At 42.8% G+C, this 140,246-nt stretch overlaps 14 protein-coding genes across 23 annotated transcripts in view; 3 read left to right on the forward strand and 11 right to left on the reverse strand.

Moving 5' to 3' along the window:
- Positions 1–427: 427 nt before the first annotated feature.
- LOC310802768 (ubiquitin-conjugating enzyme E2 H-like) lies at positions 428–11,325 on the reverse strand. The gene is made up of 7 exons (XM_083667313.1): positions 11,090–11,325; positions 6,933–7,009; positions 6,665–6,739; positions 6,414–6,453; positions 5,398–5,450; positions 4,015–4,143; positions 428–3,708 (listed from the first exon to the last, which is right to left on the reverse strand). Exons 1-7 carry the CDS (start codon positions 11,140–11,142, stop codon positions 3,584–3,586), a joined length of 552 nt encoding a protein of 183 aa, XP_083523439.1. The 5' UTR covers positions 11,143–11,325; the 3' UTR covers positions 428–3,583.
- A 2,017-nt stretch (positions 11,326–13,342) lies between these two features.
- LOC310802758 (kelch domain-containing protein 10-like) lies at positions 13,343–21,397 on the forward strand. Its single transcript, XM_083667301.1, has 10 exons — positions 13,343–13,451; positions 15,696–15,788; positions 16,830–17,051; positions 17,350–17,504; positions 17,649–17,797; positions 17,881–17,965; positions 18,169–18,235; positions 18,484–18,531; positions 18,693–18,832; positions 19,038–21,397. The coding sequence occupies exons 1-10, from the start codon at positions 13,358–13,360 to the stop codon at positions 19,245–19,247; spliced, it is 1,263 nt and encodes a 420-aa protein (XP_083523427.1). The 5' UTR covers positions 13,343–13,357; the 3' UTR covers positions 19,248–21,397.
- Positions 21,398–21,730: 333 nt separating this feature from the next.
- On the reverse strand, positions 21,731–33,228 carry LOC310801686 (uncharacterized protein). The gene is made up of 20 exons (XM_083665765.1): positions 33,155–33,228; positions 29,330–29,497; positions 29,103–29,206; positions 28,801–28,909; positions 28,470–28,586; positions 27,777–27,838; positions 27,317–27,481; positions 27,011–27,202; positions 26,762–26,861; positions 26,353–26,494; positions 25,936–26,119; positions 25,675–25,774; positions 25,337–25,470; positions 25,128–25,165; positions 24,858–24,970; positions 24,115–24,260; positions 23,909–24,003; positions 23,572–23,650; positions 23,016–23,124; positions 21,731–22,646 (listed from the first exon to the last, which is right to left on the reverse strand). The coding sequence occupies exons 1-20, from the start codon at positions 33,225–33,227 to the stop codon at positions 22,573–22,575; spliced, it is 2,304 nt and encodes a 767-aa protein (XP_083521891.1). The 5' UTR covers position 33,228; the 3' UTR covers positions 21,731–22,572.
- Positions 33,229–35,633: 2,405 nt separating this feature from the next.
- On the forward strand, positions 35,634–37,681 carry LOC310802167 (zona pellucida sperm-binding protein 4-like; the record flags this gene model as incomplete). The annotated part of the gene is made up of 8 exons (XM_083666459.1): positions 35,634–35,645; positions 35,753–35,920; positions 36,348–36,445; positions 36,545–36,702; positions 36,777–36,969; positions 37,176–37,320; positions 37,408–37,456; positions 37,569–37,681. The coding sequence occupies 8 exons, from the start codon at positions 35,634–35,636 to the stop codon at positions 37,679–37,681; spliced, it is 936 nt and encodes a 311-aa protein (XP_083522585.1).
- Positions 37,682–39,154: 1,473 nt separating this feature from the next.
- Positions 39,155–44,396, reverse strand: tmem263 (transmembrane protein 263). Its single transcript, XM_083665609.1, has 3 exons — positions 44,240–44,396; positions 42,398–42,465; positions 39,155–41,809 (listed from the first exon to the last, which is right to left on the reverse strand). Exons 2-3 carry the CDS (start codon positions 42,456–42,458, stop codon positions 41,508–41,510), a joined length of 363 nt encoding a protein of 120 aa, XP_083521735.1. The 5' UTR covers positions 42,459–42,465; positions 44,240–44,396; the 3' UTR covers positions 39,155–41,507.
- A 1,825-nt stretch (positions 44,397–46,221) lies between these two features.
- On the forward strand, positions 46,222–54,244 carry LOC310801540 (NAD-dependent protein deacetylase sirtuin-3). 3 transcript variants are annotated; one of them, XM_083665606.1, is made up of 8 exons: positions 46,222–46,371; positions 51,822–52,050; positions 52,267–52,485; positions 52,647–52,879; positions 53,053–53,153; positions 53,256–53,417; positions 53,560–53,772; positions 54,006–54,244. In XM_083665606.1, exons 2-8 carry the CDS (start codon positions 51,830–51,832, stop codon positions 54,240–54,242), a joined length of 1,386 nt encoding a protein of 461 aa, XP_083521732.1. In that variant the 5' UTR covers positions 46,222–46,371; positions 51,822–51,829; the 3' UTR covers positions 54,243–54,244. The 3 variants fall into 3 exon arrangements, with proteins under 3 accessions (XP_083521732.1, XP_083521733.1, XP_083521734.1); XM_083665607.1 differs by lacking the exon at positions 46,222–46,371 and adding an exon at positions 47,930–48,045; XM_083665608.1 differs by lacking the exon at positions 46,222–46,371 and having other exon boundaries at positions 51,452–52,050.
- A 3,540-nt stretch (positions 54,245–57,784) lies between these two features.
- ric8b (RIC8 guanine nucleotide exchange factor B) lies at positions 57,785–66,160 on the reverse strand. Of its 2 annotated transcripts, none has more exons than XM_083665604.1 (10): positions 65,956–66,160; positions 65,489–65,536; positions 64,658–65,290; positions 63,392–63,486; positions 62,587–62,737; positions 62,275–62,370; positions 61,703–61,847; positions 61,210–61,354; positions 60,104–60,223; positions 57,785–57,924 (listed from the first exon to the last, which is right to left on the reverse strand). In XM_083665604.1, the coding sequence occupies exons 1-10, from the start codon at positions 66,037–66,039 to the stop codon at positions 57,816–57,818; spliced, it is 1,626 nt and encodes a 541-aa protein (XP_083521730.1). In that variant the 5' UTR covers positions 66,040–66,160; the 3' UTR covers positions 57,785–57,815. The 2 variants fall into 2 exon arrangements, with proteins under 2 accessions (XP_083521730.1, XP_083521729.1); XM_083665603.1 differs by having other exon boundaries at positions 62,275–62,373.
- Positions 66,161–68,890: 2,730 nt separating this feature from the next.
- rfx4 (regulatory factor X, 4) lies at positions 68,891–84,305 on the reverse strand (the record flags this gene model as incomplete). 3 transcript variants are annotated; one of them, XM_083666901.1, is made up of 18 exons in its annotated part: positions 68,891–69,163; positions 71,129–71,267; positions 71,441–71,606; positions 71,896–72,048; positions 72,965–73,084; positions 74,161–74,278; positions 74,872–74,966; positions 75,686–75,830; positions 75,945–76,003; positions 76,173–76,273; positions 76,545–76,708; positions 76,969–77,046; positions 77,663–77,876; positions 78,075–78,136; positions 79,504–79,627; positions 80,827–80,887; positions 81,303–81,389; positions 84,263–84,305. In XM_083666901.1, 18 exons carry the CDS (start codon positions 84,303–84,305, stop codon positions 68,891–68,893), a joined length of 2,202 nt encoding a protein of 733 aa, XP_083523027.1. The 3 variants fall into 3 exon arrangements, with proteins under 3 accessions (XP_083523027.1, XP_083523026.1, XP_083523025.1); XM_083666900.1 differs by having other exon boundaries at positions 71,896–72,057; XM_083666899.1 differs by having other exon boundaries at positions 71,441–71,595; positions 71,864–72,057.
- Positions 84,306–86,614: 2,309 nt separating this feature from the next.
- polr3b (polymerase (RNA) III (DNA directed) polypeptide B) lies at positions 86,615–104,867 on the reverse strand. Its single transcript, XM_083666892.1, has 28 exons — positions 104,702–104,867; positions 104,425–104,457; positions 104,216–104,272; positions 103,944–104,008; positions 103,056–103,131; positions 102,715–102,815; positions 102,361–102,452; positions 102,121–102,238; positions 101,806–101,914; positions 100,608–100,730; positions 99,298–99,414; positions 99,035–99,169; positions 97,396–97,557; positions 97,037–97,237; positions 96,650–96,812; positions 95,500–95,653; positions 95,294–95,368; positions 94,921–95,019; positions 94,659–94,786; positions 93,189–93,398; positions 92,860–93,018; positions 92,431–92,548; positions 92,033–92,175; positions 89,233–89,336; positions 88,055–88,221; positions 87,755–87,868; positions 87,348–87,521; positions 86,615–87,057 (listed from the first exon to the last, which is right to left on the reverse strand). Exons 1-28 carry the CDS (start codon positions 104,771–104,773, stop codon positions 86,928–86,930), a joined length of 3,399 nt encoding a protein of 1,132 aa, XP_083523018.1. The 5' UTR covers positions 104,774–104,867; the 3' UTR covers positions 86,615–86,927.
- A 211-nt stretch (positions 104,868–105,078) lies between these two features.
- Positions 105,079–108,785, reverse strand: endouc (endonuclease, polyU-specific C). Its single transcript, XM_083666904.1, has 8 exons — positions 108,642–108,785; positions 108,103–108,162; positions 107,670–107,769; positions 107,464–107,575; positions 107,219–107,340; positions 106,507–106,619; positions 105,939–106,089; positions 105,079–105,706 (listed from the first exon to the last, which is right to left on the reverse strand). Exons 1-8 carry the CDS (start codon positions 108,650–108,652, stop codon positions 105,446–105,448), a joined length of 930 nt encoding a protein of 309 aa, XP_083523030.1. The 5' UTR covers positions 108,653–108,785; the 3' UTR covers positions 105,079–105,445.
- Positions 108,786–109,229: 444 nt separating this feature from the next.
- Positions 109,230–109,997, reverse strand: LOC310802168 (rab15 effector protein-like; the record flags this gene model as incomplete). Its single annotated transcript, XM_083666460.1, has 1 exon — positions 109,230–109,997. The coding sequence occupies one exon, from the start codon at positions 109,995–109,997 to the stop codon at positions 109,230–109,232; it is 768 nt and encodes a 255-aa protein (XP_083522586.1).
- A 538-nt stretch (positions 109,998–110,535) lies between these two features.
- On the reverse strand, positions 110,536–136,023 carry ppfibp1b (PPFIA binding protein 1b). Of its 5 annotated transcripts, none has more exons than XM_083666893.1 (29): positions 135,852–136,023; positions 129,011–129,095; positions 127,837–128,042; positions 126,404–126,493; positions 126,159–126,272; positions 125,860–125,985; positions 124,749–124,841; positions 123,441–123,558; positions 123,126–123,170; positions 122,200–122,261; positions 121,942–122,026; positions 121,670–121,809; positions 121,184–121,296; positions 120,958–121,011; positions 120,756–120,816; positions 120,576–120,608; positions 120,060–120,243; positions 119,641–119,673; positions 116,689–116,830; positions 116,242–116,373; positions 115,823–115,976; positions 115,253–115,364; positions 114,908–114,996; positions 114,227–114,349; positions 113,499–113,624; positions 112,851–113,039; positions 112,526–112,696; positions 112,199–112,264; positions 110,536–111,944 (listed from the first exon to the last, which is right to left on the reverse strand). In XM_083666893.1, the coding sequence occupies exons 2-29, from the start codon at positions 129,072–129,074 to the stop codon at positions 111,861–111,863; spliced, it is 3,009 nt and encodes a 1,002-aa protein (XP_083523019.1). In that variant the 5' UTR covers positions 129,075–129,095; positions 135,852–136,023; the 3' UTR covers positions 110,536–111,860. The 5 variants fall into 5 exon arrangements, with proteins under 5 accessions (XP_083523019.1, XP_083523020.1, XP_083523023.1 ...); XM_083666894.1 differs by having other exon boundaries at positions 126,404–126,490; positions 135,852–136,022; XM_083666897.1 differs by lacking the exon at positions 120,958–121,011 and having other exon boundaries at positions 135,852–136,022.
- Positions 136,024–137,014: 991 nt separating this feature from the next.
- LOC310802499 (guanylyl cyclase inhibitory protein) lies at positions 137,015–138,888 on the reverse strand (the record flags this gene model as incomplete). Its single annotated transcript, XM_083666905.1, has 5 exons — positions 137,015–137,139; positions 137,339–137,444; positions 137,608–137,757; positions 138,036–138,168; positions 138,818–138,888. 5 exons carry the CDS (start codon positions 138,886–138,888, stop codon positions 137,015–137,017), a joined length of 585 nt encoding a protein of 194 aa, XP_083523031.1.
- Positions 138,889–139,444: 556 nt separating this feature from the next.
- bmal2 (basic helix-loop-helix ARNT like 2) overlaps positions 139,445–140,246 on the reverse strand; it is a 14,885-nt gene continuing 14,083 nt past the window's right edge. Inside the window, exon 17 of the mRNA XM_083666898.1 lies at positions 139,445–140,246. This exon is cut by the window's right edge and continues 2,736 nt beyond it. The gene's annotated coding sequence lies outside the window, so the exon portion shown is untranslated.

Consider the following 140,246-nt stretch of genomic DNA (forward strand, 5'->3'; position numbering starts at 1 on the left):
ATGGTGTTCATGTGGCAGGTTGCTTTTCTCCTTCTGGTGAAACAAACCTTTGTGACACTTTGCTGCCACCCAGTGTATGAAAATGGGAGCTTAAATGTGGAGTGCTCACCTGTTGCCCCATGCTTATCGATTCAAATATCTAACCATCAAATACACAATCTACGGAAGCCAAAAATCAATATATAAATATATTCATTTTATTTCAACCTATCAAATAATGCAACTAATGCAGTCATAAGTCTTTTATTGTTTATAATAACAAACAGAATACATCTGGAGGGAGTTTGTTTTCAAATGTTTGTTTATTTCTTTATTAAAGTTACAATGGAAGCACATTTAGTTATTCATCAATTTGCCTTAAAACATGTGGGGATATCTGGTCTTGTACATCCTTGCCATGAGATAAGGGATAACACACAAATCAAAAAACAAACAAAGAAATAACAGGCTTCAAATATATCTTTCATTATTAAAATAAAAAGGGGTAATAAACATAGTGATGACTCATGTCCAGGTGCAAATAGCCAACATCGATGCACATCGTGGTTGTTTTCTTGTCTCCTGTTAACCATGGCAATACACCAGAGTTTTGTTGAGACACAGAGTTAATACATTGCTAAAACTACACCCATAATGTATGTGGATGCTAATGCTAACTCCATTTCAACATTGAGGCAATTCACCTTGGAGTACAAACAGTGTACATTTCTTAATGCAATCCTGTATCACAAATAAATGTTTTTCTTTTTCTGCCAACCTTGTTCTCTTGTCTTTATTCCAATGCAGGAAAAGAGAGAAAACAAACAAATAGCTAAATGTGTCATGTACTGTAGGGTTGAGGTCATCATTGTGGTCAGTTCTGAGCTGTACAGGTGCATCTCCCCCTTCACCCCTCAGATGCCATTTGCTGTATAGCCTAGACTGCATGTTTTCTGTGAAGAAAAAAAACTATATAGGAAGGAATTCATTCAGTTTTGTTTACTTCGTACTTTTCTTAAACTGTTTCATGTGTAAGACTAAGAAAAGTCCTCACTTGAGGGTGATGAGTTTTCTGAAAGAAATAAACACACACATGGATAATATAGCTCATCTGCCCAGGGACAGGTGAACGGTAATACCCTTGTAACAGGCTTTATGTCAGTCTTATGACACAGTTATGTGGCTTTATGAGTCCTAACCATGTCACCAAAGGCACGATTCAACAGGCGTACACAATGTTCAGAAAGAAATGTAATGTATAGAAAGCTCCTCCAACATGTAGAAGTTGTCAGCTGTGTGTAATCTAAACATTACATTTCTGTCTGAGATGTTCTGTTAAATGTGCCCTAATAAGATTCCCAGGTTATCTCAGTTTAAAACCAACCTGAGACACTGCATCCCAAGTAGGGCAGAGCCTTGAAAGCCGAGCCAGAAACCTCTCTATCGAAGGTTGGGTTATTCCCTCAGGGCCAAATCCTAACTTGAGATGCTCCCATGTAACTTAAACATACATGTAAATCATGCATCACAGCAGTGGGAGATTTGATTAAAAACTTGAATTACGCACTCACAGATCTTAAGTTAGAATTTGGCCAAAATACTGTTGTAGTTGTTGTTGTAGAGCGCATCCCTCTAATGAATACAGAGAAAATTCCCGGAGTAACTTCAATGTACCACTGTGTTAGTGATCACAGAGGTCAAAACCAAGAGTATAAGACTGGGTGTCAGTCTGTTTCTGAAACTGACAGGTACCCAGATGACAGAAGCGCGACTGCATATTGAGACTAAAGGAGGTTACATTTGCATAAGAGGGAATAGGCAGGGATGTAACGTCTGTAAAGGACCAGATTAAAATAAGAAAATAAGGAGTCAAAATCAAAACAAAATGTATTAATCTCTTCACCTTTACAGGACAATTAGCTTTTAAACTAGTATGTTATATAAGTAATAAAACCATACATTATAATAGGATTCACCACCCAGCAAACTAACTATCCCTACGCAAGTCAAACACCTATTATAGTTTAACACAAGCAATAGGCAAAGTTAAGAGGTTCAACAATTGAACAAGGACCGAGTTAATTCCCCCCCTCCCTCAAAGGAAGACAAAGTAGATGTCTTTTTCTTTTTTTCCTATAGCATATTAGCTCAACAAAACCCTACACAACAACTTCACTTCTGTGTCATGCCACAATGTACAAAAGGATGCTGAGAGAATGACAAACACTTTCCTAGAACGGAGAGCAGGAAATGAAGGAGGAAGAGGATAAAGGGGGGGGGGGGGGGGGCTAAAGGAGTGTCTGGGACACCCGCATGATGATGTGTTTGATTTGTGACAGAAACTTCCTCTTCTGACAGATGTTTGTCTCTCTCGGGTTTTCTTCTCCTGGGCATCAGTGTAATGTGAGTTAGTGTCACTGATGAACAGGAACTACGGCTCCAGTGATCTGGTTGTTTGAGCTGTCTGTTCGTCTGAGTGACAACAACAGACACACTATCTCACTATCACTATCTCTCTCGCTGTCTCTCTCTCTCTCTCTCTCTCTCTCACTCTCTCACTCTCTCACTCTCTGTAGATGGGAGCGTTAACATCACCATATCATGATGTGGTGGGTACAATGGGTTTTGTCTAGGTTGGTGCACTGGTGCTCATGTCTACAGGATGAAAAGGCATGTTAACACAACAATTTCTATGACAACCATGTCTGGTGGGTCAGAAGGGTTGCATACTGGCCTGTGGGGCCTCACAGAGGACAGTCTAATGGAGAGGTCATCAGCAGCCATGTTGGATGGGTCTAGATGACTGCCCTGCGGCCTGGAACGGCACTGATCCTTGGGGGAAGGAGTGATCCTGTGATTCTGATGGCAGCTTCCCATGGCGTCTCAAAGGAAGAAAAAAAAAAAAAAGAAGAAAAAAAGTCGACAGGTGAAAGTAGACCTCAAAGAAAGATTCTGTGTTGTTGAAATGACCCCAGAAATGGTGGGTCATACATTTGTGGTTCTCCCAAGAGCAAAGGGAGAACAAAAAGGCGTGGCTTGCTGAAACAGTGTGTCACACATCGAATTAAACGTTGGAACAATTCAGAGGATTAAAAATCAATAAAACAAATTAAAAAGAGGGGGTGAGGTGGGGCAGGGAACTGGGTTACTGAGTGTAGTAAACATTCTGTCTCTGTCTTGCTGTGCCAATGACAGTCTGACAGTCTCCTCTTCCCATAGTGCACTGCTTCTCTCTGTGGAGGACCTCATGTCCCACCCTCCATCCCCCACCTGGTCATGCCGGACAGGTTGTCAGAATAGGGTCAAAGGAGTACAACCTTGACTGCAGGCTGCGGCAGCTACAGCAAAGGATCATGGAAACTAACGCTGCATTTCTTTCTAGGGAGGGTGCTGGGGAGGGGGAGAGATGAGCGAGTAATCATGAATATCTAAAGGAGGTGGAGACTGCGAAATCTCACACGTCGCTTTTCATATATCAATAAAAATCCTTGTATTTTTTTTGTAATAAAAAATTGCCTCGTTTAAATATGAATATAATAGTTCTGCTTCTGCTGTTTAGGAAATGATAGTCTGTGTGGTTGAGGAGGAGAGTGTCTCCCCTTCACTACAACTCCATGTCCTGTGCCTCATCCTCAGAGAAGTCTGACATGGAGCTCTCAGATGAGGAGTCACCCTCTCTCTCCTCCTGCTCCTTAAGAGCCTCCTCTGTGGCATACTTCTGGATGTACTCTGTGACATAAGGGGTAGAATGAGGGAGGGAGGGAGAGAGAGAGAGAGAGAGAGAGAGAGAGAGAGAGAGAGAGAGAGAGATTGTCAGCCATGGGCATTTAATACATTTGACCTTCAGAGATCTACACTATCATTATCATATCAATATCATGAGGCCTCATCATACACATTTCTAAGAACAGAACTGTGACAATATATTTTGTTCCTCCTTTTTCCTGTATCTGTACCAGTTTGGAATGGCTTGTGGTTATAAGTGTAGATACAACATTCCAAAAAACAACTGTTTTATGTGCCTCAGAGGCCCACCTTTGATCTTGTGTTTGTAGTCCTCTGGCCGATGCAGGTACATGGCAGCTGCGTCTCCATTCAGGGGGTCGATGGGGTTGGGGTAGGACAGGAGCTGGGGCAGGAACGACTCAAAGATGTTGGTGAGGTCTGCAGGGAATTTGGAAAAGCACAGTAAACAGGCAATGAGCATGCCATCCAAGAGAACACATCAAAAACCTGGATTCGAAATAATTACTACTATGATCCCACTATGTAGAAACCTTGTTTTCGCTCATCAAATCATATACAGCTCACTGCTTCCATATCTCAAGGAAGAGAGGAATATTATGCACTTTATTGGATACCAGTCGTTTAGCTCCCTTTTAGTATGCATTTCAGGTCCAGTCCCTGAAAACAAACGACCACTAGAGGTCTCTGTTTGGTTGTGATCAGGACATTATAATTGAGAAAATAGGCCCTGGTTGTGGTCATCAATGGCCTCCTTACAACAGTAAATGGGTCAAAGAAATCATGTTTAAATAATGTTAACTTTGCCTCAGGAATTCAACTTTCTTTTAGGCCACACCCAGTATGTCCCACATTGGGGAAACAGCTTTGTAATTTGTACATTCGTATTATTCAATAACAATGGTGTATAAACAAGACATCATGAGGTATATACGAAGGCCATTAGCTCGGTACAGCAATCTTGCTGAAATGTCACATATTCCCCACTGAAGTTGAGAGAGACTGGAAAAACAGGTCTAGAATGTCTCATGCCTGACACAAGGTTCCTCACTGCTGGTTCTAACAGACGAGATATGATCATAGAGAGAACGTATGTTGCCTACTCATGTAAGGTAACCAACTGATCAGGTATCAACCTGGGATGTCTGTGCAACTCAAGACTGTGTTAGCACCAAGAGCTAATGACTAGGAACCCCATGTTCATCTTCTTATCCTACACAGGCAAAGTACATACACAGAGAGTGGGATTGCAATTTGTGCACTGTGCATGTTAGATATTGTTGTTCAATTCCCAATATGTGTGTAAATGGGGGCCTTAGTTAAGAACAACAAAATGTCATCCTAAGTGTCTTCAGGCAACAGAACTGATGATGCAAGCATAGTTCAGCGGACCACCTACGCCACACACTCCTATACTACCCTGTGAGCGAGGGACGCAGTGTGTTAAGTGACCTTGCAGCCTGAAGGCAAGTGTTGTCACTGAGTAAAGTGTAAGAGGATTAGATGCGCGGCCTGCACCTATAGTAGAGGACAGTACAGTACAGCTCACTCGCTTTGTCCGCGTCACTGGCCACCGCCAGTCAGCCAGTCAGTCCAGTGACCAGTGCATTTAAACACATCAAGCTCAAGCTAAATCAGACCACTTCTAAAGTGTCAGATGTAAGGGTTACTCACCGTATAGGGCTGTCCACGTCTGGTTGATGACATCTAGACACACAGTTCCTGACCTGAGAGAAAGAACAGCAATGATCAGTCAGGTCAGGGTGGGCTTATTTAGATCAATCAAATAGGAGATTAGGGTCACAATATTCCCTGTTGCTATACACTCACTGAGGACTTTATTAGGAACACTATACTAATACTGGGGTAGGGAATTCCCTTTATTAGGAACACTATACTAATACTGGGGTAGGGAACTCCCTTTATTAGGAACACTATACTAATACTGGGGTAGGGAACTCCCTTTGCTCTCAAAACAGCCTCAATTCTTTGTGGCATTGATTCCACAAGATGTTAGAAACATTCCTTTGAGATTCTGGTCCATGATGACATGATTGCATCACGCAATTCCTGCAGATTTTTCAGGTGCACTTTCAAGCTGTGAATCTCCCGTTCTACCACATCCCAATGGTGTTCTATTGGATTTAGATCTGGTGACTGGGAAGGCCACTGAAGAACACTGAACTCATTGTCATGTTCATACAACCATGAACTTGGTGCATCACGATGCTGGAAGTAGCCATTAGAAGATGGGTAAATTGTGGTCATGAAGGTCAGCAACAATAATCAAATAGGTTGTGGCATTCAAGCAATGATTGATTGGTATTAACGGGCCCAAAGTGTGCCAAGAAAACATTCCCCACACCATTACACCACCTCCACCATGAGAAGGTGTACAGGTGTTCCTAAGAAAGTGCTCGGTGAGTGTAGGTATGGGCGGTACTTCTGTACAGCAAGGAGAGGTGGATTGAAAAGACAGTCCACTTACAGCATTTCAGGTAGTTAGTCAAGCCATGAGGAATTCACATTATAAAAAACTCCTGAATAAATAGCCTAATTTCCTTAAGGCCATGAAAGAAACCACAAATAGTGTGCAACATTTCACATAACATCATAAAAATGCAATCTACAGATCTTCAACACGACCTCAACAACGTTGATAATGACAACGATAACCATAATCAACTTACGCTTCATCAATGTTGGGATGAAATATTTTATTCATGAATCCTGTGGGGGGGGAAAAAGATAACAGAATAAGTCTGCATGAAATCTGTGGCTTAAAATGGAGAGATAAAAGGAATGGTGAACCAGGCATCCACTGTAGAGTAGAACTGTGAGGGGTAAGGCCTAATTATGCCTTCCACAATATTACCAGCTATGCTGTAAGTTCATATTACTGTATTTATTGCATAGTAATAACAGAGATCTATTTCCATACCTATAGACGGTGACTTGAAGGGGTATTTGTCTGGTAGGTCTACTCGCACCTTCCACACACCTCCTTCGTACGCCGCTAAATAGAAAAAGACACACACACACACACACCTCAATTCCCATTCCCACTTGGGGGCGGTGAGCATAGTTCCCTGTCGTGGACAGGTATCGTCCTCTCTCCATTATAGCATACAGAACTATTCAGAATGACACAAAGAGCCAGGTTAAAAGCTAGCGAACGTCAGCGAAAGATGTTGCTAAAAACGACTTACTTCCTTGTGGACCGTAAAACTTGACGACAAACTCGTTGAGTCCACTAAGGATGGTGACCTGATGCTTGCTCTCGATACTGACCGCCCGTCAAGGAAAAGACACAACTAAGACCTGACTTGTGAGGAGCGACAACAACAATAAACATGTTGACTCTGAAAGGCTGCTGCTGGCTAAAGACTGCTGCTGGCTAAAGGCTGCTGCTGGCTAAAGACTGCTCCTGGATATTCTGGGGTGCTTTAATGGCGCCTCTGCTTTAAAGCTTACCAAACTCTACCCCTCTCCTACTGGTCACTGGTGCAACAGCACTAAGCTGAAGCTAGTTGAAGCACCAGTGGTTTACAGGAGACAGTTCTTCAGGACAGAGGTCAAACGCAGGATCAATAACACCAGCTGTGGCGTGTGATCAATAATGTAGTGACCACTGGCGGTCCAGCACAGCCAATTGACAGCAGCTCAACTTACAGTACACACACTTACAACCCCACAACCTTAGGCTCTAACCAGAACTTAACTTAGCAACTTCACACACACACACACACACACACACACACACACACACACACACACACACACACACACACACACACACACACACGTGAGTCAATAGCACAACACCTAGGCTCATTACTCTACATTGAGTAAGTTTCTTCTATGGGTGGGTCTACTGTTAGGCACAGATTAGTGTAGTGTTCACTATTCAGAATGCCCACAACATGATGAGAGCTGACATTCAGACCAGGGGGATTGGAAAAGTGGCCAAAGTGGGAAGGAGCTGCTGTGGGGAAGATCATGATGTGTCATTATTATCTGGGTGTGGTGACAGAGCAGGAGAAACCTGGCCTGCTCAATGGACATGTGTCAGACAAGAACCCAGAGACCTTTTTGTGTGTGTGTGTGTGTGTGTGTGTGTGTGTGTGTGTGTGTGTGTGTGTGTGTATTTGACAAATGCTACTGACACATGCACAGACCACAGTGTGTGTAAAACTTGTTACAGACAAATACAAACACACACACACATACATACATGCTATACCAGAGCAACAGTTACTGTGTTTCATCATCCTGTTGTCAAGCTCCTGTTACTTCACTTCCAGTGAGAAAACAAAATTGCATATGAGCCGGCTACAAACTGGGTTCTGGTGTGGCTAGAGACATAATTTTTCATAGGTCACACTAAAATGTGAAAAGCTCAAGGTGGCTCAATGCAATGAAAGGTTTGAGAACTACTGACCAACAGGACAGGGCAGCTGTGACCTACAGCAGGAGGCTCTATAAATAATCCGTTACAGCAGTGTGTGAAATTGTGCATCTCTGTCATGTCTTTCCCCAGGGGTTGCCCTGAGAGACCCAAGGCATACACACTTAGACACATGTGAAAACGTATGCACGTATGAAAATCGACACCACAACATCTCCATGTAGGAATAAATTGACTGTTGTGTAATGCACTTAAAATAATAGAAATCATAAATAATAAGAACATAAATCTTGCTCCTAGGATCTACCCTTTGAAGCTGGACCATGAGTAGAGCCCTTGCGTCCTAGCAAGTGAGACTCGATGGACCTGATCAGGTAGCAAAAAACATCCAAATTAAAGCATTGTCTGGTTCCATTTCTGTCCCAAGCCCTTATCACTTCATGCTCACAGATCTGAAAGGACTTCAACCGAACCAATCAAAAATACACATTGCTTACCCCTAAACAGTCCATTCAGATCTTTAAACACTGAAGGGGAGGGAGCTAGGGACCTAAATTGAACAAGGCTCCAGTGTTAGAGAGGTCAAACAGTCACATGATCATGTGTTCCCCATTGAATATGCTCTATTATACTACTGTTCCTCTGCTCTCTACAGGAAACCAACATCAGTGGCCATGTTGGGAGCCACACTACCCCAACATCCTCTGAGACATACATTCAGGTTACATAGACTGGTTTCTCACTCACTCACTCACTCTCTCACAAAAAAACATGATCCTCACATGTGTTGTCAGTCATGTACCAGAGTTGTGTGTTGAACCTGCTCCCAGACATCACAGCTATCGTAACAGCTCTGAGAGCCTCAGCTGCCAGCAGGGTTTAATAGCAACTCTCCTGCTTCTACATAGACCCCTAAGGGCCTCAGAGTTACACACCCAGTTACAGTGTGTTCTGTAGGGCTAGACGGGGTTCGCTCATTTATTTGATATAAGCCACATGTTACTTACTGTATTATTACATGATTTTCATTTTTTCATTAGATTCAGGAAAGGTATGGCCACGTGAACGGGTGGAGGCATTAGCAATAGCATTACTAAGGGTCTTGAGAACAAAAGAGAACTCTCGTTGTACAGGTTTACTACATATTTGAGCAACAAATCAGGGAGCTAACCTTGCCTTTAGAGTGAGTACCAAAAACAGTTAAACAGAGACTGTTCTAGACCCATTTTTCCTGACATCAGACCTAAATTAATAAGGAAACCAACACCCACACAAGATAACAAAAGGAAAAAGGAGTACTAAATTAAACTCTATCAAACTATCTATATTGTGAACATCAACAGCACATTATCTGCTTAGCCTCACACCATCGAATATCTTGAAATAAGAACCATTCTGGAGATTACAGAGATGGATAAGCGCCTGACATGCACTTCTAACTGATTGATTTCGTATGGCAGGTGGGCTGCTGACTAGTATGTCTGTATTCCCAGCCCCCCATCCGCAGCCTGTTCAGGCAGCACGGTTTGTTGTCACTCGATCAGCTGTTTCTTAAGTCCCGCCCTCTACCAGTTTCCGGATGGTAACAGGCTGACCAATCAGAGCGCAAGCTCCCGCTGCAGGAGCACAAAAACAAAACAATTCGACTCACGCCGTCTTGGTCTGAACCTTTCAGGCAAACTTCAGTAACTTGTCGTTATATTAAATCATGGTCACCAACATTCCGATAACTCCCTCATGACTGAAATATTTCAATATTTTCCGTGCTGTTTTCAAAATGAGAGCTTTGATAAACGTAGGAATTAAATGGTTATCAATATCATATCAAGCAAAGTTGCATCGACTGAATCTAAAAATAAAAGGGGCCAAATATATCTTTGGGCATATTACAGATTTTTGTGTATATATATATATATACAAAAGACAGGAGTCTCATCCAATACAACCCATACATATGATTTAAAAATAAAACAAAAAACGATCACCTAGAAGAACCAAACTCAATCTTCACAAACATCGAGAGCTCTGCTTATTACAAAACGATACTTTTTCCGTTATGTAATGGCATTTTCCCTATGACTCAAATTTCTCAAAGCTAACCTACCATCAAACTGGTTAAAAACAGGAATGCACTGGCAAACAACTGACATGTTAATGACTTGTAAACAAGATTCCCTAATAACAATCGACCCTGCCCGAAACAGAACAGGTCCGTCAACTGGAAAGGACTTCAAGAGACATAACAGTTAGCCTATTTAGCTAGCAAGCTTATAATTAGATCCAGAAGAAACATTTGGTTAGATTGTAAATAAAATACAGCCCTTAGACGGTTATGGATAGCTTTCTAGCTAACTAAAAATGGTGCCCAACAAGGTCAGCAGCGTCATTGTTTAGCTTTTCTAGCCATGAAGCCGTCGTCGTTTGAGGGTTGCATTAAATAAATGCCATGCATGGAGGTTACCTGTCTAACAAGCAAGCAATGATTGTTTTGGTAGGCACATCCCCCAAAGCTACCTAACCTAATTAGATAGCTATAGTATAGGCTTGCTAACTGCCTACATCTTCCGTACAATACCTGCGATTTTCTAATGTGAGCAAACACAAAAAGCGATCAAAATGTCCCATGCCATGTTCTGTTTACACAAATCAAGCAACGACATATTTTACCGGGCCGAAATATCAGTTAAAAATAGCTACTGCAAGGACTAACTGCACCAATCAAATATATGGTGTGGTCCCCATCAAAACAACATTGTTCCACTTTGTTGTCAGAAAAACCCAACAACCTTAAACAGGGGTTATTGTTTGATTGTATAACACATTCTGTAGATATCTACCTTCAATACACAATAAACATCTTTATAATCATTGAAAAAGAGCTGTCAATCTAATCAATGATCTGAAAAACATGAAAAATATTTTTTGCCTCCCTCTCTGTTTATGTTCTGAAAAGGATACAGTTTCACCACGTCGGTATCCATTCGCCGCTTGCCCGGACTTGGAGACGACATTTTTGTATTCCTTTGCGAAGTGACAATACAAGAATCGCTTCTGATGTTAGCTCAATACTTCACTTCGATGATAACTAAAGGCTACTTGAAATATAACAATTGTCTTTTCAGTTTGTCCATCGAACAAGATCTTTCAGCGTCACCCACTTTCGCTCAACAGTAGCAAACGGTCTGTCTGTCTCAGTACCCCTAGTTCTGTCCTGTCCTGAAGCTTCTAGCTATCCCTCCGCCAGTGACATCAATCCCAAGCGACATCGAGGAGGGTTTAACATAGAAATAGAATTACTAGAATATTATCGTTTTTCTGTCAAGCGTACATTTCTAAATAACACAAAATGCAGAGGAGAAGTTAAATGTAGTACACTGTGTATGTTATTACGCATATAGTATGTAGGCCTAAACACTCAGTTATCACCGATCTCCTCTATCCCAATCTACTCAGTATACTGTACGTTGACGTTGCTGTCCCTGAATGTAACTCTGATTGTTCAAGTATTGAAAGTCTTTTGCGTGTTGGCTTTGATTCATTGTTCCTGTGAACTTCGATGATAACATGACAAAAATGTTGCATCAACCACATATTTAGAATGATTCTGTGCGTACATGTCATATGTTCGATTTGTAAGATAAATGATTTCCTTGATCAAAACTGCCCTTGCTTTCGGTATGGCATAAATACTATTTCTGACAGTTGTGTAATATATTTTTTTTTAGCAACAACTGGTAACATTGATACTAACATCGTGTAAGATCATGTATAGTGAAGATAATCGTTTCCCTGTTCTTTAGAATATAATTATACACTTTTTTTTAAGTAGGCCTACTCTATATTGTGTTAATCTAGTTATCCACTGTTCTACTTTATCGGCATTTAATTTGCATACGCACTGTTCTGCTGAGTGACGCTTTGATCATTAGGTCTGATGCTCTCCTTAGGTATTGTGGGGGTCTATGCCTGTGTCAATAGCATTTGTCGAACACACACACACACACACACACACACACACACACACACACACACACACACACACACACACACACACACACACACACACACACACAATTGGGATACGCAATGGGCTACAGTCAATCAAAAACGACATGGAGGAGTTTCAGTGGTAAGACAAAACTAACACTCTTCCTCAATGCAAAGTGAGGTAATCCAGTTGAGTAGCTTTTTCTTTGATGTTTTGTTTTATGTATTTCATTAACATCAGTTATTATAGCATAATTGCACCGTAACCACTTACCAAAGCTCTTAGGGCGCAAGAGCATTCTCATTTACCAGTTTTTTTTATTTTATATATCAATAAATATATTAAATATAAATATATCTTTATAGCAATTGCAGAACATTAAATATGGGTTAAACTTCCTCCCACTGTGGTGTCATTACTGAGGAGTGGTAAAAACAACTTTAAGGAGGACTAAGAAAAAGGAAAGTAAAGCAGAACAGTCAGCTGCTCTCACTCCAACTTTAGTTTGTTTGCACCATCATGTCTGTAGGTAACTATTAACTGTTGGGAAAGAGGTATATGTAGGCGTGTTTCCATGCACAACATAACCAAGTGTGTTAAACAGAGGATTGATCTATTGGTTCTGCTTCATTTGGCCTATCCTACTGTACCTCAAATCCAGATTACCACATGTCAGCAAGGCTCATTCACTCTTGCCCCTCAGGATCGAGGGGAAAGGTTGGCCCTTGATAATGTTGACTCAAAGGGGTAATCCTACTTATTTCTCTCCAAAACAGTGGGCAGGTAAAAGCTATATATGTTGTCCCTTTAAGAGAATAATGCTCAAATAATGTTTTGAAACCAGGTTTGATTGTCTCTGCCAGCCAAATAATATGCAAATACAATATGCAAATACAATACAGTCTAATGACTTTGAGCCATCAGTTGAGTTATAAATCAAGGTTAACTCTTCAATTGTCTGTTGTCCTCTTTTATGACTGACAAATACCTCCATAGACTGTGCTTGGTTTGTTTGCAACCATACCACACCAAGGTTCCAGAGTATGTTAACTCTTGAACGCACCCCCATTTCGCTGATTGGTCGAAGCATTTCAGCTGGCGTAAACGACGCTTCAAGTTGACGTGGATGCATGTGTAGTTTGTTGTTTTGGTCCCTTGCAGGGAAGTTCGATGCCACAATATTTCAACTGAATTAACTCGTTTAATTTAATTAAATTTACTGTTCCTTCCATTTCAAAATGTCCTCCGCGGAAGATGCTGAAAGTAGTTGCGGCTTGAATCAGCTCAACAAATTCGAGAAACTGTCGGGGAGGCCTCCCATCAGAGATTCAGGTTTGTAAACACAACTGTAGTGGCTAGCCAGATATGCTATTATTCAATAACATTTACACACTTGCAAATGATTTGTAAAGGGAGGCTGCAAGCTCTTCGAATGTTTACATTGCACGATAAACTTCAGCTCTGTTTTCTATTTTTAGGGGTAAAACATTGGCAGCTAACGTTGTTAAATCAGAGATGGCTACGGAAGCCAGCTAATACTAATTTGTTGTTGCAGGCGCCTTGGCTAGCTAACAGTTCATGCGTACTGATATGTCATCCTAGCCATTTTCCCATAGCCTTCTTAACTAGTATACAACCATTATTTTTCCACAGTATAGTCCAATGCCATTTAGATTAATTTAGCAATATCCTGTTAACAATTCTGGTCATGAGCAGTACAGTTTGTTGTCTAACCATGCTTCATCTGAGACTATGTTGTACTGTGTTTTTTCTTACACTGACTGGGTTGTTTTGTTCCTTGTTTTCCTTTTACCTTTTTAAAGTGTGTTGAGACTTGTGAAATGCGCTATTAAATAAATATGACTTCACTCGACTTGCAGGAAATGTGCGGTTTTGGTTTCAGGCAGTGCTGCAGCTCAGTTTGATCTTTTTGGGCATTCATGTGAAATTCATCATGCATATCAAATTGGGTAGAAAGCCAAGAGCGTATATTTTTGGGGAAATTAAGTCAGAAATACATTTCTCAACCATATTCAGTGACTAAAATAGGGCTATGCAAAGACTTTGATCTCTGATCAAACGTATGGAAAACACTCTACCAGAAAAAGTCTTTAAAGGTGTTTAGAAAAACATCAAACCTCAATAATAATTAAAACTATAGACCCTGGTAAACTAAAAATGGTTTAGCTCCTGTAAGATTAAGAATCATTGCCTTGTCTCCGGGTCATTCAGTTGCCAAAAACCCACAAGTGTACCAATAAGGATAATGAAGGTTAACAAAAGTGAGAAGTATAGGTAGACCTTCCAAATACGTTGTTTGTTTTTACTGATATCAATTTAGTTGATGAATTAACAAGTGAATAAAACCAAATTGGTAACAGAATGACTGATATTCAATTGGCTACATTCACTTCTTGTACAGGTTGTTACCGTCCCTGTGGGAGAACTCTTTAAGGAACCCAAAAGGGTTCTACATGGAACTTTAAAAAGGTTCCAAAACGGTTCTTCCACAGGGACAGCCAGTGGAGAAAGCAAAGCCAGCAAATCACACAAATATGGAGCACAAGTAACTTCCACCGAGAATGTTGCAAACTTCTACAAAAATGACATCAAGGGATTTATCTTCATCATGAAAGAGCCCACTGACAAATATAGTGTGGTGTCCCTAAGACAGATTCTAAGGGTCCTTCTCACACAGACAATAAAGAACATTTTCATTTTGCAGAGGCTTTCTCTTAGGCAAACTAGGAGCAGATTCGGTGTCTGTGTCTACACATGACACAGGCCTACTTCTTTCAAAATAGTTTTTTTTGCTGCCAAAAGTGTAGGCTTTTTTTCTTTTGGTATAAGACACTGAACCACAGGTGTCAGTGATTTTTAAACACATTATATGAAAAGTAAAAGGAAGATTATATTTTGAGTTTTTAATCAATTTCCCTTTTTAATGTTTTATATATGTTGATAAAATAATAAATGTTTACCTTAATGAGTGTCTATTGTATATGTCTACCTTTGTTTCCCTCTAGCTACATCATCATGTCGAGAATGACATTCAAATACAGAAATTATGCATTTCTGTAGGGGCAACATTCAGTCATTCTGTTACCAGTAAAAAACAAAATGAAAGTCCACTTCACTTACTGTAGCTCTACAGCCAAAAGAGATATTTTCCAACTCAATGTATCATGATAGCTAACATCTACTCTTTCTGCAGACATATTTGAATCTTAATTTGGAGCAGATATTTAAGAGTTTTGGGGAAACGTGGTTACTTGAAAAACCCAGGGAGATAGTCATTCCGTTACCGAACTTTGAAGCTGCACAGTTCTTAAAGTAAATGTGTGTATTTTTATTTTTTTGTTGTTGTATAGTAAACTTTGCTCTCGGATTTTGTTTGTCATATGTTTGAAAGTGAAAGATTTAGACCCAGGGTCATTCTGTTACCGTGGAATTTCCCAAAAGCAGATATTTGGGGCTTGACTGTCTGCATGTAGGCCTAGACCCCAAGTGTACAGTAAACACAGAATGGTGTGTGTGTTGGTGTTTAACACAATGTATTAATGTGGTGACTGACAGGCTCTAAGAAGAGAGTGCGATGGCTTCAAGCTCGGCGGATCTTCTCCCCGTCATGCCCCAACCTCCGGATCCCTAACAGGTTTCTTAGAGAAGGTGGGTTACAGTGGTATTCTTTAATGTTGTTGTGATAGTGAGCAGGGTATTATAGATCCAGGTGAGGCTGGTGGAGGTAGAAATTGGAGGACGGGCTCATTGTAATGGATGGAATGAGGAATACTACCTCCACCAGCCTCCACTAGATCATGCACAGTAGCACCCCACCCCTCTACTGAAGTTGATCAATTTACTGTTTGATCTGTTATTGCACCAACAGCATCTCTCTTGTCTTGTCAATGTTTGGCTATGGGATCAATAGCTATTATCTGGTGTTGGCTTCTGATGTTCATATACAGTAGGTTCATAGTGATATGACTCTCAGATGGGCGCAAACTTAAACAGTTAATCATTACACACAGTGAACTCGAACTATGTGCTGGCAGTTCCACATCTACAGTTGATATGTTACCAAAACATGGAAATAAGATACTGGGACATAAACAGTAGATTAATGATTAAACCTTACACTGGCCACAGAGTGGGTGCATTAATCAAGGGGTTGCTGTTTTCTGGTTAATTTGTGCAAGCACTCTGTTGATTCTTTTGCATATCATTATCAGCACTATTATGTTTACATCCTTATGAAAGCTGTCAGACATGCACAGTCATGTTGTTGGTAATCTGTGGTGCATATTATAGAGTTACTTAAGGGATAATGTCTTCAGGTAGAAACCGGCTGGATTACTTCCATGGACCTTTTATATGGAATATTGTTCTGATCAGATCTGCTGTTCTATGGCTCTGTATTTCAGATTCTTGACTGAAACTAGGAGGGAGCTATTGCTTATAATGAGGGCAGAAGAGCAGGAACAACTATCTGGAATGAAATGTAGCCCAGGGATCCTTTCAGTGCTGTGCAAGTTTGAGAGCTTTGCACATGTAAAATTTGTTCCACACAGAATCTTTTCTAGAACATTCTGTGACATTTATTGAAGGTGCTACACTACTAACTGACTGAATTGTAATTGCTGTAATCATTATGCTGCAACCTCCTGAACAAACCCCTCGGACTGTGAACCCTTCTGTTCCCCTCCGCAGGTCACTGTGCGCCCCCGGCCCGCAGCGGGCACCGTTGTGTGGCTGATAGTGCCAACCTGTATGTGTTTGGAGGTTATAACCCAGACTTTGACGAGGCAGGCGGCTCTGAGAACGAAGACTATCCTCTGTTTAGAGAGCTGTGGAAGTTTCACTTTGCCACAGCTACCTGGCAGCAGGTGCGCACAGAGGGGTACATGCCCACGGAGCTGGCCTCCATGTCAGGTAAGGGTCTAAACTACAAGTCCTGCCTGTTTTGATTTGATTCGTCCACCCGTCTGCCATTACAGCTGTCCAGTGGCTGTAATGGAGGTTGAGCCATGCATGCATCCATTCATGCTGTTGTAAGTAGATACCATGGGGCATCACAACATGGCACTATAGTATAGTTCCGTTGTTCTGTGTCTGTCCTTGCATTGTTGTTGGATTTATAATTTATTTATAATGTAATCTGAACGTACTCTGATGTAAAATTGCTAGAAGTCTCCGTTTAATAGTGGGTTTTTTTCCCTGTTTCTTCCAGCCGTCTTACACGGCAACAATCTGCTGGTTTTTGGTGGCACTGGGATTCCATTTGGAGAAAACAACGGGAATGACGTCCATGTCTGCAATAGTCAGTATAAACGTTGGAACCTGCTCAACTGCAGAGGGAAGAAGCCCAACAGAATCTATGGGCAGGTAAAGAGCCCTCATTTAGCCAAACCTAAGAAACCTACAGTTCAGTACTGCATGACTGCTATTGAAAGGGAATCAATGAATCTCTCTCTCTACCTCTTCTCTCCTACTCTCACTACCCCCCCCCCCCCCCCCATCCACCTCCAGGCTATGGCCATCATAAACGGCTACCTGTATGTGTTTGGGGGGACGACAGGCTACGTTTATAGCACAGACCTGCACAGGCTGGACCTGACAACCAGGGAGTGGACCCACCTCAAGCCCAACAACCCCCCCACAGACCTGCCCGAGGAGAGGTCAGTATGGTCCCCACCCCTCGCAGCGCCCCAACTGTTTTGTAAACGCATACCTTTTTAATGTTGTTGTTTTTGCCCCTCAGGTACAGACATGAGCTGGCCCATGATGAACAGAGAATATACATCTTAGGAGGAGGGACATCCTGGACGTCATATCCCCTAGACAAGGTACAGGAGCGGTGAACGCAAGCCTGCAGAGATGATTCTCTGTGTCTCAGAAGTGTACAGAACTGCCTGTTTAAATCAGACACTTAAATTACATGACAATTGGTGATGCATAGGCAAGCCTGGTCAAACAATAAATATGTTCTCTCACAAGCTTTGGAATTTTGTAACTGAATCCATTGCATTTACATTATGACTCTCTTCAGATACATGCCTACAACTTGGAGACCAACTATTGGGAGGAGATTGTCACGAAACCTCATGAAAAAATAGGTTTGTTGTCCAAAAATAGGATGGTGCTTTCCTGTTATGGTGTAAAAATGTTACATTGTGTCTTGCTAACGTGCCACTTCCTAAAACATACCAGGGGGATGATAGACATGAGATGGTATCCCTCCCTCTCTTGATGAAAGGCAAGGTGTGTGTGTGTGTGTGTGTGTGTGTGTGTGTGTGTGTGTGTGTGTGTGTGTGTGTAATGTGTGTGTGTGTGTGTGTAATGTGTGTCTTGTTCTCGTTGTCAGGGTACCCTGCTGCACGACGATGTCACAGCTGTGTGCAGGTCAGGCAGGGTAAGACATGATTCTACATTTAGTCTGCCCGCTCACTTTAGAGCATCTCTGCGACCAGGCAGTGAAATGGTGCATGGTTAATCTCTCCTTTCTCTTGCTTTCGCTCCATCTCTGTCTGTCTGTCTGTCTGTCTGTCTGTCTGTCTGTCTGTCTCCGCCCAGAGGTGTTTATATGTGGTGGTTATAACGGGGAGCTGATCTTGGCTGACCTGTGGAAAATTAACCTGCAGACTTTCCAATGGACCAAACTGCCCACTATCATGCCTGAGCCAGCATACTTCCACTGTGCTGCTGTTACTCCGGTTAGTACAGAACACACACACGTGCTTGCGCGCGCACACACCCACCCCCACACCTGAGTACTTCCACAGCTGCAGTCACACAGTTCTGTGAAGTTTATCTAAACACACACATTTGCTCTCTGGCATACCCACACAAGCACTGTACATGTATTGCATCAGACAAACTGTAAAACATGACCACTAACTTGTTCTGGCTCCCCCGTAGGCTGGCTGTATGTATGTGCACGGTGGGGTAGTGAACATGGCTGAGAACAGGAGGACTGGCTCCCTGTACAAGGTGTGGTTGGTGGTCCCTAGCCTGCTGGAGCTGAGCTGGGAGAGGCTGCTCAAAGCCTTCCCTCGACTGGCCCAGCTTACCCCTCTTCAGCTGCTCGGCCTGGGCCTCACAAACACACTCATCCAGCGCCTCAAGTAGACATCGCTGGGTCACACAAGGGTCAGAGGTCAGTGATGAACAGTCGTGCATGGAAGAGCACTGACCCCTGGCCACCAGTGAGTAGACAGACTGACTGATGGACCAATGGACAATGTTGGAAGCTCTGAGGACAGACTGAGGGAACCGAATGGATGTGAACTAATCATCCTTGAGAACCAAAATGTTTGATGCCTTTTTACCTTTCAGATTTATTTTAATGTGTGCACTTTTGAATTTAATTGTCTTTTTTTCATGTTTGTATGCGTGTGCTTACGCTCCCTGGGACGTGGTCGTATGTAAGGATGGGTTTGGCTTGATTCTGGGATTCATCACTGAATGCTGTTTTTAAATGTTTAGTTTTGTTTTGTTTGCATGCATCTTAAGACACTTATCACACCCCACTCTCTTTAGTACAGTTTCAATCCTCTATAGTAATTTACTCATGTAGTCTACTTTGCCTAATCACACTCTATATACTGTAGAGACATCAACATGGAAATACACACACACACACACACACACACACACACACACACACACTGTCAAAAGGGAATAGTTTAATGTTTCAACAAAAAAACCTTGAGTTCAATGATGGGTTTTATAGTTAAATCAGTGTTCCTACTGAATACATTGTGGTAGCACCTCTTCCTTTGGCAATCATTTTCTCCTGTTTGAACCCTTATGAACACAGCTCTAATTGAACTTCATCAGCCAGTCTGTAATCAGTTTCTAGCCTCTATCTTTAGCCCTGATATGGCTAGCCTGCACTATGGAGACTGATCGTTTTGGTAGTGGAGGCAAGCCATATCAGGGCTACTCTACCTCTAGACACTGATCCCAGACTAGGGAAATAGCTCCTCCCTACTCTGCTCCTGAGCTTGAGCCCTCTACGACATCACTGTGAATTCTCCTGTGCCTCTCTGTGTATGTGACTTACTTGTCTTACAGAAGCATGATTGGTCACTGAGAACGTCGTGAAGCTGTAGCTCCCACAGTGCAACCAACAGCAGGCCATTAATTTCATTCAGTGCCTTTTCAGATCATTTTCAATTTGTCATGGAAATTGTTGTATTACTTCTACAAATCATTTTCTTTACCAGAAAGTTGTCAGTTTGGTACCATGTAGTACACTTTTTTTAACTTGCATTTTTAGTCAGTGAGAATATAGAAATGGAAGTCTGGTGTAACCTCTTCACCTCTTCACATGTTATGTTACCAATGCTTTGCAAAGATGAGCCATCTACTTTGTGTCGGTACGCTTATTATTTAATCATAAATCCTGTTTACTGACCCTCGGTCACACCATTCTGTCCACCACATCCCTCTCTGGTTGGTGTCTAAAGTGCTACTGCTCACAGTGAAGTCTTGACCTGTCATGACTTCTGACCTTGGCAACAGAAAAGTGATTGTCTTTTTGTTGGACAGAAGATTTGTTATTTATTTATTCTGATTAATTTGTGCAGATATTCAGATTATTCTATTTGGGTGCTGATTTTTTTTCTTTTCTTTTCTTTTTTTAATTATTATTTGATTTTCTTTTTTTTTTTTTAAACCTGTTGCTTTTAAAAATGTTTTGCCAGTGTCATGCCATTTTAAGATAAAAATAAACCGAAAAGGCTTTGGTGATATTACCAATGAGAAATATTTTTTTCATTTTTGTTGGTTGTTGAATCTAGAGCTTGAGAAGTTATTGATGTTCTCTGACTGATGGAATGCCCAGTACCTGTACCGCTTCACCTGTATGTTAGCCAGGTCCCATATAAACCCCTAGACACTCCTGGTGCAGGTTCCACCATATTGCTCACAACCTTTCAGACTAATTAGAAGTGTAAGAGACAGACTTTGGACACAGCACCTTGTCTCTACTTCTGTCTTTCCATTGATTTCTGCAAAAATGTGTTGCCTTAAACATATGAGAGCAAAACTCTGCATCAACCATTTTATGTCTGTTATTGTGCATCATGTTTTTGGATATTATGGAAGTTATGGCTTTCAGGACTTGTTTGCATGTCAACCAGGTGTGCATGATGTCACTATACACACTATATTGTCCACAACCCTGACCCTGTCTGCACATTTAAAGGCAATCATGACTGTTCATGACATTTTGTAATTTCAAATCAATAAAATGTACTGTTTTGTTTTTTTTACCTTCTGGTTTGGCAGGTGCATTATTTTACTTGGAAATGAGGGCACTTGCTGTAGGATCAGTAGAACTAGAAATGTGTATGTATATGGAGGGTTAATTAACATTTAAACAAATGAATTGCGAAAAAGGAATTGGGAGAAGTTGAGTGTAAATGTAGGAAATAATTAAAACGTGGATGAATGTCATGCTTACGGTTGGTGGGTAAAAGGTTCTAACAATGAGTCCGCTGATTCGTACCCCTTCAGAAACACTATATTGTCCAGTTAGTGACTCTAGATGCCATACAAAGGAAATGTCCCTTCAGTGACCAGTGAACACACCACACATATTAAACAATAAGATTTATTGCTTCAAATGTTTTAAAAGGACCAACATCTTGATTAAGTATTCACAATTTCTTTGACAAAATAAGGTTAATTTCTATTAAACACCTACAAAAATATCTTCATTACAGTCAGAGCAAACACAAAGGTGTGGACACCCCAGTGCTTTTCACAAACAATGAGTTCAAAATATAAGAATACAAACCTAATTAGTCTTTGCGCATAAACCTCAAACCAACTGTGTCCATTATCAACACTCGAATTTAATTAATTCTCAGTTATGGTTTAAATGTTATTTATATATTATCAATGGGTTGAACACATCACGATAACATGGTTGCTTAAGAACAACACTCACAGAAGTGACTAGTGATACAGTGCAACAGAGTGAATACAGTACATATCGTATCAGCTGGAGTTATAATAACAAAAGTTTAAAAAGGTAAAATCGTGGGCGCTTAGTGGCGTAGCACACTAATGCGCATACCATATAATCACAAGGTTCCTGGATCAATTTCGACCCTCGACATATCTTGCATGTCATTCCTCCTCTCTCTCACCCATCCTTCCTGTCAATCTCTACTGTCTATCCCAATAAAAGCAGAAATGCCCTAAAAACATATATAGAAAATAAATATATGCCTCAAAATGTAAAGTATGTTAATTAAGACTGCAAATGAGATCAAGTCCAAAATGATTCTAAATGTTGAAAAGGTATGATCTTGAATGCCACATAAAGGAGTCTGATATGCACAAGTCCAAAATGATAATGTACAAAAAGGTATGACCTTGAATGCAGCTCAGTCTGCTTGTAACAGGCAGGTTCTCAAAAACACATGTAGACTATGTCTTCTTAGCAGCCAGCAGGTGACGGGGCGAAGAAGTACAGAGCCAGAAGGATGAGGTAGACTATCACAAGAGCAGTGCCTGAAGGGAAAGGGAAACAAGAGCACAATTAACACACACACACACACACACACACACACACACACACACACACACAGCAAGAAGGTCTGAGCATTGATTACTTTATCTTATGGTGACTGATGGATAGATGATTCACTTACTTACAACAAATGTATTTGTTGTAAGTCGCTTTGGATAAAGGCGTCTGTTAAATGCCATAAATGTAAATGTAGAGCAGGTTTCTCACTATTCTCTGGACAATACCTTCTCCAATCTCCACTAGAGGGCAGTCTATCACAATCAGATCATAAACAATCTACAAATAAGAAATAAACTGTACATGACTCTATTATGGATAATATGTACAGGCATTCAATGTGTCCCACTTACCCTGGAGGTAGTCAGACTTGCCGTCCATGAAGATGTAGTTGACGAGGATCACACTGAAGATACTGGCCCACAGGTGCAAGTCACTGAATATGAGCACAAAGCCCACATCCTGTCGCAACACAAAGACAGGAAATGGCTTCATCTGTAGGAACTAAGCAGCAATATTACCGTTAGAGATATAGATCAGGGCTGGCTTGTCCTGGGTGGCCACAGTGTGTGCAAACCTTTGTTGCGACACATCTGATTCATATCATGAACTCATATCTTCAACCAGATTGACCAATCAATTGTTGAAGCTTTGCTGGAACGAAAGCCTGCACAAATGGTGGACCAGGATTGGCCACCAATGATTTGGACCGACTGATGTTGCTATGTTGTTGAAGTGGTGAAAGGTGGAGGTGTGGTGTAGTGACAGGTGTAGTGTAGAAGTGTAGTGTACAGTAGTGACAGGTAGAGGTGTAGTGTAGAAGTGTAGTGTACAGTAGTGACAGGTAGAGGTGTAGTGTAGAAGTGTAGTGTACAGTAGTGACAGGTAGAGGTGACTGTAGGGTCTTACGTGGAAAATGTTGAATAAGACGAGCAGAGGGATCTGGAGCATGCAGACCTGTACAGCGATGCAGGTTCCCACCTCCAGACTGAGAGGAGAGAGGACAACAGGAGAGAAAGAGAGACAGTTATTTACTCCAGAAAGGTTGTATTCCTCCCTTCAGCCCTTCTTCATCTCCTTCACAAACTGTTTTACCACTAGTCAACAAGTTATCCTAATGACAGCATCATTAATTTGTTATGAGTTGCCATAAGCAGACATCATACATATGAAACACATCTGTCATGTCATTATGACACTGTTATGTAACCCTTATGAAGAAGGGTTCAAAATAATAAGGACGTACCTCAAACTGATATTGTTCTGAAGGGCAAACTGGATGCCATTGACTATCTCTGGGATCTCAGGCACCATGGCCAGAACAGTCACTCCAATGAAGTACTGGTGGTAAAGAGAGAGAAAAACCATAAGACTAAGACCAAGTCCATCCTGTATTAGGATGGTTTATGTGTGTGTGTGTGTGTGTGTGTGTGTGTGTGTGTGTGTGTGTACCTGAGAGATATTGGGCTGGTTCAGTATGGGCTGGATGTGTTCAGTAGTGAGGTCAGCACAGGCAGACATCAGCAACGTTGCCATGATGAGGATGACCAGAGCTCTCCACCGTGACCAGTGCACCACTGCACCATGGTGGCCCGCTACTGCAGGGACAGATGATAGTGTAACTACATTGTGACATAACTGAGACATTGTTGAGTACACAAATTCTGTGGTGAGCATTGAAGTGAACATTGCTTTCAATAGTCACATTCTGTACAAAGGAAGAAATGGGAGGGTTGAAGGTGTTTAAAGGGATCGTTCAATATTTTACAATTTATAGTCAGTTTATAGATGGTTCCTTACCTTGAAAATAGTCTATGGGCCAGGAGAAACTGTAATCCTGATTCCGATTAGTTTAAATAACCACTACTAACTTCATCTCACCTTAGCCACCTCTAACAAAAACTATGGGTGTGATTGGGGATCAAAATTAACTCTCTGACTTGGTTGGAAGTTACTTGGTGATTTACTCAAGGTGATTTGGCCGCAAATGTTGAACCATGCATTCCAGTTTCTCCTGACTACTTTCAAGGTAAGAAACCATCTGACTATAAGTTGTCAAATATTGAACTACCCTATCTGAAAAACAAAACCACTCTTACCTGTCTTTGTTTTCTGTATTTTTTCTGTATATTCTATGTGTGTGTGTGTGTGTGTGTGTGTGTGTGTGTGTGTGTGTATGTATATTTCCCCCTTACCCTGTCCCTCGCCGACCTGGATGTCATATATGTGCGAGTGTGTCTTCAGTGTGAAGATGAGGCCGATTATGTAAGCCACAGGCAGGAGGACAGACACCGTATACACCAATGGCCTGAGATTGCACACAAGCGCACACAGATTCACAGATTAATTTCAGGACACAGATGCATCCCCTATTATAGCTGTAATTTAAAATCATATTACATAAACTCTGTGGCTGAAATTACATAATTATATAATTGACAACCACTTTCAACTCTTAAACTTACTCAATATGGCTGTGGAAAAGAGTGTAGTTGTTCTCACTCTGTTGGAAAGACATAGAAACATACATTGAAGTGAAACATACATTTTATATTGAACGATACAAAAGTGTGTAACAATGTGAGAAAGCCTTCCCTGTGCTGTTTTAAAGAATGTTACAGAGTGAAAAAGTGTTTCTAGGTCACAGAGTGTTTCTAGGTCACATGTCACTGACCAGGTCATAGTGGCAGTTTCGGCAGACGAAAGGTCCGCTGGCGTTACTGGTGGTATTTCCCCCGGTGGAGTTGGTGCAGCCCTCACACACCAGGTTCCCATAAGCCTTAGAGAACAGTGTGGGGGCAAACACACCTGTAGAGAGAGGGTGGAGTGAGGATCAACCAGCAAAAACCTTTTGGGATTTATTATCTTATAAATCTGCAGCTAGATGATAACATAAGTTAATATTCTATAAAAATCATTATACTGTCATGTCCTGAAGACAAACATTATGACCATATCATGATTGGTGTTGGGGTTTGTGGTGAGGGTTGTGTTTCGGTTTTGGGATCTCACCTCCCACAGAGATGAAGAGCAGGGAAGAGCTGACCCCCGTGGAGCGACTGTTAAACCTCTGCTCGCTGTGCTTCAGCCCTCCGATGATCATACAGATCCCCTGAGAGACAGAGAGGAAGACCATTGATCACTAACTAGGTTTCTCTTTATGTGCCATGTGTTTGTGTTAATTATGTGTCAACACATGAGTGAGTGTGTGTGTGTGTGTGTGTGTGTGTGTGTGTGTGTGTGTGTGTGTGTGTGTGTGTGTGAGAGACTCACAGGGATGAAGAGGATGCAGCCGAGCAGTGTGCCGGTCAGTGCTGCTTTGACGATCTCCTGCAGACAGCCGTTTTCTGCTCGGTGACCCCTAAGCAGGGCAGTGATGTAGAAGGTCATCTCTGTGATGGAGCCGAAGGTCGCGTTCACCACAGCTCCCACAGCAAAGTTACTCTGAGCAGAGATACTGCAGAGAGGAGAGACATTATGGCTCTTTTCTGTGTATATGGTTGTCACCAATTAATTGTATCTGGCTTCAAATGCAAGACACTTCTTCAGAACAGTATTCCTCATATACAGTATGTTTATGTGAATCTGTATTGTTTGTGTACGTGTGTGTGTGTGTGTGTGTGTGTGTGTGTGTGTGTGTGTGTGTATATACTGTATTGTAGCCATATGAGCGACAGTGAGTGCAATCACCTGGCGATGCCCATGCCGATATAGTAGGAGAGAGGGATGATGGAGATGACTGCTGTGGCAAACTTAACCTCAGAACTGGCAAACTGGTTGTCTTTGTCTATGTAACCGATTACCAGGGCAACTATAACCAAAGGGAGAAGGTCTGAAGGGGAGTTAAGAAAGTAAACCCTGCATAAACTACTGCATAAACTAATGCCTTGTTGGAAAACAACCTCTAACCCCAGTGTTTGTAGATATAAAAGGGACCAGAGATGTGTATAAGCAATACAGTGTTCCACCTTGCAGTGTTTTATGATGCAAAGGTGTTTACTTGGTTAGACACAACAGTTACAACAGTAACAACTTTGCGAACACTGTGTCGAATGCAAGTGAATACTGAGCCAGTTAAAGGCCTCTGGTTAAAGGATACTGACAGCAAACACGTTGATCCCATCCACGGTGTATTTGTAGTAATACCAGTTCACAGCATGGTAACAGCACAGGAACGCCCGAGTCTCACAACCTTGAGGCTGGACAGAAAGGAGAGACATAGAAAGACGAGTTGGTTGGCTGACAAGACTAACCAACTTAAAACCTCATCGGTTGAAGAGTAGGAAACCCAAGGCATTAGGTATTGGACTGAAACAAAGGCCTGTACACCCAGGTCCAGATGTCTTACCTTCCTCTGTGTGCCTGTGGAGACAGAGATGTCCTCAGGGGGCATGAGAAGGATGGAGCTCAGGGTGCGGGCGTTCATCTTGGCCACAGGGATGGTGAAGACCAGCAGCCAGGACAGCAGGCAGACCAGGGAGTGGACCACGGCCAGGAGAGGATACCCCAGCAGTAGCCACACATACGTGCTCACACGATGCTACATCCCACACAGGACATATCAGAGATAACTTACAGTATGTTCGATTTCCATCTAACCTTCATCTATCCAGGTTAGTCTCAGGGTCCCTGTGTTAGTGGTGGAAACTCTTACCCAGTAGGGCTTGTGTGGAGGCCCCAGTGGCAGCTCTGGTACTATCAGCCCCTCTGTGGGCGAGGGCAGCAGGATGGCCGAGGCCTCCTTGTTGTCCTCCACCTCCTCTGGGATGGCCTCACAGTGGGGGAACCTCCCACAGCACCTCCTCACCGCACCTCCCATCTGGAGGCGGGACAGAGAAATAATTTAGCCTGACCCAAACATAACCCTTAGTTCCTGGTTGTTGAAGATGCTTGTCTTCAAACTAAACAAAACAAAACAGAACAGAAAGAGTAGATCTAGTCTGGTGATGGTGAATGGCATGTGGTTGGGAGAGGAAACAAAGGCTTCTGCTTTCTATAGCCACCAGACACTGAGAGGCAGGGGAAATGAGAGCCTACAGACAAGTTCTATTGTGATGCATATCTGTGAGTGAGGAACTTTAGGGCAGCTTAGACTCAACACAACACTACTGTACCTCCTGTATGGACCTCCCGAATGGCCACAGGAAGTACCATGACAACCTGAAGCAGAGCTTCCCTTAAAAAGAGAGAGGAAGAGAGTAATGATCAGTTCCAGAATTATCATATTTTTGTCATGACAATTATCATACTAATTGTCAACCAAATACAGTACAGGAATCACTTTGATGAGGAGAGTAAAAGGATTTCATTGGTTCATTTAATTTTAAGTAATTGACATCACATGACCCAGCGCATTATAGGGTACAAATGGTGTGTTCATGACAAGTCAGAAACTTGGAAATACAACCTCAGAGTAGGAAAAATCAATTTGAACGGCCCTCCAACTCGTAATTACTAATTGGGAAACGCAGGTATCATCCTCAAGCTCAGAGTTGTAGTTCTCTGACGTTATGTCAACAAGAAAGTAACCACGCTCATGGCAGAATTTTCAGAAGCTCCCGCTAATGTGAAGTGGAAATATAACAACAATATTAATATAATTATAATTATAAGCTGTTGAATACACACAAGTTTGTTTTCGTGCACAATAATGCCTTCTGGTGAGTTGCAAACTTGAACATTAGCCATCACATGCGAGCGTTCATGTTGTTTGGAGTTTCCGACCTCAAATCATCAAGTATGAGTTTCCGAGTTGGTCATGAATGCACCAAAAGGCAACATTTTAGGAATCTTAAAGTGGTTCATACCGTACGGCACTCCAACAATGGTGATGAACATCAGAATGCTGACCAGAAGGTACACCAGAGACACCCACCAGCCAAATAAAAACACATACACAATATTCCCACATGTGATCAGGCGACCTGACAAGAGAGAGAGAGAGAGAGAGAGAGAGAGAGAGAGAGAGAGAGGGGCAGGGGGGGGTGAGGACAAAATAGTAATGATGTAATGAAGTCCCATATGAGCCATGATTCACTCATACTGAGGGTCACAGCTCTCAAAGGTAACCTACACATCCATGCCTTTGAACATCACTCCACCTGTACGCACTAGCACTCACACATTCACTCAAAACACCTGTGTGTGGTTTGATGACGTTGAGCTCGGAGTAGAGCTCCTTCACAACGTCCGATCTGTCTTCAAAAGGACGCTCAGTCACATGACTCTTCCACTTCCTGAAGCCAAACTGAGACCAAATACACACACACACACACACACACACACACACACACACACACACACACACACACACACACACACACACACACACACACACACACACAGTGGGATTGAGAAAATGTCATAATGGGCTGAACAGAGTACATACAGTATTTAACTTTTATTTATTTATTTAACCCATTCAGGACTTCCTCACATACCATGTAGTTGTTGACTAGTTTGTTGGCTTCCACTTCATTTTCTGCCCTTATGGTGGTTTTGTTGGTGCCCTCCTGCCATATGTCTTCACTGTGAGGGCTTTGTCCTGAGAGGGGAGAGTAACACATCGACACAGGTCAAGCGGTATTTTCTACCTCGGTCCATTACGAGTAATCTTGAACTAGGAGCAGGTATAAGGAATTGAAATGGAACAGGGCCCAATACCCACGTCTCTGTATGGATGGACATTTGGGCGTATAGGGTCCTGTGCGCAGGGAGGGGCAGGGTGAAGGGGTGCGAGTGTCCACCAAATTGGATTGCAGGCCGGGCACACACAGCCGGTCACATAGTGGCCCATGGAGGTGACCCCCCCTGGGATCCCGGTCCCACAGGTGATCTGCATTGGGGGGTGTAAAGGGGGGGGGAGGCATTTAACAAAATACATGTTGTACACTACAGTACTGTAGTAACACAACATAAATATACAGTGCCCTCTATAAGTATTGGAAAGAAGAAGCATTGTGTGTTCTTCTAGCTAGCTCTATACATCAACAGTTTCAATTTGAAATCAAACTGTGAGGTTAAAGTAGAGGTTCTCAGCTTTAATTCAATGTTTTCTTTTTTCAGATTGATTCCACCATTTCGAAATTACAACCTTTGTATACATAGTGCCACTATTTCAATATTATTTTGGAAAATTGGCTTGACGAGTGTTCTGGTTAGTCAGGTGTGTTCCGTCACATCATTTGTGTAGGAATAACAAAGCTGTCAATCTCTAGTATTGATTCTAGACTTTGCATTTCCCTTTGGAATCTGCTATTGGTGTCTGTCAACATGAGGACCAAAGAGATATCAATGAAAGTCAAAGAAGACATTATGAGGTAGAAATATCAGAAAAATATATCAGAAACATAGCCAAAACCTTAGACTCACCAAAATCAACAGTTTGTAACAGCATTAAAAAACAAAGAACACACTGGTGAGCTTAGCAATCGCAAACAGGCTGGTAGGCCAAGGAAAACTTCTACAGTGGATGACTGAAGAATGCTCACCATCATTAAGAAAAAACTGTCCCACAGATCAGGAACCCTCTCCAGGAGGTATGCGTGAATGTGTCAGAGACTACTGCAGAATACGTCACCAGCCAAACTACAGAGGCTTCACTGCAAGGTGCAAACCACTAGTTATCTTCAAAAAAGATGGTCACCTAAAAAGCCTGCAGAGGTCTGGAAAACAGTCTTGTGGACAGATAAGACAAATATTATGTACCAGAGTGATTGCAAGAGGAAAGTTTGGAGAAAAAAGGTTCAGCCCAAGATTTACAGCATACCACCTCATCTGTGAAACATGGTGGAGGGGGTGCTATGGTTTTTGGCATGCATAGCTGCCACAAGAACTGGCTAACTTGACTTAATTGATGATGTTACTCCTGTTACAGAAACATCTTCTCTGCTTGAGTACAAGCAATTGCCTCCACATTGGATGGTGCTTCATCATACAGTAAGACAATGACTCCAAACATACTGCCATAGCAACTAGGGAGTTTGGCCAAGTCAATCTTCAGATTTAAATCTCTTTGAACATGCATTTCATTTCCTGATGATAAGATTTTAGGCAAAAAGACCTCAAAACAAACAACAACTGAAGATGGCTGCAGTACAGACCTGGCAGGGCATCACCAGAGAATATACCCAGTGTCTGGTAGGGTCAATGGGTCGCAGACTGCAGGCAGTTATTGCATGCAAAGGATTATTAATTGTTAACCAAATACTAAACATGAATACTTTATTTGGGTATTATATTTCCTAATACTTTTGGAGCCCTGAATAGGGGGACTATGTTTAAATGGTGAACCCAATCTGAGAAAACAAACAAACATTGAATTAAACCTGACAGTCTCTACTTTGACCCCATTTTTGTTTGATTTCAAATCCAAACTATTGGAGTATAGAGCTAAAAGAAGACTAAATGCTTCCTCTTTCCAATACTTATGGAGGGCACTGTAGTTGTGGTACAGGTTAATAAAAGCATATAACACAAACCACTGGCTTTCTTTCTTTATCTAAAGAAAAACTAAGAACAATAGGCCACAAGACAATCAGGACAAGGATATAGGCTTGGTCTGGCATATATTGTTCTAGTGAAGTGCAACTAGACAAACACCATACAGTACATCAGAGACAATGTCTCTGGACTGCATGTCTAGGAGAGGAATGTGACTCAAGTCCAGTAATTACAGGCTCGTGCCACTCACAAGTCTATGTCCTCCACTGCTCTGTACTGGATATAACAGGAGCTGCTGTACCTAATTACTGACCAATCCCAAAGACTGCAATAGACAGACAAAAGCTGGGCTTGTTCACTAAAAAAAACTTTCTGGAAACAACAGATGCATGACTGGTGAGTAAAAGGGGGAATTATACAGAACTGCTCTCTGTATTCTTTTTTCTCCCCAACCACAAAGGTCATGTAAATGGTACATTAAGAACTATCCTTGTTACCATGAACACAGATAAGAGGCTTTGCTTTATCCAATGTTGACTCTTGCTAAACATATACAGTCAGCACCTGTGCAGAAAACCCCTCAAGGCTACTGCTAACTGCTGGGTCATTCCATGTCAAATCAGCAAGCCATGACACCCTCCATCTCAGATTGTTATGAAATGGTTTCTGTAGTTAGAATCAGGTAAGATAAGTATTCCTGCATCATTATTTTGTAGAAATATAGTTTCATGTGTTTTCTTCTTTTTTAAATATATTTTTAGGACATTTCTGCTTTATTGGGATAGAGATAGTAGAGATTGACAGGAAGGATGGGTGAGAGAGGAGGGATGACATGCAGGATATGTCGATGGCCGGAATCGAACCAGGGACCTTGCGATGATATGGTATGTGCCTTAGTGTGCTACGCCACTGAGCACCCCAATATAGTTTCATCCCTGAGAAATAAGCAAATTGATTGTTCCCAAATTGGCAATTTTCATTTTGTGGAATTCTAACTACAGAAACCATTCCAGAACATCTGAGATGGTGGGTGTCAAAATCCTCTTTGTCTGTTGATTTTGGAATAACCCAGCTCTGGTTTTAGGCAGATTCATATGGTACACAAAGGTCAGTTCCATACATAAGGGTTAACATATTCTGGTTCACCAGAATCCGGAGAGTGTAGTCGGCCTACGTCTCTCTTACAATAGAGCCTGGTACATAAGGCTAGTAGTATACATGTCCCCTGACACACAGAGACAGATGCTACTGCAATGATTGACAAGCTTGTCTGGAACACATAGGTGGCCTACATTGCATGGGAGCACATGAGTCTGGATCTAGGTTGCCCCCTAGTGGAAGGGGATCCGGATTGAGTGATCCATTGAATCCTGCAGTAAACCTGTCACAGCTGCTATGGCTGTGAAATGCTGAGGAAAAAGGGACTCGGTTGACATTGACTGTGATTCTGTAACTAGGCCAACACACAAATCCTGCAACAAAGCAGAGTATGTTACATTGCAGCCTCTTTCCTAATTTGCTGACTGATTTTAACCATAAAACAGGAAGCAATGTGGTGAGATTGAGGGTGCATCAGCCTCTTTTCCACTAATTGGAAAACACACAAAAAATAAAATAAATATGGCAAATGCCTTGAAGGGAGTTACTGTCATCTGGCTCTTTCACACGAATACAAAATAGGTAAGGAAACCAGAAGAGGAAAACACTATACTAGCCTATTGAGATCCCTTTATTCGGCTCCCTTTATTCCATAATCAATACTTTTTAAGGGTGTAAACAGGTGTCTCTAAGCAGGATGACGGAAGCTTTTATCGTAACCAATAGGATGGGATTCCGTATGACACGTCACAGGTTTATTTTGATTTTCGGGAAGGTTCACTCCATGGGGCGATATTATTAAACCGTTACTGTTTGTCAGAAGGGCGGATAAGAGATACATCTTTACAACATTTACACTTAAGTATAGAAAGTGCGACATAAAAAGTTTTGCATCGAATAACACCGCGTAATCTCTTAAGAACACATATCGACCTCTATTTCGTTGCCTCACCTTGACTGTCGGCGGAAGATCTCCGTCTCCGGCTTTCTGTATCCGTGGACATGTGTGAGCTAGAGAGAGCCATCTCGGTCTCGGTTAGTATTGAGTCCCATTCGTTGCCATCACGCGCTCCCTGCTCATCTCTCGTCGTCGTGCGACTCGAGAGTTTCTGCGAGCGCAGATTAGGCAACTTGGAATTATGGGAAGTGTAGTGATTCTGCATTTCACTGCGCTATGTTGCACCAGTCATTATGAAATAAACTTCCTTCATCCTATCCAGTTCTCCCATCCCGCTATCCAATAGAGTTTATAGTTGTACAAGCATTTGGTCTCAGGCTTTCTGCATAATGAATTGGCATTTACATTCTCGGTCAGATGAAACAGGTGTATCAAGACTGTAGACAGGGGTGAGATGTGATGTGTGTGTGTCAGGCAAAGAGAGGAAGCTCTCAGTGACAGTTGGTGATACTTGTTGTGGGCAGGCTTTTGTTTGTTGTTTTTGTGGTTGGACTAGCACCTTGAGTCCTGGAAGCCACATGACCATCAGATTAAACACAGTGTAGTTGTTGTCTGCCAATTCATTAATTCTCTTCGGGATGTCTTTAGAGGTTTGAGGTTTAACATTTAACAGCAAATATCAATTGCTCAAGTGGTTTATATAGATCTGTTAGTAAAGGTTAAAGTCCTGTGGTCTTTGCTCACCATTGCCATACACGCTTGGAATAAGTCCATAAAATGGAAGCAGTTGTAAACTGATTGAAAGTGAAAGTGTCTTTCTTGTTTCATACCTTGAGAACCATACCCTAAAACTTAAAGGATAGAAATAGGCTTATATTTTCATCTCTGTTTTTCTTGTTAGTGAGAAATGTTAGAGCTTCTTCACATGGTTTCTCCTACCACTGCTACGTTGACTACACTCAACTCGTTCTCTCTTTCCTCCCCTCTGACACACAGGTGGCGACACATGTCTCTGCGTGTCTTAAAGACATTTCTGCTTGGATGTCAGCCCACCACCTCAAGCTCAACCTTAACAGGACTGAGCTGCTCTTCCTCCCTGGGAAAGCCTGCCCTCTCCAAGACTCCTCCATCACAGTCGAGAACTCTACTGTGACCTCCTCCCAGACAGCACAAGAATCTTGGGGTGATCCTTGACAACCACTTGTCCTGTGTGGTGAACATTACAGCAACAGCACGCTCCTGTAGATTCTTCCTCTACAACATCCGAAGGATACGTCCACTCCTCACGAGAGAAGCAGCACAACTCTTGGTCCAGGCACTTGTTATCTCCCACCTTGACTACTGCAACGCATTCTTGGCCGGGCTCCCCGCCTCCGCCATCAAACATCTGCGGCTCATCCAGAATGCTGCTGCCCATCTAGTGTTCAAGCTCCTCAAATTCTCCCATGTCAACCCCCCCCTCCACACCCTTCTCTGGTTCCCGGTAGCAGCTGAAGACCCATCTCTTCAGGCTACATCTTGACTGTCCCTCCTAAAGACCTCTTCACCCCCCACTACCCCTCTGTACAGTTCCTGTACTGTTAATAATAAAGCATTCTGACTGCCAATGGCACCTGGTCCTAGCATAGATTTTTGCTTGTGATGATGGATAGATGATTCACTTACTTTAGACAAATGTACTTGTTGTAAGTTGCTTTGGATAAAAGCGTCTGCTAAATGTCAAAAATATAAATGTAACGTAAAGCTTGGTAACATCAAGAGCAGCAGGTGTGAATGAGAAATGAAATCGTTCAAAACTAGTTCACTGGAGTCCTGCGTATTGTATGAGCACTTCCAAAATAAATATTTGTTATCAAATAAACATTTTGGTCACAAAGACCTTTGTCAAGGCATTTCAAATGTCTTTGTGACCGAAACATTGCATTTGTCAATAAATGTTTAAATGTCATACCATCAACCACCCCCAATAAATGGGCCTATGTGATAGGACAACTGTTTTCTGTACCCTTGTCACACCAACAAAAATGCTCTTGATATAAGTTACCAAAACATTGAACCTACTTGTTCAATTGAAAATGCTTAAAACATTTGAGAACATTACAAACTCTGAACACACCCCTGGGGGTTCTGGGTAACTGAAGTATGCATGAGGGTTGGATGGAAATCAGTGTTTAACTAAGGAGGCGGGGTTTTCAACAGTTTAACCATGTATAAAAGTGGCAACAAGCAGCAGAGTGGACTTTGTGGATTCTTCCAGTTACCTCCTGTCGTGAAGCCATGGTGATGAATTGGAGTGCCACCTGTTTCGTGGCATTAGCCCTACTTGGATGTTTGTCTTGGAGTGGTGGACAACCCCAGAAACCACAGCCTCAAAGAGCAAATAAAGCCAGATTCACGCCCGAAGTGTCTCCCCAAACCACAGACATAACATGTTCTGTTGAGGACCGGATAAAGGTGGCGTGTGGACCGACCAGCATTACTGCAGAAAATTGTAGAGAATTAAATTGCTGTTTTGATGGACGGCAATGCTATTATGGAAGGGCAGGTGAGTGTTTGACCAGGTAACATTGGTTCCGTATAGTCAGTATTTATGATAGTCCTTTCTTTCAATGTATACCTCTTTTTTCACCAGTGACTGTCCAATGTACCAAGGATGCTCAATTTATAGTGGTGACAGCCAGAGATGCTACCCTGCCCAACCTGGACCTGGAGTCAATCATTATGCTGGGAGGAAACGATGCCCCCTGCAACCCTATTGCTAGCAACTCACAGTTTGCCATCTACCAGTTCCCTGTCACTGCCTGTGGCACCCTCATTACAGTAGGACATGTGTTTGGTTTAATTTGAGTATGCTGAAATTAGGGTTGGGGTCATCTGGATTTCAATTCAGTCAATTCAGGAAGAAGATTGACATTACAATTCAATGTTCACAAAAAAGGAATTTATTTTCAATGATTTCTCAAGAAACTGAATATCAGAAGATTTTCCTTTTTTTGTAGTAGTTGTAAATTCAAATCACTTCCCGAATAGGCTGAATTGAAATCTAATTGACCCCAACCCTGACTGGAACGGCCTCTAAATAGTGGTGGGACATGTAGAAGAAGAAGAAGAAGGAGACGAAGACTGTTTATTTGGCCATGCAATCAATTCTCATCAATTGTAGGAATGTGATACGTGCACACCCCGGGCTTTGGTGCAAGGACCTCTTTCTATATTTGTACAATGTAAGACATGTTGCTTCTTGCAGGAGGAATCTGGCACCATTGTCTATCAGAACAGGATGATCTCCACATATGAAGTGGCATTTGGACCCCGTGCCATGATCACAAGGGACAGCCACTATGAGTAGGTGATTTTTTGTCTAGAATGGCCTGCTTTGAAGTCCAACTTCAGATTCTGAAAATTGAAATTCTGAAATATCTAACTATCCTGCTTCCTTTTCAGAGTGCTCTTCCAGTGTAGGTATCTTGGCATTTCTGTTGAGTCAGTTGTTATTCAGCTATTGGGATTGGATCCCCCCCCTCCATTTATTGCTTCTGGACCCCTCCGAGTGGCACTCAGACTGGCCAATGGCGAATGCCTCACAAAGGGATGTGCTGATGGTAAGCACTTCTCATTTGGATGTTTCTCATTTCATAATGCGAAATAATATGAACCAGATTCTTCACTACCACAGATGATGTGGCCTACAGCTCTTACTACACGGAGGCAGAATACCCTGTCACCAAGGTCCTGCGGGAGACTGTCTATGTTGAGGTTAACATCTTGGACAGGACTGATCCCAACATTGTCCTGACTCTGGGCCGCTGCTGGACCACTAACTCCCCCAACCCTCACAACCTGCCCCAGTGGGACCTCCTGGTTGATGGGTATAACCTTGCCACTCTACTCTCTCACTTTTTGCACCATGTAGCTGGGAAAATCAGATGTATTTTTAGACTAAAGAGTCCAGAGATTTTTCTTGAAATGTGCAGTTTGTATTCGTCTCTCTCCTTACCGCTACCAAGTTAACCAGGTGCTGTTCTTGTTGGCTCTGGGCTCCGATCATCCTGACTCTGGCATGTTCGCTCTCCAGGTGTCCCGACAAGAATGACCATTACCTCTCCACCTTGATCCCTGTGAGGCCCTCCCCCGAGCTCACCTACCCATCCCACTACAGGCGTTTCAAATTCCAGATGTTCACCTTTGTGGATTCCACTCTGAATCCCACGAAGGAGATGGTAATGAGTGCAGTCTAACTCTGCAGTTGAACAAAGCCAGTAATGTTACTGATTACCATACTAACAGTTTTGTTTTGTTCTGGCCAGGTGTTCATCCACTGTAGTACAGCCGTGTGCAGCCCTGACGAAGGCTCATGTGAACCGCAATGCAACAGCAATAGGAACAGTGGGTTACATTTCATACTCTGTACAATAGTTTAGGGTCTTGTCTATGTACAGTACTGAGTGTGTGTATGATTGTGTTCTAGGGAGAGATGATGCTGCAGCCAAGAGGAAGACTACCAGAGGGACTGTGGCTTCCAGCGGGAAAATTATCTTCCTGGCAACTGGGGAAGAAGGAGCCAAGGTCTCCACGCAGTGACTTAGCAATACCAAGTAGAGGACTGATATACTTTAAACATGCTTCAGTTTCACGAGATTCATTATATTAGACAAATGCATTCTGCTGAATAGGCAACTGGTGAGGTGTGGTCTGACTCAATAGTAATGCTCAGTTCCTTCTGGTAGGAAATGGTCATTGTGAAAGAGCTGGCTGTACTCTGACTTTACAAGGCTTAAAACAATATGTATGTACACGTCTATTTCTTGTCATTATTGCTTGACATTATTTTGTGCTTGTTTGCATTTGTTATCAAGTGTTATTGGCGTTTCCTTTTGTGCCCTGGTCAGGTGAACTTGCGGGTTGAGGTAGAAAACATTTGGACTTCTCTTTATAAAAAAAGAAGCAATTACTGAAATCAATAACTGATAACACCTACAATGACTGTCAAAATGAATGCTTAGGATGGCTGTCTAAATAACCAGATCAACATATCCCTTGTAATGAGCAGCCACATATCATTCTCTTCCCCCTGTTCTGCGCGGAGAGCGTCAGATATGGGACAGATTTGTTCCATAATTGCTCAAATGTATTGTCTCTCCCCCAATGCTTTAGCATTTTTGCTTGACTTTGGTAGTTTGGACTATAGATAACCTACAGTAGATATATATTCCACTGTAGATAGAGGGGTGGATAGATAGATGGATCAATACATAGACAGACACAAATTACCCTAAAATCTCACTCCACTCACAGTTTAAAAAGTCTAAATAGTATAAACAATCTGAATGAGTCCTTGAAGTGGAGTCAGTCTACACATTTTGAAGTTAAAGTGAGTTGTCGAGTTCTGTAATTATTCTAAGATGTGTTCTGTAGGTATCCTGTTGTTTTTATTCAAGAGTTCGGAAAGTTCCATAGCAGTTGCATTAACAATGGAGCTTATAGAATGTTGGCCTAAATCAACATTACACCTTATTAACAGAGGTTTTTGAGTTACAAAAAGCTGAATATTAAAAAAAAAAGTGTAATACAAGCAATGCAAGTTAGACATCTGCAGTAGCAGTGGAAGAATTATGTTGACAGAAAAAAGTAGTATGAGCAAGAACAATAGTTCACTTATAACTGATTAGCAAAACATGGTGATAACTTTCCCTCATCCAATAATCATTAACCCAGGAAGTAGCTTTGAATCAGAGTAGCCTATCGAGGGGCAAATTCAATGGCCCCCTCTCAATTGTTAGAAACTTGATTCCTTGTGTCCGCTCCGTCCTCCACTTGCTTCCTTATCAAAAAGTATTGGAGGAGAATATCTGAGAGGAGGAAACTAGATCTTCTCCCCCAATGTGCTTTGAGTAGGAAGCGAGTAGAGGACGGATGAAAGGATGCGAGGAATTTAGTTTCTAACAATTGAGAAAGGGCCAGTGTGTCAATATCAAGCCAATTTATGTCAGCAGTGTGTGGAGTGATACCTAATAGAAAATGAGTGAGAGGATGACAAAAACAGCCAAACAACACTCAGATGAAAAATGTTTATTTAGGTTTATATATTTTTTTCCCCTCCATCAACTTACATTGATACATGACTTCCATTCTACCTTCAGCACCTTGACACGAAACCCAAGAGGAAATAGAGTTGCAGGATAAGCCCAAATTCTCTCTGCCTTCCCATGTGTCCCAACGGTCTTATCTGCATGTGAAATTATTTTCTTTTGTGAAATAGAGGAAAAGGGTAATTCATGGAGGACACAAAGCCTGAACAAATAAAACATTCTCTGTCATATGTGAAGTAAATAATAGCCTTCCAAGAGTAAACACTTAATTTGGAAAGTCCCCATATGATACTCAACAAACTACTGTATCAACAATCTTAAACCTAAACCTTACCCAGCAAATTGTTGTACATGGAGTAGTAGTTAATAGCTTGGGCAGGGGACTATGCAAGGAAAGTGTGGCCAGGCATATATACAGTAGTAGTTATACCCAATTCAGACTAGATTGTGGACTCACTGTATAGAAAATATGTCTGTGTTTTATCAATACCAGTGACTGCAGACCATAAGACATTAACATCTATAACCTTTTTTTTGGTCTGTAATAGAACAAGTGGACTATAGTGCCCTCCATAAGTATTGGAACAAGGAAGCATTTTGTCTTCTAGCTCTATACTCCAACAGTTTGAATTCAAACAATTACTGAGGTTAAAGTAGAGATTCTCAGCTTTAATTCAATGTTTTATTTTTTTCAGATTGGTTTCACCATTTAGAAATTACAACCATTTCCCCCCCTGTTTCAGGGAACAAGTAATATTGGAAAATTGGCTTGACAGGTGGTTAGTCAGGTGTGTTCTGTTACATCATTTATGCAGGCATAAGAGAGCTGTCAATGTCTAGCACTGAGATTTAACTGCAGCAGCAGAATGTATTCTGAAGTGTACAGAAACATAAGTGTCTGCTGAAGTACAAGCAAATACTTTCAATCTTATTGGACAGTGCTTCATCATACAGACCCCAAACATAGTTCTAGAGTGGCCAAGTCAATCTCTAGATTTAAATCCAATTGAACATGCATTTAATTTGCTGAAGAGGGAACTTCATGCAAAAATACCTCAAAACAAACAACTGAAGATGGCTGCAGTAGAGAACATACCCAGCGTCTGGTGGGGTCAATGGGTCGCAGACTTCATGCAGTTATTGCATGCAAAGGATTGTCGAGCAAATACTTAACATAAGTGCTTTATTTGGACATTGGATATGATTTTTTCCCAATACTTTTAGAGCCCTGAAATAGGGGGAATATGTTTAAAACATTTTGTACTTTCTAAATGTGAAACCAATCTGAAAGAAAAAAACCATTGAATTAAAGCTGATAATCTCTACGTTGACCCCATAGTAATTGTTTGATTTCAAATCCAAACTGTTGAGAGTATAGAAGACAAAATGCTTCCTCTTTCCAATACTTGGGGAGGGCACTGTATATCTTAAGTGGTGGTTTTACAATATAATAAATTGGTTTAGGCTTTCTCAGGAAGAAGGCACCTTTTGTAAAGCTTGTATAGCATTGAGTAGCAATAAAAACATCCAAAAACTCCACTTCTGAGATTTTCCCTGGTGGAGAAAAACATCTTTCTGGCTTTTCCACACTACACAATGAACAGAGGTTTGAATTCAAATGATACACAAAACAAAAAACTGTTCAACCAGCAAAAACATACTGGTGACATTGACTTCCCAAGCAGTGCATTTAAATCCGCAACAGCACTGGAAGTGTTAAAGCCCAGCGTGGTGATGTAATTCTAAGGGAGCTGGATGAAGAGTGTGGTTTTGGGAGATGGCAGCCAGGCTCACTGCAACGCCCAGAGCAACACAATCAGAAATCTCAGAGAGACAGAATCAATCAGAGAAGAGTACAGCCATCAACACCCAACTGGCATAGAAATGTTCCCCAGGCAGTGCCTGTGGTTGGGGCTACACTGGCTTCCATCTTATCCCTGCAGAAACAAAACCCACATGAGAAATTCAGTCTTCATTTACTGTCAGAATTATATCTCTGAATCGATCACTGCTTGTCTGTCAGGTGGAGTTCAAGTTAATCTAGAACTTAACATTCACAGACTCAGTCATATCATACTCCAACAGTTTCAGGTATTTGTTATCATCACAGACAAATATGGGTGGTCCCTGCAATGCTGAGCAGAAAACTCCACATAAAGTCTCCCCCTTGGTGGCCAGGCCAGATAGTATGGGAGTGGTCCATAGACACGTGGGGATCAGAGCGTTGAGGCTTCCACTTCTTTCATAGCCCTCCAGTCCCCTCCTCACTGTAGACTAAAACAGACAAGAACAACCAAACCCAGCACATCACCACTTCCTCAGTCAGACTTGTCCTTCTTCTTGCCTCCTCCTCCTATAGGAACTCTACTGGCCACTGCTGAACCAACTGCAGACACTCCTCCAGCTACAGCACATACTCCTCCTTTAACCAAGCCCACACCCATGGCAGGTACAGAGACAACAGTGGTGACGGCAGTCTTGGTCAGGTCCAGACTCTTTCCTCCAACCCAGGCCACCCCACCAATCGTCGCTCCCACGGCACCCTTAGTGACACTGAAGAGGCCTCCTGACACCCGAGAGAACATGCTGGGCTGGGGCTGAGGGTGGTCCTTATTGGTGTCTTAGGAAACAAGAGGAAATAGACCACACAATGTTACTGCTGAGTGAAATGAAGCAGCGGAACATATCATTCATAATGAGGAAGAGTAACACATAGGAACTTCCTCAGCTTATTGAAAAGGCCTTTGTGACTAACTGATTAATACTTCATAGAAGCTTGAGTCAAATCACAAAACAGGTCCTCTGGTCATCACGTGCATTAACCACATGATAGAGTAGCCCCACTATGCTTAAGTTAATTATAGTGCCCTCAATAACCCTTATTGCCTGCCTTATAAGAAAGGAATCACTGTGATGGGCAGGAACAGGGGCACCACAAAGTGGAACATATACAAATTGAGATCAAGCACGATTTATTGTGGGTCTCAGGATACTTTTATACAGTAGGTGTTAGTAATATCTTCAGTAACAGCTTGCCATTTAAGTTAGATTAAATGGCAAGCTAGACACAGTGTTAGATTGGTCTTAACACTACTGTTTCCTTGTTTTGAGTCAGTGTCTTGGTGTCAAATGTTCAGTTTAGACCTACAAGCTATACTCTAAGACCTAGTGTTCATCTCTCTGTGGTCACAAAAGAGGCTGACCTTACCTGCTGGTGGCTCATCTTTCAGGTATGCAGGTACATCCTGCTGCTGCTTGGTTTGACTCATCTTCCCTCTAGGCAGGGAAAAATAGACAATTAATTCCTCAAGGATTGTATTCTCTACAGTAAGTTACTAGGCTACATGTGCAATGTCAAGAAAACATCTTCCTAAATGATCCAGCAACATAACTAGGCAACTAATTGATTATTAGGAGCAAACATACCCCACAGAGCTGATAGTTAGTTCAATTGTTCTGGGAAAACAAGGCAGAGTTTGGGTGTGCTGCCTACATCAACACAAAACAAGGCAGACCTGTTTAGGCAGCAAGTCATGTCTGCTAACTGTTCTAGGCCTCATTTAGCTACAGATTTAGCATGATAGCCTACTTGCAAAGAGCATACAATTTGAGGCCATGTCATTCACTGAGACTTCTCATTACAGAGCTGTAGCAAAGCTGGCCTGTGTGTTTCCAACAGCACACATGGCTTTACATACCCTAGTAGCTAGCTATGCATGAGGCAGTAAGGATGACATCACAAACTTGAGTTGCATAACTTACTTCACATGAAATTGACTAAGACTGGCTGGCACACTTTGTTCCCCACGTGGCTCCCACAGTTCATCATACAAGGATGAAATACAGTATTGCTTTATTGTGCCAAAACTCCATTGTCCTAAAGACAGTTGAGATGGGTAAAATCTAGCCGGATAGCATCTTCCTCTCTGCAGTCCTATGGACAGATAGTCGGAGACCATGTATCGAAATAAAGTGCATCTTGCATGTAAAGGGAGTTAGTGAGCTAACTTTGACCAAATTCCGAGTTGAGTTAGAGCTAATGTTAGTTCGCTAACTCCTTTAGCTCGCTTTGTAATATACTCCTCGAGTGCGTTTTTTTTTTGTTTTTTTTGCAAGGCGTCAGTAAATGTTTGTAATTTTTTTTTATTATTCTTTTTTAAATTACAAACTGTCTGTGTCTTTGGCGGCGTCATTTTTATTTCGATGACACGTCATGATGGCAAAGTCTCCGACTATATGTCCATCCTAAAAAATAAATAATAATCTTCCTTTCTTCTAGCATTGTGATTACCAATAGCCCCTGGTCCGAGCATAGATTACTTTTTCTTATGATGACTGATGGATAGATGATTCACTCACTTGTGTTACAACAAAATGTATTTGTTGTAAGTCGCTTTGGATAAAGCCGTCTGCTAAATACCATACATGTAAATGTAACTAGGACTGGATAGAGGAGAATGCTATCTGGCTAGGTCAAATCCAATCCATCCTTCGGTAAATAAATACCATTCAACTACATCTTGAAAATAGCTTTGTTGATATATCAGCATGTCTTTCATACGTGTAATGTAAAGTGGTTAAATGGGTGGCTCCGTTGCCGTCTCATTACTAACTGACGTGGCAACTAACTCCAAAATGAAACATCATTGTAAGTATGGAGAGCAAGTCAGTCAACTTTGACTCTTGCTACAGTTTCAGACATTTAGACACATAAAACCCCCTCAACACTAGAGCATATAGGCCTACAGTTATAAAAGCAAGATTATAACTTTTAACTTGATGGTTTCCTGATTGCAAGCTAGTTTAATATGGCAGACACTATTAGCCAAATAGGTAGCTGCGTGCCCCTGCCATGGCAAAAACAATGCAAGCTACAGTTAGTTAGCTAGCTAGGTAGCTAGCTACCAAAAAAACTGAGTCAACTGAGTAGCTAGCTAGATTGATTTATGACAATACCATAATACACAAAAACAAATATGTGTACTCCACACAAATCTATACACAACTTTACCTAGTGTATCTCTTAAATGAGGCTGCCATTGCAACTTACCTTGATTATTCCTTCCTGCGAACTGGCTAGCTACTCTCTACTAGCTACTGGTGACGTTGCAGTTAAGCGAAACGCAGCTGTCAACTTTTCTTTGAACTTCCAACTAGCCAACTAGCCAGCTTCCCTGCTGGAGTCGCTGCCTGGGAACTTCGGTCCCCACCCCACCACGTCAGAGACGAGCAAGTGAATGCCAGTAGCCACTTTTATATGAAAACTATCCATAAAGCAAAGGTCACTTGAATATTCTGAACTTTTCCCTTTATATTGACCTGTCTGTACAGTAGATGTAAGTAACGTACTGGCGCCAAGCTTGCGCCCAGTTAGTGAACTTCTAAAGTAAGCTACTATTGATGTTTTTACCTCCCTTGCAACAGTATTAAATAGTATGGGGCTTTGAAGCATTAAGATGAGCAGGGCTAACTGTCTGGTGTAACCTCACTCATAACCATTTTTCTTAGTATGTCTGCAAGGAAGATTGGATTCTCGTGAAATGCCAGGAGGCAGGAGTTGTTCTAGCAAGTAAAGAAAGACGTATTTATATCATGTTCTAATAATGTACCTCTTCCTGTATAAGGAGGGTACATCGTGTAAGTTATATAATGGAATTCATGAACGCAGCAGTTTACAATTAACTTGTTTTGCAGTAAGAAACATCGCACACGTTCTTCCATTCTACCACTAGATGGCACCTTTGGACCATGAATGATCAACACTTCAGATTGTTGACTATTTGCATCTGCAGAGAGCCATTGGCATCTGTGTTCCGTGAATCAACAACTTACAATATTAATACTTCCGGTTTTGTTTTCGCGATTTCAAAATAAAAGCGTGAGTTATTTTTTGCTCAAATAAGGACACATTACCGAACATAAACTATATACAATTGAGAAAAAGTATTTTTTATCATTACAATGGACACATTGGTGCATGTAATTTTCATTTTTAGTACCAATCTACTCTGCAACATTTCTAGAATATGGATCAGGTGAGTTTGAATATAAAGTAGTGTCTTACCAAATGTTTTACTGTGGCCAACCAGCTCACAGTGCCCTATATGGACTGCATAGAGTACCTATTATGGACTGTACAGGAATATTTTTCCTGCTCAACTCATCTCTAGTACCACTCTACTTGGGAACTTTTAGAATGTGGATCAGGTGAGTTTGAGTCTAAAGCGGTGCCTTGCCAGTCCATCATTCTGAGGCAATACTATTTCATCAGGGTAACTAGGATATTAGAACAATTACAAACCCTTATTGGGCAATACTATATCAAATATTATATGGTGATGATTGTATATATATTTTGTAAGACAATTAGCATATTATGTTTGAGGTTCCTTGATACTTATTTACTATTTAAACGCTAAATGAAGTTTAACTTGGGCACTTTTATTTTGAAGAAATCCTAATTTACATGCCTTTCTATTCACCGGATGTAGGTGGGCGGAGATCCACTATTAGCGTTCACGGAACACATATGTACGGCCCTGCCCATCCCATCCCATGATCTGGCATGCGAGACTAGTCAATGCACATCATCATTCAACCTGTTCGAGAAGGGGAACATACTAGGCTATATAAAAGTAATAAATTCATATGAGCAAGTTCAGGTTCATTAGGTCATTTCATATGCTATCACATTTTCTCGGTCTCTTGAGATGTTTGAAGTCTCATGAGAAGTGGATGGTTTAATTCTATATAATATTTTTTTTTTTTACCAGTTTTCGTACAGGTTGAATGATTGTGTGCATTGTCCTGCTTTCCAGATCACTGGCTTCTATCTTTGACTGTACATCGCCTGTGCAAAAAGAGACATTGCATGCCATTGACCAATGTCCCGTTGCCGTACAAAGGAATTTTCCCGCACTGAAGCTGGAAGTGACGTACTTCCTTCTCCACAACACTGCGTGCGACAGATGCTTGAGACCTGAGAAACACAGAAAATCTAAACATATGCCATTCAAATAGCTAAACGACGGTCCGGCCGAGAAGAAGTTGTGATGTTGCATGCGTCACAATCAAATTGGTTAATGTAGAACACCTAATTAGTGGCATAACAACATTGCTGTCACCCCCTCGCAGCCTATCCCCAGCAGCTTTCAAAAGTTCCGCCTTCAGGAAAGACCTCAGGTAATTTGACATGTCATCAGTTTGAGTTTTGCTAAAATCTGGTAACTTGTACATTTTAGTATTTTACTGGTCTAATCTCGCATGTGTAGTCTAGGACTGTGTAGTTGGTTGGATACAAGTCATGTACAGTTCTGAATGATCTGATACAAAGTGTTACAACACAACATAAGCTTAGAATTTGTATTTATTTTATTTTTTTTCAGCTATGCACCTGTCAAATTTTGAGTAAAATGCATGTTTGGTGCGCGGATCAAATTAAATCATGTGCTAGATAGTTCAAGGGTTATAATGAAAACCCATTCAACCCATCTCTTCAGGCTACATCTTAACAGTCCCTCCTAAAGACCTCATCACCCTCACTACCCCCCTGTACTAACCCTAACCCTAGAGACCTCTTCACCCCCATTACCTCCCTGTACAAGTTTTTCTCCTGTTAAAAAAAAGAAAAAGAAAATCTTCTTCTAGCATTGTGACTACCAATGGCCCTTGGTCTGAGCATTGATTAATTTATCTTATGATGACTGATGGATAGATGATTCACTTACTTAAACAAATGTATTTGCTGGAGGTCACTTTCGATAAAGGCGTCTGCTAAATGCCATAAATGTAAAAATGTAAATAATGGTTAGGATCAAAGGATCTCTAGGAGGATTGACATATAGAAATTGAACAACCATGATTGTTGTAATAAAGAAGAGGATTTAATATGGAATAGGGCTTTCCATTTTCTGACAATTGGAAACACATGAATAGCTGGGACCTGACTCCTGGGCTCAATATAAAACCAGGACCTGGAGATTATCTGAATGTGTGCTGCAGCTGTGACATATGGGGTTTCAACCCAGGTTGTCTACTCTGCATGTTACCAGACTGTGTTAGCCTGTTGAGATAAACCTTAGACATCAGCTCGGTCATAATCTTAGAGACATTAGACTAATGCGAGTATTATGGGTTTTCGAAGAGGAGAGCTTGCAAGTAAGAATTACAATGTTTTTGTCATACTCCCCTGTATTCCAGACAGTATGATAATAAAACAGTGAAACTTGAAGGTATCAAGCAAGGTTAGGCTACTCATCATATGAGCGTGGTTCACCAAACCAACTGTGTTACACCTCACCCCTTTTGATCTCCTTCCCCTTGCAGAGAGACCCCGAGTCACGGCACCAATATGACCATCTAGCCCAGAACCTGGTTTGCTCTCCATTGAAGTTCTTCAGAGTTCATACAGGGTTATCATGATTATCATTGAAGTCTTTGTTCAAAAAACAAGAAAACGCAAACCTGGCGTGTGAAACCTCACAAAAAGAAAAAAAGCAGAACACTCTTGCTCCAATGCAATTCATTTATTCAACCAACGCTTTGTCAGCAAGCTGCCTTCTTCAGAATTTCAACATTGAAGTCTCTTCATCATGTTCATGTCCTTTATCTTTCAGACAAAAGTTCATGCCCCAACCCAATGTTGTCTTTTCTCCTGTAATATCCTCTGAAAGCAACAGATGTCAGTGTAGCCATATTGTCAGTGAAGCCTGCAGTTGGTCTCATTGATGTATGTCTATGGTTGCTTTTCATTTTGTTTTGATAAAGGAGGGACAAAGTATTGCAGGCATTGATGTTAGTCCTGGAAGATGAGTGAATTTACCCAAAGAGAGTAGAGGGCCAGAGGGACATCAACAGGTGACTGAACTAAAGTGAATCTCTGAAATTTCATGGCTTGATTGCAAATATTTTTTATTTTGGTGAACTTAATATTTAGGCTTGTTTATTGTTGTTGTTAAGTGGCTTTACTTTTACGGTGCTTTTCTTTTCTTTAACAACAGAGAAGAAGAAAATTGATGTTTTTTATTCAGGCTGATGGTACTTCGTTAGAAAAGTAATTGGACGAGAGTCATTAGTTGCAGTCATTTGTGTTGACTTGGAAATCACACTACTAGGCAACAAGACTCTACCACCCACCCTTCCCTCTCTTTGAACAAACAATACACCTTACACAAATTAGTTGCTTTGTGTAAATTGAGGATCCAACAAAGATGAAACACTAAGTGATATGTCATTAGCGGACGGGAGGGGAAAGTGAACAAACCTTTTGCCTCTCCAAAAGTGTTGAAGTGGTCTCCATGGTGACCACCCAGCCAATTCCGCTCCATGCATAGGGTGGCAGTAGAGATCAAAGACACACTTTTCTGTAAGTCCCAGATAGAGGCCAGGGGAAGAACCGTTTGGCAGCAAACAGAGGGTTAAATGGGGCTATTTTCATCCCTTTTACAGCCTTTTCTAGCCTTTTCTTTTTACGTCTGATTGTGGCTGTGGTGTATTAGCAGGCTGAGTGAGTAGCTGTTAAAACACACCAGGACTCTGCTGCTCTCTAAGCAACTGTAGACTGTTAAAGACACATCACAGTGCCCATAGTAAACCCTCTTGTTCAGCTTCTACTTTGGCGTTGATCCATGGGACACATCTTTTTTCTTCTTCTCCAAATAATGTCAACTTTCTGACTAGAATGTCTTGCTGTGCTGCGGGGCAGATGCTTGGAGGAGCTGTGTGGTTGGTGGCTGGTGGGATTCTGGCTATAGGAGATGTTTTGGTCTCTCCCTCTGAGTTGTAAAAGGATTAGAGCTAGGTTTTTTGGGGGGTGAGGGTGAGCACTGAGGCGGCGCCCAGCGTTGTGGGACAGCTCTAATTAGATTACTGTAACCCCCATATGAGGGGCCTCACCCCTGGTGGTCTGGGCGCTGAGGCAGGGCACTGGGGACCGGATTGGGCTGAGCTTTATACTGGGGAGAGGTGGGAGAGCAGCCCCTCTGAAAGGCCAGCCAAGGGGAGGGCTCTCAAATCCTCTCTAAATCTTTTGTCATTTATACAGGGATTTATTCGTCATTAAAGAACAATCATAGGATCAGAGCAAGCAACAAGTAGCATAATTACATATAAGAAGAGTTTTGTTAATAAGAAAGAAACCCTTGCCATTGTAGCCAAGCCCATTTCATAGCATCAAAGCATCCATACCTTTTAAAAACGTTGTAGCGTATGTGCTTTTGTGTGTATGGGACTTGTATGAACATTCATATTCAGAGGTGTTATGGATGGTTAGATCCCATGATTACAGTGAATTGGACTTGACCAGCTGCACTTGTGCTGCCAGTCAGACCCTTGCTAAACTAATTATAGTCAATTAGTCAACAGGGTGACCGAAGATTCGCCCTCCTTGCTCAGTGTATTCCTCTAGCACTGCTCCTGTCAGGCTGCTCATTCCATTACTGACAGCCCGTTGCTACCCTCCTCACCATGGTTTCCTCAAACCCCGGCGACCATGTTGGTTTTTGCCCTCCCCTTTGGAGTTAAGCCTCCATGTTCAAGCTAGTTAAGTCTCTCTTTAGCAGAAGACAACTTTCCCCCCTCTCCGTCACAATAGAGGTTGGTGTAGGGCTGACCTTTCGAGCATGTATCAGTTGGACTTACCCTTCATCTCCCACCTTAGCTTTGTTTTTCTGCTCTGCTGTTGCCTTTATCACAAAGTTATTTCAAAGTAGGCTCAATGGTATTATCTTCAGTGCTGATAATTTTTTGAGATTCATACTGTAGACCTCAGTTTAAGTTGTAAGCAAAACCAACCTCACACTGTCACAATATTGCCACATTTAAGTAATGATTGATCCTGGTCCTCCTCTAAAGCAATATTGTGCAATTTTCAGATCAGCTATCGGGCACTGTGTCATGAATGTGTTGAGGTGAGTTATGTTTGTAATTAACCTAGATCTCTGTTCATCAGGCTATGCGTGGGACACTCCAAGGAACCACACTGTGTAATTTATTGTCTCAAGTATGTCACCCAAATTACTTTTTGGTATGCCCTGCCCTTCTTTCGCACGGGGTAATGTAGCCTCAGCGAAAATGCACAAAATCTTCAAACAACATCCAAAATACTCTCTTGCTGCCGTCTTTGCTTGCTGCTATTCTCTCAGATCGGGATGACTGTTTCAAACCGTACTCTCTGATGTCTCTTTGAAGGCATGATCATGTCAGGGGATTGGACCCTGAGTCTACTACCCTTCACCATCTGTGCCAGCTAGACCTTAATAACCATTCCAGTGATTTATTGCCTGTACTCAGCAGTGTCTTTCTGGGGGTACCAGAGACAAAGGCATGACCTCCCCACCCCCTGCAGTTTTTAATAGTACTGCAGGAACATGCATGAAAGCATTGTCGGTGTGGAGGCTTCAGCCTTTCAGGAGGACTAGATGTGGTTAAAAACATGAAATGCCTTGGATAAAAGTGATTCCTGTCAGATATATTTGCAGTGATCCCTGCCTTCTTTCTGAGTAGGCTATTTCTTCTTCTTCTAGAACATTCGATGCAGTAGCAAGAGGCTTGTAGGGGAGTCACCCCTCATCTTCCCCAGTCCTCGGTAGCCTAAATGTTTTTATTGCCTTGTTGTGTATTGCTGCACTGACATCTGAAATGCTTTCATTGAGGCCCCCAATCTCACCTCCTGAGGGCGATAAGGTGCTCTAGTGAAAAGGAGGCCTTATCTCCTTCCTACGCTCCGGTGCTGGCCTTGTTTTATGGGTTGTAGCTCTTTTGTCTCCTCGCTCTCTCTCCCTTCCTGATCACTCTCACTCATTCCTCATGGAAGTTGTTTGAAGGCCAAGAGAAGCTTTGGAGGCCCCCCTCCCCATTCCTCTCTCTCCTCCTCCTCCGTTCCCTCTTTATTGAATCCCGCCTCCATATCATTTATCTCTGCACCCCCTCTCCCTTTCTCCTCAGTTTGAGGGGGCCTTAAAGGGGCATCCTCTTTTCTCTCCCAGCTGGGTTTGTTGACACACAGTCAATCTAGGGTTCTCTTTCACCCCTGCCACCCCTCTTTTTAACTTGCACCCCTACCCCTCCTCTCCTCTTTCCCTGAACAGTAAAGCTGCCACAGCTGTGGACTGTATTAGCATAGCTGCTGAAGAAGTGGAGGGGGGGGGGTGCGCTAAATATATTACAGCCATTACCTTTTGTTAAGGAGGTGACAGTTTTAAAACATTTCAGCTTTTCACTGGGCAAAGGGAATGAACACAAAAGACTGCCACTATGATTTTATTGTAACTGCTTTTTAAATATCGGTCAGAAAGCTAGTGGGAGAAGGAGGGGGAGAGTTCAGAGCTTGAAAAGCTGTGTGAAACCTGTGAATAAGTAGTTAGCCTAGTTGTAGAAAAACAAGAGATGAATGTATGAACAAGTAAAAGTTTCCAGACAATTACCAAGTGCTACTTTCTTTAACCAGATTTAAAATGGGAAATTTCACAGATAATACAATAATTGTTTTACATAGCAGGACAACCCCATAGTATAATTATCAATCTTTACATTGTCAACAAGTGACCATTAAACAGAAATATACTATTGAAATGTAGCTTCTGACTGATATTTTGATATTGCATTCATTAGTACTGTAACTATTCCATCGACAGGTGGAGGTATGAGTAAGTCCAGGTCCAGTTGGGATAAGAGGCCCTCCCAGCCTGCTCTCACCCGGGTTACCCGCAGCTCCACCACTCAGGCCAGGCACACAGATCCAGTCCGGCCCCAGGACTCTGGGCCTGGTCCACAAGGAAACCAGCGGGGGAAGCAGACAGATTCAGCTCTGGCCCAGGACCTCAGCCTGATGAGTGTGAGTGGACAGAATGCTTCACTAGCAAGGTAATCTCATAAACAATATTTTTATGGGGGTCAGTGATTACGGTTATTACAGGTTGTTTGATAATGACGTTAGGGAATGTTAGAAATGTCTCATGGTTTCTCTTTCACAGTAACACTAAAGCTAAGACCTTCAAAATATTAAGAAATATACAAAAGATCTGATACTGGAGGCTCAAGTATGACTGTCAAGGTACATTACTTTGGGTTCTGTTACAGGAAAGGGAGAACCTCCAGAACCAGCGGTGGCTCCACACAGGGGGGACAGTCCTCTGGGTCTAAGCCCACACAGAGCTCTCCCTCTGGGCTGCCAGTGAAGCCATCTCCCCGGGGTGGTCTGGCCTCCGTATCCCGGCTGGTGAAGCTGGGCCGGTGCAGGAATGTGGTGGTGGTGGCTGGGGCAGGGATCAGCACAGCCAGTGGGATCCCAGACTTCAGGTGGGTTTACTATGCCCTCTGTCTGGGTTCTAGTGCCCCCTGTCTCCTTTTTAATCAGCTTTATTGTAAATTTTTCCTCAGTTTCTCTCACTTAAACATTGTTCTTAACACTGTTTTTTCTTCTATTTTCTCAAATATTTGAAATGTTCTCCCTCCACCAGAACCCCAGGAACAGGGCTGTACGCAAACCTGAAGAAGTACAACATCCCGTACCCGGAGGCCATTTTCAACATTGACTACTTCTCAAACGACCCGCGTCCTTTCTTCTCCCTAGCCAAGGAGCTGTACCCTGGAAGCCATCGGCCTAACTACATCCACTACTTCATCCACATGCTGCACCAAAAGGGCCTGCTGCTCCGCATGTACACACAGAACATCGATGGCCTGGAGAAAAGTGAGTGGGGAAATAGATATTAAGTCATTTGTTGTCCAAGTTAATCTGGAATGTCACCCTATGACCATCTAATGTACAGTATAACTGACATGAAAAGAGTTACTGTATGGAGTTCTAACAATCCATTTAGGTGTCATTGTCAGGAGTAATGTGTCCCTTTTCTCTCTCCACAGTGTGTGGCATCCCGGATGAGAAGCTTGTGGAGGCTCATGGGAGTTTTGCCACTGCTTCCTGTCACCTGTGTTACACTCCGTTCCCTGCTCAGGAGGCCATGGTAACCTACCAAGTCAGATCTGCTCAATATCATCAGTGGAAGTAAAGTCTTCATTCTCTTTATGATGACTAGCTTTTTATTTTCTTTCTCCTGTTTTTTTAGAGCGCTATTATGAGTGACAACGTCCCCATTTGTACGATATGTCAAGGGACGGTCAAACCTGACATTGTGTTCTTTGGAGAGGACCTACCTGAGAAGTACTTCCAGAATTCCAAAGACTTCCCTAAAGCTGACTTACTCATCATCATGGGCACGTCTTTACAGGTGAACCCAGTTCCATGATGAACATCATTTAATGGAGAATTTAGATTGACACACTAACGGATAGCATGAGTAACATTCAATTAAACCCTTCTATCAATTCTATATGCAGACAGTTCATCATGTCTGATATAATCTCCACCAGATCGAACCCTTTGCCAGCCTGGTGAACACGGTGAGGTCCAGTGTGCCACGGCTGCTCCTGAACAGGGACGCAGTGGGTCCCTTTGAAAGAGTTCCCCTGCGGAGGGGAGACTACATGGAGCTGGGTGACCTGGTGGACACAGTCAGGAGGTTTGCTGAAATCCTTGGCTGGCACTCTGATATCGAACACCTGATGACGAGCCAGGAAAATGGGGTATGTGCAGTCCTAATGTTAAACGTACAGTATAGTACACAGTCAAAAGGCCATTGTAATTTATACTGTAATAGCCTCATTTTAAAATGTGTTGTGTTGCTGTTACTGAGGGTATCTAGTCTTTTTATTTTTGTTATTTAAAAAAAAAAGATTTTTTTTTTTTTCCCTCTACCGACGTATCACAAACATGATGTTTTGGAAACATGGCTGACTGGGTGTGTCTATCTCTGTAGACAATTACTACAATGGTGAGCAGTGTTCCATCAGGGAGTGGTGGGAAGCCCACCCAGACCAAAGCCAAGGGCTTGGGGAGAAGAGGGGCCTCGGAGCCACGGGGAAGGCTGCCCCCCAAGTCCAGGCCAGGGGCCCTGGGGCCAGCCAGCAGCATCAGCAGCAGCAACAGCAGCAGTGAGGAGAGCGACTCAGAGACAGACAGCAAGAGCACAGTGTCATCCAGCCCAAGCTACTGAGACTAGTAATACACTCTGGGTAGCTACTGGGTCTTAGAAATATACTCACTCCTCTGGTTCAGGAGATACTGGAAAACTTTGTGACAATGTCTGCTGTTGTTTGATCATACTGCATACAGCCAGTCTTTATCATCTGACTATCTTCGTGTGTGTGTGTGTGTGTGTGTGTGTGTGTGTGTGTGTGTGTGTGTGTGTGTGTGTACATTTCAAATCAATGCAAATTGGAAGCACTTACTTTTTTTTTACATCAATGTTAACTAACACTGGACACCTAAATGTGGGGTTTAGGGAGTGTATGTATATATAGTATATATGTATGTGTATATAGAATGAATGAGTGAGCAGGGGGGGTAAATGGGTGTTGGGGGTAGAGCAGAAACCTGGGCGCTGGCCCAGCTCTGAGAGGACAGTGGTGAATTAGCATTGGAAGCGTGACCTCCCGAGTGTGCAGTGCCCCGCTGTGTGTGTTTTCACAGGCACTGTGGCGACCGAGTGGGGGGCTCCTTCCAAAACTCTAATAAATGTCTCTGCTCTGCAACAAGGGGCCCAAATATCTGTGCGTGTCTGGGAAAGTTACTTAATGCAGAGTTTTCTTAGAGAGACAGGGCCATACTTGCACAGACTCAATATACAATTTTCTCTGGAGCTCACTCATACACACATCTATGCATCCGTTTCTTTTGTTTATTCATCTGGTTGAAAGATTCAGTTCAGTTTATAGTTAAACGTTTACATTCTCAACTTGTTTTTTTTCGACAGCATATACAGTAATAGTTGTTCTAAAATCAAGATGTTAGTGCTTTCAACTCTTAGGTTTGTGCTTTGAACTGTATACTTGCATTTCCTAAGTATTTTAAATACCAGTGTGGCACTGTATTGTTATATTGTACAAAAACATATTTAATAATAAAAATCATCAGAAAGTCTTTATCTTGTCATCGTAATGTTATTTTGGTTGACAAATGCACTAAACCTCATCTTATCACAGTTTCTTACTGTGATTGGTACAAATGAAGATGTTACTGACATGAAAAAGAGCACACCACACAGTTCAAAATGCCCTGGCCATTTATGCAACTCCAGCTCAAATAATTGATGACAAAAGGACTGTTCTGATTTTGATAATTTGCGAATTTTAATAATTTGCGAAATAGAAGCCTACAACATACATATCAAAAACAATTGTTTCTTTTTTGTTTACAGTGTGGTTACAATTTAAGTCAGAAAACAATGTACAAAAATAAGACAAAGATAATAATTCCCCTTGATTTACATTTTTCCATCCAAACGGGGAAAAAATTGACCAACATGCAGTCAGTGTTTGTGTACTCCATATAACTGTTTGTGCAAAAGACAACTGATAGGGAGAATTTACACAGAACTTTACACAGTTTTCCAATTGTATCATTTTACTCTATTATTTCTGGTATAGCTAGGGTGTGTGTGGGCAATAGTGGTCATCTACAGTACAAAAGTAAACACATTTTTTACAGCAAAACCAAAAACATTTACCAGGTTTCTCTGTTCTTATTAACCTCTGTTCTGTGAATGGAGTGGCCTGGGATAATCCTGGCAAAAAAATTATGTAAATAAATAAATGCTTTATTTCCTCAAAGGAATAATGTGTCTTTTACAAGTCATGACTGTCAGTTATAGAACATCACAGGACATTCTAGGGACTCCCATGGTGCTCTTCATTAGCCACACAACCATATTTCAACCATGCAATTGTCTTTGATCGGAGAGTTAGTCAACAATGTCAAACTTAAAGTTTTTCTCGACTGCTTACACCATTTGTATGAAACTGCAGTTCACATGCCCACAGCAATACCATACATGAGCACAACAGTAACATTTTCAGCAAAACAGTTAGTCATTTCTCATTGCGTTCACACAATTAGCACAACTCTCTACATAAGACACAAAAATCAATTGAATAAGTGCTCAGTGAACTATTTCCTTAACAATCAGTCTGTAATCACAAATGAAATAGGTCATCAGTAACATATTACTGTAGAACACATCAAGGTAACATGTGGCCTGACAGACAGGAAATAATAAATTACTGTAAATGTTTTTGTTGGCACCTTTTGTGTTCTACAATAATGTCATTTTTGTTGTTGTAACTATCTGCTTGATTTAGATTTTTATTGTGAGGAATCATATTCTCTGTAAAAGGCGCAGTACTACCATAAAATATATAGTAGAGAGTTCTTCTGCTGAGTGAAATTCTTACTGTTTTTCACCTTTGTTTTCAAATAAATGTTGTCCAACCTGCAATGCATATTGATGGTAATAGTTACTATTAAGTGTGTCATGATGAAATGAATGGTGGATTGAACTTTTCATTAGATGACAAAGGATACTGTTTGCACTGATTTGCTTTTGTGACATGCATTCTAAGTTGAGCGTTATAGTACATTTTGCAAAATAAACTAGGTGTTTTGGGGCAAACGTTAACTGTTTAGGGGAACGTGTTAACTGTTTTGAAAAGCTGAATACTGTTTCAAGAAATGTGCTCAAGCAATCGAGAAAAACTGTAACAACCTGTACAGAAGGCCTATGCATCTATTCAGATTTGCAGCAATATACAATATTCAAAGAAATTTCACTTAGTATCTATACCAGTAAATTACATGTATATAAAATCAATTGTGTCTTCAAAATAGAAAAATCATACAGATTTTGAGCAATCATTTAACACCATGCAAAATTGGCTAATGAAAGTTACATTTACAAAACAGTCATTTTAATACACATTTCTCAATGTCAAGAGTCCACAATGGGTAAGGCAGAAACCATCCAAATACTTCTCACCCACCATATGAATATGATGCAAGGTCCTTTAACTTTCAATCCTCCTTGGTCTTCAATGTGCTTGCATGAGAATGCAAATGATGCACTTGGAATTCAAATTAAAATAAATTTGTCCACTGATAGTTTTTGAGCCAAATCTGAATTTCTTTGCATGTTCTAATTGTTGCCTAACTAAATGTGTATCATTATTTTAGTCCATTGTATACAGGAACTCTGATTAAATCCATTGAGTAGCTTTATTTGATACTGCTCATAGTGCTCCATGTTACTTTATTTTCAACTTTGTTTCTCTGTGTTGACATGTGCACTTATATGAATATAAATAGTAGACACACGCTACATAATAAACTAATACAAAATAAACAAAATTATCTGTAAGGAATGATTTCTTATCTAAACTAAATTAAACTTTGGTCAAACCCCTGCAACCATGCTTTCAGTGATTAATTACATCTATACAGTACAATTTGATTAGCTACCTTCCATTCAAATTTGAGAGGCGGGAGAAAATGGAACATCAAATGAAAAAATATGTTGAATTGGTAACAATGTCTGCCTCCTATGTAATGGTGTCATCAGAGCATGTGCTCGACTTTAACCTGTCCTCTACTATGTCAAGTCAGGCTTAGCTTGAGAGAATGGCCTATGGGGAAGGGCGGTTCCCCGACAGTCTCTGACAGGGGAAGACAGGGCATGAGGAGCTCGTTGGGGGGGGTAGGGGGGGGCCTGGGCATGGTGGTGCGGGTTTGAGTGGCACTAGTCTGAGTCTGAGCTGCAGCTGTCGGTGGTGGGCTGCCTCAGGGCCTCCTCTAGGGGAGCTAGCGTGCCGTCCCTCCTCACCCCCATGGGCCTGATCAGCTGCTGCCTGTGGAGAGAAACACAAAACTTTACTACTACTGGAAAACAGATTTTGTCGATATGCTAGGTCAGCAGGGTCCATTTGGTGGGTAATGTACAGCATGGCAAGTCAGTCTTGACTAAAGCTTAAGCTATCAGTGTAAAGGAAACAATTGACCCTGATACAGAGGCAAACTGGAAGCTGGTGCATTCCTAAAATAGAAGCCAAATTAGTTTCAAGCTTTGATTCAATTATATCCCTACAGGTTTGACGCATTGGTAGACCAAAACCCTCCATGTCTGCTATTCTGCTCCCTGTAAACGAAGGAAACCCGTTGTTGTGTGGTACATCTTTCTTTTCTCTAACATCCGGCGCTCAAGGACCCTTGGATGACACGCCTCCCCCCTTCCACACACCCCTGTTTTGTCATCCTCCCCTGGTCCTTCCCCCTCTAAGGCAGTTTAATTACAGGATCAGTGCTCAGTCTAATCTCCTCAAAGACATGGCTGCCCCTTCATCCTAATCCAATTATATCTGCACTGTGGTGTCACCAGTTCCCCCTAAGATGATTTATCAGAGAATTATCCAATCAAAGACTTTAAAAAGGGCTCATCTGCATTCATTTGTAGGATTCAAACTCAAATGAACATGGAATTCCTGGTTCCTTAGGACAACTCTGATGAAGAAGTCTCCAGAAGAGTTGAAGATAAGTCGTAGTGTTTTGTTCGGTGAGAAATGAATATGACACAAAGGAAATTTAAAGATCTTATCTGGTCCCCTTTTAGTGAGAGGCAGTGAATAATCTTGCATCTGCTGACACCTACGTGCAATTCGGTGCCACATTCTCTCTCCAGTGCGTCATGAGGTTCTCAATGCTGAACACCAAAACCACAAAGCATTAATAACAGAAGGCAGGTTACAGCTTATGAGGTCAGTAATGACAGATACGTCTCTGAGGTATTATTCAGAAGAAAACACTCACTCAATCAAAGTCCTGCAAAGAACTCTTCCCCTTCAGTATGCCGTTTCCCTCCCACCTGTCCATGGCCCTATGACATCACCAGGGGCCCGGTGTATAATGGCCAGTAACGAGGAGGTGAAAAGAGATAACAAGTCCATAGGAAACAAAAAAAGCCTCACAGCCACCCACCCAATCCCAGACTGTACTCTCTCTATCAATTAGTCCCATGGCCCACCCTATTACCCACTCAGCATAGAGGACACAAACTAGAAGATGTAAGGAGGGGGGAGGGGGGGGGGGTCAGAGCCTGTGCTAATTGGAGGACCAGTTAAGCAGCGAGGGAAGCACATTCTTGCGGGGCCCTGACTGATCTCCTGAGAGCCCTATTGGGGCTGCGCTGGTGACTGCTGCACGGCCCTCTCCCTCACCACCACATCTCTTTCCAGCCCACACACAACAGAATAAGGGGGAAGAAGAGAAAGAGGATCAAGCCCCAGAAAGGAATCTGCCTGTTGTAGGCACACGCGTCTCATTACAACTCAACCTCTTCTATGGCGGTACAATGACAATGTCAGCTTTCTTGTGCTTTCCGACATATAAATCGCCCCCCCACCCAATGTTTTTTTTTTTTTAGAATTGTGCCTATGTCTTAGTTCACTCCCTGTCTGTGGATAAGATTTGGCTCCTCAGATGAATGAGCAGAAAGGTGAAGAAAGGCGGGGCACGTATATGTTATTAAAAAGCTGAATGCAGCACATAAAGGAGGATAAAGGAGCCGAGGCCTGAGACCCCACTGTGTGTGCCAATTAGGCGGTAATTAACGGCATGCTGGTAATGACGGTGCACCGGCGTGCCGGCGGCTCCCATTGACTCCTGCTGAATGCACCGGCACTGTGGAAGGCCAGCCCTAATTGACGCTGGGGCTAACGGCAGGAGATTCTTCCTTTAATGAACTGGTTGGCAGGGAGCGCGCTCAGTGTCGCCCTCGCATAAGCATCATTTCTGACTAGCGTTAGCTTCTGCTCGCTAAAGGAAAGGTCAACATGAATACAGCAGACCTCCAGGTTCAAGGGACAAATAACCAACAGGAATAATACAAACAGGGAGATCTACAGTTGTGTATGAAGAAAGGTTAATCATGTTGCTTAAGGGTTATGATGTGGTACTGTACAATGGCAAACAGTTCATTATTTTTTTGGGTCATTGCATTCATACATTATGGACTCATTGGAGAAATGGGTTTACCTTGACAACTTGTCAAACATGTTGACGAGTTTCTGGGCCTCATACTCCTTTTGCTCCTCAGTCATCTCCTCAATGGGGTTAGGCATAGGCTCCTCAACATGGCCGGTGATGGGGTTTATGCTGACACAGAAATGGCAGCAAGATGAGCCATACAAATAATGTTTTATGGTTACACATCACTGGAACCATCTTTGATAAGGCCCATATAACACTGTAATATCACAGTATATGGTAACAATGGCATAACATATGTCAGTAATGAAAATGTACGTAATGCGTCACATTACAGTAATTTTATACATTCAATCATGACACAAACTTTTTAGACATCAGGCCATTGTGTCTATGGTAGAGTTTAAAAAGGCCTGAACATTCAATGGGCCGTTGAAATGAGGCCCGAGCCCAGCTCGAGCCTGACATCGAAGACATCTTTATGAGGCAGAGCCTGAAAAAAATCCTGAATTCTAGAAAACGGCTGTGCCTTTACCCATTGTGCACAAAGATAAAAATTGCAGTGCTGCGGAGTGAGGAGAGGAGAAAGAGTGGAGAGAGGGCTTGAAAACCCACCTTAGTTACGATCAACTGGATTTACTGCACCTGCCTTTATAGAACACCTTATAGATATCTGAAATGAGCCAATGCCAATAGCGTAGGCAAGGCTTCATGCAGCAGAGTTTGTTATACTTTCAATTTATCTGATACTCTTGGTCAGGTGCAGGCGAAGAGAGCATGACAGACCAGAGGCACATAGTATATATATATATTTTTTTTTTCATAGCCTTTAAAACACCAATTCAAAACCAAACTAAATGCATTATTTCTGCAGAGAATATATATTCTTAGATATATATAGCCTGAACAAAAATAACAACAACAACAACCATTTAATTGAACAGGTGCTACTGCTACTCATCTGTCACTGACTAGAGCAGAGGGAGAGAGAGCAGTCAGAGCTAAAGACAGCTCTGTGGTGGCAAACCGGGGGCCTGGCCGGCCCGAATCAATTCTCCGAAAATCAGGTGCGGCTCGGCTTGAGCCCGTTGAGTCCTGGCTGAAATGTAAAACTCTAGTCTATGGTACTATAGACAAAATTGATGTGGACTCACAAGGGTTTAGCAGATTTGTATTCTTCTGTGTCAGAGTCTTCATCGTCTGAGTACTGCGTCTCCCCTCGCCCTCCTGCCAGCAAGCCTCGAGCCACCAGGAGTCCTGCCGCGTTACCATACCCAGTGTACTTCAACAGGTTGTCCACTGCAAGAAGTCGTCACAAAAGATTCCATTAACTGATGAACGGTTGAGGCACGGTCCCTACATGTACAACAATTACATATCATGATTCATCATGTGCCACTACAGTTCTACATGTATTTGCCGTTTCAACACAAACTAGACAAAAGGTGTGTTGACATTAGTTATTTCCGAATGAAAATGAGGCTAACATAATTTATTTCCAACACTACAACCAATAGATAAGTGTGTGGTACTTTCCGTGCAGTGTACCCTTCCGTCTGGACACATACAGCCTACTCATTTAACCTCCCCTCTCTATCCCTCCCCTCCCCTCCCTCGACCTCTCCCCTTCTCCCTCCCTTCTCTCACCACTCTCTTTGCAGAGGACGAAGAGGAACTCAGCAGCGCTCTGCTTCACACCCATGTCCACGTGGGTCATGAGACGCACCAGCTTGTTTCTGACAGCCGTGCCAATCTCTGGCCTGATCTTCACATCCTTCAGTGGGGGCAATACCTGAGAACACAGAACAATACCTGAGAACACAGAACAATACCTGAGAACACAGAACAATACCTGAGAACATATAGAACAATACCTGAGAACACAGAACAATACCTGAGAACATATAGAACAATACCTGAGAACACACAGAACAATACCTGAGAACACATAGAACAGGAGGAGGGTCTTAGTTACTGGTTAATCAACATCCTCTTTTCTTCTCACATATCATTGTGGGCCGACACTTGTGAGATCTACTCAATGTGTGTATGCTACCATAAACCCTTAATCAATTGTTACAATTTGACTAAACAGTTAGCTGAACGGAATGATGGAGGCATGATCTACTGTACCCATCAATGCTGGATGTCTAGTGGGCTGATGCAGTGCTAAATTGTTTGGCTGTAAGATGACAGAGTACTGAAACACAGTCAAGTACCTGAGTCTTGATGTATCTGCGGATTTCCCTGTGGTACCTGGAGCCCTCGGTCAGCAGGCTGAGCACCGGGGTCAGCCCCTCTTTGTAGTTGGCACCCTGCTTGGAATGAGACACACATGAGGCGCGTGATGGTCCTACAGTTGTTTGTGCTGATAGGACACCCACCATTTCTGAAACATTTCATTGGCTTAGTGTAGATAACCATGGCTGATGGGAGGTGGACCAGATTCTGAATCTTCTGCCGTATTGCAGCCTAACAGTGACCTAAACATGACACTAACTCATCTTCAGGCCACTGAAGGTGACCCTTACCTTGTCTATCCTTTTCTCCATGAAGTCCAGCAGCACCTGTACAACGTCCATGTTCTTGCCGCTGTACTCCTCCTGGCCTCCCTGGACAGGCAGGTCAATCAGCACATCCAGGCAGGCTACTGGCAGGTTACTCAGCAGGTTTACAGCATGGCTGGAGGAGGTCAACGATCATTAGGAAATCATTATCAAATGACATGATTCTAATATACACTTCAATAGAGGACTGCACTAAACAGACCGATCAATGGATGACCAATGAGAAGGGAAAATACTACTGTTTGATCAAATCGTATGATTGCAACTTCATTGATTATTCTTTGGGACAGTTTAACTTGTGTCAAAAATGCTGGGCATTCCAATAGAGATTCCGTTCCAATAGAGTATGGCAAAGTCTGCTCTAGACATTGGCCAAAACCGCCGTGACCAGAGGGACACAACAACAGACTCCATAGGGCCATGGGGTGTATCATCAATCACTTTTACATGACACCCCGTCAGTCTCTTTCTCTCGCCAAACATTCTTTACATTCTTGCATCAGAACCATTCTTTGTCCTCTATTCCCATCACTGAAAAGCATCAAAAGACAAAATGCCATACAAGACTAATGAGAACAAACATCAATCTATAACAAACATTTTCTTATCAGATGGGACCCTGTTACTGTTTACTATAATTGTTCATCATTAATTGATGATGATTAATTAATTAATTGACACACACCACAGTGTCAAAAAGGTGTTATGGAAGGGATGCATTCAGCTTAGCCCCACTAAGTGAAAAGCAGTGAGGAGAAGGGTATCCAACCTGTGTGCTTCCTCTGTTTTGTCCTCTGTCTGAGTCTTTAGCATCAAAAGATGGCGCATGATGGCAGTAATGAGGCGGAGCTGGTGGTCACCATCCTATCAAATGAAGGATGTACAACAGCATGATCCTCAAGGAAGTATCTTATTGGTTAAAACAAACAGAGGGGGGGGGACTAGCCAGGCTGTGGGAAAAGCAGGCAAGCTGGCAAACTGAAGGCAATAAATGAAAGTCAATGATAAGTATATTTGCAAACACAGTGTAAGTAAGCAGAGAAAGAGAGACAGAGACAGAGAGAGAGAGAGAGAGAGAGAGAGAGAGAGTAGTAAGAGATCTGGTGAGCGAAGGTGAAACAGTAACTATGGTGATTGAGGAAAATTTTGAGGAATTTGGGATTTTGAAAACCTGGCGAGTGGGATCACACATAACAGCCTCACTGTGACTCACTGGACACAGGCTTTCCAGGAAAATGAGCATGAAGCAAACACAGGGCTTTTCTGGGAAGGGGGTGGGGCCCTGATCATGGGGATAAAGCAATCCCTCATAATACATTGGGAAAAATGTTTCAAACAAGGTGCTTTTAGGCACAATACAGACCAACAGTAGCTACGCATGACTCTAGCCAGCCTTAACAAGTCAAGATTTCTAAATACAATATCAAATAAACTGTAATCAATTGTATCATATGAAGCTGGTGCTACATACACTGATGAGGTCAGATGCTTTCTCAACAGGGGTGTTCATGCTGTGATGGTGTGACACTATGGGCTGAGTGAGCACTGAGGGGGGTGAGCAACATAAGATCATTTCACTAACACCCCTGGCTAATCAAAGAAAGCTGTGAAGGTGCCAAAGGGGCTTTAGCAAGGTCAGATAACTGATAAACCTCTTATTGCTGGACAGGCTTAGGCCTTGCGATTTAAGGGGGAGGCTGTCCGTTACAAAGAGCTAACCTAAACCAAGATTCAAAAGAGTAGTGCCTTGTTGTTATATTTTATTTGAATGATTGGCCTACAATACACAACCAAAACATTTTTTATTTTGAAACCATGAAATCATGTTAAAAAAGGATGTCATGCATGTCATCATTGTGTCATCATTATTTCATGCATCACAGTACTTTTCCATCTGTATCCACAAGGGAATATAGGCTACAAAGAGTTTATGATAATACACATGTAACTATACACACATTCATGGTACTCTTGCAGGCAATGTTTAACATGCTGTGTAGCATTTTCACAAATGACTGTTAACAATGCAACTCACCTCGTCACTGTTGTCAGACAGCGTGAGGTTGAACAGGGCTTTCAGGGCCTCCATGGCGCGCTCGTTGTCCTCTGCAGGGACAGGCAGAGCCTGGGGGTCTGGAGGGGCCGCCTCGTACGGGCCCACCCAGTGCACATCCAGGGTGTGCTCCAGCACCTCTGTGAGGAGTCTCACAGCATGCAGTTCCCTCCGGAGGCCCCCTCTGACATCGGGCCGCAGAGCAGAGAGCAGGAAGAGCAGGCGCAGGGAGAACAGGCCCACCTCGTGGCGTCCAGCGCCAGCAGCATGCAGGCGGGTACACAGACCCCGGGCCAGCTGCACGTCTGCCCCCACCTGCTGCGCCGCCACGCTGTTGAACACCACGTTGCATAAGCACTTCAAGGCCTCCACCACCACCCGCTCCTCCTCCTCTGTCTGGGCCTCCTCCTGTTGGACGCACCTACTGCCGTCACCCTCCTCCTCGCCCCCGTGCAGCCGGGCCAGCCCAGCCAGGACCAGCATGCCCTCCCGTGTGGCCACAGGACCTAGGACACGCTTGTCCCTGGACAGGATGCGTAGGGTCTCCAGGCAGATGCTCTGGCAGCGAGGCTGCACCTGCCTCCCAAGCACTGTCAGCAAACCCTGACACAGCCTCTATATGAGGAGAGGAGGAGGAGTAAGGGCTCAGATGTCAGAGATAGAGTAGAGCTGGTACTAGGGCTCTAACTGGCACATCATGATCATGATCTTACATCGGTCCTACAGAGAGCTGTTAGGACAAACTAAATGACTTTAAGAAGATGAAACTGATGTTCATATCAATAATAGAGCCATAGTGCAGGTTATACTTACAATTCGCAGGTGCTCTTCTTTTTGGTCAAAGGTGAATGTGCGACTATTCTGTAAAAGAGAATGAATGAGAGATTCATCATAGGTGTCCTCCTTATATTGCCTGCTAGGTTACTAACACTGTTACTAACAGTACGACACAGCTACATGAGCACAGTAAATGTCGCTAATTTCGTTAATAGAAATAGTAAGATGTTTGGCCTCTGCAATAGCTAGCAAAATAGTCAGCTGTCTAGCTAGCAAAAGGCCGGGGCTAGCTGTCACAATTATGTAAATCACTTCCTGCAACAGTGAGCTTTAAACTCATTGATGCATGTTCTCTTTAGAAAGCAGAATCTATCGATTTAAAACATAGTAGCATGATTCCTGCCAGAATGCTTTGCAAACGTTTTCGATAACTAGCTAGCTAGCTAGCTCCCTAGGTTAGCTAATGTTTTGCTTGACGTCAAACCGAGGAGAATCCCACCTACCTCTCGGTTGTACTGGTGCAAAAGCTTTTCGATATCCTCTTCATTGTCAGTCTCGAGCTGCGACAAAATATCATTCAAATCCATTGTTAAAATAGACTTGGATAGCTAATTAGGTTATAAAGTAAGTTTGCGTATGATTCGTCCAATATTGTTCTCTATCGGTATAACATACGACTGAACACCGCTGCTACACCCCTCTGCTTCCTTCTTTTAACTTTCACCCTTAAACGTCACACCAGCGGGTGGGGGCCAATGGGTGTGGGCGTGCAGCCCTTAACAAACGTTGTGTCTTGTTATGGTGTTGTATATAAACTTTGTTAGGTTTTGTAACAAATGGACAAGGGGGGTGAGTGATCACTTGATATGACGTGGATACAGTAACAACACTAGCAAACAGTCAAGACTGTTTAGATGACATTATGACATCTTGTTCAAGATTCAAGATTCAAGATTCTTTATTTGTCACGTGCATACAAGTATACAGTGAAATGCAAAAGTGACAGTGCCACAGAGTGGTGCAACAATACAATAACTTTTAAAATAGAATAAAATAAAATAAAAAAGAAGTACAAAAAAAAATATAAACAGTATGAACAGTATAAACAGTATAAACACTATGAACAGCATAAGCAATATAAACAGCGGATGGATGATTATGTGTGTGCATATGTGTTATGATGTCAGTGAGTGTGTGAGTGACTTGATGGGGGCACTGGTGGGGTCATGTAAACTGGGTTGAATAATGTTGCCATTAAATGTTGCCATTAAACCTTCCTCGCTGACTTGCAGGGAATTGTGCACAGTATTTGTGAATATGAGCCAAATAACCATATAACAACTGGAGCATTTCACCACTTATCCAAAGGCCATTGTTTCTTCCTGTAATCTCACTGTGGGTTAGGATTAGATGATGAATTCTGATGGTCCAGAGTCAGACTGTTCAGCCCCTGAGTCCTGTAGTCTTTCCCCATGTGCTTTTCCCATGTTCATTGCAACCATTGTGCCAAATAGGTCTCCTGCACTCAGGGCCTTGGTTGTGAACTTTTATGGGGTCTGTGGAAATGGGCATGCAGCATAGGAGATCTGTGTTAAAAAACTAAACTTGGAAGGAGGTCAGAGGCCAAAGGTTCTGGAACCGAGGTGTGATGACCCCACCCCAGCAGGAGCTTCTCTCTATAGAAATGTAATTCTTTCCGCAGTGTGGCCCTCTCGCTTCTCGCCCAGCCCCCACTGTGTTCCCACTACTAGCGGTTGATTGGAGAAAAAATCAGCTCAGAGGATTTGAAAAGATTTGGAATCTTTTGTCAACATCAAACTCAAAATGGAGGTTTGAGGGTGGGGGAGTCTGGAATGACGTGCCATGCCAAATATTTAACCAAGAGCTACTATGTGGTGATACTTTAAGCAATACAAACCTCAGTCAATTACGGTGCACATGTCACTGCACTCTAATACTGAATGCTCTTCTGAACAGATGTCCAATAATACAAAGGTTTGATATATATACATATATATATATATATATATATATATATATATATATATATATATATATATATATATATATATATCCAATAGCCAAGAACCAAAGGGACTATGACAAATAGAGGCATGTTAATGATGTAAATGAGGAAAAGAGAAATAATAACAAGATCCACATTTTCATTTGGGTTTTAAAAATTATTTATGTGGCAACAAATAATTCCACATACATATCAGTTTAAACTGTAACAGTTGTCACCACAGAAGTTGTCCAGTGCTTTTATTTACAGAAGAAAGTGGCTAGAGTTCATGTACTGTATGTTACACTTTGATATTCTTTCCTTTTTATTCCTACCCATAGGGTAATAGGTCCACAGTAGCTTTGAGTGCTTTATAAAACACACAAACCTAGGTTAATGTTTATATTACTAACCATACAAAAAAAGAAAAGAAAAATACCAATACCAAACAGCAAACATAACAAAAAGGAACACCATGTTACAAAGTTACAGAGAATACATCTATAGTATGTCCTCCCACAAATACAGCAAACAAGCTTGTGACAAAGTACACAAATATTCTTGCTGAGGAAGTGAGGCACAGCACTCAATTATTACAAAAGGAACCTATCCATGTGAAAAGAACATATCCAAATTGATGACAAACTGGTAAGAGCTCTCCACATGTCTGGTTTGTATCAGCCATGTACCTCGCTTCCTTGACGTCATTGTTTCTGGCTGCACTGTATGCCACTGGGCCCCAGTGGAAGCATTAAGGCAACACATCATAATCCTGCAACATGCTGGAGGTCATCTGCAGGATAGCGTCTGAGAAGCACGCACTGAGCAAACAGGCAATGATATTAAAGTGTTGACCAGGACGTCAGTACAATCGTGAAGAGATTGTAGTGACGTCAACCACAGTCCACAAGGTCAACAGAGTTCCTTCAGCTGCGCACATTAGTGGATGAGCGGATGGAGTGATAAGTGTTTGTTTACATAGGAAGTCGACAGAAACAGAGAACCTCTGGCAGGGACTGTGTTTAAAAGGCACAACTTGGCAGTCGCACAGCACATTTCCACTATGATTCTTTTGACTGCCTCTGTTTCTAATAGACCCGAAAAATTGCATGGTCATTTCTTTTGCAAACAACAAAAAGCTCAACAGATTAGTCCCCTCAACAAACTACACCACAATCATTTACTGAATTTGTGATGTTCAGATACAGTAGTCTTGAGCTTCAGTTGTCAGTGCTGCTGCCTGTAGTTCCAGTAACCCACTGTTGATTCTCTCTACCCCATCTTCTCACTCCTTCACACTGATATTCTTGATTAGGTGCCTCTGGTCGAGTTCGGGGAAGGAAAGGGTGAGGTTTGCATCCATAGGGCTTGGCAGGCTGGCTGCATGTGCAGGGCTGTCCAGGGGGAGCTCCTCTGGGGGTTGAATAGGGAGGCTACTTAGCCCACCCAGTGGTGGCCTCTCCATTGATGTAGGCGAAGCCCGGAAAGTGTTGTGAATGTTCATACTCTGAGTTCCTGCGAGGGGCCAGTGGGGAGTACATGTCTCCAGAGGAGGCGTAGCGGGAGGAGTGCATAGGGGGGCTGGTGTAACAGCTGTTGGCTGGAGAGACGTCTGGCCACCGGGGGGCAACGGGCGTCGGGTGCAGCCGAGGAGTGCCACCCATCAAGCAGGGCTCCATTCGAGACATCTGGCTGTTGAGTGGGTACTGCCAAATCGAAGAGAATACTGTGTGTTAGCATGATGTTGAGTTTAACAGTGTATCATGTTATGTGTCATATCATAATGTACATTCTGTGTACGGCAAATAGAGCCTCGCCATTTCTGTAACAAACTGGAACGAATAAAACATACTTGTGTCATTACTGGTTTATTGGTTTAAAACAGTTTATCCATACTGTGAGCACACCAAACTGTTTAGGTTATGTTGTGGACACTGGAAGACTGGCTTGCGGGTAATACAGTATTTTTGTTGCCCAGGGTGACTGACCACTAACAACACGGACCAAATCAGCTTCACTTAAAAAATATTTTCAACTGTTTGGGGAATCCAACAAAGTGTTCCGCTCGTGGCATCTTCTTCCCTTCGTCTTGAGAGACCCTCTCAGACAAAGCACACACATTGTGCCCGATTTAAGTTCAGAGCAGGGCGAAAAAAGTGGAAGTAAAAGTCTTCCCCCTATTTCACTAAATATAAACAGACAACAGTCGATTCTATTATGAGGGATCGTGGCACGGAAAAAGACCGTCATCACGGGTCAGAGAGCAGGACGGGTGGCTCAGCGACCTCTTGTTCGTGCGCAGAAAAGAGACCATTGAATAACAATATTTTAATAAACGCCCCCCTTCCCCTGGTCTATGGCTACTGGCTCAGGCTGATGAAGAGACTATTGAGTGGTGGGAAGGGGAGGCACAGAGCAGGGCCCCCTCTGGGCCCCGGCCAGGCCACCTTTCACTGTCTGCTTCCGTTGCGTGGAAAGGCGGATTCAGGGCTTCAATGTGGCAGTTTCAGAAACACTGAGACTGCTGAGGCCCAGCTGATCTCCTCCTACTACAAAGACACGGGAGGCTGGAGGGCCCTTGACAGGAAATTACCATCAGAAGGGTCAACTCACACCACTCACTCACGATGGCTAACAGTGTATGAGCCCTACTAGCAACACTACACAGCTGCGCCCTCCTCCTTCTCCTTATGCCCTGCCTGCCTTACTCATCCTCTTGGATTCTTTCGTCTATCTTTTCACACTAACTCTTGCAACTTATTTTTTTCTGACGACCCTCTTGCTCATTCTCTAGCTGCTTTCTCTCTCTTTCGCTCTCTTTCTCTGTTTTTCTCTAGTATTGATGCTAGAGTCTACCACACAGTTCTCTCTCTTTCTCTCCACAGAGCATGCCACATTGTTGGCACCAAAGCTGCATTTTGCATACTAATGAGCAAGCTCTCCTTTAACTTCCTGTCCGTATTAACATTCCTCTCTGATTTACTGCCTGTGTAAAATTCAACCTTACAAAAGCAAGTATGGAATTTACGCTGTGACTACATCCACACTGAGCATAAACAAACAACCACGCCCACTATTATTGGGCTGTGAATAAACATGAGAGGTAGGTCATTATCGTGACGCAGTGAATTAAAAAAAATAACATTAAGATATTTACATCGTGACTTATGATACATGCCTGATATTTCAGTGACTCTAGAAACTCTATAATGACCTGCCAGTTGATCAGTACTTCAGTGCTTCATCAAATAACAATACACTTCACATTTGTTCTACTTTTCAACAGTCTCTTTGTTGTGGGTTGTGATACACAGCGGTTTACTCCTTTACTGCTCTGACGTCAAAAGAAATACCAGAGAGTTTACACAAGGCACCAGACCAAGAACAATCATTGTCACCAACAAAGCCTTGTAGGTGTGGTGCATTCAGTGAAACAAAACAATAATGCTGTTGACTTTGTGATGACGCTGTAACCATAATCAGACTAGCAAAAGTTGAACAAAAGGGTCTACACATTTTGAGTAAAAATAAAGCTAATCTAAATGAACATTTTTTTTGGATGACGATACTATGTACAGTAATAGATTGATCTATAGCGACATCATGCACTGTTAATTGATCTCCAGGTGAACTGTAGGTGCTGAAACCCAGTACCTGAGTTTGGTACTGACCTGTGCAGAGGTGCGATGGTAGGTGGGGTAGGGGAGGGGTGCTGGGATGCCAGGCTCATGGGCCAGACTGGGGTACTGACTCTGGATGGAGTGAGGGTGCTGGTTTGTGTAGCTGCCATAGTTGTAGCTACCAGTGTACCTGGTGAAAGCACACAACACAGGTCAATATGCAGTACTTAAAGGGATAGTTCACCCAAACTGAAATTGTGCAACAAAGGTTGTTTATCCAGCTTTGAATGGTAAATCAGACGATCATCATAATCATACCAATACACTGAAGAAGTTGATCATAATCATAATCCCCATGCTTACCCATGCTCATCCCTGTGGGCGTAGACTGGCAGCCGAGGGGCAGAGGACGGAGGGGGTACGGGGGCACCAGTGCGCATGCATGGCAGCTGCTGTCCACCCTCTGGAGTGGTGCCACCTGACGTTGTCACTGTGTACGTAAGGGACCAGGTATATGACTGAACAGCTCCTGGCACACACATACACACAGGGACAAAGGGATTGGCAAAGAGGAATCTACATGCCGTGACCCTTATAAAAATCCATTATATAACCACAGCTTACTACAAGAACTACATACAGATCTAATAAACCATTTGACTTCAGATCAAAAACAGAAAAAGGAAACATAACATTTCAGTTTTGTACCTTTATTGGGTTGTCATTGTACATGTAGCTGATATTGCTTAGTATAGAGCTTTATCCAAGTGACCCTCCCCACCTTACAGACTCCCTCCCCACACTTGATGCTGTCTCACCTGTGGTGGCTGTGACTCCTGTGTACTCCGGGGACTGGGCTGCTGTGGGGGAATTCGCGGCTGGAACCCCCACTGACTGGACAGACTTTGCCGGGGAGTATGGTCCCGGGGACGTGGGAGTGGGTGTGGTCTCTGTCACCATCATCTCCTCCTCTGTCTCAGCTAGAATGAGAGGGTCAGGGGTAAACACCACCAGTGAGTCCTGTGTGTACGGATTGCTCATCTACTGTCAATGATGTCAACATTTTGCTGTCTGTTTTGTCTTGACATGCAGTTGTGCTTCCAGTTATAGCAGCAGCAGTAGTAGTGGATGTGGCTGTTACAGTGGTAGTAGGCCTAGTTGTGGTAGAGGGAGAAGGAGTAGCAGGATTGCTGGATAAGTAAAGGTAGAAGGAGAAGAGGCAGCAGTGCAGTACCAGTGGAACTACTGTAGCAGTCTTCTTCACGTGTAGCAGTGTATAACAGTTACAGTAGTAGTAGCAGTAGTAGTAGTAGTAGTAGTAGTCGTAGTTGTAGTCATAGTCATAGTTGTAGTAGCATAGTAGTAGTGGTAGTAGTAGTAGTAGTAGTATAGTAGTAGTAGTATAGTAGTAGTAGTAGTAGTAGTAGTAGTATTAGTAGTAGTAGTCGTAGTAGTCGTATAGTAGTAGTAGTAATAGTAGTAGTAGTAGTAGTAGTAGTAGTAGTAGTAGTAGTAGTAGTAGTCGTAGTCGTAGTCGTAGTAGTAGTAGTAGTAGTATTAGTAGTAGTTGTAGTAGTCGTAGCAGTAGTAGTAGTACTAGTAGTAGTAGTAGTAGTAGTAGTAGTAGTAGTAGTAGTAGTTGTAGTCGTAGTCGTAGTCATAGTTGTAGTAGTAGTAGTAGTACTAGTCGTAGTAGTATAGTAGTCGTAGTCGTAGTCATAGTCATAGTCGTAGTAGTATAGTAGTCATAGTCATAGTCGTAGTCATAGTTGTAGTAGCATAGTAGTAGTGGTAGTAGTAGTAGTAGTAGTATAGTAGTAGTAGTAGTAGTAGTAGTAGTAGTAGTAGTAGTATAGTTTCCTCTAGAAATGGCGAGTGGTGTCTGACCTGTGCTCCCCTCTGCCTTCATGGCTCTCATGAGCTCATTGGCCCTCTCCTGGCAGTGTAGGGACTCCAGCAGGTACAGCACGTAGTCATCAAACATCAGATGGATCAGGTGGAAGGAGCCTACAGAGATAAGGAAGGGAATGAGAACTTTTGCAAATATTCCTCTTTTACAGACTGTAGATGCATGATTAACTCAAAAACGCATGGATGCCAATTGTGGATTAGACCCACAGTGTGAGGGATGCAGGCTTTTGGAAGTGTGAAGCAGAAACCAACTAATAGAAATAGCACTAACAGATATCGTCCAATTGATCAATTAAGAGGTCAAACATATAAGACAAGCTTAAATGAAGTCCCTAAAAACATATGACAGATTTAATCATACCAACACACTCAACACACAGGCAGTATAAATAGAATGACTGGGCGGTGATTGTCAATAAAAAAGGCAGGGTTGTTTCCTGGTACAAAGTCTCAGCCACATATATGATGGTCGACCCCTGGGTCGTATGGGAGATGAGACTGCTTGGGAGGGAGCGTGACACAATCATGACATTGTGCTGGTCACTCCAGCCACCGTGCGCATAATAAACACCGGCGGCTATTCAGGGAAGAGAGCGCAATACTGCCTGGTCATAAAATGGAAAGACAGGCAAACACATTGGGAAGGGGGGGTTGCCATTGTTAATTAGCTGTTTTCGCACAGAGAGCTGCTTTATCAAAACACTGCAACCAGCTGTGTCTTTGATATTCACAGACAGGGCTAAAGGGGTGAGGAGGGGGAAGGGAAGCTATTTCTTTTTTTTTTTTTACAACCCCTATCTCTCAGTCCCTTGGTCATGCACGGCTAGCTAGTATAGTAAAGGCTAGGGGGCCAAGGCTGCCATCTTACCCCTCACTCCCTCCATCTCTTACGTTGAGTTAGAAAATCGGAGGTGAATTCTCTGGCAACTTCCGAAGCTCAATTTTCCAAAACCAAGGCATTAAATAGATCCTAAGGGTCCTTTGAATGTATATGGCAATACATGTGTTAGGGAATTGAGACCCTGGATAAACCAGAACTACAGACAGGGACTAAGGAACTTTTATCAACACTTGCTACACCAGCACGAGCACCACTCCAAATAGGCACCACCCCCCCAAAATGTTTTGGTAGACAGATGCCATAATACCATGATAGACACACAGACACTCACCGAAGCTGGGTGCGCTGTGGAGGGTCATATCCCGGATGACTCTCGTCCCAAAGCATGACCACATCAGCAGGAACTGTTGGGCCACCTTCTTCAGGCACCCGGGCCTCTTCCCTGCCACCTAAAGGGGACATTTCCATGAGAAAAGAGGGGGAAGGGTAGGGTTGTGGGGGAAAGAATTAACCCCCGGGTCCGTATTGGGGCTTAACCCTCAGAAACGAAAAAACATGTCAACAAGTCAACTATTTAATTTGCCCCTGGGGACACGCCTTCCCATTGAACTATTGTCTGGGGAATCCGGGATGTTACCGGGGAAACCAAATTTTACAAGCCCATATCTGGCACATAATGGCTGCAAATGGGAGCCTTGAAGACATCATTAACTAGGAGGATTGCAGTGTAAGTGCCTCTGCGTCAGCAAGACATGGAGACATGGGTGGAATTCACATGCAGGTTCCTCTATTTTAGGAGCCATTATCAGACCTGATTTGCTGTACAAATACTTAAATAATTTCTAAAGACATTCACAGTCCATACTCTTTCTTTGTGAATAACATATTAATATATATAACATATTAAATTAATATAATATCTAAGTAATATAATAAAAGCTGGCAATAATAATAATAATAATAATTATTATTATTATTATTATTATTATTATTATTATTATTATTAATGGTAAATTAGGAGCAAATTCTGTTCTCTACTAACCTTTACTACGCAGCGGTCCACCATTGAGTCCAGCCACTCGATGTATGCCTCTATGGGAGACTGCTCCTCCAGCAGGCGATCAAACTCCTGATACACTGAGAGAAGAGGGAGGGAGAGGGACAACATCTGCATTTAGCCACAGTTTATAAACACATCACTCAGGGAACGTGTATATTTTGTACATCACTCAGGGCAGAAAAATCCCATATACTGACCACACAGAGGAGAGAGTAAGCTATGTCTAGGTTGAAAGATAACGTTGAAAAATAGTATCATTTGTATAGTACCAAAACTAGCATTACCATCACCAGCACAATTTCTCTTCACCTAATAAAATAGATTCAGAGTGGAAGTTGAAATGGCCTCTTTATGCAACAACGCCAGTCAACCTGTGACCTCTGACCCTATCAGGGCAATTTCTGGGGCTTGACTTTGAAATGAATTTGAGATGCTCCACAGGGTGTTTTCAGAGGAGAGTGAACTTGTTTAACCTTTCAATCTCCATCATTAAAGCTTGACTTTCCTGGTTGTGGGAATGATTGTGCAATGGTTGACATCTACGATATTTGCAGGAATGTGGGACTGAAGTCCCTAACACTGTACAATCAAGTGTATAGGAAAACAATAGGGTTGTTTAGGACTTAAATACAAGGCTTTTTTTTCAGAAAAAAAGTGTGTGGTGTGTATGTTTGTGTGTGTGTGTGTGTGTGTGTGTGTGTGTGTGTGTGTGTGTGTGTGTGTGTGTGTGTGTGCGTGCGTGCGTGCATGTGTCTGTCTGTCTGTCTGTCCTTGAACCTGTTAACCATCGACTTACAGTGGCTGATGAGCCGTCTGTGGTCCTCTCGCATGTCCTCCATGGTGTAAAGTGTCTGCTTGGCGATGCTATTCAGGTCGACATTCCTCCAGTCCTCCAGCATCTGAAAAGTGATGTCAGCGCTGTGGATCACCGTCCGGGAGGCCTGCAGACAGATGCATCAACAACAGCACATCATATCACACTGCACTGCATATATCCTTGTCAGTCATATTCCTCCATGTGGATTTTTTTATTCAATTCACACGGTGGTAGGTACCTGACATAGATGGTTTAAAGATGTTTGCCGCTTTAGAATCTGAGAAAATCTTCTAGATACTGTGGGCATAAGGGAGAGAAAATATGACCTGTTATCCTCGAAATCAATTGACTTTGCCTATCATGAACACTTCACTAAAATCACAGTCCATTCTATTTATTCTCAATGTATATCATTATAACAAGAGCATAGAAGGTAACATTTGTATCCTATAATGCAGACACCTACATTCAAACTTGATATTCCTCAGGTTTTCGGGCAGGTCGTGAAGTGCTACTCTAAGCCACTCATCCAGCTGTTTGGCAAATTTTCGGATCACCTGTGTCAAACTGGATGGATAGGGTGATGTGCAAAAATTAAATGTTAATCCAACCCACCCTAATTCATTTGACAAAAAATGCTTTTAATAAGACCCAGTTCGTGGTATCTCTAATAGATAACAACTGTCTGTTTCATGGTGTTAATATTGAGGTGGACGAGCACAAGTTTGCATCATTTTCCTATGGTCCCTTTGGTCTATAGTGGCTACTATTGGGTAGTGATTAGTGATGGCTGCCTCTATGTGAGGAGCCCTGCGCAGTGGAGAGGAGACACACTCACCTATCAGGCAGTGCTTGGAGGACAGTGGGCATCAACACCCCAGAGATGGCCTTGTAGAGGATGGAGTCACAGACACCCACAATGTTAACCACGGTGGCGGAGCCCAGGACAGGGAGCATGTGGGGCGGCATGCCCTGCCAGAAGTGCAGCAGGAAGCTTTGGACCTGGAGACACACCAGAGATGGGAGTGTCATCATTACAAAGCAAAGTAGAAGACAAGGAAAGATACTCCACAAATGTTTCACTCAACACTTTGTTTTTTCTCAGATGGAATTAATATTAAATAAATTCTAAAGAAAATGTATTCCGGTACTTTGAAAACCCAAGAACATTTACTGTAAATACTGTAAATATTTGTATTTAACAAAAATGAATGAGACTTCGGATAATTTTTCATAGTTTGGAAAATGAAGGAGCAACTTGCCTCATCAAAGTTGGCCCGTATTACTGTGTCCAGTATCCTCTGACAATGTGTTCTGTACATCATGATGAAGGTAGACACCTGTGGATGAGATTAGACAATACTGATTATAAATACACAGCTGTATCATAGTCAATGTTTGCACACATTACAACTTTTCAGGAATATTTTATTGTGATGATGTACAAGACCACAATTCTGCTTCAATTATACTCTCGACCTGTCCAACGAAACGGAACATACAGTACCTGTACAACACACTGTGTATAGCTGGTGCTTTGTATTGATAAAAGGCACTAAAGCAGCTAGTGATACGAAAAAAACAAGAAAATAAATCTTTTAAGAAGCATGTGCACCAATAAATACCTGTTGCAGGTCTCCACCAAAACTATGTTATATAAAACAGGCTTTAGAGATCAACAACACACAAACTATTTAAAATCATGGCCTCCTTTTCAAAGGTGGACAGCTAGTGCCTGTCCTTTGTCCATTGCTGGATCTTATTATCTCCCTGAAAGATTAAGAGTTAGTGAGGAGCCAGCATATAAATCCTCAAGGTCCTTCTCTAAACCCGAGCACAGTGAAGGTCCCGGGCCAGATGAAAAGGGAAGAGCCAGAGGGGGCGAAGGGGATGGTTGGATGGGAGGGAGAGGGGAGAGGGGGGCTATGTGGCTGGAGTTTTTAGAGTCCTGTTTACCTTGTCCTCTGGCAGACTGGCGGGCAGATTTAGGTCTTTGACATTTGGAAATTCTGGCAAGAGCGTCCCCAGTTTGGAGCGTGGTGAATACGCCACTGTCTGCTTCGTGACCTCCTTCTTCCCTGTCTCGTTCACCCATGCCGCCCCTTTTTTGGAGTACATCACGTCGTAGTACTGAGAGCTCTCCTTCACCGCGATGCCATAGTAGTGGTACCTGGGTGGGGTGGATAGTTTTTGGTTAAAGGCGGGTTGAGGCTATTCTCCTTCTCATTCTTATTGTTGGAATGTATTTTGTCAGTCCTCTTCCTTTTTTCATTCATGACAAAACGAATCAAAAACTATGTCAAACTAAATTAGAGTTTATGCTGCCATGATATTTTGGTCAGAAAAGTGGAGCACAGCATTGACTTACTTTGACTGGCCCCTCGTGCCAAGTCTTCTTGTGGTCAGTTGTGGGAACTGTTGTCTGATAATCTGTTCAAATTACAGGATAAACATGTATCAGTGGATTTTCCTTTGTGAGATTTAGTGCTTGATGACAATGGTATTATCATTCTAGAGTAGAGAATTGTGTATACAATAAGCAGTCTATCTGATTGCTTATTGTATACACTATATATAATTGTGTATACAATAAGCAATCAAATAGACTAAAACGACAAACAGACACAGTAAAATGACAGACAACAAAAACAGGTCATAACTTCCTAAACAAGGGATTAGCATTCCCTTCCCATAATATCCTTAACCATGTACAGCTCATGTATGACAGTATAAACCCAGACTGAGCAGCTAATGAAGAGAGGGTTTTGTTGGGACAGTATCAGCTTAATAAGGTCCATTAGATGGGAAGAGCAGGAACATTCCCAGAGCCTTAGCCCCGAGGAGGTCTCCACTTGCTGTGGGAGAAAAAGGCTTTGGGAGCGATCCATTTTTGACACGTTCAGGGGTATTATTTTTTCATATTAAAAACCGTTCCAAAAATCTCTCTCTCTCTCCCTTTTCTTCTTCCTCCCCTCTCTCTCTCTCTCTCTCTCTCTCTATCTCTCTTTCTGTCCATGAGATTGGCTCCTTGGTCCAACTCCCGTTGCCGAAACTTTAGCAAACAGTGGAGCTCTCCATTGTGTGGGATGAAAAAAGAGGCCAAGCTGTGAAGTTTCTGTCAGGCCCCGCTTGATAAATGAGCAGACAGGGAGGCAGCCCGGGCCCTCTCTAGTTTTTTTGTCCCGAATCAATGAAGCCTTCCTAAAGGACACCCCACACTGCTCCAGCCACTGATCTAACATTCCGCAACATCTCACCCTTCCAAATTTCCTTTAATTACACATTAATCCAGGCCCCTTCTCTTTTTCAATATCCTCCGACAGGAGCTCCGGAGGGGCGGGGGTGGGGTGAGGAGGGGGCTGGGGGCTGGGGGCTGGGGGCCGGGGGCCGGGGTATTGGGGGTGGCTGGGAGTAGGTGGGTTTGAGGGGCTTCTCTGGGTTGTGGGAACACAGGCAAGCATGTCTTCTCTGTCTTTATGTTATCCCTCCAGCGGTTTTCACAGGGACCCGTCAACAGGCTGCTGTTCCTCAATAACCTCTGGTGGATATTTCTTTCTTAGTGTACCATAAGAAGCGATGAAACTGATCTATATCTATATTCAGTATGCATACTATTTAAATGCAAAACTTTTTCATTTTCAAGTATGAACAAGATACTGTAGATAAGCAGAAACATGCTGCATCAAAAGGATGGTTACTTTTGGGCAGTAAGCGAAATTATATCACACAAAATAATTTGGATTGCATCAAACAGTCACTCCATCTAGTCAGTTGTTCGGTCGAGTGTTGCGCCCTACCTTTCCAAAGCTGGCAGCGTTGACGGGCTGTGTGTCATGCTTTTCACAGAAGTCCAGGTAATGCATGTAGAGGGCACTACGGGGGATACACACCCCTTCCGCAATCTCGTAGTTCTCCTCCAGCCTGTAGGCGAAAACCAGCCCTATCAATCCCACAAAATGAACTGCTTTCTGATCCCCAAGACATCTCTGGACTGGTATCCCATTCACCCATCCCACTCTCTATAATAATTAGAATAGCATTGGAACAACACATCAGCTCATCCACACAGGTGCAAACTTATATCTGTCATACAAACGTCTCAAAGAAAAATATGGGACAACAGTCTAAAGAGTGAGAAGCTTGGAAATGCCCGAAAATGTTCAACTGTTATGAGGTTGAGATAGATGAGTTAGACAATATACAAGGGAATTAACAGAATAGATGTAGGTCATACAGTACAGTAAAATGTTGTCTGTCTGATAATGCATGATACTGTATTTCTCATAATCATCATGCAGGCTACAGTAAGTGAAACATGTGCATGTTTATGTTGCCTATAAACTTTAAGCGACATCTAGTCACACAGTCTCTCATCTGGTTCTTTTCCCTTTCATGCACCAGATTAGTTCTAAAATAAAAATATGTATTTGCTAAAATACAAATATTTTCTCAATAAAAACAACCAGAGGAATCCTGAAATCTTTTGCTCTAAGATACCTCCTTCAGTCATCAAACCAAAACAAAGAGGGATATTTACTAAATGAGATAAAATGGGAACTTCCAAATCTATTGAAGTGGTAATGCGTAGCCTAATCCCTGGGGACAAAATGTACAACATTCCTCTAACATCCTCATGAATCCAGAACATCTATCTGGATCTGCATCTGTGTCTCGAATGTCAGACATGTCTATCTGTACAGAAATGTGTACGTCTGACAGATCTACACAAACCGGCCTTGGTCACAGTGGCATGAAAATGACAGATAAACACTTTATATCAAATGTCTTTCCCTTCTGAAAATAAGAGGCACTACAGTATATTAGGAAAACAAGCCTTTTAAATACTAAACTCTCCCTTCCTCTGTTTTCTGTTTAAAATCATGCCTTGATGAAAGTTGTTACCAGTAAATGAGGAAATGCATTTGTAAACTTCAAAGTTCTATCAAGTAACTAAAAGAAAAATACAAATGAGTAAGTTCATGGAAAAAATAGAATTATGAAATGTCTCCACAATTTCAGCTTTGAGATTCCAGATCACAAAAAAACACAAAGCATGAAAACTCAAGAAACTAAAGAACATGAAAACGTAGGCGAAAGACATAACTAAACCAAACACTCACCATTGTAGCGTAGCCGGTGTTGAATGTGGTTTAGAGGCTCTGTTGTTTTCCTTCTCCTCATCTTTTACAAACAAAAAGGCATGTGTCAACTTCACTACTTCAAATATCACATCTATTAGAAAACTAGAATATAAACAATATACAAAATCATTGCTTTTTCAGCAAAATCATTGCTTTTTTATACAACAATAGGAATTATGATTAATGTCAATTAGCAGATCAGAAGGGACATGTATTGATATTACTTTTTTTAAATTTTTATTAAAGGGTGCTCTCACAAATTTCTATCGTACAACTGTGCTTTGTGCATAATTCGACACCACACCCACTTCTAGGTCGAGAATAGCCCCTTAGATCTGTACATTGAATACATAATCTCAGTTCAGGTCTGACAATACAGTAGATTATTTGAACAAATATCTATCTGTAGGAGGTCTGTATGAATACTAAATGATTACACCGGCACTCATGCTTACTTTCGTCATTGGACATATTCCCCAGGGACGTGTGACTACAATACCGCTTGCTCTCGCTCTCATTGAGGCATCTTTCAATCCAGCTCTCTAAAAGAAAAGCCCACAGGTCAGAAAAAAACCTCTGGGAGTTAACACAAGTATATCTGTTTTTAATAGCCTAAAGGAAGCACAGATTAAGTGTTGACTAAAGGAGGCCTATAGTTAAGAGCTGATCTAGTGCATGGTGACATCAGAATGTGGCAACAGGTGGCTGGTGGTCACACACTAAGTTGATTGTATACCTTTGTAAATATCACTAATCATTGCCGTAACACGTTATGTTCTATGTTCTGAATTAGAAAATCATTGCTTTGTAATTTTGAGGTAAAAGTCTTCAGTGTTTTTGTTGTTACACAGGGACAGTGGAACAGGTACTGATTATATTTCCATGTGTAATTACAGAAATGCTCAACTCTTACTATGTAATTACAAAGCAAATACAAAATGACTACATAACAAAAAGATTGTTCCTGCGTAATTACATTATTATTACACAGGTATAGAGCCACTTAATGTAAAGTGTCACCAGATATTTTGTATTATTTACTCAATATAATCAATGGGATGGTAGATGTTTGGATGTGGTTTACATAGAGGAAACAGGCCTACATCATGCATAGAATCAAATTTAGGTTGGTCAATGATTTATCTAAAAAGCCTATGGGGCTATTAACTTCACTTAAATTGCACCACGGATTATTCTAGGCCTACTTGTAAAGTATTTTGTTAGTATTTTGCCAAATTGGAAATTCACAAGTAGGCTAGTAGTCCATAGACTATAGTATCTATATAGGCAGTGCAAAGCTAGTTGCATAGATATCACTGCCTACACAGGCTACAGCCATACACTCTTTTGCGTCACTAATGTGACAGGGTATTCTACAACAATCGATTGTGTAGGCCTTGGCGCAGCTGTGCTTCTATTTGAAATGTTTTCACCAAAACGGCAGGAATCCACCATTGTTCTTTGGGGGACTACAAGCGCACACACTCGCCCAATTGAGCCTGCGCGCATTGCAAGACCAGCCTCGCGACACAGAGGCCTTTGTCCCATTCTAATTTCTACTTAGAAATAGCTCAACTGGTGTCCTTTCTTGGGGCAGAAACACTTATAATATTTCTCGTAGTCGTGTAGATCCTGTTTCCCGCACGGGCCATGACAACAATCACCATAGCAGCAGTTGCCAGAATTGACTGTTGGCAAGGCAACCGGTTCCGTCCCATCAGAAGGGGTTACAGAAGGGGTCAGAGAAATTGAAAAGTTTAGGAACTCAGAACTTTCAGTGGATAAATGAATATTCGACACCTTATGGTAGAGTGGCACGTGCGGTTAGAATAGAATAGTACCACTCTATACAGCATGAAATAATGAATGTAATCATATGCTTAATCTGTTATCCACACCGTTCTTCACAATTATAATAGGGCCTAGTCTATTTATTCAATGATGTGTTCCTCTTAGCCTATTCACTAAGGTTTAATTGTAAGACAGGAACATTCTGAAAGCCATGAGTTGAGAATTCACCTTGATTGTAAATGAAAATCAAGTTATGTGTAGGCCAATCCTCATTATCATTAGCCTATTACTGTATTCTTCTTCTTCTTCTTCTTCTTATTATTATTATTATTATTATTATTATTATTAACCCATTATTATTATTATTATTATTATTATTATTAACCCATTATTATTATTATTGTTATTGTTGTTGTTATTATTATGATTAGGCTATTATTATGGTGGTTATTGTTATCATTATTCAAATATCATCAGGGTCTATTATAATTAGAAATAGTACATTATACGAGAACTATAGGAGAATTTGAACGAAAGTGTCGTGCATACCTGTACATCTCTAAAGACGTTTTCCCAAGTTGTCGATGAAGTTAGTCCACTGAGGTGACAATAATGCTCCATTGTAGCACTGATCCTTACGTTGTAATTGTCTAATTGAATCATTTGCCATGTGCACAGATAAGGTGGGGCTCTAAATAATTGGATTAAATTCGATCAACGGGCGAAACAGATCTAGGATAATTCATTAGGCCTACACAGCTCTTTCAAGTTACTCCAATATGAGAGAGTAAATTAGGCCACCTGAAAAAGAGTGAACCGCATACTAAATATTCATCAGAATAGGCCTTCTATGAAATAGGCCTAAATTAACAATTATAGAAATTACATTTATCTAGCCTAATGTGAGCTCTCCGTAATGGATGGAAAAATATAACGCAATGTTTAGACAATATGCCTATAATAGCTGTTTTAATGAATTAAAAACGCATTTTCAATGCCGTTGCACATTTCTCACAAGCTCGTTTGGAAGAAGATATGTTAGTATAAAACATATTGTTTTACATAATCAATTCCAAACGAACTATTCCTTGCGATTGCATGCGACATATCCTGCTACGGGCGACTAAAGCGGCTTACCCAGTAAGTTGTTTACCAGGAGCAGGTGCATCACAACACGCGCGGCCGAAGTGGCATTTACATCAAGGAGATCGAAAAGTTTTTTGTTTGTTGTTGTTGACAGTAATTGTAATTTCATTAAAGCACCACAATCACGCTTATTCAACTAAGCCATAAGTAAAACGTCCTTAATGTTATTCCATAATCAAAAAGTCCCATTAAACTCATTGGAATGAGTTTTTCTTCAATCAATGACATCAGATTACAATACCACTTCTTATGACATCTAAATGAACTGCAAACAAACAACTGCCATGGTGAGTGTAGCTTAATCTCAAAGACAACCACTGTTTCAAGTAGACAAAAATCGAATTCAACAATAAATCATTCAAAGATTCTCTCTAAAATGGCTGAAAAGAAAGACTCCCAGGGGCCCAGTGGCTAGTGTTCCAGAACAGAGACCGGGTTCCCATGCATCCCGGCAAGGCTGCAGAGTTGCAGAACCAACCTGTGGAATCCATATCAGGCTCCTCCAGCAGCCCACAATGCATCCTCTTCCCATCAACGGCGCACTGGCTCCTCCAAGAAAATGGCTTTGTCTCCCCCTCCTCAGTAGGTTTCCCCTCGTCTTGCTCCTTGTTTCCGTGACCACTGCCTGTCGCAGGAGATGTTGAGGATCTGAGGTCCGCCGAGAGAGGGATGGTGTTGGTGGTGGTAGTGGTGGTGGTGAGGGGAGGTGGGGATGAGGGAGGAGGGGGGGTAGAGACTCCAGAAATCCAGCGGGGGGAAAGCCAGACCCGTCAAAATGTTTGCTGATGTTTCATGGGAAAGGGGCTGATTTTATAGGAGCCCTGATGGGGACATGTCATTGATAGGCTCGGAAGGCTGATGAATGGCTTCGAGTCAGATGGGGATGTGGCAAGGCTCACTGGAAGTCTTTTGTGGGGCTGTTTTGAATAAGAAAAGCTCCCTCCCCAAGAAAAAAAAGAGGCTTAGATCTACGCAATCCTCGCACTGTGGCCTCCCCGTCTTCCATTATAGCATTTAATACGTTTTTATACACCCCCCCCCCCCTACACACACACACAGACACACACACACACACACTCTCTCTCTCACACACACACACACACACACACACACACACACACACACACACACACACACACACACACACACACACACACACACAAGGCCCCACCGTCTTCTCCACCCCCTATTATTTAAAGTCCCAGATCCCATGAACACTTTTTGGCGCGTTTGGGAACTTTCCTGATATCTGCTTGTCCACCCATTGGCAATGGGAACTTCAACATGACTATTGGGGCAGGTTTTCAAGAGAGTCACAACAGAGCGATACTTTGGGGGGGGACTTTTTTCAAAAGTCTATATGGTATGGTGGATTTTAAAAAGTCTGAACAGCGCGGTGTAAAAAAAGTATGGACATTTGCTCAGCTACCCTCTCAAAGTTAGGCAAAATGGCACGAGTGTGAACTTTTGGGGGGATTCTCTATCCCCCCACTCTCTCTCCTTGAGGCAACCTTATTTTAGTGTGCCTCTGAGGAGAGCGCTGGCCACAAAGGGGGGAAGTAAAAGTGCAAAGCCTGAGGCTGGGAGGGCTCTGATGGAGTGCCTGTGAGCTGGAGAAGGGAAAGCTGTGATTAGAATATGAATGGAACCACGGGAGAGGGGGGGGAGAGAGGGAGAGAAGGAGAGCCGAGAAAGGGGGATTATGGCTGAATTACTCACCACCACACCATGGATGGCAGTGGAAGACTTTCTCTTCTTCAGGGCTTCCATTGCGCAGGCGTGAGGACACCGCCTCTGTCCTGTGACGATGCACACAGTGTTTTGTCACCTGGGAGCACATGTGTGGGATACTATATGGCATCAACAGGACCAGAGGTTATCCATCCATATTGTGCTCCATATTCAACAATATGAAAAATGATTTAGGCACATGTAGATACGTTTAGTCAGCACTCACTGATGAGAGAACGGCAACTGTACCTACTGTACATGCTGAACAATCAGTCAATAACCAACGACCAGCCTAATTAAGGTGCACACAACCTGACAGCATTGTCAGGATTACCCTACACAGCCACATCAGAGAATGGGTCACGCAAAGCTATGGCCCCAAATGAGGATCTAATTAATTTCAGTCAAAAAAGGAGAGAGGAGACGGGGTCTTGTCGCTCCCTCAGCGGACATCCTTTTCCCATCCTGCCACTGTCAACGCCTCATTAGACCCTCATTAGCTAGGACAGGTGCAGTCGCCCAAAAGAGCCACCCAGCCGCCCTCCCCACTCCCACCAACCCTCCATCACCACCAAACCTACTGATGTGCCCTGCTTTTGTCCAATCAAAGGGCTCCAATTCAACTTGGTGGGTGGGGGCAAGCTTTGAGCTGTGTATATGTGGCTGGTGTTAAAGCTATGGAGTGAAAGGGTAAAGGGAATGACACAAAACAGTCCCTTTTTTCTGCTGTCAGTGTATTACTATGTTGCAGTAACACTTAATCAGAGGCACAATACCTTTCGTCAGTGTTCATCCACTGAACACGTCCTCAGCACTGTCTAGCATTCAGTGTGGCGTGTCCAACACAATGTCTCCCTGTATACACTGGTGTCATCCTGTGTATCTGAAATGTAAATGGAGCAGTCCTATTATCAGTAAGGATACTTGAATAATCTTAAGTCTTATTTCTTGTCTATTTTAGTTGACTACAGTCAAAACTATGTCCAAGGTCCATTGAAACAACAGTTTAATGTAGTTAAATTCCTGCAATGGCACAAATAACTACTTTATTTAGCAGGTAATTCAAGTCCAGAAACAAAAAACACAGGATAACCTTCAGTGAAATCATATTCATTGTTTATTATGTACACAAAAAACACAATAAGTGTTTAAAAGGCATTCATCTAGGGAAACGCGAACCCCAAAATGATGCACACTTACATCCTGATGTTTTACAAACAAAAACAAACCAAAAGACTAATTTGAATGCTATGGCATATAACTAATTTTCATTTTCAACATAATACATGGAAGCCATTCCATTCTTGTAACAGTGCTGAGTGTTTCTTGCATTATTTTAATTGAGATAGTCAATGTTGCTTCTTGTCCACGTCTTCTCCCATGCTCCAACCCCAAATCTATCGGTCTCCAACTCATTCGTTGTAGCGTGCAAGTTTGAGGCGGGGCACAATGTTCATGGACTGCAGCTCCTGGAAGAGCAGTTTGCAGGCGTAGGGGATGCGCAGGGACGACACATGGCAGGAAGACTTACAGTAGTGACACCTGGAGCACAGAGACAGAGGAGAGTGAGGGACAGTGTGTGACAGCATAGGAGTCAACGTTACAGTGACTAATAGACAAAGTGGTTAGTGACAAAAATGAGATACCACAGCAATTGAGCACACATTGTTGGCTTGTATCTAAGATCTGCACATACAAAATGAGGGGTTATTGACATGGGCAACTACTGCCCTAGTGTACAGTGCCATATCAACAGCCACGGCAAAACGAGAGGCGGGGTCACATCAACAACTGCACGACAATATAACTGACAGCACCAGAAGGACACTCACCATCCTGAGTATCCCAGCAGGCCACACTGGCCGCAGACGTCCACCTCGAAGGCATCACTGGAGATCATGAGGCGCTCCAGTAGCAGCATACTGGCCCCGTAGCCAATCAGACAGTCACGCTCCATCTCCCCCAGTCGCAGGCCTCCGTCTCGGGAGCGCCCCTCGGTGGGCTGTCTGGGGTGGGACCGCGACGCGGACGGAGAGAACAGCAGGAGCCACAGCCAGATAAACAAGAGAAGGGGGATTGAAGCAACATTCAGAGATAGGGTATAGCTCCAGGATGACTTTCTGACAACTCAAAGCACAACACTGTGAAACTTGGGGAGTAATGTCAGTAATGTCCTGGGTGGGGATAACAATAGATGTCTCAGGTAGAGTACGATCAGACTTTCCCCATCTGGTCCTACCTGGTGAGTACAGCCCTGGGTCCACGGGCGCGAGCATGCATCTTGTCCAGGACCATGTGCTTCAGCTTCTGGTAGTACACCGGCCCAAAGTAGATATAGGCCTCCAGCGGTTCTCTGATGGGAAAGACCACATTGTCAAACATGGCTTTACAGCTATAACATGGCTTTACAGCTATAATGCAGCTACAATAGTGTTTTGCTAATATTGCTATTCATTAGACATGGCTCATGATCTGAAGGCAATAAAACGTTTAAATAAAGCTATTAGCTAAGAACATGTAAACATGCCCAGTTCTTTACCCAGTGATCCCTGAAGTGACATAGTCCTTGCCCTGGTAGTTGTATCCGAAGCGGATGAGGTCCTCACACACATCCTTCACCTTACTGCCACCGAAGGCCGTGCCGTAGTGGAACCGCCCATCCAGGACCCCTGCCTTCCCAGCCAGCAGCTCGATTAGCTTCCCCACCTAGCAGAGTACACACCAGACAACAAACTGCTTCATTCAAGAATGAGTGTGCTGCATTCATAAACTAAACTCTGATGTCTGATTGTAAAGTAATAATGATAATACCAGCTGCTAAAACCGGTTAACATAACACTAGTGTAAAGGTCACTGCTCAAGGCCATTCTGGCTCAGAGCAGTGGTCGCCACTGAGGTCACAGGCAGGAAGACCTCCTGACCTCTGACCCCGTCACACAGAAGGGAACACCTACTCTCATTCTACTCTCATGTCAGGGATCATCCTCTCAGGACAAACATTGCTGGGTCTCATCCATGACAACCCAAGACAAAGCTAGCCAGTGCTGAAGGAGGACTATCAGTGGAGAGCGTAGATATGAACTGTATCTAAAACAATGCATGTGTGATGTACTGTACAATCTGACAAATCACAGGCCGGGCAGTTTGCAATGCTGCTGAACGGTCAACCATTACTTTCAATAACGCCAACACATTTTAAAGAATCAATCTACATTTCATTTGATTCACATTTTAGGGCCATTTGAAAAACAGATTTGCTTGATTTTAAATGTTGGTGGCGACTAAATGCCGGCAGTGACTGACTTCCCTTCCCTAAGCACAGTTTCCACAGCAACAGATATCTGTTAGCGAACAATAAGATTGACTGCTTCGTGTTGTCAATAGAAGTGTGTTCTGGAAGCCAATGATAACCCAGAGAGCTGAGTAGTGTGGATAATGAATGCTTTGTCTCAGAAGGGCCAATAGAAACCTGTGAAGAGTGAGGGTCAACACAGCTTCTGTTGTGGATCTGGTTATGGTGGATATCAGAGGGAGCAAAGTGAAGGAGAATTATCTATGGCTTTAGGAGTAGAATTTAAACTACCATCTCTCTTCAAAACAATGTACAAGGTGATTCATTTCTCTCCTGAAAACAGTAAAAAGCCACAAGAACAGTTAACCAATTCAAACACTGTTTGATGTGACCTCATGTACCCAGCTGCCTGGCAGGGCTCTTACCGTCATTCTGGAGGGGTAACCATGTGGGTTCATGATGATGTCAGGGCAGATGCCTGAGTCACAGAAGGGCATGTCCTCCTGAGGAACGATGAGTCCACACACACCTGCCACAGGCAAGATAGAGGGACGGTTACACACAACCATCAGAGGCTAGAACATCATCGAATGTCCAATTACTCATTAAAGGGGTAATTCTGTAACTGGTACATCAATTGTTTTTACTTTTAAATTAATTATATATAGCCATTGATTATTGAAGAATATAACTTACAAATGCCTCATGAGCTTAGCTGTCTTACCCCATCAGAACCCCCAAAATACACTTGTTTTACTCCTTTTTTTGTAAACAATGCAATTGTAAACACTATAGCTACAAAACATTAAAAGTATAATTTTTATGTCATGGATGTTCAGTCCTTCCATAGCTCTGTCTATGAAAATGAGAGTGGTTACATTTCTCCAGCCACATCCCTCAGCTGTTTACAAAAAAAAGTGACAGGGAGCCTGCTTTGTTGTTGTTTGAATTACAGATTGCACCTTTAAAGTACCATAGATACCATCATTGGTCACACCAGTCTCCCAAACCAGTAGCAACCCCAGAGATACCCCCAGTGCAGGCAACACCTCCATGCTGATGTGGACTGGCAGGGCCCTCGTTGATTCACATGATGTGGGAGACAAGGCCCCTGGTAGCTGGGAGTCTTAAGTGTGAGTGCAAATGTTTGCCGAGGCACTCTTCCCTGGCCAGGGCAAACAGATTGTAGGCCCATTTGCAAATGAAAAAAGAGAGAGAAGAGAGGGAGCAGGAAGTGGAGAGAGGTGCTTAGCTTGACAGTGAGACCAGGATTACACATCCATGACTTTCAGTCCACTGCAGAGGAAGTGGAGGGGGATCAACTTGAGAGGAGAAATCGAATCCTTGCACGTGGGAAAATTCAGAATGAATGAACTGCTAGCTAGGGTATGCCCTTCAACTTGAACTGGTTCAAACCATAGATCTGAGATACTGACTAACACTAACACTAACAAGAGAGAGAGAGAGAGAGAGAGAGAGAGAGAGAGAGAGAGAGAGAGAGAGAGAGAGAAAGAGAGAGCTCCATCCAACAGCAGGAAGGGGAGAACAGGAACAGAAAACATCAAGAAAGGACAAACATGGGAGAGCCAAGAAGAGAAAGAGAAAAAGAGAGGAGAGAGAAAGAGAATGAGGGAATAAGGGAAAGTGTGAGAGAGAGAGAAAAAAAGAGGGCAGCAAATTGGAGGGAAGGCCAAGAGGAAAGAGAAGAAGTGAGGAAGGGAATAGGGAGAGAGCAACTGGGAGAAAATGGACTACAGCCAAGCAGAGAGGCATAAAAAGAGAGAGGGAAAATGGAAGAGAGAGAAAGAGAAGGAGCAGGCAAGAGACAGAAAGAAAAAAGAGAGAGAGAGAGAGAGAGAGAGAGAGAGGCTAGTTCCCATAGCAGACATCCTCTGTGTCGTTTGTTTTGTGTGAAAGTGAATGATAAAAGAGGCATGAAATCGGCAGAGAAAGGCAAGACAACAGCGAGGGTCCAGAGCCCTCCATCAAGCCCCATACAGCTCCACACTGGCGGCTCAGACAATGGGCCTCCAACACTCCTAACCCACCCCCCCCCTCCACGCCAACCCCCGCCACCCCTGCACAGCCAACACAGCTGTGTATGTGTGTGTGTGTGTGTGTGTGTGTGTGTGTGTGTGTGTGTGTTGCTGAGTGTGTGTGTCTGTGGATCACCGGTAAATAATTAACTTATTCTGCTCTACTGACCAGGGCTTATGAGACTAGTCATGAGTAGCTAGACCTCGGGTGGGGGATTTAATAAGTTTGCCAAACCCCAGCTAAATCAATTTATATGTTCTGTACTAGTTTATCTATTTTTAAACTAGATCAACTTTGCATTCAATGTGAATTCAACTAACTAAGTAACATCCAACTACAGTAGAATATACCAGTATGTCAGCAACAAACATTTGAAGGGATGGCTGCAAAGAAAATAGCTCATCTTCAACACCAGATACATCTTTAGTGCACTGTCACTTACACCAAATCATTAAAAATAATAAGCTACAGCACTATCTCCAGGCTGGTCCTGTTAAGCTACACCATACAGGCCTCTCCATCCAGACCTAGCACTACCCTTCTCCTGCTAACCCCTCTGCGACCCCTCACTTCTCTAGAATCGGAGACGGAGGACATTGTCCCATCCTGTGCTGACCGCCCAGTGGCGACCCTGTTAATGAAGTGAGTAAATTATGCATGGCGCCAGTTAGCTTTCTGATTAAAACATCATACAGGCCCTCTATAGGGGAGGTGCAGCAAAACAATGGTGGTTGTAAACACTTTTCCCAGGAGCGGCAGAATACTGCTGGGGTGTAATAAATTTGCATAGTCTGGCACAGGACAAAGGGCCAATTAATTGAAAAGCAGCCCTCAGAAGATGAAGAGAGGGGGGCCGGACTGGACCAACCAGCATTGGGATTTGACTCCACACACGAGCTCACATACTAAGACACACACACACGCACACACACACACACACACACACACACACACACACACACACACACACACGCAAAGGAATCTCACATCTCTAATGGATTGACGGAGCTTCGAGTCAAATGTGGATCCAACTAGTAAACAGTGTGCTTTCAACACCTTTCACTCCATGTTGAAATGGGTAGTGTAGTGTGACTCGGGCAATGTATGCAGTGGCACGTCAGGCTTGGGTTAACCCCTCATGAGAGCCCTGGCAGGGAGGATTGGGTGTGTGGGGGGGGTGGGCTGCACCTTTCTGGCCGTGCCGACTGCTGAACTTGTCTCCTATCTCTGGTCTCCTTGTCTGTCTCAGCAGGATCTTGATCAGAAAAGCGTCGTCTGCGTTGGACGAGATCATCACCTTCTCGATGTAGGAGTCTGTCGTGCCTTTGTAACTGCAGAGGGACAGGGGAGCACAGGGTTCACATGACATGATCCAATAGGGCTGGATAGGTGAAAGCAATAGAGTTGATGGACTTTTGTAAAATCTAAACCCATTCAGTCCTCTCAGGACTATCCAGCTGTGTGTGTGTGTTTTATTCAAAAAGCTTACACTGACACACAAGTGGTATGGCCTAGGGCAAGGGGCTAGGGGGGTTGTTTGTGGAACAGGCCTATGGGTGGTGAGGGGAGGAGGCTGGCACACTCACCTGACAGGCACATCTCTGTACTGGGGCTGGCCTGGCTGGGCACTGCCCTCCAGTGGCGTCTGTGTGACGGTGGGCATGGACTTGTTCACCAGCACCTGCTTGTTCTCCACCTTCTCACCTGGGACACAGCAGCGGGGACACAAATACACACTGAGACAGAGAGACACATCACCCACAATAATTCCTGAAACCCTCTTATAATGAACATACATGGTCTGTGGTCTCTCGCAGCTGAGCACACTGCCCCCCTGAGCACATTTTACATTCATGAGCTATGTCACCAGATACATGTGCCTCTTTGGAATAGTTTCACCACAGATAAACACACACACTTCCATTGATAGGCTGATACATAAGTTAGGATGAGAGCAACAGGTTGTCACAGCCATTGAGTGGAAGAGCCTAGCCAAAAAGGAGCTAGCGCCTCACCAGGGGAGCAGATGCCGTCTGCGTCCAGGATACTGTGCCTCCAGATGGGCTTGCGTGTGGCAGCGTCCAGCATGGGCCCCATCACCTTGTCAAAGGTCTGGTTGGTGTAGCGCCTGAGTGTGCACTTGGCGTTTTTGTAGACGAGGCATCTGCCAAATCCTGCGGGTGGTAGCGGAGGAGAGGTGACAAGAGTCAAGTTGAAGTATCGCAACGATATCAAGACGGCGACCATCAAGAGAATACTGATACTGAACCGTGTCAATGGAACGGCAGAGAGCACTTCGTCAATCGTTTTTCTTTCTGAACATTGGCTCAGTTTGGCTGCTCACCCCTGTCCAGCGAGGCCTTGTTGAGGATCAGAGCGTCCTCTATGTCGTAGCCACTGTAGCTCATCACTGCCACGGTGGCGTTCTGACCCGCCGGAAGCTTCTCAAAATCTATTATCTCGATGGTCCTGGTCTTCACCATGGGCTTCTGGGGATAGGCCAGCAGGTACATCAGCGTGTCGATACGGTTCCTCTGGTTGTAGCCAATCGTACCTGAGAAAGAGGAAACATGGTGGAGTAAACCGTTTCAGACTTCAAAGTGGACTATGCATGTTACTTCATCACATTTAGCTTTCCTTATACCATATATTTGAAGGGTTGGTGAATTCACAGCTCAGTACGTTCATGGTAAGAGTTAGAAAAATGCTAATTAATGACTCGAATTTCCTTCAATTGGCTATAGCCTATCAAGGGAAACGAATCACCTTAAAAACCCAAAAGCAATTGTACGAGTATCTCCTTTGACAAGGCTTGAGCGACTTTACCAAGCAGTATATCTGAGAGTATCGTTAAGTGTTTTTAATCCTCCTTTTCCTCAGGCTGGGGAGGAGCGAGGGAGGGCCATCTCTGAGCTGCACAGTGGAGTGGTGGAGCAGGAGCAGGTTATGGCATAATGGCCGGCCTCCCTGGAGGCCTTGACATTTGTCAGATGCTATTACTTGACAATCAGGCTACAAGCACAGAGCCTGTGATAATAGGCCTGGGCCACACAGCCAGATTTGCACATGTATAGGGGCTGTCCACACAAAACAGACAAGGCAGGGGATATTGGGCCAAATATAGTTCCAGTCTCAGTGTTTTTGTAAAGATGGGGGGTGGGGGGTGGGGGTGTGGAGGGAGGGGGATGGGGGTGACAGGGGCTCCTACGAATGTTAGCGGTGTCGTTTGGAGAAGTTTTGGTTACCAGGGAGCTTTGGGTGCGCACTCTGTGGTCTCTCGCAGCTGAGCACACTGACCCCCTGAGCACAGTCAGCGGCAGACACAATGAATTGCTAATGACACTCTGGGTGACTGGCAGGGAAAGGGCCTCTGCACACATACAGCACAATGGAAGACCTACGCAAGCGCCCCATGTTTGATGTCCATGCGCATACACACACAGACACACACATACACAAACACTCAATCACACAAACAAATGTATTCTGACAAGGAATAGTGCATGTGTAAGTGGGTGTGTGTGTTAAGAGAAGATCTAGAGAGTATGTATAAGGGAATTAGAACTCTGGTATGTGTAAGACTTTGTTGCTGTAAGTATTAGTGTGTGTGTGTGTGTGTGTGTGTGTGTGTGTGTGTGTGTGTGTGTGTGTGTGTGCTACTGTGTGGAGGATGTTTGGGGATGAACGCCTGATCTTCAAAGAAGCTATTAGAGACAGCTACCATCCTCAATAGCAGACTGGTCTGGCTACTGTGGCCAGGGAGGGAGTGTGTGTGGTGGTGTGGTGTGGTGGACCGGAGAGGTGTCGTTCTTACCCATGGCCTGCTTCCCCATAGCACACTGGTACGTGTTCCTGGGGGATTGGTTATGATGGGGGTACGGGATCAGGCCAGCACAAACCCCTAACAGTGTAAAGGGCTCAATCTCCAAGTGTGTCGTGTGCCTAAAAAATCACAACAACAGCAGCATTGACAGAAACGATTACAAAGTGACCACAGCGTCGAAAACAAACAAAAAAAGAAGCAGAGGGTTCACTTCTACGGAAACAGCAGAGACGAGTCAGAATGAGTTCCTCACTTATCAATCATGTGCTCATAGAGGGCGATCTGACAGTCGTTCTCTTCGTTCACATCCAGGTACTCCACCAAGCTCTCATGCAGGAAATCCTCAAAGGTTCTGAAGTTAGGGGGAAAAAAAAAAGGTCACGGAAACATGGCAATCAAGAGCAGCGATAATCAACGACATTTCCATTCAAAAAAGAAAACGTCACATTTGTCAGGTAAAAAGAGGAAATTGCGGCGTTAAAATTCACAGCATCCAGAAACATCCAATGTCAGACAAGTTCAACATCGTAGAGCTAAAAGCATGCATAGAAGATAATGCAGTTGTGTCCTTCTGGATTGAATAATAAGGCCATTAAGTTGTGTGTGTTGGTTCCACTCAGCCTCACCTGTACCCCTGGGTAAGCTCCTCAATGTGTCTGTTTTTGACTGTTGGCTGTCCCTTCTTCACGATGATGTATGGCCTGCCAGGGACAACACCATGACGTTAAAACAAATGGGAAGTGCTTATTTGAATCAGAGCAACGGGTGAGTCATAACACCGTTCCATGCATAGAAAGAAGAGGGGGGTCGTGTCTCCTCCATGGTCCCCTACCTGCAGAGGCGGCCCCCGTCAGAGGAGATGTAGACGCAGCGGTCCGTCAGGTTGGTGGAGATGGACACAAACTCATTGATGAAGCCAGCCCTCCTCATCAACCTGAAGGTGTTCACCAGCTTCTGGTGGTCTCTGATCACCCCCAGGATGTTACCTGTGGAGAGAGGACACACACCCAGAGAGACAGATAACAGTCTGTCAGACACACATCCCTTTACACAATACACACACACACATTTACATTTATGGCATTTAGCAGACGCCTTTGTCCAAAGCAACTTACAACAAATACATTTTTTTAAGTAAGTGAATCATCTATCCAACAGTCATCATAAGATAAAGTAATCAATGCTCAGACCAGGGGCCATAGCGAGTCACAATGCTAAAAGCATTTATTTATTTTATTTTATTAACAGGAGAGAAACTTGTACAGGGGGGTAGTGGGGGTGAAGAGGTCTTTAGGAGACACATACACAGATGCATACCAAAAGTAACACGCTAACAGTCTAGGAAACATGCATACACAGAGCACTTTGACCAGAAACTCTTAGAGATTTGCAGCTGCAGTAAGCAAAGCCTAAACTTCCCGCAGGGTTCTGCTCATTTCAAACCTGACACACAAATGACTAGAAAATGGAGGAGACCCACTGCAATGCCTCTGTGTGAGGGAGGATTTGCAGGGAGCACGCTCTATAGGGCTTTGACACCTGCTGTTGCTAATTAATTAAGCTGCCTGGCAGCCAACATAATTTGACAGTTATCAGTGGCTAGAAAAACATATACAGTAATCAATGGGCCAAGTCCTGTCTTACACATAATGCTTAGTGGTAGGACAAAATTAATAGCTTATCTGACACATTCTAAAGCATAAAATTGCTTTCTGTAACTGGACGTACCATATTTTTCCCTTCATGTTTTGAGGATTTATAGTCACGAACAGAAGAAGGAGTCCTTTCTAAGTCATCAGCTACTGAGGGAAAAACAACTGGTAACAATCCATGCTGTGGAATTGACTACACAGTGTACTAGTCCTGTCCTCTGTGTGTGTGTGTGTGTGTGTGTGTGTGTGTGTGTGTGTGTGTGTGTGTGTGTGTGTGTGTGTTTGTGTGTTTGTGAGACAGTGTGTTTATGTTTGTTTGTATGTTATTACCATTGAGGAAGACCAGGAAGACACTGGGGTAGGAGAGCTCCTCTCCACACAGAAGGTTGACGTCCTCCACTCCCAGGTTGAAGGCTAGTTTGACGATGGGACCATCCTCCATGTCTGTGGTGATATGGGTCATCAGGGCCAGGTTCTTCACAAGACCACAGGCCTACGACACACACAACACAACATGTATGTAGGAATGGGATAATTACACCTACATTCAGTTCAGACCAGACCATTTTTTGAAAGGCACAGTTAGCAGCGGTTTCATTTCCAGAAGTGTTTGTTTACACACAAAGCCGAATGTTTGCATGAACCCTATGCCCAGAGCCTCAGTGGAGGTCATGGGTTGGTAAAGTAGGGGCCAGGGGTCCGTGGTGGCTGACTCACCTCTCCCTCTGGGGTGTCTGAGGGGCACAACATCCCCCACTGGGAGGGCTGCAAGGAGCGTGGCCCGCTGACCTTCCTGGTCTTCTCAAACTGGGATGAGATCCTGGTCATCATCCCAAGGGCTGAGATGAAGGAGAGGCGGGACAGCACCTGGGTCACGCCCTGCCGGTCCATCTTAAACCTCTTCAGAGACCAGTTCCCCTGGAGATAGAAAGAGAGAGGCCTGAGGCATGAGTCCATGTGACCAGTCATGGCTTTACCCACAACCACCACTGGGTCAGCTTTGATGAGCAATCGCATGTTAAGAACATACAATGTACACACACAGTACAACACACATAAATAGGTGATGCACTGACCGTGGATATAGCGTTGACCATGCCGTTAGTGATCTGATCTTGGCGCATGTGCTTGACGATATCAAACTGAGCTGCCCTCTGCTTGGGGATGATCTGGTCAGAGATCTTCTTCAGCTCAGAGTTGAACTTCTTGAAGAGATCCTCAAACAGCAGAGACAAGAGCTGGCAGGGGAGTGGGAGGGAAGGTAGCACAGTTAGACAATAATATGGTCAATTTAGAAGATGTTTTCATCCAAAGTGACTTACAGTCAACACATACATTCAGCATATGGCTCTTGTGGAAATCAGGCCCACAACCCTGGTGTTGCAGGGTCCAACCAAGTGAGCCATTGGAGCCCAACCAAGTGGGCCTTGAGTTACACTTGATTCAAGGGTGTAGTAACCAGCGCTTGTGGATCTGTTACCCTCAGTGTAGGATTGCTTTACTGTAAAATTATACTGGAATCACAGAAACAACAGGCAAAGCGCTGAAAGAGAATCATATCACTCTGAGTTAGAGACTCAGTTCACCAACTCCTCCTGGCTCGTTCCAGCTGTTCCTCTCCCTTATCAGCATAGAAAGGGAGACAGCAGCAGATTTAATAACCAGGTGTGCCAGCGTGGTGATAAGCCTGACCTGGCCTCTCTCCCAGGTCCCTCTCCTCCTCAGTAAGGCCTCCAGGAGGGAACCTCTCTCATAAACCCCCACCCTACGCACATTTGCATACATCAAAAACAAACAAGCAGCAGAAATTAATAAAGAAATTAAGCTTCCGTCGCACAGCCGGGCCAATTAGTTGAATGTCAGGGAATCATAATTGGAGAGTGAGGAGATTGCTGGCGTTGTGAGTGTATAAGCCCTATTGAAAGGAGGCCCTGTTCACCCCTCCTCCGCCTCCCCACCTCACTCCCACTCCTCATCCAGAGCAGGTTGGGGGGGAAATTAAAGGCCTTAAGACAGCGGTAATTACATTATCAGAGCAGGGCCTGCGGATTAGCTCAATCGCTCCAGTCAAGGCAGCCATTCTTTTGTCACAGCGCTAAAAAATCCCTCCGCTTCCAGGCCCTGGGATTCTGGTGGCGCTGCATATCTCTCCCCCGACAAAGGCAGTCGGGGAGGGGATACAGAGGGAGGGATGGATGCAGGGAGAGGAAAACAAAACAGGCAAAAACAAAGCAGAGGGGAAATAATGAGAGTATTAATAAAGGAGGGAGGGTGAGACAAAGACGCAGGTGAGAGATCAGGGTATGGGGAGGCTGGTGTAGTTTGTATTCGCTACCACAGGCCTGTGATCAGCTCTCAAAGAGGTGTGTGTACGTGTGTGTGTGTGTGTGTGTGTGTGTGTGTGTGTGTGTGTGTGTGTCCACAAGTGTATAAGCCTTTGAACATATTTGCTATATATGCCTAGTATGACAGAAGATCCAGTGGTGCATGGTTGGTTGGTTGGTTGGTTGTGAGTCCCTGTCTGGGCCAATGTATACAATGCAATACAACTTTATTTGTCTATCTATTGTACCGAAAAACCTTAACAACATCGGGACTAAGAGGTTACCTCAAATAGAGCAAAAGACCCAGGTAGATGGAGAAACAGTAGAAGTCACAGAAGACCCAGGTAGATGGAGAAACAATAGTTGGAACAGAAGACAAAGGTGTGTTCACCTGCCCAGCCAGCTCCAGACGCTTGTTGCCATAGTAGTCTCTGTCATCCACCTTGTGTTCACCTTGGGCCAGGATCACCCTGCGCACCATCACCGCCAGGTAGATGCACTTGGCACGGAAGTTGAACTCCTTCACCTAGGAGATACATCAAAACACGGCAGTGTAGTTTACCACTAGTTTAAATAAACAAACGGTGAGACACCATTGAGTGAGTGAATGAATACATGAATACATAAACAACCTGCATACATAGGTTGACTTACAGGTACGTGAGTCAGGATGAGGGAAGCCAACAGCTCTCTAGCCTCCTCCATCTTGGTTTTCTTGGGCCCTCCCCACATGCGTTGTCTCCGCACTTTATTCCCAATGTATTTCAAAGCCTGGGAAACACAACGCAGCAATAGGAGAATACACAGTAATGAGAAAATTACACAGTAATATAAAAACTGCCCAGCAGCTTCAGCTTAAGATCACAGTAGGAGAGATAAGTCATATAGAGACATACTCTTTAATTAAAATGTGTGCAATAGAATTGTATTGAATAGAAAAACACAAATTCTAAGGATTTAGAGTTGTAGCAGGTTAAGTGAATCACAAAAGCCACATGGGGGCAAATCACCCCCTCTGCACACACGCGTCTCACACACACACACACACACACACACACACACACACACACACACACACACACACACACACACACACACACACACACACACACACACACACACACACACACACACACACACACACACACACACACACACACACACACACACACACACACACCTGAGTCAGCTATACTGTGGACTGCTCTAGAGTGCGGGTCAGAGGTCAATCAGACTGAGTGCTTCCGCCAAGACCACCCAGCCTGCTAGCTTAAACAGGGGTGGGGAGGAGGACCAATACAAACAGCTCAGAACCAACCCTCCTAGGTTGATAAATTAAAAATTAAATATGAAAATACACACAGATCATGGGCTTAATCTTTGTGTGCTAGTGGGCCTAAATGTTTAGTAAACACATGTATCTCATACACATCTGTTTCTACATATCTGTTAGCAGGGCTGTACATTGATCTATTGAAGCAGAACTAAACGTATCACTCATTAAAGACGTAACAAGAATGACATTGAAAAGACATGACAGAAAACATGCATTCTAATCTGCAGACAGTGGTTGCTAGGATGCAAATATGGCCCTCATCAATGCATTGTCGTTTCCTCTTACTAAGTAGGGGTCTTGTTTCAAACAAATGGGGCGATTGCATTCATCAACAGACGTCCGAGAGGACATTTTGGCCTACTGAATAATGACTTCATGACTTCAATAATTATTTAATTCCAGGGTGAGACTAAGTCCTAGTCCTTTGACCATAATGGTAGACTAATGGCTGGTGGTTGTCACTTCACTAAATCGAGGCACAGCCACTGTCAGCTCCACAAGTCAGCTATACCCCTCAGGTGAGCGCGGTTTAGTGAGAGTGCCCGCAACATACAGTACAGTAACATGCAGTTCATCAGACTGCATGTCAAACGCGGTTCCAGTGTGGGCAGACATGGGAGCCCCATACCTGTGTCTGGGTGAAGATCTGGGCTTTCTGGCATTCCTCGAGGCTAGGGGAGAAGTTAGCCATGACGTGCTCTTCTGTCCCAATCATCTGCACTATCTCCTGGTCACTCTCCACACCCATGGCCTGTGTATCAGAGAGGAGGGTAAAGAGGGTGAGGTGGTTATAACAAGTGGAGGATAGGGGATGCAGTATGGGGAGAGTGTATGTGTGGGTGGGTGAAGGGGATAAAAGTGGAGGAAATAGGGGGAAAAAAGAAGAGTTGGTGGAGGTGAAGAAGAGCTTTGCAGGAGATGGAGAAGTGAGGGATTGGACAGTGGCAGGATGGAGGTGGTTGGGACACAAGCACAGGGAATGAGAGGTGGAGGAGGTAAATGACGGAGAAGTACGGAGAAGGGGAGAGAGAGGTGTTGTGAGAGCCACAAGGTTCTCTGACATTTGCTTATGCAAATGGTGAGCTGTGGGAACCGAACTGGCTGGCCCACAATGCACCAGGGTCGATGCTGTTTGGCAGCGCTGCAGAACACAGGGTGGGCCGGTAGGAATTCACCCAGGATGCACAAGTGTTAAGTAAACAGACCAGGCGGGCCAACGCTCTCCTCTGGTAATGAGACCAGCTGAAAAAGCTCCACTCCCAGTTGACATGTTTAGAGTGTGCTGGCAGAGGGGAAATCAGAGGTGCTGCTGCCAGCAGGTTAATAGAGATCTTTCATCTGAGCTTTAGGGAAATGGCAGATATGTTTAATTGAATAACAGTCAAGGATGATTAAAAGCTACAGCTGATAAGACACCAAACCAAGTCAACTATTTTAAAGTGGGAGAATGTGTTACTGTATGCTGTTAAATTAACATGTGTCACAAACAAATTAGGCCTACTGCATTTTGTTTTTCTGTTGTTGGAGATCTGTATTACAGGTAATATACATCGAAATCCTTTTCCAATAGTCTCTCACCCTAAGAGAGATGGAGATCAACCCACTGTCTGAGTTTGTCAGGAATGACAACTAAGTCCAGAAATTAAAATCAAACATGAATAAATTAATCTTGAGCACATTCATCATTCATTCAGGTTGAATAGGAAAGAGTGAGGTGGAAACTCAACTTCACAGATTCTCTTTAGTCTAATCATATAGCGCCCCCTATTGGACACATTTTCCATGTTGTGTCTGCGTATTCACAGTGAATGCGTGAGATCCTTTACCTTGAATATGATGGCAATAGGGGCATCTTCTGACAGTGTGTTGTGTCTCAGGTAGAATCGTCCCTGCTTGACAATCATATTGGTCCTACTCTTCTTCTCATGGGTGGAGCTAGAATGAAGAAACACAGTGGTATGAATATAGTGTAATGGTTACAGAGAGGTTAGAGACACAAATAGAGGACACAGTCTAACAAGCAGTAAACCAATAAATGTAACATTACCATCTAAAAATAACATATGTATGACTTTAAAGTGCAAATAGAGGTAAATAAACTGGCAGTCAGATTAGGTCATTCTGGAGATGAGTGACAGCACCTGGTAACAGAGGCTCCAACAGTGCCCTTCCTGTCCTGCTCCACGATGACACGGTTCTTCGACAGCTGTTCCTGAATCAGAATGACCTTCTCCTGACCCTTCACAATGAAGTACCCCCCTGTGGACATGGGGATCAAAGGACAGGACACTGAAACACTTCTACAGGTGGAAAACTCAACTACCCTCTGCTTAGAATTCTGATGACAGTCAGCATTGTCATTCTAAGGTGCTCATGTGTACCTGGGTCCAGAGGGCACTCGTTTAGTTTAGAGAACTCCATGGGCGTCTTCCCTGAAAGGACACAGTTGGAGCTGCGCAGCATGATAGGCATCCTGTGGAAAATAATAGTAAATCCATTATTGGCAGGAACATCTCAGTGTGAGAGAATCACTGAACAAGGACAGCACTTGTTCAATGGAGGACAGACTCATTTCTTGATGTTACTGTATCTCTTGAATATGTGTGCAAAAATATGTGACATAAGGCTGCAGAAAAACTGTACCCCACTGATACTGTACTTCTGTGAGGAACAAACTGGCAAGTACCGTAGATTCGTGTAACACTAAGATAATAGGCAGAAAGACAGAGCAGTACCTTCCAATGGGCAGGGCGTTGCGGATGATTCTCTGACTGCCACGGGTGTACTCTATGTCCACTGTGATGGGTGCAGAGTACGTCATGTCCCTCAGACGACACTAGTGGAAACACAACAGGGCTTTGGTGAGCTATGAAAGCTCAAACTCTGCTGTCCCATTATAAATGCATTATCCCCCAGTTTTCTCAAATTCAACCCAGGATAAAGGAGGGTTGCTAGATCAGGTATACCTATTAACAGCACCTTGACCATGTTCTGCTCGACACTGTTGTGCTACTTTTCATGAGATGAGATATGAGTGGGAGAGACCATTTTTTAGCAAACAACAGACAAAACTCACCTCATGTGGAGACACTGGTCTGGTGACATTGAAGCTCTCTTCAACATCAGGCATACCAACATAGATATTGAGGTATCTGGAGATGAGAGGTTTCAGTGATTGGATGTTAATTAGTATAGAAACCATGTTGCTTGAGGGGCCACAATAAGTAGTGTGTAGCCTAATGGATCTTTATTGAATGACAATAAAAGATGCAATCTGTAATTCAAACAACAAAGCTTTTTGGTACAAAACGCTGAGGGATGAGACTGGAGCACTCTCAAAGACAGAGCTATGTAGTTAATAATTTTATCCATGTATTGAAGCCATAGTGTTTTTTTTTTACAATTTTTTTTATAATTGCACTGTTTAAAAACAATGGAGTAAAACAAGCTTACATTTTGGGTTCTGATGGGGTAAGACAGTTGAACTAAGCTCATGAAGCATTTATGAAGCTGCCTACACACTACACGATATAGGAATTCCTACGGTCAGATAGCCTTTTCACACTACATGAAGAGGAGAAAGTGACATCTTAAGATGCGTGGCTTTCACACATACCGACTTCACCGTAGAAAGTCGGGCATGATTGGAATGCACATTGGGCACATTCAAATATCAAACATGTTTTGATATTGTTTGAGGTCGGCAATCATCACAGAGACCGTCAAACATGTTTGGAGAACCTTTCATACTACCCAGATTTTGTTCCCGATTTGTCCTGAACTTCATAGGAAGTTCTTATGACGTCAAGAACAAGGAACTTGTGGTAAATATTGTGTAGTGTGTACACACCTTGAGTTATATTGTCCAAGAATCAATGGCTATATATCATCAATGTAAATGTCCAAAAATTGTTGAACCAATTTCCGATTGTCCCTTTAATGGTGAATCTGACAAGCTGCTTACTTTAAGTACCACATTGGATCAGCATCACTTGTGATCTTTTCATTTGCTTTCATGATCTTCTTAATCTGTAAGAGACCACAACATGCATGTTCACATTCAGTCACATAAGGTAAAATCACACATACATGTATAGAGCTTCACAGATAAACAGTATATTGTAAACTGTACAGAAAGTCCAATATTCCACATGAGGCACTATCTGATCTTGTGTATACATTGCATATGCATAACGATCTGCAACATCCATCTTGTTATTCAATGACAATCCTTACCTCCACATTGATGAAATAGTTGAAGGAGTCGATGTGCTGTTTCACCAGGCCTTTCACCTAAAATGATAGATACTTTAAATAGAGTTCCTAAGTCTGGGAATAACAAACTGAGAGAAAGATCTGAAGTAACAAGAGCAGCCCAAACTGGTTCACAATTTTGAGTGGGAGGCACAACACAGCACTGCAGGAGTACCATCACTTCTCCTTACCTTCAAGAAAGCTGGCAATAGTTTCCATTTTTCCTGTTAAGAAAACAAGCAGTTATTGCTGAGATTAAAACATCATATATGATAGACAGCTGGGAAACTGTACACTGCAGTATCATCATCTCATATATATCTACTGTAGCTTTGTTGATAAAATCACTGAGTTGTCTATGCAACTTTGCCCACCTCCCTACTAGCTAACAAGGTATCTCTATCTGCTCCCCTCGTCCGTCCGTCAGCATCATTGCGTGCTGTCAGTGTCTGTGCACCAATACCTTACCTCAATTGTATTGACAGGGGCCGCGAGCTGTTCGGGGCTCATGTCCCCAAACTCTTCTCCAAGAATGTCCATTGTTATTTCTATTAGTTGTGTGAAAACGTGTATTAAAGTTCACACATTATCAATACTATTCAGCAAACGGAAGCGGTTACGGTATACCATGTGAGGAGTGTGTTACAGCATAATAGTACCGTGCGGAAGAATAAACCATGACTTCTAATTTCCGAAAGAGGCACCAGGAATTTGGGATTTGGTGGCAGCACAAGAGAAAACTTTCAGCCATCGTCATATTTCATATTGATAATAAAACTGTGTTGTCATACTGTAGGTATCATACTAAAAGAAGTAAATAGTATGAGGATAAATGAATTAAACACTTTGAAAGGATATAAATGTTTTAATAAAAAAACATGAGACACAAAGCAAGTTATAGGCACAAACCATTATAGTTCTGCTGCTATAGAATAAGGCAAAAAAATAAAAAAATGTTTACCCCCATGAATAAAATGACACTTATTGGAGCTCACTCTGGAACTTTCCTTATCCATCACACAAATTCTTAACTATAACTTTTAAACATTGGCTTTGTAATACAAGTCCATAGTTTTACACCTTACTCATTCAACCCCAGAGTATCCTATCAACCTACATTTACCCTATTTCATTCATACCCAAATTGTGAAGATGTGAATGTGTGCATGTGTACAGTATGTGATTGTACATCATGGTGACTGTGGTCTCCCCCTACAGGTGTCTCCTGTTACTGCTGAGCAGCTTGGGGTATGCCGTGCCGATGGAGCGTCCGTGCCTGACCACCACCACCTCAAGCTGACACTCATCAATATTCACCACCACTGAGGTACTCCTCTGAGTGTTAATGAGAAAGATGATGGTGTAGACGGCCATCTCAAACTCAGGGCTGGCCCCGACAAACGTACTGCCCACAGGCTTCACCAGCCCGTGCCAGCTGAACTGTAAGTTCAGGACGTGGTCGTCTTGGTCAGGCTGTGTGTGGGGGCGAAAAGAGAGCAACTAAAATTAGCGGGTGAAATGGTGACTATGACACTTAAAGTAAACATGAGGTAAAAGTGTTACATTAGAAACTACAGTGGATATATTGATGTCCTGTCAACACAATTAAATAGCAAAGGTCATTTTGTACAATCATCTAAAAAGTGTTACAGCAGGCAGGGACATGTTGCAGTGGTAACATGTTGCTTTGAAAAGCTGCTCTTACTATGTCATGGTCCCTGGCTTTGTATCCCTTGTAATCCAAATTCATGTTCTTCTCCTGCAAGTAAAACTGGACCCAGTTGTGGAAGCCAATGATCTCTCTTCCATATTTGGTCTCTCCAACGAACACATGCTCAAACCCACAAGAGTCCTCACTGCCAAATACATCAGGATGGCATCAATCAGTTATTTGCAGAGCAGAAAACACAGGTCCAACAACTTGTAATTGTATGTTGATCCTCAATAGCATTCTTTCTTTCTTTTTAAAAAAAAAGAAGAAAGTTTTTAGGGCATTTCTGCTTTATTGGGATAGAGACAGTAGAGATTGACAGGAAGGATGACATGCAAGATAGGTCGAGGGTCGGAATCGAACCAGGAACCTTGCAATTACGTGGTTAGCGCATTAGTGTGCTACGCCACTAAGCGCCCCCGCATTCTTCATTTCTTCTATGAGCTTTTGTTTTGTGTGTACGTCGGTGCCTCCATTACAGAGTGCATTGGGAGACTGATTTTACTGCCCTCAGAGAAGAAAGGCTCATGTGGGGTTAAACACTTGGCAGGGCGCCGCTTACCCTCCATTTCTGTCTCTGTGGTAGAGGCGGAACCAGATGTAATACAGCTGACTCTTAAACTGCCTCAGGTCTGAGCTGGACTGGCCCTTACTAACAAGGTACCTGTGGGCACGCTGTGAGGAAAACATACAATTAAACTCACACACATAACATGAGTGTTGATACAGACACTTCTCTGGTCATCTGTCTCCAATGTATGCATTCACATTAACCAATAATACATTACGAGAAAAGACAATTCAGGACAGGCATTAGGTGTTGGCTTAGCTGTTGCGTGATACTATAATTCCCTTGGTTGAGTAATTCGAAAGAATTCTTTTCATTAAGACACGCATGTCCCAACATGCTCTAAGATCCTGCTTTGAGAGTCCATGGAGGCCCAGCCAAGACATCATGCCAAGACTCCACAGATGTTTTAGTTGTACTGCACTGTTCCCTGTGTTTTTCCTTGTGTGCACCATGGCCTGAGACATCCAAGAACACAGTGTGACAGGAAGAGCCTTTACGCCTTTCTGGAATTTAGCCTGTCAAGAGTCTGAAAATGAGTGGAACTAGGGATAAACAAATTAACCCTAACCCTCACAAACACAATTTTAATAAAACTCAAAAACAGTAACCCTAGAAAATGTTTTCTGTCATAAAATTGAATGGTTTTAAAAGATATAATGAGGGCAGTTAAAATGTACAGTATGGAAATGCCTTTCTACTGTACCTTCATGACCTCTGTCTCTAAGACAGCATCCAGGAACAGGTTGTTCTCTGTCACCTCCGCTGTGGAGACTCGCTCTGCCACACCCGTTGACCTTTCATAGTTATCCAAGAGCTTCATGAAGCCTGCAGAGGAAAGTTGTGGGAACAGTGGAACTTTTGTTTCCTACAGTATGAGTCATACCCAGTGACACACCCAGTTTCCCTGATAAATTCATATACAGTAGGATGTATATTGCAGATACTCACGGGAGAAGGTAGTGATGGTACTCAGTTTGTCCTCATTGACATTGGTAAACAGAGGCGAGGAGGCATGGTCCCTTGCATTGTTACTGCCTTGGGAGACATAGCCAGCTTTGCCCTGGACAACACAAACATCAACAACTGAACACTTGCCTCTTATTTGAAACAATGTATATGTTTTTCTCTGAAATACCATAGCCTGAGTACCACACCTGAACAGAGATGTTGTAGTCTGTCCCTGGTGTCATGCGGCTCACGTCCAGCGTCCATAGTTCATTGAAAATATTTGTCAGGTCCTGGTTGATTGCCGGACTACAGAGTAAGAGAAAAATTGCTTACCACCATGTAATAAAAATAACCATGTGTCATGTAACAATTGTGTAATAATACAATTGTCAATGTCCATGAAATTTAGCAAAGCCTAATCCCTGTAATGATTTAAATAAAACTCATATGACTGAAAGAAACAACACTAAACATTGATTGCATTTCTCAACATGCAGACCTTTGAGATCTGTCATTCATCAATATTTGACTTAGCCAAAAGGGACTAAACAAACAGCTGCTGAATTGTAAAGTACATCCTCAAAAACACAAATGAATCATGTGAATTAACACAGAATTTCAGGGCAATCGTTTACATACGTTGAAGCATCAAAAGGGGAGAAAAACACTGTTAGCAGTATCAAGGATCCACAGGAAAACCTATAGAATAGAAAAAAAAGTATTTGAAAACCGCATGAGAGTTATATCACAAAGCATAATATGATTTATTCTAAGACATTCCTAGAGACAGACTTGGGAACATGAGTGTTTGGTTACCAATAGGCTGATGTGCAAGATCAATAAATGTTAATATACTTCCCAGATCTGGTTAAGAACCTTGTGAAGAACATTTGGCTATGCATGCGTGGTAATGTGTTGCTCCATTCTGCATAAAGCAATTATGTTAGAACCCGGATGAAATTGTACATACAAAGAAAAACTATTTTACTGGTCAAAGAAAGTAAGAAAATAAAAAAAATAAAAAAATAAAAAAGTGCGCCCAAGCGATATAACATTCCCCAATTTGTTCGGACAGGGGCAATACCTATTATGTAGTTATTATGCATGAAAAAAACTATGCAAGAAAACAGTACTGGTGTAAAACATTGTATATTATATCAGGTTATGCGTGGTCTTACCACGGAGCCATGGTCGGCTCTCGGTGTAGACTCTTCGATATAGTCTACAGTGTCGGAGGTCCAGAGGAATGTGACAGTGATCTGTTGTTTAACCAACTTCGCGGTGCAGACTAGTGCAGACACAACCAGTAAATGTTTTGACAGTAAATGCTGTCGGTGAAGTGCGCATGCGCGTACAGGAACAGGGAACAGCCCAACCAACCAGTATTAATCAACATGGTTCCTCTAAATCCATTAAGGACAGACACAAGTTTAATCGAATGCTTTATTTGAGGCCATGTCATAATGATTTTGGCTACTAATGACCTAAAACAAATCAGCCAAGATCTGTGCATAATCACAAACAGCACCATCCACATTTTCCTTGTAATTATTATCATACTTTTATCTTAGTGGTTTCCAACACCTATGTACCTGGCCATTGAAAGTTTGATTGCCCATTCCCATTGCCACATAGTGTTTTAAAGAAAATAAACCAGGGGACAGACCACTCACACATGTATTCAATCAATCTATTTAAAATGTCTGTATTAAACACCTATGACTACAGTATATGCAATGGAAAAGCCTATCAATATGACTTACATGTTAACATGGCTGAAATGAGGCATGATTGGGCAGCTCTGATATAAATTTAATGTAAACATTCCCAACATCATTTTGCTGCTCTCTTTTATCAATGTAGTGTTCCATCAGCTCTCTGACAGAGATGGAGGAGGTAGTGTAAGTAAAGAAGTCCCTAAGCACTCCCTCTCCGTCCAGAGACAGTCGTTGGGGGCCCCATGCCTTTAAGGAGTTTAGCATGACCCCACTGATGTCCCTGGGCCTCCCGGGCAGACCAAACACCAGCAGCATCCCTAAACAATCCCTCTCCACCAGGGAGCAGAACTCCTCCAGCTTCTCCAACCGACTCTTATTCCAGAACAGAGCAGCAGCAGCTGCCCTCTCCCTTGAACTCCTACCGACACACTCATGAGGTTCCAACCAGGCCTCCGGAGGCTTGGACACCCTGTCTGCTAGCTGCCAGGTCTGCACAGGGAACTGGAGGATGACACCTCCATCAGGGCCCAGGAGGGTCCAGAGCCAGTCCACCCCCAGCAGCAGGCTCTGCTGTTTGGTCATTTTGCTGGTGACAATGCGGTCATGGAAGCCTCTCTCCATGCAGGAGGTGATGAAGTGGACCAGAAAGACCTCGTTGAGTGTGTCCAGGCTGGGCTGCAGTTTGTCCTGGGGGTCCTGGAAACCCAGGAACTCCCTCAGCTTGTGGGCTGAGTGTAGAGCTGTCCGGCAGAAGACCTCAGTCTGGAGGTCCCTCCTGAACTCCTCAGCCAGCTCCTGAGAGGTTCCCAGGCCCATATTGGTAGGAAGCAATTCTCCCAAAACCAACCAAGACCTCTATCAACTTTTATTGTGGAGCAAACTGTCTAACTCAAAGTATGCTTGTCTCCATCCGAAGCAAAATAGTGTCCTTATCACTCACTCAATACATTTTGATGAGTTGAATGTCATTTTTCTCCTTCATGAGAACCAACAGTATATTTGTACTTAAAATTCTTCCTTGTAGAGCAGCAGAATCCTTGGTGCAGCAGTATCCCTAGTTCAGCTCAGAACCAACATAACCAGTTGGAAGATCAAGGTGATTCTCATGCAAAATGCATTGTTCAGAGTACACCAAGAGCAGCCGGCTTTGAATGCCGTAGCATTGTAGTTTGTCCTGAGTATGGTACAGCAGCCTGCACTCCTTCAGCCGTAACAGAGGAGAGGGTGGAGCAAATCGTTTGCTATTTTAATATTTCTGTGTATTCTCATCTGGTCGTCATTCTGCAAATAGTGCCATGTCAAACTTCTAATTTAAAGTGAAGACACAGTGCACAGCTTACTCATCCAACTTTATTTGATTTGGGCCACTTATAACTGTCAACTCATAACTACTAACAATGGTCTGTGTGACTAACAATCATTCCATTACGTGGTTGGTGCTAATTTAAAAAGCTTTTAAATGGTAATGCATCTGCAATGCAAACAAACGTAAAACCAATATATGCTTTACATTTTCAATACATGCTGAATACAGTATTTGATTAACTGAGACAAATACTGTACACAACTGTTTAAATTACTTTATTGACCTTAGAAATAGATTAAAAACTCAAAGTACACAGTACAAACTTTCTTCTTTGCTGTAGTTAGGGGTTGCATAACAGTATCATTGCTTTGAGACATCCTTGCATTGCTTCATCTCTCTCAACTCTCTGAACATGCTACAACAGTATTCTCAAAATCATTTTGCTTATGTGGCAGCAGTCACCAGGATTTAAGAACAATTATTTCGATACAAATAATAATACTAATAAGTGACAAGTTTCTATCTTCCGCAAGCAGGTGTACAACGTTTTGGCAACGAGAAAGACTTAAATAACATGCAATGACACTTAAACAGGAATCATATGCATCACACTGTGTATTGTGTTTAATGCATGTATTGGTGCAAATGCATGCAAAGAAATAACATTATTGGGAGGAGCGGAATTACAGACAGATATGCTGAGATATGTGAAGAATAGAAATGTTGCACTTAAAATAGAGGCTTGATAGTATTTTGGATAAAACATAGCAGATGTTTTGGGGCATTCACTAAATCTGCACAGCATATTAAGTTTGAGTACATTTATTCTTTAATATATAAAAAAAGCCAAAGTTTTTTTTTTTTTTCAGAAAAAGAGATATATTACACTTTGCTTTATCTCTACATCTTAGGGTCAAATAGGGCAGTGTGATTCTGATGTTCTGTTATCATCGGTTGGGGGATGAATCACTTTAAAATTGAATTACACAGAAAGATGCCCAGTATAAAACAATGAGTACAAATGTCTCCAGTAACCAGCTGGTAGGCAAACTACGGTGGCATTGCTCTGAAATCTTTCCCTTCCCAAGAGGACAGTTGAAATGGAGTGGCACTTCAAGAACAATGGGGGGAGTGTCTAGGTTTACATGATGCCATACCATGTCTTTATCCAGAGATTCTGTAAAAACAACAACAAAAAAATCCTCATCTAAGAATGTAATACTAAAATGTAAACCTGGTGCTTGCTCTTAAGAGTGTTCTTTGCGGAAGGGAAGGGGGGGGCACAGTGGAGGAAGTGTGTGCTAGTGGAGGTGGTTGGCACAGACAGTCTCATTCACAGCAGCACTGGGGCACAGGGTGCCATGAAGACCTCCTCACACGTTAGAGTCCTCGTCTGTTACACTGGGGTTGGGAGAGTTCGAGATCTCTTTGAAGAATTCATCATCTTTCAGCATGCTCTGGAGACAGTGATACATTACAGGCAAAATGAATGAGTACAGCAAACAGAATCTGGTCACATCCATTCAGCAATGCTAATTAAAAAAATGAAAGTCCATCTCCATTGCTTTCTATATGCATGGTGTGTACTGTATATTGCACTGAAGCATTGATGACTTTTCTAAAGCATGAACGAAGAACATCAATGATGCACAAAGAGCATTACTTTACTGTTTTGAGAAAGGTGATAACAGACAGAAAGATGTGTTCTTACGGTCAGGTTTTGGATACCCTCAGAGAAGGCTCCAATCTGCCTCACAGTCCCTTCTGAGTCCTCCATCTACAACAAAGAGACAAAGAGTCCACACCATAAGCAAATACCTAGAATTAATTGTGGCACAGTGCTGCTATCTACTGTTGAAGTGGTGAATAGTTTGTGATTCAAGCAGAGTGTTAACATTGAGTGGAGGAACAAAATACAGCCTGTGTGTGGAGCTTGAATCGACTTATCAATGTCATAAGTTGCTTACATTTTGAGAAATTGTTTGGTATGCATTGAGCCCCACCACCCTCTCCCATGGAGATGTTATAACTACTTCACCTGTTCTAGCTGGTCCAGCTCATCCCCGTAGAGCTGCAGGTCCAAGCCATAGCCCTTCTGGAAGCTGCGTCCCTTTGGCATCTCCACGTCCATGGGGCACACATACTCCTCACTCTCATCCTGCCTCTTCTTCCTCAGGCTGCCGAAGCTCCCGAACGTCAGCTTTCTCGGCTGGTGGGAACATGGAGAGAGAACGAGACAGTGTAGGTGTGAAGTGTGGACAACTTAGACAAACTTAAAATCAGATAAAATATAGGGCAGTAATATGCAGGGATATCTGCCCCACCCCACTCCCTCTGTCCTGTCATCTCTCCCCATGGCCTACCTTGACCTTGGCGGTGGCGGTCAGCAGGGTGTAGTCTGGGTTCTCCAGACACTCCTGTTTGGCATGCTGAGACTCGGAGCCCACTAGCAGGTTGAAGTGGGTGGCTAGGTGCCTGCGGAGCAGCGTCTTGTTGGGGGGAATGTTCAGCAGCAGGGCCATGGTCTCCACGTTAAACCGAGGCTCCAGTACCTGGGGAAGGGGGAGCAGGATGAGGGGTCCATATGTCTGCCTGGAGAAGGTACATTCTACCTTGGATAGACTCAATATTCAGCTTAAATTCCTTCCATGTGACGCTTTATGCACTTGTATTGGTTTACTTCTCTTATGCTGGACCTGTTCTTTTCTGCCCTTAACAAACCATTTAGCATCAGCTCCCCTTTCTGGTACTCCATCTGTGACCAGGCTCTTCTTCTAGACAACCTGATTACTAGTTGTTGTAAAATTGTTGTAAAATTGTGTTTTTATGAGCTCATTATCTTTATTACATTCTATTGTTGCTGTTGTTGATGTTGAGAGCTGCTCTGCCCAAGGCATTTCGTTGAATTGTGTACTTGTATTCAATGTAATGACAAGTAAATGAACCTTCTTTCTCTCCCACTCCCTCTATTCATTCGCTTCATCTTTCCATATTTCCCATCACTCTCTCACCATCAGGCCCCCGTGCACGCCACTGCCCCTCAGGTTGGGGGCATACTCCGCCAGATCCACTGAGCGTAGCCATTCCATCACCCTGTGGTTGGTCCACTGGGAGATCTCTGCAGGCGTGATGTTGTTCTAGTGACAGAGAGATAAAAAAATATTACATTTACATAAAATGTAGGAGACGCTTTTATCCAAAGCAACTTTAAATACAAGTACATTTGTCTAAAGTAAGCGAATCAACTATACATCACAGTCAAGTAAAACCTTGAAAAAAGGGATAGGTCTTTAGTCTACGGCAGATGATAGATAGTGACTCTGCCATCCTGACAGGGGTGGGAAGCACATTCCACCATTGGGGCGCCAAGACAGAGAAGAACCGCGACTGAGCTGAGCGACCACTGCGTCCTTATAGAGATGGTGTTGCCAAGCGGCCAGCAGAGGTGGAAGAATGATTGTGCTAGGGTTTGGGGACCATTGCTTGCAGATAGAGAGGGGCTGTTCCCTTTACCGCCCTGTAGGACGAGCACCAGACGGGCGTTCTGGATGTGCTGCAGAGGTCTGATGGTGGAAGCAGGGAACCCAGCCAGAAGTTAGTTGCAGTAATCTAGAAGGGAGATGACAAGTCCCTGGACCAGGAGTTGCGCTGCAAGATCTTTCCCAGCTAATGTTCTGGCGCCATGTTGTTTGTGGTTTTAGCCCCCCCCCCCCCCCCCTCATCCTAAGAACAGACTCACCTCGTCAGAGGGACGACGTCGGAGGCAGTTGGGCTCATAGTTGTTGAGACGGAGCACCTGGATGGCCCTCTTAATACTGAGGTGGTGGAGAACACTCCCCACCTTCATTGACAGCAGGTCATCCTAATGGGCACAGAGGAACAATGTTAATTATATCATAGACACAACGCATATGATCTTGTGATCGGATTAAGGAGAAAAAGGAAGATAATATTTATGTAATAAATACATATTATGATCACTTGACTTTGATCATATAACCAATTATCATTCTCTATCAGGCTCATTGAAAGATCTCCATAACCACTAGTGATGCATCCTAAATGCTGAGAAGGATGTAGGGTAGACATCAGTGTGTTGTGTGAGAAGAACATTGTTTACATTTACATTTTAGACATTTAGCAGACACCTTTATCCAAAGCGACTTACAACAAGTACATTTGTCTCATCATCAGTCATCATAAGAAAAACAAATCTATGCTAGGACCAGGGGCCACTGGCAGTCACAATGATAGTGTATCTAATTATTGTGTAATATATGTGCCAACAGAGGGTGAGACTAGGCCTTGATCAGTGTCATTAATCTCACACGCCATGCTGTCTATTCATCTTAATGTGAAATGGCAGTGTGGACACCCATGCATGACCTGAAGGGGGCGCTGTCTGTATCCCGACACTCACCACTGTCATGTAGTGCAACATGCGACCATCCACCCTCCCCTCATCAAACTGGGTCTTATACTGAGGCAGGCCAATGTCATCCAGCCACCCTGAGGGAGGCGGGGAGAGAGAGAGAAGAAACCTGTCAACCTGCCTGTCAATTATTCAGATTAGAAATCAATTCACCAGAAAAATCCAACTTCATTAGATTGCTTAAATCAAACTCCCAATTACTGCAATTGATTACGATTTAATAGGAAAGACCCACATCTTTTTTTTAATAAAAATCTGATATATCACAGCACAGTGCAGTACAGAACAGAACACAAACTCTCTCTCCAACCCAGATAAGCAGCGTATACTCACTGGTCACCCAGTTATAGTCCAGTTTGCCCTTGTTGTCCTCCTCCTCTGAGCCCAGGGCCTGCAGGGCCAGCATTAGCTTCTTCCTGTGCAACGGGTGTTTGATGCCCAGCTCCTACACACAGAGAGACAGGAAAATAACCAGAGTGTACCACGTATAGCCCACACCCCCAGGGCAGAACACAGACACAGTAAGCCTGACAACAACGATTATTTCCATCCATTTGGCAACCTGCTTCGCCTAGAGTTGTGCGCATAATATAAATGGCCTCAGAGCACAAAAGAGAGGCAGTGCCGAGGTCGAAAATAAAACAGACAAATAAAGCATTGTGAATGTGTTATGTTATGTAATGTACGGGATCTGCACACAAATTACAGTTGATGCAGGAATACACTTTAAAAAGCAGAGGTACTGTAAAAATGTACAGGCCACTACCGCCTTCCCATATGAGACCTTCTCCTTTATGTATACTATGTCCCCTCTCTTTTGATGACTAACTTCATTAAGGAGACATCATTTCAAATAACATCTGCTATAGATAAAGATGAGCAGGACGAGGAGCAGTGTCTTACCCTCTCCAGGTCCTGTTGTGAGGCCTGCAGCAGGGTCTGGCCTGAAGAGATCCACACGCGGGCCATGTTCAGGTACAGCCCCAGACCCTGCTCCTGCAACCAGTCACACACCTGCTCCTTCGACCACCGGGCAAACGGAGCGTCCAGGTCACTACTAGAAAGAAAAACAACTAATTAGTGTAAGATCTTTCATAAATAATATCATCTCTGCCTTACCACCATAGGCAGTTAAGTTGTTTTGCTCAATTAATTTAGAGTGGTTCGACTAGCATAGTATGGCTGAAAATCCTACTTTATAGCTACAGTACTATTTCCAGTATCTCCTGACCTCAGTATACAGTACAGACAGTCAAAACAAAGACAAGCACAATTAATTTTCTGTTTGTTTCAGATGATTCAAGGTGAGTGCACACACTTACTTGTTGGCACGCTGTAGGTCACGGGACCAGCCCAGTCTGGGACCTGCTGTGGCTCTGACTCCTCCCCTTTTGAACTCGCCCTCTGATAGGTTGTCGTCCAGGTTAAACGTGGTGGACTGACTTCTCCTCAGCCTTAAAAGGAAAAGTACACATTTACAAAAGTCCAGACAAAGACAAAGTTGTTAGATCCAACCCTTGCAGTTTCTTAAATAAACATTCATACTAACCCTCAAATATATACACATTGCAACGACATGCTTTTTGTCCTCATGTTGTTAGCTTAGTTAAGATAAGAATCTCAAAACAATAAGTGTCAGATGGTCTTACATGTCCACAAGATAAATTATTCATCCTACATCATGGGAGCATCTTGTTTTACATGCCACAGTCAGGAACAAAAGAGGTCAGTGTCTGCTGGAGAGGCAGTGTCAAACTTCTCATACTCACTTCCCAAAGAGCTTCTTGATTCCCTTGGATTTCTTCTTGCCCTCTGGGAAAGTGGGCAGCGTGTGGGTGCTGTCACTGTTCTCTGACCTGGGAGGCAACCCAGCCAGGTCCAGATGGTCTGTGCCCTCCCGCTCTGTCTCAGCTGTACAAACAGGCATCCACAGGGCATCAGCACCACAGTGACTGAGACATGCACAGATCAGCAGAGACGGGTCTGTTGACCCACAAACACCCCCAGAAAGCCAGACACATGACTACTCCCAGACAGTGAGAGGTCATGGGGATGGGTATCAACTGTAATACCCTGCCTGCCATGCATGCAATGGAGAGGATGCATTTCTTTTTTACATAAAAGTCAAAGACTAGTTAAGCACTAGTGTAAACATGACATGTGACTGAAATGCATCACTCTGGTGTACAGCGGTTTAAAAAGAAAAGGATGGTGTATGGAGTCGATGTTGGCTGGCAGGAACAATGACACAATCTCAGGAAAGAATAGAATCTTCAAGGAAAAGAGAGGCGCCTCAAGATGAGACTGCATGAGCGGGGGGCATCACTACAGATGGCATCTGGTCATAAAGAAGTGGATATGGTTCAGTGTGAGGGGAGTTTGGACAGGAATGGAGAAGAGCAGAGCACATATACATGCAGACATACAGAACAAATATACAAAACACTCTGCTTTGATGTTATCCAGCCACTGGTGCTCATAAAAAGCTGTTTGACTTGGAGCAGTTCCTGGTCACATACAGTGCTGCTTGAAAGTATGTGAACCCCTTGTGCAATTATAGATTATTATTTTATTTTTTTTACCATGAAATCTTTATTCAATCAGAACCAGTCTTTTTTATCTGTCATAACAGGTTTATATTCACCAATTCCACCTGTTGGTTTAGAGGAAATCATGCGTGTAGTAGAAAAACTAAATCATAAAGAAATTAGTGCAGGTGCAAAAATAAGTGAACCCCAAGTTGCATTGGTTAAATCAAGTAGGTAAATAGAATCAGGTGGGTAAATAATTGGGTACCAAATGAACCAATCAAATGAGAGATCTATAGGAAAGTTTGGATGGGACTATGATAAATAAAGATAAGAAACCTGGTCAGTTTTGTGTTACCCAGGTGAGACATGCCAAGAGGAAAGGAGATCTCAGAGGACATCAGGAAGAGGGAAGTGAGAGCACATCAGTCTGGGGAAGGCTATAAAATCATCTCAACAAGATTTGAGCTCCATCAGTCCACTGTGAGGCGAATCATTTACAAATGGAGAGCATTTAACATGACAGCAACTCGGCCTAGAAGTGGACGCCCTTCCAAAGTATCCCCAAGAGCCACAAGAAAAATAATAAATCAGGTAAAGGCCAAGCCAAATGTAACACCTAGAGATTTGCAGACCTCCCTTGCTGCATCTCAGGTAACTGTGCATGCTTCAACAATAAGAAGAACACTGAAATGGCATTCATGGGAGGGTTGCTAGGAAGAAGCTTCTGCTATCAAAAAAGAACCAAACTGCCCGTCTTAACTTTGCCAGAGACCACCTGGACAAGCCTGAGGTTTCTGGAAGTCTGTTCTCTGGACAGATGAGTCCAAAATTAACCTTTTTGGTCATAATCAAAACCACAATGTTTGGCGAAAACCCAACACTGCCTACCACCAAAAGAACCATATCCCAAAAGTCAAGCATGGTGGTGGGAATGTGGGGCTGCTTTTCCTCCTCTGGACCTGGACGACTTCACATCATTAAGGGAACCATGAATTCTGAGGTATACCAGGAAATTCTTGAACAGAACGTCAAGCCATCAGGAGCTAAAGCTGGGCTGAAAATGGGTCTTCCAACAAGACAACGACCCAAAGCATTCAAGCAAATCTACCAAAGATTGACTCAGGAGAAAGAAGATTTTTGTTTTGGATTGGCCAAGTCAAAGTTCTAACCTAAATCCAATCGAGGTGCTTAGGCAGGACCTGAAGCGGGCAGTTCATGCCAGACACCCCTCAAACCTCACTCAATTGGCTGAGTTCTGTAAGGAGGAGTGAGCAAAAATCCCTCAAAACAGATGTCAGAGACTGATTAGTGGCTATATGAGATGTTTACTCCAAGTTATTGCTGCTAATAGAGGTGCCACAAGCTATTGACTGAAGAGGTTCACATATTTTTGCACACATGAAATCTGAGTTTTTGTTAAATAAACCACTTTTGTTAAACAATGAAAATATATCATATTTCTTTGTTTCTGTCCTTTATTTGGTCCTCTGTGGCTCAGTTGGTAGAGCATGGCGCTAACAACGCTTAGGTTGTGGGTTTGATTCCTGCTGGGACCATATATACTGAAATATATGCACTCACTGCAATGTAAGTCGCTTTGGATAAAAGCGTCAGTTAAGTGGCATAGATGAAGTTCTTTTTAATATTTTATACAAAAATAATGACCATCCCTGTAGGGTTCACAAACTTTCAAGCAGCACCGTAGGTGTGGTTGCATGAAAGAACTACTGTAGTTATTATAGAATTAGATACTTAAAAATAGCAAGAGAAATTCACCTTTGTGCTATGGCTTTACAGTACAATGAAAGCAATCTCTATTCAAATACAGCATGTGAAATATTTTGAGTGCACATTTGCACATTTGCACATTGACTGTATTTCTCCATGCTTGAAGTTCTGTTAGGAATGAAGCAGTTGCTTTCTATTTATAATCTAAAGAGGGGTATTCATGAGAGGTAAAAAGCCAAGAATAATAAGAGACTTAATGATACTGAATTAATGAAATTGAACTGCAAAAGGAGACTCTCCTTTTTAATAGAAAATAATTTGTGAGTTAGGTGAGAGGAAAACCTCCTCTCAATGGTTGGGTGGGTTTGAAAAAGGAAGGGTGGGGGTGTTATGAGATCATATCTAGCCTTCCAGAGGCCATACTGCAGCCCTGCCCTGCGGACTAGTGGGTCCATACTGTACCTAGCATAGGCGCACTCGCACTCCGGCTGCGGTCTTCACACGCCACACAAATCACACACACGACACGGCCAGACACGAGAGGAACAACACAGAGGGCAAAGGTTACCAGAGGAAGAACAATACATGGTGGAGGAGGAGTCAGGACACGGGTGGGACACACAAATACACTAACACATGCGAGCACACTCGCACAGTACAGCATAAGGAACATTTTCATAATTAAGCAGGGAGCAAATTTTGTGGCCACAACAAATTAGCTGGTACATATCTTAACTATGGGTGTCGTCGAGGATATAAATAAGGATGGCTCAGTTTTTCAGAATGAAAATGAAGCACTGGTACATGTTGGTCCAGAGACCATCAATATCTTCTAGCAAATGTTCCATTCCTGTCAAAAAGCATTACACAGCATTCCATACCCAGGTTAGGGGTGCTGGCTGTCCTCTTGCCCCCTCGGATCTTGAAGAAGCCCCTTCCGAAGGACGAGCGTGCTTTCCTGGTGCCAAAGCTGTCATCCTCCACAGGTGCCGTCGCTGGGCTGGAGGCAGAGGTGGACTTGGGCGGGCGATCACTGATCTTAGTGATCTCATCACAGGTCTTGTTCTGAAACAGGGGAAAAGCAAGCAATAACCCTGTCACACCACCCATGCACTGGTATAATAAAACAAATATCAGTAATTCTGGAATTTTACCTTTTATCTCAAATGAAATGGTTTGATTTTAAATGCCATCGAATACATCCACAGAAAAAGGTAAGGAAAGCTCTAAGTCATAACCGCTGAGGATGCTAACCTTCAGAAGTAGGAGTATGTTCTCTGCTCTCTAATAAGACGGAACAGCCCACAAGGAAGAGAATGATAAAGAATAGATAAAAGACGAGTAAAAAGAATGTCTGAGTTATTTAGAGAAGATTGCTGGTGATGACCGACACTCACCTCAGTTGGCTTTTGAAGAGCCACCAATGCATTCTGGGACAGATATATAAGATATGGATTGTTAGTGGTGAAGTTAACTGGGAAAATCTGAAATGTTTTTGTTATGCAATGTTAATGTCCCAGTGAAGAGTAATATATTTTTGAATTTAGAAATGATGATGATATTTTAAAAACGATTACCTTTTCACTGTTGCCTCCATCCAAGTTGTCCTGACTGCCTGACTTGGTGACATCTGAGCTGCTGAAATGACAAAGACTATCCCAGTGAACACTTCAACCGTGTAAATGTGCCAGAGTGGTACCACTGACCTAAGGGAAATTGAGGCCTGGAAGCTGAGGCCTGAGGCTACAGGAAATGACACGCGGCTTTGCACATACTCACTCTAGGGTGTAACATAATGGGGGCTCCTGGGACACTTCCTGACACCCTGCATAGCTACAGGGAACAAACGGACAGGTGTTGGGATGCTAACATGGGCTAGCTGTGAGCTGCCCGCTACACATTATTGGTGTTTCATCCTTTGGCCTAGAAGTCTCCCTATATGTTGGTAAAGTTGACTTGGACATCCTTGTGCCGCACACAATGTAATCAGTGATGTCCTACTCACCTCTCTGGTTCAGCTTGGTCCAGCTCTGCCCCCTTGTCTGGATCTGAGGTTGACTTGGCAGTAGGGCTGGGGGTGGGTGAAGGCACTTCAGACAATCCATAGTGGGCCTCCAGCTAAACATGGAGGTAGCCAAGCAAATGGGAGGGAAAATAACAACAATTAACAACTCCAGGTTAATATACAGTTACTCTCCTATCTAGTGTCACAGTCTTTTCCCCATAGGGTTGACATTAGAGATGGGGGAGCCAGCAGTCAGAATGTGATCGTCACAATTGAAATAGACAACAGTCCACAGCAAACTGACATCAAATGTTATCAAACTAATTTAAACATGACATTAACAGTTTCCCTTCCAAACGTGTGAAACGTATGAACAAAATGTGCCAATCATAGGCCGAGTTGGATGACAACTGGTGTTCTTTGGGGAGGGCACTACTGAGGAGGACACATGAATCTAAGTGCTTGTGACATCATGTCCTACTGTACCTCATCTGGGCTCTTTCCTGTCACGTCTTCAAGGCAGAGTAGTCCATGCCTCTCTGACTCCATGGCAACCGGGGTGGTTGTTGACATGGAGAGGGAGCTGTCACTGTTACTCTCATCACTCTCACCATCTTTACTTTGCTCTGGAAGGAAAGAAGGAAGGAAGGAAGATGATTGAGATGAGTTTGAGTTTAGCCAATCGATCATTTAGAGCTGCAGTTAGTATATAAGCCAGTGTAGCCTTGTAGCTCTTGAACCAACAACCCAATTATTACCTTTCTTTCCTTGCACTGACATCACCATGTCTTGGACTTTCTTGTAACGCAGGAGCGACTGCCTCAGCTCCTCAATCTTGCGATCCTGCAGGTGCAGAGAAAGGTGACATAAGGTGCAGTGAGGCAGGTGCATAGAGGTGTCAGAAGGTGCAGTGAGAATTAATGTTTTTTTTTGTAGGGAGCTTGTATGCCGTCACACGAACTTGAGAAAGTTAACCATCTCAAGATTATTATAGGGGGAACACTGTACTACTGTACCTTCTCTTCATTGGCTGCCATCAATGACTCCATTGCCTTTTTCATTCTCTGCACTTCTACATCTGGAGAGGTAGGAACATCATGTCAGCCAGAGAGTATAATGGTCAACCGGGTCAACTGTGGGCATAGAGAGGTCTGGGATCCCCTGACAGACTTACTTATGGAGATCTGAGATATGAGATGAACTTCATTATATGGATATTGACGTGCTCCCTGTCTCTCTAGCAACTTCATCGTCTCACAATGGATGTTTTTGGGGATATGCTCCACATTGAATATGGGTGAGGACCTTAAAACAAATAGGAATTTGGACTACTGGAATGGGCACAACAATGGTAATGACCCGTTTTACAGCTGTCACAATGAGAATGTAATGACATGAGACAGTGAGGAAGGCAATGGTGGGATGATGATGAAGGTTAGCAGGGCGCACGCTGGGTGTTGACGGAAGGACAGAATGGTGAGATGAGGGTGAGGAAAGGGTGAGGAGGGAGGGTCTAGGGTAAAGGAGGTGATTATTGTTGGAGGGGAAAGCAGGAGAATGGGAGCACAGCCTGAACAGTGCATAGTTATAGTGTCATTCCTCCGAATTATGATATGTACAAGGGAATCCATATGCTTCCTTATTGCCCAGGGAGACTCAAGTCATTTTGAGTAATCAAACCCCTTCTACTCTTATCCTTGACTATTTCTATATCCTATCTCTATATTTGCAGTTATCTGATACACTCCTTGTCGACTCAGTAGCATTCTAACATAAGGGTTGTTGAGCTGATAATGAAATGGTTTCACAGATTCCTCACAGTATTAAACAGCTCTCCAATGGGTTATGGACAAGCAGGGTTCAGATGGGTCATGCCCATACATGCAAACAGGGGACAGAAGTGCAAGAGCAATAGTAAATACAAGCATAAAACCCCCCTTACGTTTCTCTTTCAGCCTCTTTTTAAGAGTTTCATCTGGGTGAGAGACTAAACAGGACACAGAATTATAAAAACAAAAACTGGTTGCAGTTTCTGATGATTGTCCATCATGTATTCTGTCAAGACTGATTCCTTTAATCATCACTGTGTCGTGGTGACAAACAATAAAAGATTAGACATGTCATTAATATCTTAATCTGTCACATATTCAGAATGAATAACAATAATCTATCTGTGTTTGATTGAAACAGGTAAATGAGTCGTATCTAGATGACACACAGACAGAGAAACAGTAAAATGAACTATGGCCCATCTCACCTCTTTCTCCATTGTCCATGCCACCAGGAGTGACAGCTCTGAAGCCCGTCTGGTCCTGTAGCCTCCTCAGCTCTCCATCTCTCCCATCCAGCTGCCTCCTCAGTGTACCCAGCTCCTCCTGCTCAGCACAGGACAACAGTCAGGGGACTTACCCCCAAAACTACCACCCCCCCTCCCTCCCTTACCCAAACACCCACCACCACACAAACCACCAACACATTCACAGATTCTGATGTGGCAGGCAGGCAGACACAGTGGCCACACCTGCTCTGGGTGTATGTGTGAGAGCTGGGTGGAGGTCAGTGCTTGGTTTTTGGAGTAGTTGATGACTCAGCAAGCTCTAGAACCATTTCACATACTGTAGCAGTGTCAAAAAGGCCATGATGGGATGGAACATCAAGCATGGAATCTTATCGGAAAATAAATCGGAAGAGGAATGACTGGAGCGAGTAAATTTGTTTTTCCGAAATTTCACCGATGAGAAAAAGGAGTGAAGGAATAAAAAGAAATAGCAAAACAGACTGAACTCCTGCCAAAATAAGGCATAAAAGGCCAAAATTAAGGCATACCTGTGGTTTACAAAATGTGCTATATGCTTAAACTGGTGCCTTGCGGATTTAGTGTAAAGGAAGTGGTATATCTCTGGGTACATTTAATTTGTACCTTTTAACCAAAATATGGTGAAGTAAGTGATTTGGCTTTTTGCTTTGGTACAAAATTTTACAACATTTAATAATTTCAATCATTGTTTGAGCCTGTTGAGTGCTCTGATTCTTAGCATCTTTCAAATGGTTCTGCAATGTTTTAAATAAACACACATACCAGTTTGAAACATTCTTGCTCAAAAACAACTAAAACAAAATTAAAGCCAAGAAGGAGAGGCCAAAGCCGCATATCAGATGGCAAGCAGTAACCCTGAAAGAAGCCAACCTTCAGTGCCTGGACTTTGTGCTCCTTCCTCTGTTTCTCATACTGCATCTGGCCCACTTTGATTTTCAGGCTAGAAAGCTTGGCCATTAGCGACTAGCAGTGGAGAGGTAAGCCAAGGAAAAGAGAGAAAAATAGAGATGGCATAAGAGAAAGACTCCAAAAGGGAGAGGAGAAGGGGGAAAAGGTTGGGAATACCCAAGAGTTGATAGAAAGTCAAAGAAAGAAGAGAAGTTATACAGAACGAATGTACAATAAAGAAGAAATAGGCTACAGTACATGCAATATCGTCCTTCTGCAATTATATTAACTTCCCCATAATCAAACATGCAGAGTGAATATGGTTTGATACGTCACATGTTGTGCACCATGACCACTCACCTTAGTGGATTTCAGTTTCTTCTCGTACTGTAGTCTTTCACTCTCCATGTCTGTTACTCTGTACCTCAGTTCATTAATCTCCAGAATCAAATCCTGAGAGGGGAGAGAAAAACTTAATTACCCAGTGCAATTAGGGGAGAAGAGAATCATTGTAGTACAAGTAAAAGTTGTGTCAAAATCATGTTATGAGATCGTGTTCTCTTTCATTTTGGCTAAACCCTATGATATATTGCCAGTTTTCTCTGAAAAACACGCCAATTCTCAAGTCCTAAAAAGTTATTATGACTAAATGTGTCAAGGCCTACAGTACACATCCACATGGAGACCATGATAGGCTCTGGAAGGACTAGTTTCCAGTGGGGAGTACAATTCCCAGAGCAGCTGTAGAGATGTGAGAGGAAACTGCTTCTGGAGCGGAGTGTTTCTGCTCCCCCAGATCGTCTGTGAAGCGTAACATGGACAGCGGCCCACTGTTCCAATGGACTGGAAGAGACGGCTGTGCCGCTACAACAATAACATGACGTGTTTGAGGGCTGTCCAAGTATTCTCCACACAACAGTTCATCTGGGTCCAAAAATCCCTCTGCTCCAGGCCAGGCTTCAAAGTAAACAAGAGATGGACATCTCTTTTTGTTCTTTGTTTGCAATACACAACCAGAGGGTAGCTAAAGCTTTCCATTTCACATCATCAAAAGCATGAATCTTGGAGTTTATATACAAGAGTAATTCATTCATATCCTCAAACAAAGCACAAACACAGTGCCTCTGGCCATTGCATTACATGCCGACAGGGACAATTTAACTGCCTCTTTTCTTACCCCAACACACAGCTGCTTTGAAACAGATGATGACACAGGCTTACCCTCCCCCACACAGGTGTAAGGCTGAATGAATAAGTGTCTGTGTCTTCTGTGTGTGTGTGTGTGTGTGTGTGTGTGTGTGTGTGTGTGTGTGTGTGTGAGTGTGTGAGTGTGTGAGTGTGTGAGTGTGTGTGTGAGTGTGTGAGTGTGTGTGTGAGTGTGTGTGTGAGTATGTGTGTGTGTGTGTGTGAGTGTGTGTGTGAGTATGTCTGTAAATGTGTGGAGAAACAGCAAGATAATTCCTTCCCATACCTCACTGTCCCTAAACCTGTCATCCAGTCTGTCCTTCTCCATGGAGTTCTGCTTCAATTTCAGGTTTGAGACCTCAGACATCAGGTCCAGTTTCTGGGTCTCTAATGACGTCCTGCACATGAGCTCCTGCAAGATCATCAAATAACAATAGAATAATAAGAACAGAAATCAAGCTCTCCAAAAAAAGGGTAAAATCATCAAGGTTCAGGAGAAACATGCAATGCTTTGATGTCTAGGTTTTGGTGTTTAAGCAAAAGCTCTGAATCCAATTAGCATGAGCTGGTATCATCCAGACAGACCTGTTGTAGCATATCCTCAGTGGCGTTTAGTTTCTCCCTGTGCTCATCCAGACACATGTCCAGGTCTCTTATCTTCTCCCCCTGAGCCTCCACTTGGTCTGTCAGCACACTTACCTACAGAGGAACAAACACCCATCACACTAAAACAGCCATTTACTGCCGATCAATTCTACTGTACAGTCTTCAGATGAGTCTACTAATGCAGTGTTGAGGAGGTAACTATGGCATTCTCCTGTGTGTAATACCTGAAGCACGAGGGATTCCTTATCACTCTCCAGCCGGGAGAGCCTTTCCTGGTAGGGGTCACCACCCATGGAGATGTGCCCATTGGCCTGCTGGCACAGAGAAGAGGAGGCAACAGTGGTTAGAGAGAGAACTCAGACTTGTCTCTGAGTAGTGTAATTACACAGCCTACAGTATCCTGGTTTGGGAATTACAGTCTGTGCATGGTATATACAGATTGTTTTGTGGTATCATTGGTCACTGATAAAAGAAGGGTAAACAATGCATTTCCCTTAATATCAGTACTGCCTGAGTGCCTTGAGCGCTTAGAGGATAATGATCTCACATTAAAGTGGCAGTGTGTTTGATTTTGCATTTGCCCTAAGATCTACCAACACCACCTTAAATGGTTGAAGAAGGGACAGCTTCCAGAGTACTGTAAACAGAGAGAGTTATGGCATCACATACAGACTTTGGCATTTCCCTGGCACAGAGCCCATTCCTCTCTCAGCACGCTTGTTCCCAAGACAGCAGTGGCGTTCTCACAATCCCAGAGCTCCATGACAACACCTGTACTTAATCTCTCATTCCCAGGATACACAGCATACGAGCACTGTAACATCTTTGCTTCGTTTACACACTCAGAGATAGGCCTACATCAACAGTGCTTAGTAGGGTGCTCTTTTTCAGAATCAACTGAGCTTCAAGCCATCTCAGAGATGAACCCGAGCCAGCTGGTTCATCTACAAGGTGTTTACACTCTGGTTTGAAAAGTCCCTCTCCACAGAAAGGCTGTGTTCCCACCACTCAATATTGGAGCCTGCTCATAGAGCTTACAGCCCAACCGACATTGAGAGATTTTCAATTTTGAATCTAATCTGCTAAACCTGACATGGGAATATACTATATGTAAAACACAATCCACTGGATGAGCATCTTCTCTCAGTGGTTCAAACCCAATGTATAGAAACACTCTCTTATCTGGTCATTTCAACAGTCCTAGATCTCATAAAGGTACCATCCCTACGAGGTCTCCGACAGGTGTGTTTTTGTAATGACAGGGGGTATATAACTCAGAGACAGACAAAACAAGTCCAAAAAAAGTCCCCTGTGTGGATCTAACCTCAGTTCAGAGAGAACCCATCTCCTAAATCACTACACAGCAACACCAGCCCTATATTTACACGACATGACACTGGAAAAACCCAGAGGTAACGTGACACGGCTGTGGAGACTGACATGACGAGGGGGACGACTACAACACAATAAAGAAGAAGGAGAGGACAGGGATCATATACATGTCAATCATTCCTGCTGGTGTACCAAATTCAACGAGGGCCAAAATAACGTTTGTCTCTCATGTGTACATCTGTGACATGACCTCTTTTCCTACTAACATGAATTAAATGTGAAATGTCTCCAGCGGTGTGTGTGTGTGTGTGTGTGTGTCTCGCACCAGGTGTCCCTGTAGCCACTCCACCAGGCTGTCAGCGGTGGAGTCAGGGATCTGGCAGCGCAGGCCCTCCCTCTCCTCTGTGTCCATGAGCTCCAGCACACCACGTAGGTCCTCCAGCAGGTGCAGCGCCCGCAGACTGCCCATGAATGGAGAAGTGGGCGACTGGCAGTCAAACAGCCCATTGGAGTAGTCCAGAGCCTTGGAGCCTGGGAGAGAGGGACCAGGGAGGACATGGGGAGGAGACAGATACACATCAGAAATGTCATTATTCATTGGTTAGGTTGCTGTGGTGCTGTAGCTGATAGTTTGGTGCATTGATGTGCCCTACTGCACTGTCCTGCCTTAAGCAACATACACGCAGGCTGTGATGCCATATTCAATAGACCTCTTAATTGATCACGCCAGCCCTGTGTCTTTGATTCACTGAATAAAGGAGAGAGGATATCATTACATCACTAGCCCATTACAAGGATTAACACACATGGCAAGGAGACTTCACAAAGCCAAACCCTTTACACAAGCCTCTATAGGGAAGCACAGCTATGGCCTATAGAGCTTGAATGAGGACAGAATAAAGGCTACAGCTACTTGGAAAACTTGGACCTGAGGACATCATGTGATGTGACAGTTAACTGAAATGTCAGCTCTATAATTAACCAATGCAGAAAAAAAGGATTACTCCTAAACCCTGTCATGCTGACTCTGAGCATTAATAATAACATTAAGTCATACTCCAGTACAGTAGGCTTCAGATACTTTGTGCAATGACAAATTCCTTTCAAAACTTGCTGCATGTTAAACACATCTAGAGAACCGCAACTAAAGAAATGGGAAAATCCACTTCCTAAACAGAAACCTCAGGGAATAGACGGATATACCAGTTCTGCACTGAAAACATGAACATCATCATAAGCAGCCTACAGAGGAAAAGAGACACGAGGGAATCCCACTTGCACAGACTGGCCTGCGAGCATGAACATGAGAATTAACCAATTCTCACAATGCACATGTTCAAAATGAATGACTGTACCCAAGTCAAGAGAGTTGGTAGATAGCACACTGTTATCTAGTCTTATGAGGTTTTTATTTGATGGTGATAGTGTAGAGCCAGTTGGAGGTGCTGAGAGATGTTCAGACCGTGTTCATTTCCACAAGGCAGCAAAGAGAGCCTTACCTGCTATTATGCCATCCATCTGCTCCAGAGCTGCTGCCAACATGTCGCTGGCATCGGACATCATCTTGAAAGATCACTGTGAACCCTGGAAGGAGAGAGAGACAATGAATGAACAAGGCTACGTATTTGAGAACTACTTGTATTAACTTTCTCTCCTAATATAAACTACTATTTAACTTGTGTTAAATCTCTAATAAATAATCATAAATATTATTTAAGCCATCAACAGAGAACCTACAATCTTTTAAAAGAAAAATATTTACAAAGAAATGAACAAACTACAAGTACACTACAGGATCTGAAAAGGTAGGAAGTGAGGAGAGGAAATTCCTGCTTAGAAACACGCAAAGCTCTCTTATCAACAGTGCACTCTGTGTCACAGGAAAATCTCATTACTGAGACAAAAGACATTATCAGAGATCCCTATGAGAAAGAATGCGCAAGGCCATGAAACCTAGCAAAGGCATATGCCAAGAAAAAGACATGGATGGATACAATGACTTACACTTTGTAGCCTATCACTAACAGCTCAAGTAGAGTTAATATGCCATGACAGAGCTATGGCAAATGGAGCATCATACAACTTAGAAAAAGGTCATAGCTTATCTGTACTCCACATGACATGTACTCCACTACAAATGCCATTTTGGATTAAGGACACTTCAATGTAGTACAGCATTTGTGCTGAACATTGTGGTTTTGAGGGAGAACAGAAGGACAGCAAAACAGGGAAACCAATAAGCATAACAAGGACATAACAATTCATGCATTCATGATTGTGGTGTTATCCAGTTGGCCTACAAGATTAAGATCATGTACGTTCAGGCTATACTGAGCCACAATCACCGATGTGACATGGATATCATATGGTGTACGGTATGTGAAGACGTGATGTAGCCTTCTCTGTGGGAAAAATAAAAATAGCATGTATTCAAACCAAACATGAACTTTTAACAGCCATCTAGCAAATCCAAAGCAGTCTCAAACCCAACGGAAACCGAAAAGCTGTAGTGCAGCTCCCTTCCCCTCAATGAGCAGTTTTAGTGATACGCCTGTCATTTCATAAGCTATCCACCCAGGAATTAGCCAGAGCCTAGTCAGAAGCAAGAGGAGCTCCTCTGTACAACAAATGAGAAAATAGCCTCCCAAATAACACGTTTACACTTTTTATGATGCAGTATGTTTCTGTTAATCATAAGAGTCTGGCCAGGGAGACTAGTATAGTGGGTGAGGCCCACCACACCTAGCCTACCTTTTCTCCACACTCTTGTACAGTAGTTGTTCAAACATGTCGTTATTAGGTCCACATGTTTAATGGTTAACATTCCAATTAGTTTCCCATCCTCACCCTAAATCATATCTAAATGAGGAATAGCCTACTGATCTTTGGAAAATCATCTTGGAGTGAAATGTTGGCCAAGGCTCAGGCCTTCCTGTGTTCCCTGGGTTACTGCGACGGGCTTGGGTCACTGGACACACATTTAGAATAATAATTAAGCCATTTACCTCAATGATTGGCACAGTGAGAGCGCTACCACTTTGGACACTGGAGACTTTGTCTGGAGACTAGTGAGGATACATTTTAGGGGCCCTCGTTTGGACAAAAGCCCAAAAAGCACAGCAGTCCCATTCTCTAAGGCCCACTCTTTAATGAAATGGCTGTGTTGTGGCCATACACACATATCTAATACCCACTCTGGCTGAGAATAAGACCAATCTGAGAGAAGGATGCAGGTTAATTAAAAGGTCAACAAACAGTCATATCATCAGGTGAAGAGCATTACTGACATTAACAAGGTTGGTGGCTGTGAGTCAAGCTCATCACTGCCAGCCTAGTCTATACTCAGCTAGTTTCGAAGAGAGCATATCTGCCAAAACCAACTACATTGACAAAGAAATGTGGGTTTTCAGTTGATGTTTTCAGCAATAGCTATCAAGCATGAATCCAACTCTACAGGAATATATACTACTTTCATAACAACATTTTGTACATGACTCAAGCAACCATCCATCACAGATGCAAAAAAAGAAAGCAGAAGCTTTCAAGATAACTCTTGAGTCCCATACTCTTAGGTCTGGAGAACTTTCCTTTACCGGCTGCCTCACATCCTGGGAGGACCCACGGCTGGGGTGGAGTGGAACACTGTTTCACGTTTTTATGGAAACCACCCACCCACCTACAACTGTGTCATTTCAGCATTCCTGTGGTCAAGTCTTCTTTCATTTGGAAAATAAACATGCATTAGACCAACAGTAAAAGCACCATGGTTTTCACTGCTTACAGTGAGAGGAGAAGCTGAAACTAACAACATAGCCTACATAAGACAAATGTTGTCATAAATCAGTCATTCTGTACTGTTAGGGTTAGATTTTGTTGAGATGATTCAATGTAGTTTACAACCAGAAACCATCTGCCTTCTATAGGTTTTTGAGAGGTGGAAATGAACTTCACATTCAGCTATTTATTCAGCCCTCAAAGTGTAGGATACATTTAAAATGAAGTAAATTAATATTTAGTTGCCATTTTCAAAAGCAAAAATTACAGTATTTGGCTATCTTTAAAAAATGTAGACTTAGTCTGGAGACGAGTGAGGATACATTTTAGGGGCCCTCGTTTGGACAAAAGCCCAAAAAGCACATATATAATTTTGGGCTCATAATCAGCACTTTGACAGAAATCCTTTGAATGACTTCAAACAGTTTAAGAGCTATTCTGTTACCGTTTTATCTTTTCTCTCCAAGAAGTTTAATTCCAGCATATCTGGTAACTTTTAATTTGGCATGCAAAAATACACTACACCATAGAGCAGTCAGGCAGGCCTATATCAATGGTACTGTAGGTACAGGATTATTCATCATATTAGCAACCCACACACATCCAATGTCAGTGACAACAATTAGTTCCTTTCATTTGTAAAAGTTAGTTCAACTGATGTAAACTGGAGATTCAAAGCTTTACAGATAAGAACAGAGATTGAAACAGACTTGGTGGAAACCAGCCAAACTTCTGCTTTTGTTTTGTCTTTTCACTGCACAGACAGTAGACTAAACTTGACTCAGCACAATCCAAAAAGGCCATGAAATCTTCAAGGCCAAGGCCAATATGATGTAAGATAACTAGACTCTCGGTGCAGCGGAGGCTCCATGGGAAAAGGAGAGTAAGGAAGCCACAACGAAATAGAAAAAAGAGCTGTATTGATCCACAGCTAAGACTAAACACACAGCCTTGATATGAGAGCAATTTGTAACAACAATATTTCATTTAACAAACCAATCATCTGGGATGAAGGCCTGCATTGCGACCCACCCCCCAATTGCAGATTCAATGTCCCTCAGTCAAAACAAACACTGGTATGCCTAACACTTGGCAAACACATTTCAAACAGATAGCTCCAGACCAGATGTGCTGCTCAGAGGCCTGCTGCCCACTTGTCGTCCATTACTCACAAGTGCAGAAATCATGTCTGAACACTTTCAAACAAGCTGGACATTGCGTCACCTTCCAAACATCCAGAGTGTAAGGCCTACTGCTGTGTGCCCAAAGGCCCGACAAAGCTCCCTAACAAAGCATGCTTAATTACAGAGAAGCTCACTCTCAACACTGGTCTTGGAATGTGTCCATTGTGTATTAGCCATGAGAAAACACAAGGCATACTACAGCTGAGCATGGCTGGCTTTTACACTACAGCAAGGTTCACTCATCGCTCATAAACAGCCAGCCTTTACTAGGCAGTGAAAACACACATGTTGTTTCACAGCTTCTGTTCATTAACAGGAATAATCACAAGGGAGGCATCCTGTCCTGCTTTCGTCTCTACAGGTATTTCAGAGGCCATGCAGCTTGTTATCCAATGGGGCAACTCAGAGAAGAGGTCTGAAAAGACAAGCGCATGGAACAACACACACACACACACACACGCACACGCACACGCACACGCACACGCACACGCACACGCACACACGCACGCACACACACAATAAAGTCTTCTATAAGCACCACTTTGCTACAACCATAAGACACAGAGTGGGCTATTGTTTATGCTGGTGGGTTGTTTCAGTTGAGGAACACACAAAGACGGAAAGGAACAAGCAGTCATGATAACACTCTACCACACAGTTGTGATACTGGCACCTGCACAATGTCCACCTAGTAAATTCAAAAACAAGCTTGTCCCTCAGAGAAAAGTTCAGGCATGAAATTCACCAGGACACAGTAATGAGTGCAAGGAAGAGAGAAACTCACTAATGGCTTTTCAAAGCCATCAGCTCTGAGCCCTTCAGGCAGAGAGAGCGTCACAACCCATCCCCATTGAGAACACTGAGCTAGCCCTGGCATACAGAGTCCTGTCCTATCCTGAACTCTCCCTGACTGACTGATAGAAAACTCCATCCTGGCACACGCAGGGAGAAAACACTGGCCTCGGGGCCACTTGTCTATGAAGAAAAGAAGCATTTATGGCAGCCATGCAACTCTGAGCTGGCTCCTCAGACTGAGAGCCCAGGCTGAGACCCGTTGTGCTGGCAGTAAAGAGCTCTGGGAGTGTGGAATTTACGATCTTGGCACAAATCCCCATGTGCAATGTCTTCAGCCAGCAAGAGACAATATTGTTTACCTACAGGCAACAATAACATAAATGCTAAATCTAAAGATACTCATTGTAAACATAACTGATTCAGAGAGCAAGGTTTTCCAAAGACGAATACCATGAAATGAATGCTCATCTCGTTCCCATAGGATTTTAATCTTCCGAGTCACATCCCTTGACCAAATCCTTTAGCCTCACGGGATATGCCTCATTTACAACAGAAAACAGGCAGTCTGTTTGACCCATTCTGAGCTTTGCTTTCTTAACCGATCATCCTCTCTTAGCCCAGAAAAGGAATGCACTGTCCAGCACAGGAAATAGCAAAGACATGCTGAATGACAGAGACGGTTAGGTAATAATGCTACGTGACAGAGCATTACCTGTGTCAACTGTCACCACACTGATTCTCAGCATGTCATCTTTCTGCTATTCAGTAGGTGTTCTCTTTTTCCTGTGAAGCACATTGTATTGTAGTTTTGTATGAAAGTAAAGTCTGGCTGATTTATTGAATGATTCTCTTGATAAAGCATTGTGTATGGTGGAGTGTGTCAAGAGCTTCTCTGTTGTCAAATAGTGCCAACACTGCTATTGTCCCCAGTTTCAGAGCTGTCCAAGCAGACGCATGCGAGGCATCCAGTCAGCCGCCTATGGGGCGCTGCGCTGTAATAACCCCAGCTATTTCAGACCTGGGTGAAGGGGCAAAATATATCACTAATATTGCACTCCTCACAACTACATGAAAGGGAGATTGGCAGTCCCTGCAAAAGGGGCCTTCCCTCAGTCTATACATAGTCTGGCTTAGAGTAAAAATACTAACCCACAAGGGTTAGTAGCTGTAAATTATGCACACAATGCAAGACAAGTGAAACAAAAACAAAGAGGAGAAACAGGAGAATCTGATCAAGAGAATCAGAGGCGGCAGTGAGAAATAATAAAAAGTTTGAACGTGATAACAAACACCAGACCATGTGTCATTAGATTCCTGATGCCAACACACGCATTAGATCACTCTGCATGAAGACTTATCACAATCCATGTTGATGTAGTAAACCTGGAACATTCTTTTGAACTTATGTAGACTATACGTACTCCCCTATATCTGAACATGTGTGAAACCCTATTCATCTCAGGCATTCTTGGCAAGAACATTCCAACAGAACAGAGGAAGCCATTTCGATATTATTTGATGTTGACCTGTGTGGAGCAGAGTTACTGTTGGCTATAGGCTACTCATAAGACATGTCATAACAATGGTGGTATCAAAGGCCAAGTAACCTCATGAGAATGAGAACATAATCTAACAATGATGCTATTGAATAGTAATAACAGAACCAAATTGATAAACATTCACTTCTGAATGATCTACAGAGATATGTTTTTGGTGCAGCAGAACGGAGCAAGCTCTGACAAGTAGAGCTGAAGGGCTCTGATATTTGAACCAGGGATGAATATCATTTGAGACACAGCAGGAACAGTGCTCTGATAAAGAGGCAAAATTAATCATTACTTCAATTTGACAAACATGTGTGACTGACAACAGCAAATGTCATGAACTCTATTATGTGCTGCAGTGGCTTAGAGATGCCGCTTTCAGAAATGACAACGCATGCAATGAAAAGCAACAAATAAATTATGAATTGAGAAAATGTGCCTATAATAGGCATAATCATTCGAATCAAATAAATATCACACTAATGTGTGGATATGACTGCACTCAAGAAAACAGTCAACATCTGAAAATGTTACCATATTTACACTAGACAAAACAGTTTTGATTCTAGGTGTGCAAGTGAAACACTGTGGAATAGGATCCTCTGGCTAATCGACTATAGTTAAGTGTTTTAAGCATCACAGCTGTACATATGAGATTAAGCCACGCAGCTGGCTACTTGGTCTTTCTGTCAGTATTAAATGAATTACCGGTGTACTATAAACGATATAATAGCCGACTCCTATTGACTGGACACAACATCATATGGAGCTAAATTTAAGCTGTTCCAGAAGTGGCCGGAGACAAACTACTGAGCAACTTCATGTGTTGTTCGAAAGTAATTTACAGTAGGTAACTTATCTTGCATAGATAACAACTTATTTGACAAACAAATGTTATGAAATGGCATTTAAATTACAAAGATCGTTCATGTAATACATCAACTGTCAACATTGTAACATTGTAGCTCTACGTGGAATCACAGCAGCCGATTGGACAATGAGAGATGGAAAGAATAAATCACTGCATAAAATGACGCACTTACCGAAACTTTATACAATAGGAATCGATGTAACAAATTGCAAGATCAACGTTACAGAGTCAACGAAAACTCAAACCATCTACTTTATTAACTTATCACAGTCTTTTCCGCTACAATGCCAACCCGCTGTCCCCTCTTCCCTACGCCATGTCGAAATGGGATGTGAAGTTGGAAAGTTGAAACGTCATCGTGGTAACATCCCGCCCTGCTCCCGACTGGATTGGTTTGGGAAGAGGAACTTCTCTGGGATCTTTTCAGAGTTTGGGAGGTGCCTGCCAATCAATTTGCAAAAAGCAAAGACGACATCATGTGGTGAATAGGGGCAATGAGCAAAACTGGTCATGTAATTACTTGAGGTCTGTAAATATAATGTATATACATTTATGTCTGAACATAATTTCAATCTTGAATGTAAAGATGTTATTTTCTACTTTGAGAACAAAAATAAGTCTAGTGGATATAATGATATTAATGGGGAAATGCACATTTTCTAAAACAATGCTTAGATTTAAAGCCTTTATACAGAGTTCTCCTTTTTAACTACACTTTAAACTACATAGAAATAAGAAAAGCATGTCTACTTCTAAGTATTTAATTGATGACATATTTGGTGTTGTGTAAGCTGTCATCCTTTGTTTGTTTTTGTTTTATTTTATGGATGGTGGTTGTCATTGGTGCTAATGCCTGACTATATGTATTAATCTATATGTTCTGTTCTTGCAATAAAAAATTTGTATACATTTTATATCGCAAAAATATTGATATGCATTTACAATAGACCTATGTTTTTTTTCTGTTGTCAATCCCATTCAAAAACAAGGGAGATAATAATCTTTCCTTTTTACACACATTTTATTGGCTAATTAATTAAACACTGCCAGTGTGTGTGCTGTGAATTTCTTTTATATAACATTACATTGAAAGTTTACAAATATGCTTGAGCTGTAATGCTGTACAACAGGCCTAACCGAGAAACAGTAAGTATGTGAAAAAGGCACATAATAAATATGAATTTGTATACAAAGTAAAACACAGAAAAAACACATGGAAACACTGATAGATTCCAGAAACAATCTAGTCCATACTCATACACATGATCAAACATCCATATTATATCTGTGCCGGGTAGCTCTCCATGTCCACGATCCACGCCATCTCTCCCAGTTCTAGAGCAGAGGGTGGACCTTGAGAGGCCTCTCCACCTTCACTGTGTTGGGGTCACACTCCAGCATCTCCCTGATCCACTCATCATCCAGTGCTCCCTCGATGAACTCATCCAGGCTGATGATAGCTGAAGGTACAGAATGCAGAGCTGTGGTTGAGTACAATGGACACAGCAACTGCAGCAATAACAACAATAAGTTAGGTGGTTTAAGAGTCGGGCAACCAGTTGGCCAGGATAATATGACGCCCACATTCACAGAATAACTATGGTTAAGACTGCAGAGAGGTTATTATGTGTTTTCATAAATTATCAATGTGTACCTTACCATTGTTGTCTTTGTCCAATCGCACAAATATCCTGTTGGTGCACTCTTCAGCTGTGAGCTGGTTGGGCTTGGTTATGGCGGCAGCCACACTCATCTTGTACACAGCCTGTAAAGAGACCAGTCCATTGTGAAACTGGACATCTAGTGCCATCATATTGAATAAAAGCAAGCAAAGTAATGTCGACCCACACAAATACAGCTTCAGAGACTATTTGACCTCTTCACCCTGTGTCCTGGTACTGCACCTCCCTAGCAGTGACCCAATGTACCTTCATGATCTCCAGCATCTCTCCACGTGTAATGGCTCCATCTTTGTCTTTATCATAGAGCTTAAATGACCAGCTTAGCTTCTCCACCAGGGAGCCCTGGATCAGCATGCTGATGGCTGTGACATACTCCCGGAAGTCAACAACCCCGTCCTGCAGAGATCACATCCTCACATCATCAGCACTCAATGTTAAGGCCTTTTCCTCACTAATTTGCTTGCGTGTATGTCTAAATATGACTGTTTTGTAGCATATTTCAATCATATATACATACATTCTATAAGATCATCAGAATATATAATAATATAATTATTAGTACATCATGATTTCAGTACAATTAAAAAGAGTTGTCGCCCTGACAGCTTTTAAGTTGACATCCGTATAAAAAGTCTCCACTGCTTCGGCTTAGATTAGTACATTCTGGTGCCTACCCCATTGTTGTCCAGGGTGCGGAATATCTGTTCAGCATACTCTGCAGACTCTGTGCCCACCGTTCCATTGCAGAAGTGCCTTCGGAACTCATGCAGAGTGATTAGTCCACTAGGGCACTCATTCATAAACTTTCTATGACAGAGACAACAAAAGATAACGAATATCAATCAATAACGAAATAAAAATGTTTAATTTTCAGACCTGTAATGCAGATTCTTATCTGAGTAGGTAGATGAGTGTCAAAGTAATGAGGCTAAACTATCACATATTTTAAGTATTTTAAATCATTTTTTTAAGGTGAACTCCAGTGACATCTATCCCAAACATCTATTAGTAACGTCTGGTATCACACTCACTTTAATCCCAGGCACATTTAATGGATTTCCAAATTCATGCAAGGTTCAATCCATCATGCAAAAGTTAACATTCTTGCCTTTTTTCACTTTTTTATACAATGCTGTACAGGTGTGTTTTGGCATTTTGAAAAGACAATGACCCAAATCCCTCTCCCCACCATTCTTTATAAGTATTCAAACTGAGATCTTATTGATAGAAAATGTTGATAATGATCTAAACAGGCTTCAACTCATCTTCTTAAAAAACACCAGGATGTTTTATTCAATATCAGTTCCTGCCTGTTATGAGGTATTTCATATGACTGATCTAAAATTCTAAAACAAACAACAGCTAAACAAACAACTGCTTTATTGCCAAATGTTTTCAACACAAAAACACATTTTGAATATTTGTCCTATTGAAAGAATGCTCCATTAAATCTTACCTAAACCATTCATGGAGTTCTGTGACATAGGTCCCTCCTCTCCTGCGAGGCAGAGATGCAACTTGTCCCATCCTAAAGAGCACCGACCCTCCCTCACCTGGCTTCATATACACAACAGATCCCAACATACACTGACCCTCCCTCACCTGGCTTCATATACACAACAGATCCCAGCATACCCTACGCATTTGTAATCACACTTACCTATCTCTTGAAAAAATAGGGAAACCTAATCCCCTAGTGGGGTGCAACAAGAAGGGGTGGGAATGGGTAAGATTGACGCAAATGTAATTACCTAAAAAGCAGCTTTAGTCATGGCTGACCTTGTCATGAGATCGGCTTTGAAGGAGCCTCTGTAAGACCATGGATTGAAACGACATGGATGGTTTGTGAATATGAAAGAATGAGGAGGGGGTTGAAAGTTTCAGTTATCGGTCAAGGTCATGTTATCTGCTCAATTTAAGTTAAAAATCTGTACATAAAAGGTAATCAAGATTTCTGAGTACATGAATTAATGTTATCATTATTTTCATGACTTGAAGTGTGTGTAATCTGTGTGTGTGTGTGTGTGTGTGTGTGTGTGTGTGAGACAAAGAGAGAGAGAGAGAGACCAAAACACCATTGGGAAGTACAAGAAACTAATGTTTATTAAGAACCTTTTTTACAAGACAACCCGGAACGAGGTGTGTAGCTTCTTTATAAACGAACCAGACCTGTTGACAGTAGCAGCAATGACACCATTAACATAAGTGCTTAATCATGAGCCCACTAAAAATAAAACTAATTGATACAGTTGAGGCTGCTGGTGACATGTAAGTCAGTCACTGAGTTCCCACTGTCCATAACTAACTCCTTTAGGAGCCCACAGGTAAGGGCCTTGCTTGTGTGCGGCTAGGCCGCCAGGCTAACAGTGGCCAGTAAGCATCTCTGTATGACAAGCTCAAGAAACATGGCTTTGTGGTACACTTGCTGCATCCAGATCACAGCTGAACTAGTCTGGGGAAACAGTCTTTGAGACTTAAACACAAGTCCACTGATAGAGGTTTATGGTTACTCACTCACATGCTCACACACACACCTGTGCCGAAAAAAACAGTATGTCTCATAAGGCAAACAAACACCTTTGTCCCATGATCCAAAAAAGTTGAAAAACAAATAAGCAAGCAAACAAACAAACAAACAAAACTAAAGGATATAAAAGCTGCATGCAATATGTTAGCTGAGCTGGACATAAAAGGAACACAATATAACTAGTGTAAAAAATCTACTCTGGCTTAAGTTTGCCATTTCAAACCGGGACAGAAGCAGTTGAGGTGATTCTACCTAAAGTAGAGCACAGTACTTCCGCTCACTGTACATACTCACACTTTAAGTCTCACAATTCAGGGCATTCACAAGTACAGTACAGTGATTTTAGGAAAACAAAACA

This window comes from Argentina silus, assembly GCF_951799395.1.
Source record: "Argentina silus genome assembly, chromosome: 3".
NCBI lineage: Eukaryota > Metazoa > Chordata > Actinopteri > Argentiniformes > Argentinidae > Argentina > Argentina silus.

Excerpts from the sequence above, each read along its gene's own strand:
- LOC310802768 (XM_083667313.1), bottom strand. The coding sequence starts at position 11,142 with ATGTCGTCTCCAAGTCCGGGCAAGCGGCGAATGGATACCGACGTGGTG. Across the intron at positions 6,454-6,664 it reads CTTCAAGTCACCGTCTATAG|GATTCATGAATAAAATATTT; the intron begins GTATGGAAATAG and ends CCCCCCCCACAG. Across the intron at positions 5,451-6,413 it reads CATCCCAACATTGATGAAGC|GTCAGGAACTGTGTGTCTAG; the intron begins GTAAGTTGATTA and ends TCTTTCTCTCAG.
- ric8b (XM_083665603.1), bottom strand. The coding sequence starts at position 66,039 with ATGGATTTGAATGATATTTTGTCGCAGCTCGAGACTGACAATGAAGAG. Across the intron at positions 65,537-65,955 it reads TGCACCAGTACAACCGAGAG|AATAGTCGCACATTCACCTT; the intron begins GTAGGTGGGATT and ends TCTCTTTTACAG. Across the intron at positions 60,224-61,209 it reads TACAAATCTGCTAAACCCTT|CATAAACCCCATCACCGGCC; the intron begins GTGAGTCCACAT and ends TTTCTGTGTCAG.
- LOC310801686 (XM_083665765.1), bottom strand. The coding sequence starts at position 33,227 with ATGGCTCTCTCTAGCTCACACATGTCCACGGATACAGAAAGCCGGAGA. Across the intron at positions 29,207-29,329 it reads ATGTCCATCCATACAGAGAC|GACAAAGCCCTCACAGTGAA; the intron begins GTGGGTATTGGG and ends CTCCCCTCTCAG. Across the intron at positions 28,587-28,800 it reads CGTCATCAAACCACACACAG|GTCGCCTGATCACATGTGGG; the intron begins GTGTTTTGAGTG and ends CTCTCTTGTCAG.
- tmem263 (XM_083665609.1), bottom strand. The coding sequence starts at position 42,458 with ATGAGTCAAACCAAGCAGCAGCAGGATGTACCTGCATACCTGAAAGAT. Across the intron at positions 41,810-42,397 it reads GAAAGATGAGCCACCAGCAG|ACACCAATAAGGACCACCCT; the intron begins GTAAGGTCAGCC and ends TTGTTTCCTAAG.
- LOC310802758 (XM_083667301.1), top strand. The coding sequence starts at position 13,358 with ATGTCCTCCGCGGAAGATGCTGAAAGTAGTTGCGGCTTGAATCAGCTC. Across the intron at positions 13,452-15,695 it reads GCCTCCCATCAGAGATTCAG|GCTCTAAGAAGAGAGTGCGA; the intron begins GTTTGTAAACAC and ends GGTGACTGACAG. Across the intron at positions 15,789-16,829 it reads TAACAGGTTTCTTAGAGAAG|GTCACTGTGCGCCCCCGGCC; the intron begins GTGGGTTACAGT and ends TCCCCTCCGCAG.
- LOC310801540 (XM_083665606.1), top strand. The coding sequence starts at position 51,830 with ATGAGTAAGTCCAGGTCCAGTTGGGATAAGAGGCCCTCCCAGCCTGCT. Across the intron at positions 52,051-52,266 it reads CAGAATGCTTCACTAGCAAG|GAAAGGGAGAACCTCCAGAA; the intron begins GTAATCTCATAA and ends GTTCTGTTACAG. Across the intron at positions 53,773-54,005 it reads TGACGAGCCAGGAAAATGGG|ACAATTACTACAATGGTGAG; the intron begins GTATGTGCAGTC and ends CTATCTCTGTAG.
- endouc (XM_083666904.1), bottom strand. Across the intron at positions 107,770-108,102 it reads TCCCCTTTTGATGCTTCAAC|TCCGGCAATCAACCAGGACC; the intron begins GTATGTAAACGA and ends CTTACTCTGTAG. Across the intron at positions 107,341-107,463 it reads TACCATCACTACCTTCTCCC|GCTTCATGAAGCTCTTGGAT; the intron begins GTGAGTATCTGC and ends TTTCCTCTGCAG.
- ppfibp1b (XM_083666893.1), bottom strand. The coding sequence starts at position 129,074 with ATGATGTCCGATGCCAGCGACATGTTGGCAGCAGCTCTGGAGCAGATG. Across the intron at positions 119,674-120,059 it reads AGCCAGCACCCCTAACCTGG|ACCGCAGCCGGAGTGCGAGT; the intron begins GTATGGAATGCT and ends TGGCGTGTGAAG. Across the intron at positions 111,945-112,198 it reads AGGGTATCCAAAACCTGACC|AGCATGCTGAAAGATGATGA; the intron begins GTAAGAACACAT and ends CACTGTCTCCAG.
- polr3b (XM_083666892.1), bottom strand. The coding sequence starts at position 104,773 with ATGGACATTCTTGGAGAAGAGTTTGGGGACATGAGCCCCGAACAGCTC. Across the intron at positions 97,238-97,395 it reads TGGTCAACGCTATATCCACG|GGGAACTGGTCTCTGAAGAG; the intron begins GTCAGTGCATCA and ends TTCTATCTCCAG. Across the intron at positions 89,337-92,032 it reads CAGTCGGCACGGCCAGAAAG|GTGTGTGTGGACTCATCGTT; the intron begins GTGCAGCCCACC and ends TGCCTGTGGCAG.